This window comes from Eleginops maclovinus, chromosome 12 (genome assembly GCF_036324505.1).
Source record: "Eleginops maclovinus isolate JMC-PN-2008 ecotype Puerto Natales chromosome 12, JC_Emac_rtc_rv5, whole genome shotgun sequence".
Lineage (NCBI taxonomy): Eukaryota > Metazoa > Chordata > Actinopteri > Perciformes > Eleginopidae > Eleginops > Eleginops maclovinus.
The window spans coordinates 11,858,801-11,984,292 of record NC_086360.1 but is presented as its reverse complement, the minus strand read 5'-3'; the positions used below and the strand labels follow the sequence as shown (position 1 = coordinate 11,984,292).

At 40.9% G+C, this 125,492-nt stretch overlaps 10 protein-coding genes across 16 annotated transcripts in view; 9 read left to right on the top strand and 1 right to left on the bottom strand.

Annotated features, from left to right (window-relative positions):
• Positions 1–4,719, top strand: part of gck (glucokinase (hexokinase 4)) — a 6,950-nt gene extending 2,231 nt beyond the window's left edge. The window contains exons 1-10 of one of the 4 annotated variants that reach the window (XM_063896778.1): positions 18–225; positions 736–898; positions 1,019–1,173; positions 1,367–1,486; positions 1,600–1,695; positions 1,795–1,894; positions 1,989–2,172; positions 2,826–2,981; positions 3,249–3,482; positions 3,735–4,719. In XM_063896778.1, the coding sequence (XP_063752848.1) occupies positions 139–225; positions 736–898; positions 1,019–1,173; positions 1,367–1,486; positions 1,600–1,695; positions 1,795–1,894; positions 1,989–2,172; positions 2,826–2,981; positions 3,249–3,482; positions 3,735–3,882 (1,443 nt within the window). In that variant the 5' untranslated portion in view covers positions 18–138 and the 3' untranslated portion in view covers positions 3,883–4,719. Of the gene's footprint in view, positions 1–17; positions 226–735; positions 899–1,003; positions 1,174–1,366; positions 1,487–1,599; positions 1,696–1,794; positions 1,895–1,988; positions 2,173–2,825; positions 2,982–3,248; positions 3,483–3,734 lie in introns of those variants that run through there. The other 3 variants (XM_063896777.1, XM_063896781.1, XM_063896780.1) reach the window with 3 other exon arrangements.
• A 422-nt stretch (positions 4,720–5,141) lies between these two features.
• myl7 (myosin, light chain 7, regulatory) lies at positions 5,142–6,935 on the top strand. Its single transcript, XM_063896783.1, has 7 exons — positions 5,142–5,257; positions 5,381–5,482; positions 5,933–6,008; positions 6,138–6,242; positions 6,324–6,402; positions 6,505–6,553; positions 6,642–6,935. Exons 1-7 carry the CDS (start codon positions 5,255–5,257, stop codon positions 6,744–6,746), a joined length of 519 nt encoding a protein of 172 aa, XP_063752853.1. The 5' UTR covers positions 5,142–5,254; the 3' UTR covers positions 6,747–6,935.
• A 1,506-nt stretch (positions 6,936–8,441) lies between these two features.
• On the bottom strand, positions 8,442–15,025 carry agpat9l (1-acylglycerol-3-phosphate O-acyltransferase 9, like). The gene is made up of 14 exons (XM_063896782.1): positions 14,972–15,025; positions 14,243–14,444; positions 14,093–14,156; positions 12,824–12,972; positions 12,577–12,722; positions 12,099–12,173; positions 11,895–11,984; positions 11,718–11,811; positions 11,504–11,619; positions 11,105–11,160; positions 10,794–10,879; positions 10,556–10,684; positions 10,379–10,458; positions 8,442–10,059 (listed from the first exon to the last, which is right to left on the bottom strand). The coding sequence occupies exons 2-14, from the start codon at positions 14,384–14,386 to the stop codon at positions 9,951–9,953; spliced, it is 1,338 nt and encodes a 445-aa protein (XP_063752852.1). The 5' UTR covers positions 14,387–14,444; positions 14,972–15,025; the 3' UTR covers positions 8,442–9,950.
• A 2,850-nt stretch (positions 15,026–17,875) lies between these two features.
• adamts12 (ADAM metallopeptidase with thrombospondin type 1 motif, 12) lies at positions 17,876–36,339 on the top strand. The gene is made up of 24 exons (XM_063896433.1): positions 17,876–18,115; positions 18,284–18,642; positions 23,510–23,690; positions 23,952–24,160; positions 24,265–24,348; positions 24,635–24,759; positions 24,896–25,045; positions 25,488–25,631; positions 27,001–27,145; positions 27,246–27,338; positions 27,485–27,630; positions 28,282–28,451; positions 28,743–28,876; positions 29,126–29,246; positions 30,175–30,419; positions 30,785–30,926; positions 31,045–31,171; positions 31,520–31,730; positions 31,821–32,981; positions 33,631–33,783; positions 33,938–34,114; positions 34,552–34,698; positions 34,848–35,001; positions 35,181–36,339. The coding sequence occupies exons 1-24, from the start codon at positions 17,998–18,000 to the stop codon at positions 35,294–35,296; spliced, it is 4,812 nt and encodes a 1,603-aa protein (XP_063752503.1). The 5' UTR covers positions 17,876–17,997; the 3' UTR covers positions 35,297–36,339.
• Positions 36,340–42,328: 5,989 nt separating this feature from the next.
• On the top strand, positions 42,329–49,462 carry fgf10b (fibroblast growth factor 10b). Its single transcript, XM_063897531.1, has 3 exons — positions 42,329–43,613; positions 48,176–48,279; positions 48,616–49,462. The coding sequence occupies exons 1-3, from the start codon at positions 43,157–43,159 to the stop codon at positions 48,805–48,807; spliced, it is 753 nt and encodes a 250-aa protein (XP_063753601.1). The 5' UTR covers positions 42,329–43,156; the 3' UTR covers positions 48,808–49,462.
• A 2,612-nt stretch (positions 49,463–52,074) lies between these two features.
• On the top strand, positions 52,075–59,107 carry paip1 (poly(A) binding protein interacting protein 1). 2 transcript variants are annotated; one of them, XM_063897529.1, is made up of 11 exons: positions 52,075–52,199; positions 54,019–54,164; positions 54,352–54,549; positions 54,725–54,837; positions 55,121–55,232; positions 55,575–55,700; positions 55,805–55,911; positions 56,370–56,487; positions 56,573–56,627; positions 57,137–57,221; positions 58,169–59,107. In XM_063897529.1, the coding sequence occupies exons 1-11, from the start codon at positions 52,088–52,090 to the stop codon at positions 58,254–58,256; spliced, it is 1,260 nt and encodes a 419-aa protein (XP_063753599.1). In that variant the 5' UTR covers positions 52,075–52,087; the 3' UTR covers positions 58,257–59,107. The 2 variants fall into 2 exon arrangements, with proteins under 2 accessions (XP_063753599.1, XP_063753598.1); XM_063897528.1 differs by lacking the exon at positions 52,075–52,199 and adding an exon at positions 52,206–52,587.
• A 14,810-nt stretch (positions 59,108–73,917) lies between these two features.
• Positions 73,918–75,015, top strand: LOC134873316 (putative cyclin-dependent serine/threonine-protein kinase DDB_G0272797/DDB_G0274007). Its single transcript, XM_063896819.1, has 3 exons — positions 73,918–73,936; positions 74,054–74,196; positions 74,287–75,015. Exons 1-3 carry the CDS (start codon positions 73,918–73,920, stop codon positions 74,920–74,922), a joined length of 798 nt encoding a protein of 265 aa, XP_063752889.1. The 3' UTR covers positions 74,923–75,015.
• Positions 75,016–83,456: 8,441 nt separating this feature from the next.
• On the top strand, positions 83,457–98,886 carry itga2.2 (integrin, alpha 2 (CD49B, alpha 2 subunit of VLA-2 receptor), tandem duplicate 2). The gene is made up of 30 exons (XM_063897643.1): positions 83,457–83,586; positions 84,774–84,897; positions 87,105–87,211; positions 87,507–87,601; positions 87,998–88,112; positions 88,643–88,770; positions 88,882–89,030; positions 89,229–89,379; positions 89,617–89,782; positions 90,243–90,319; positions 90,967–91,105; positions 91,291–91,436; positions 91,547–91,690; positions 91,821–92,024; positions 92,151–92,281; positions 92,432–92,595; positions 92,946–93,097; positions 93,221–93,331; positions 93,704–93,789; positions 94,864–95,005; positions 95,330–95,413; positions 95,531–95,607; positions 95,699–95,782; positions 95,892–95,994; positions 96,092–96,202; positions 96,417–96,527; positions 96,910–97,023; positions 97,153–97,242; positions 97,403–97,519; positions 97,864–98,886. The coding sequence occupies exons 1-30, from the start codon at positions 83,529–83,531 to the stop codon at positions 97,951–97,953; spliced, it is 3,570 nt and encodes a 1,189-aa protein (XP_063753713.1). The 5' UTR covers positions 83,457–83,528; the 3' UTR covers positions 97,954–98,886.
• Positions 98,887–102,680: 3,794 nt separating this feature from the next.
• On the top strand, positions 102,681–108,739 carry fsta (follistatin a). 3 transcript variants are annotated; one of them, XM_063898048.1, is made up of 6 exons: positions 102,681–102,857; positions 104,033–104,224; positions 104,416–104,634; positions 104,763–104,987; positions 105,497–105,727; positions 107,583–108,739. In XM_063898048.1, exons 1-6 carry the CDS (start codon positions 102,767–102,769, stop codon positions 107,669–107,671), a joined length of 1,047 nt encoding a protein of 348 aa, XP_063754118.1. In that variant the 5' UTR covers positions 102,681–102,766; the 3' UTR covers positions 107,672–108,739. The 3 variants fall into 3 exon arrangements, with proteins under 3 accessions (XP_063754118.1, XP_063754117.1, XP_063754119.1); XM_063898047.1 differs by having other exon boundaries at positions 104,033–104,230; XM_063898049.1 differs by having other exon boundaries at positions 105,497–108,739.
• Positions 108,740–109,381: 642 nt separating this feature from the next.
• Positions 109,382–124,794, top strand: ndufs4 (NADH:ubiquinone oxidoreductase subunit S4). Its single transcript, XM_063898308.1, has 5 exons — positions 109,382–109,613; positions 112,132–112,210; positions 123,221–123,393; positions 123,552–123,625; positions 124,589–124,794. The coding sequence occupies exons 1-5, from the start codon at positions 109,531–109,533 to the stop codon at positions 124,690–124,692; spliced, it is 513 nt and encodes a 170-aa protein (XP_063754378.1). The 5' UTR covers positions 109,382–109,530; the 3' UTR covers positions 124,693–124,794.
• Positions 124,795–125,492: the final 698 nt, after the last annotated feature.

The following is a 125,492-nucleotide window of genomic DNA, read 5'->3' as shown; positions in this document are numbered from 1 at the left end:
CCACTTCACCTGAGCATAAAATCAGCTGAGGTTCTCATTCAGTGCAACTCACACTTCACTGACTCTGCACACACACAGGGTGGACACACACTCACCACCCACCTAGAAACCCTTGCAGAGACTAATTTAGTTAAAGCTATGAAGATGCCGTGTGTCAGCTCTCATCTCAACCAGATGGTGAACATGCCTTGTAGCTACAGCTCAGTGGTTGATAAAATCCTATTGGTAAGATTCACTTTTCTGTTTGATGAGACTTCGTAAAGCTTAAAATGATTTGGAACGTTAGTATTGTTAGAGATTGGTACTTTTATTGCATGTGACTTTTATGTGAATTAACCGTAATCTTTACACACAGACTGCACCATGTTGTTTCAGAAGCAACTCTGGGTGAGAAGCTTGATTGTATTAGTTGTTCAGATGCTACTTTGTCCTGTATATTACTGAAAACATGATTGTATGTGGGAACTCTGAAGCAGAAATTGAAGTCCTCAGCAATTCCTTCCATTGTTTTGTATTGTAAAGTAGCGTTTTTCTCTCTCTTCGTCTCATTGGTTGGTGCTCTGATTCCTTCTCTGCTGTTGCTGCTTATAATTTTTCTCTCTTGTTTTGAAACCTCACACATTTTTGAAATAGGTGTTTCTCAGTATGCAAAGAAGTGTGTTTCCAGTGCATGTGTGTATACTTACCAATACAATTGAATGGTTTCCTTGAAAATGTTATCTGCTCTTGTTGCAGGTAGAGGAGATCTTGTCAGAGTTCAAGTTGAAGAAGGAAGAGCTTAAAGAAGTTATGAAAAGGATGCAGCATGAGATGGACAGAGGATTGCGTTTAGAGACGCATGAAGAGGCCAGTGTCAAAATGCTTCCAACATATGTCTGCTCGACCCCTGAGGGATCAGGTAGAAACTCATTCTGTCACCATTAGACGATAGCTTAGTTGTTTTTTGTAATCTCATGATTATCACCTGTGCAGGTAAAGCCATTACGTGCACGTTCAGATGTAGTGTGTGTTTTAGCAGAGGTGGGAGATTTCCTGGCTCTCGACCTGGGGGGAACCAACTTTCGTGTGATGCTTGTGAAGGTGGGTGCAGATGAAGAGAGGATCTGGAATGTGGAGACCAAGAACCAGATGTACTCCATTCCTGAAGATGCCATGACCGGCACTGCTGAAATGGTTAGCATTGCAATTGTTTAAAGTGTTTTTCATGTTCATATCTCCTCACCAGTTTATTGTGTTTTACTTTATTGTACGTTCAAAATCCACGATTGTCAAATGTTTTAATGTCTGGTTTTCTCTAAATACAGAATGAAATTAGCACCAATTATAGGGAAATTACTCCAACATCTGATATCCTCTCTTTCTGCAGCTATTTGACTACATAGCAGAGTGCATGTCAGACTTTTTGGACAAACATAATTTGAAGCACAAGAAGCTTCCTCTGGGTTTTACCTTCTCCTTTCCAGTACGACATGAGGACATTGACAAGGTATGATGTTATACACTACATACACATGCACATATGTTTAAACAATCCCAAGATCGGTCAACAGTGCCAGACCTAAAAATGTATGTATCTTAAATTTCATTCACTTCCCACAGGGTATCCTGCTTAACTGGACCAAAGGCTTCAAGGCTTCTGGGGCCGAAGGGAACAACATTGTTGGTTTACTCAGAGATGCTATCAAGAGACGAGGGGTGAGTTACTGCATATTGGAAGTATTTTTTTTCTTAATCAACAAAACAAATTGGTGACAACCGGCTGGATGACTCTAAATCCATTGGTATTTGATGTAGGACTTTGAGATGGATGTGGTTGCCATGGTGAACGACACAGTAGCCACCATGATTTCCTGCTACTATGAGGATCGCAGCTGTGAAGTTGGGATGATTGTTGGTAAATAGCAACACATGTGACACTGATATGCACTATGAACATGCATGTAGAGCATATTTCAAGTTTGGTTTTTTTGTGCTTTTTTTGACACCAGGCACTGGTTGTAATGCATGCTACATGGAGGAGATGAGGACTGTGGAGCTGGTGGAAGGGGAGGAGGGCCGGATGTGTGTGAACACAGAGTGGGGGGCGTTCGGAAACAACGGGGAGCTGGAGGAGTTCAGACTGGAGTACGACAGAGTGGTGGACGAGAACTCCATTAACCCAGGACGGCAGCTGTAAGTGCATTCAGTTCAAACATTCAGTCACAGATATGAAACCTTGTCGATTGTTTGACCCAACTCTACATGTCTACCAACTTCATCTACTTTATTAACTCAAGTGTTTGTACTCATAGTAATATGATAGATTAACATTGTATTTTAAAGTTTGGCACACACTTTCACACTCTCATTGTCTTATTGTTTTTCTGAATTAATTATCCTTCTGCGGCAATACTCACCTGACTCTCACTTGAGCCTTCTGTGTGGTTGCTAAGCTACCAGTTGTTTTTCCCTGAGGATGACTGTAAATGGCTAGAGCTCTCATACGTCAGTGGTCAGTCAGCATGCAGGGGTGTCAGATTAATGACCCCTCTCCTCTGCTTGCCATAGTGCCTGTCGGCCTAATGGCTGTTTACCTTTTGCACTGGCAGTCCCTTAACACAGACAACTGCTGAGCCCAGCCTCATTGAGCCTTTTTAGCAGTGATGTTGTCATCTTCATCCGTTCTCCTTTTTTTAATTAAAAATGGTTGTTTGCTCTTGTGTGTTTGGTGAGGTGCATTTGCTTCCTGTTCTTTAACCCAATTTTAACATCCTGTCCTTGAGTTGCCACCCTATCAATATTTATTCAAAGTTACCTGTCTCTTCTGTTGTTTTCGCCTCCGGTAGATATGAGAAGCTTATCAGTGGGAAGTATATGGGAGAGCTGGTCAGGCTTGTTCTGATGAAGCTGGTGAATGAAGACCTGCTGTTCAACGGTGAGGCGTCAGAGCAGCTGAAGACACGTGGAAGCTTTGAGACGTGCTTTGTCTCACAGATGGAGAGGTGAGCATCAACAAATAGTACCATGGCTGCCGTTATCCTCCCATTAATACATCTTAAAAATATTTGGCCTATTAAAAAGAAACAGGACAAAAAAGGACTAGAACTGAAGATGATCAAGACATTATTTATCAATGTAGACAATAATTTGATTATCATAAGCAGACATTAATATACAAAAAATGATGATTAATTTTCATTAAAAAACCAAATAATACTACACATAGTTGTGATATTTATGTATTATGAACGTTTGCCCTTTTTTTCCAGTGACACTGGGGACAGAAAGCAAATTTACAACATCCTGTCCTCGCTGGGTGTTCTGCCATCAGAGCTGGATTGTGACATTGTGCGTTTGGTGTGCGAGAGAGTCTCCACTCGCTCTTCACATATGTGCGGCGCCGGGCTTGCAGCTGTGATCAACCGGATGCGGGAGCGACGCAGCCAAGAAGCCCTGAAGATCACAGTGGGGGTTGATGGATCTGTCTACAAGCTGCACCCATGGTGAGGAATCAATGTTTGAGACTTTTGAAGTATCCACATATTTATTATAAATACTTAACAAACTATAAGTAAATAGCAGAGGTGATTAGATGTACCCAAAATGCAGTGCTTCCAAATTATCTGCTTGTTGGACTTATATTTAGCTCCCTAAATCCACTTCATTGGAGAAAATAAATCTTAATTGTATGACTATACAATAGAGAGAAAGTGGAAAAGAAGTTGGAGGTCTGACATGTTGTTTCTTTATCTCAGGTTCCGTGAAAGATTCCACCAAATTGTCAGGGACCTCACGCCTCACTGTGAGATCACCTTCATCCAGTCGGAGGAGGGGAGTGGTCGTGGAGCCGCCCTTATCTCAGCAGTGGCCTGTAAGATGGCTGCCTGCATGCTGACCCAGTAAACTGAACTGTGATCTGAGAACATTGATGACAAGTCATTCAGAGTCGGCAGCTCCGGCCTTTTTTAGGCTCTGAGTGATGTGTCACTGACCGTCGGGCGGACACCCACAGCTGGATGATGTACAGACAAAAAAACAAGCTGTATTATACTGTATTTGGTAGCATTAGACCAGATTGTTGAAAAATATAATGTTCCTGAATCTGTGTATCACTGCCTATTGATAATGTTTGGGTATGAACTGGCCCATTTCAACAATGGTTAAGTATTATTGGTGATATGGTATAATGCCCATGCAAACCTGTTCCTTATATTACTTGTACATGTAAACCCAGGGAATTCATTTGTAAATGCTGCTACGATCTATGACTAAACCAACTATATTCTTTGTTATGCAGCGATTTCTGTTTGTGAGAAAGGAAATATTCAGTTGTCATGTATATTTCAATTATCCAAATCTATATGCATTTTAGTTATTGCATTGCAGTTTTCTAATGTGCATGATGAAATGTGCTTTGGATGTGAATAAGCCCAACTGTAAATAAAAATGCTTTAATAGACTCAACTATTATATTTAAACTTATGTAAATATCAGTTTAATTACCAAATATTATATTTAATACCAAAGCTGAAATGGAATAGCAAAATATTTTTTATGAGGTTTTGTGAATCAGAAAACAAATCCGATTGTCCCTGTACTGCAATAGGAAACGCTGTCCAAAGTGAATTAAAACACATCTTCAGTAGTATATAACTATGTTGCATTGTTGGAGGACCTCGGGACCTTGCCATTTCTTCACTGTAGTTTGTGTGCATATGACATTAAAGCCTTTGAATTGAATTGAATTATTTCATTTGGTGATACACCCGCTGCTTTAACAATTTTCTAAATCAGAGAGGTATGAAATAATAGTAGAATAGTTCATATACTGCCCCCTGTCTCTGCCTGGGAGACCTCTCAGTATACCATGCATTGGGATAAAAGGAAACCATTATATGTTTAGGAAATCTGTTGTGTATCATCACACAATGTTGTTTCTAAAGTCCTAAAAAAACCAAGAACACATAAAACATACATTAAAGTTAATGCACTGCTTGCTTTGAATTCAGGGGAGTTCATTAAATTCATTTGGTTGAGTGACGTCAGAGGTCACTTACCTCTCCATGCACTTCATATCTCTATTTTCAAGCTCAGAGGAATCCTGCTGCTTCACCTCTTATCAGCTACCTTCAGAAGCACACAGACAGCAGTGATGGCCATGTAAGGGACTGTGCTGCCCACCACAGGCTATTATAGGAGGGTAAAAGATAAGATGGGCTGTACATAAAACCCACCCCAGCGTCACACTCGGCTGGAAGCATACGATCATTCAGACATGGTAAGTCTGTGAGCATTTTCAGTCTTGCAATATTTTCAATCTGTGATCATTTGTTATTCTATATTGCAAATGTTTGTATACTTTTAGTGAGGAACTAAAACTTTTAGTTGTGCAACTTTTCAGGCAAGTAAGAAGGCCTCCAATAAGAGACAGAGGGGAGCACAGAAGTCATGCTCCAATGTCTTCTCCATGTTTGAGCAGTCCCAGATACAGGAGTTCAAAGAGGTAAAGTATTGAAATGTGCCTGCCTTCACTTAGCTCCCTTTAAACAATAATGTAGGAACCTGTGATTTTTTTATTTTCAAACCCGTGCATGAGAAGGGAAATGGAGGAAGGCCAATATCTAGGCTATTGGATTTCAATTAACTTAATCTCTATCAAAATGATTGAAGTGGCCAAATTGCGCAAATTGGCTATTTCTTCTTAAAAAACAGCTTCCTTTACGAGAAAACCCTATAAAACTCCAAAGAAACCTATTTATTTTTTGTTCTATTTTATAAAAACAGTAAAGGGAACTGTTGCATTGGAGCACCATTTTTCAAAAAGTAAACCCTCACATGCAATTCAACATACATTCTACATCTGAGTGAACTGTAAGTTGTATTCAACGGAAGTTCTCAAACATGTACCTATTTTATTTTAATTCTTTTCTATTTCGTGTTCTTTATCCTGTAGGCTTTTGGGTGCATTGACCAAGACAGAGATGGTGTTATCAAAAAACAGGACCTAAAGGAGACCTATGGACAGCTGGGTATTTTTATCTTTAACTCTTTACCTGGTTACAAAAATAAAAAGTATCTACTGATGCAACATGCTGTTCTTAATGCATTTAATATGTTAAAATGTATTTACTCTAATGCTCATATTCTCTGTGTGTTAGGGAAGCTTAATGTCGATGATGAAGAGCTAGATGCAATGTTGAATGAGGGGAAGGGTCCCATCAACTTCACTGTGTTCTTGTCTCTTTTTGGAGAGAAACTCAATGGTGAGAGCTTTTACACACGTCAAACTACATTCTTGAATTTACTTTGATGAATACGCTTGACGATGCTTTGTTGTCCTCCAGGCACCGATCCTGAAGACACCATACTGGGTGCCTTCAAGCTTTTTGACCCGAATGGGACGGGGTTTGTTAATAAGGACGAGTAAGATAAATATGAAATAGATTTCCCATTATTTATATTTCGCATATCATCAGCAACATTACATTATGTCATTTATCCAATACCTATTTTTTTTTCCTGCAGGTTTAAGCGATTACTGATGAACCAGGCTGATAAATTCACAGCAGAGGAGGTTTGTGTTTTTGTCATCTTTATAGTGATAGACACATGAACTATGCTTTGAGATTATATTTATGTCATTGTTATTGATGGACCTCTAGGTTGATCAGGCCTTTGCTCTCGCTCCTATTGACCCAACTGGCAACATCGACTACAAGTCCCTCTGCTACATCATCACACACGGAGATGAGAAGGAAGAATCTTAAGAAGGAGTTCATACAGGTTAACCTAACATGCTGATACCGCGTACAGGTTATCAATCAGTAACGTCAATGACTGGAGGATTAATGTTGGGACATCTGATTCACTTAACCTCAATTGTTAAATGCTGCAGTTCTGTTGGTTGAACCATTTCTTTGTATGCTATAGAGAATAAAATGTTCCCTAAAAGCTTTCCTTGTCGATTACAATTGTTTGTTTTGTAAAGTAAAAGTAAAGTAACAAAAAACAGCTTACCATTACTGTGATCATAAAATAAAAACGGGAACATCACACTCAAATGTCACATTCTTGAATATTTTAAAAATATTAATGGATTGTTTTCTAGACTCATCAGGAAATATGAAACCTCAGTTTAATAATCTTAGGGTTTAATACTTAATTTAAGTGAGTCCAATATTTTTTCTTACAAAATATGCTTTTAGTAGTAATTTGAGATCCTCTGTCTAAAAAATAGTTATGACAAAGAAGATGAAACCTTTTCAAGACCAAGTAGAAATGTATTCAAGCATTCCCACGATGACAAAGGCTGTTTTTCGCAGTAAAGTGAAGTAGGTAGAATAAAGTATAGTTAAGTTAATTCAAGTAAAGTAGGTAGAATAAAGTAAAGTGAGGTTAAGTTAAGTAAAGTAGGGAGACTAAAATATGGTAAAGTGTTTCCATCTCATTCAGAGCCTCACTGCTGTTCCCTTCTTTGAATACACTGTTGCCTTGGATACAACAACAAACACCTCCTAAACTCCACCACCACATTTTTCTGGACAGGGAACAAACAGCCGGTCAACAACAAGAGGAAGAGTGTGTGAAATCCTGCAAGATTTACTTTCAGCACATATTAATCATCAGGGCTGCTTCCAAATGATTGCGGGTTTATTTTTGGATTCCGAAAGTCTGTAGTTTTTACTGGCAGAGATGCCTATTGCCTCTGGAGCTGCAGGCAGGGTGGATGTTGGGGTAGGTGCTAGCACAACATGGACAGAAGATGGAGTGAAGAGGAAAAATAAACCTGCCAACTGGAACTGTAACTCCTATCTGCAACGGTAGGTAGAATACTGCACATGTACTGAGAAGTAACAGGTGTAACTTGTCCTTTCAAATTTAGAAAGGACAAGTGACACTATTGCTGTGATCCTTGAGTGCACAGAACAGAAAACGTTGTTTTTATTTTTACACTGAAATCAAATTATTGGGATATCAATGCAACTAAAACGTATTAAGAATGTTAAAAGAAGTTTGGTTTTAACATGTTTTGTGTTTGATAATAAAAAAAACATTGAATAATAATGTAGCAATGTCAAAAAGGCAAAAATGATAGTTTTTCAATTGACTATAATTATGTTCTTCATTAATTCATTAGTTTTCAATGCCAGAGAAAAATCAGCATTCTGCAAAGAATGATTGTATTTGGGTATTGCCTCTGCAGATGCTATAAAATCAACCAGCTGACACCAAGAGCATGTAGACACATGTTGTCATGTAGACACACTCACTGTCCAGTTATCCGGCAACTGATTACATTTTGATGCATAAGTAACAGAATAATAACATAACCAGCTTACCAGTTATCTATATGTAAAATCATTGCCCACAATAAACACAAGATTGTGAATGTGGGGGTTGTTCTGATTGTAGAAACCATTTTAATCATTGAGATTAAACCATAAAAGATTTGCCACACATCATCTTTTTTGGCTCTTTATTGCCAAGAGATAAAAGCATCTTACTTTAAAAACTGCTGGTTGTCATTTGAACTGCACAGAGGGAGACAGATGCGAGACACTAATCAGACTCATAAATATTTCACAGTACCATTTGTTTCTCTTGGCTTTTCGACTAAAACAAACAGACAGGAAGTCCAATCTTAAAAAGGCACTGTTCTCCAAAACACACTATTGTAAATAAATTAGTTTCAGCTTAGTTTCTTGGCAATGGCATGTCAACTTGTTTTCATCCTTGACAATTCCAGATATCAGGAACTCAAAGAGAGAAAGAAAATCAAAAGAATCGTGATTCAGGTGAGTACTGTTAACAAGTAGAGTTTGTGGGCTGTGAGACACAATATACCGTGACATGTGATTCACTCATATTAGTTTTAACACAGGAACACACCGAGCCCAGTGATAATGAAAATGATGGTGAGAAGAATGATAGTGAAAAAATTGATGGTGAGAACGCTGACAATATAAAACAAAACAAAATATTGGAAAAATGACTGTGAGTAAACTTTTTAATTTTTTTCAGGAGCCAAAGAAGTGAACTCACAGAAAAAAAGCAGCATAGACGAGGAGCACACTTCAGGAAAATTACCCAGTGAAGAGAGATCCAAAAAGTCTCAGCTGTGTGTTCTCCTTTAAGGCCATCCCTTCACATGTGGACATTTAAGGAACTATCCTTCACCCTCAACGCATGTATTATTTATGTGCAAACCCCATGTGTCTCGTGTCCCTGCTTTGCCTTTACTGCACTGTAAAAAAAAAGGTGTCAAAAGATGCTAAAAACCACAGAATAACACGTTTTCTTTTTGCATAACTAAACTATCAGTGTTGAATTCAAAAAAAGAAGTGTGAAAACAAGTTGCTTTAAAGTAAAAACTATGGTAAAGGTACCCATCAGTGTTAATTATGTTGCAGTACAACACTGCAAGACTTAAATACATAAAAGCATTATATCTTGTGTTTAGCTCTCTGCATCTGCCGTATTAAATAATATGACATGTCATGCTATAAAATAGTAAAACTACACAATGCCTACAGGTTATTTGGCATTGTATAAAACACACACTAAAACTAAAACTAAAAGTTGTCTTAAAAATATCATTGAACATCACATTAATGAGTTTACTGATGGAGACATCCATGAATCCAGTTGTTCTGACCATCGCATTGTCTGTAATCACACATTTCATTCGGAGCATTTCCATTCAATCACAACAGAAGCTAAAGTTTCTTCAGCAGAAGAAAAAAAAAAGAGAGAGAGCTTTCTTTTTATCAGAGCCACGGTCTGCGCCTCAATATTGCACTTTGTGAATCCCTGAGACTTGTTTTTCAGCTGTACCCGTGGTACCCATCCTGCTGTAATTGGCAAGATCAGGCCAAGCTCAAGGGAACATGAGAGGAGAGAGAAAGAGATGCCGGTTTCCAGTATATATTTTCCACATGGCAGGGATTTTTAGAGCGTACTAGCTGGTGGGGTCAGTCACTGTGGCTGCTGCTGTCGTCACCCACCACCATGCTACTGTACTGCTTCTGCTGCTCCTCTTTGAACCACACCTTCGGCTGCGACCTCTTCAGACCTCCATCCCTGCAGACAGAGGCAGCCAGGTGGATACAAGATAAGCCAAGAGTTTTACTTTATTGGTCGGCACTTTGAACCCCCTAAACAGAGTGCTATCTAGATTAATTAAATTAGGGAGAATCTCTACTGATTATATCTTTAACACCTGATATAAATAATTTAGATTGATAGAAAGCACTACAGGTCAGAGGATAAATATATATTTTTAGTCAAGATTTTTCCTTCACAAGATGTGTGTTCAAGCATTATTTTGAGTAAGTAAGTAAAATACTCTAGAATGAAGAAAAAACATTCAACTGAAGAAAGTACAATGGTTGAATCTTACCACTGTAGATCTACCAGCCCTCCCCGTCGAGCAATGGCTGACTTGACTCTGTTGGCAAACTGAACAGCATCTTCCCCCTCCTGCCATGTTGCAATGAAAACAAACTCAATATACTGCAATGTGTGTACATGTGGGGTGCCACATATGGGCTGCTCAAGTGCTTTGGGACATACACACCTGTTGGTGCATGGCAGGCAGATACCAGACATTACAGACGAGGGCCCAGCTGGTCATCATCCTCAGCAGGTAACTGACCATGCTGTGTTTGGAACTGTTCCAGAAAGCATCTCCAACATTTGGATCATACTAAGAAAAAATGCAAAAGCGCAGTGTGTAACTTTAAAACAAGTGAGCCAGTAGGCCACAAATAACTGAATGAGTGCTGGGGTGGTATTGACAGACAGGATTAAAGTACCTTAATAGCCACTGGATATATAGTTGCTCCAATTTCAAAACTTCCCTTCTTAAACATCATGACAGATGTGTTGTTGACACAGGTTCCTGTGGAAATCAGACATTGGAAGATAAAAGGGGACAGAGTTGTGTGAGCTTTGTCCAAACCCACATGAAATAGCTCATCATTAGTCACCACTGAGTGGCCAGACTACCATCAGGCCCTTGGCTAAAATATCAACAGCTACTGAGTCTTATCTTTTATGATACAGGGACAAACAACAAAAACGCTGTGGATAGAGTAACTCCATCATTCCACATGGTCGAACTTACCCTCTGGAAATATCAATATGGGGAGCTTTTCCTTGTCATTCACATGATCTTTCAACCTGGAAACAACACAAAGAGGTAATGGAAACCATCTCCTGACTTTTTAAATGTCTACATATTATCTTTGAAGAGTTTTTTCACATTTGGGACAAAAGATCAAACATCTGGAAGAAGTGTCTGATTGATATTATGAGATCCTGGAATCCAATGAGTCACTCTTGACTAGCAACTTTCCAAAACCTGCTGTTGCTTGGAAGAGATACAGAAACTCAAGATAATTTAACTGCCAGGAAAATGCCAACCTCTCTGGGTGCCAAAGCAGCCACGGAGACAAAATACAGACCAGAAAGACATGCACTGACAAGCCAGAGAAAAAACGCTGCAGTGAAGGAGTGAGCTCACCTTTTGGTCACTAGGTGGCGATCTCTCATCTCAGCTCTCTCAAACCAGACATGAGGACAAGACCTCACCATGGCTCTCTGGATGACTCCCATCAAACCTCCATGTACCTGACCCACCTGATGGAGACATTAGGACAGTTATGGCAGCAGGTCTTCATTTAGAATTACACATTTCCTACCAGTATAGAAAGTTCAACATGAAAGATTGTTTTTACCATAGCATAACACCCATCGTTGCAGAGAATCACTATGTCAATAGGAGAGGTGTGATTGGCCACACAGATTCCTCCTTTTTGTGGTTTATTTTCGCTGTTGTTCGGAGGTGAAGAGATGAGGTCAGAGTCAAATTATTTTCCTGATTGTTAAAAAGGTGAAGATGGAGACTTGTTTACCTGTCGTGATAGCGGATGGTGGCAGAAAGTCCTCGAGCACAGATCCTGTAGCACATCACATGCACCCATTCACTGAGCCAGAACTTCAACCTGGAAACACAAACACACAGGGGGGCTTAAAGGAAGAAGGAACCCTATCTATTAGTAAAGGAAATCTAAATATGGAATAGAATTATTCTTTGTGTGTTTGTAGATTTTAGCCACCTCCAATTTGGAAGTAATCCAACTGCAGATGTCCCTATGACCAACCAGGACAGGCCAATGCAAGCCAGAGTTATCCTGGAGAAAGTGGAACACATTCATTCATCAAATGTTCGGCACGTAAAATAAAAACGCAAACATGTAATATGAAAACTAAAATTACATTTTCAGTGTTTTGAGTCCAATAACCATAGTCTGATTGCAGCTTGTTAGAGAGGGCTATTTTGAAAGTACCAAAAATGTCTGGAAGAAATTGGTCAAACTTTGAAAAAGGCAGAAGATACAAATAAGTTATTTTTATGATTTTGCGATTTTGAAATCTGTATTATTTCTAATTATGTGCAATGCCTTGTTTCGTTGTATGCTGCTGCAACAAAAACAATTCAAAGTTTGGGATTAATAAAGTACTTCTTATCTTATCTTATTTGTGTCAGAACAACTTCATTTTGCAGCAAGAGGATTGGATTTAGCATTTGCGTACCTAAGCGGGGCGAGGATGCAGTATCTCACAAAGATGCCGATGCCATAGACCAGCGTCACCCTGGGACTGATGTACTGGAAATCGTTGTTGGTGCGAGTCAGTAAGTTCCACGACACCAGCTCCTCTGAAGTGAACCGCTGTGTCACCTATATTTGGAGTTGATTGAAATAAAAAAAATTAAAACATCACACTACACTAACAAGTCAACTTATTTAGTAAAAAATGGTGTTCTTGCAAATAAAGTTACCTCATCCTCTACAATGCTCTCGATTCCTTTTCGCGTGAAATAGAAACAGTCACTAAGTGCAAAATCACCGCCCACCAGTGGTTTGGGGCGACTGCGTCTGAGTTCCTCAAACTCTTTCTCCATAGAGCCATCGTCTCTCTGGATGAGACCTAACACACACACACACACACACACACACACACACACACACACACACACACACACACACACACACACACACACACACACACACACACACACACACACACACACACACACACACACACACACACACACACACACACACACACTACATTATCTAATAGAAAACTCAGCAGCAGCCCTGCCCTATCTTTAGAGATTGTGTTGATAGAGCCAGGAAAATAAATGGTTTCAGTCAGTGATAAAATTAAAAAAAATCTGATAAACGGGCATATTGAATCAGAGCACGAAACCATTCTGAGACTTTCCCTTCAGAGAGAAAAGATAAAACATAAAAATAAATATCAGCATGCTTCACCTAATATCTACAACTTGTGTCATTTGGCATAACGCAGCAGAGGAATCTGCACATTTCAACATTGAATACACTGAACTTTTACAGTATGAGCTTTTACAGCAAGAACATACATTTCTAACAATCTACCTTAAACCCACACATTTTGAACTGAAACACATAATTACAATAAGAGATATAGCTGTTCAAAGAGCAGGGATCTATCACTATCCACCAACAGCTCACAGAACAGTAGAGAAGTGGCCTCAACTTAATCCATTTGTCTGATAGTACTGCAGGCAAAGTCCAAAACCTTGAGAAACAAACTCTGTTTCCAATATTTCAAAATGATGTCTGCCTTATCGCTATTTATGAAGCAGTTTAAAGTTCTTGTTTTTATATTCCACATTCAAATGCAATGCTGAGATACTTTGGACTTTGCAGAGGCCACATTTTGCTGACATTACTTACGTCTTTATGTGTTACAGCGAGGGATACCCTCCTGTGCAGCTGATAATGAGTAAAGAGATCATGTCTTGTGAGGTGTAAGTTTGAGATGTTTGGGGCTAGATTCAAAATCCTTCTTATCTGCAAAGAGGAATCCTTACTCTTTTAAACCAGGCAATATCATTGCAACATGCATGATCAGACTTGTAATACATATCTTAAGAAATCCAGCAGTGAACACTATACTCACTATAGTCCAAACTTTCACAATAAAAGATATGACAATGACTTTTCTTTAGAACTGTCCTTAAGTCAAGTATTTTGTAATCACGCTGTTTTTTACTCACCATTAGATGCTGATGCTTTGAGTGTTCTTTCAACTGTGACTTTCTGTATGTTCAGCGTGGCCCACTGTAGAGGACACACAGACAGGAGGCATTTATGGCATCTGCATAGCCTAAGAAGTACATCTGTGAGAAATCCCAAAACAACAGTACCTCTAAGGTTTTCACCAGGATGTTCATGTAGGCCTCAGAGATGCCCAGTGAGAAGCCAAACATGGCAGGGATCATGATGAGGCTGATTACGAGGTACAGCCAAGTCTTCAGTGCCCAAAGGGCAAATGTCCAGAAATCCTCCATGTCCACCTGATTCCTTTGAGGTACAAGAGCAGCCCAGTGGCTCAGAAGGCGTGCAGTACTGTATGTGGGGAAAAGGGTGTTTATTTTAGTCATAAACGTTCAACATGGTCACCCAAATAAGATAGGTAGACATGATAGAGCAATCATTTTTACAATCACTTGTCACACTAAGGTCAACAAGTATCACAATGACATGCCCAGAAAACTAATACAACTCATCAAACACTCATAGTTAATTTAATCAGGAGTAAAGCCGCAACAGCACACACACACACACACACACACACACACACACACACACACACACACACACACACACACACACACACACACACACACACACACACACACACACACACACACACACACACACACACACACACACACACACACACACACACACACACACACACACACACACACACACTGGCGAACACTATCACATGTAATCGTGCCAACATAAACAAATCCATTTATAACCAAACTATGACAGGACCCCTCTCTGATTAAACTACAAGACTCTATACGACGGAGCTGTTCATGTTTTCAAAAGCTTTTACAAAAACTCGCAGCGGCTCATTTTACCTGTCAGAGTTAAATCCATGCCCTTCCTTCCCGAGGAGTGACTCAAAAGACTGAGTAGAGCGCGAGTTGTAAACACGCCCATATATCACTGGAACAAAGTTCACAGAGCAGCGCCTCCTGTGGACAACCAAAGAGGTGCAGACACGTGGTTCAGTGTTCATGATAGTGGGAAAATACATGTAGAAATGTTTTTCAAATTTTACTTTATAACTGTTAATATATTTTGTGCATGGCTGCTTTGTTTTAAAAAAAAATCTTAGTTAGTATTCTGCTATAATAAGGCCATTAATACAAAAGAGATTTTGATAAAGATAAAGTGTGTAATAATGAAACATATCATCAAGAACATATCATTATCTTAATAAAATACAACAAAAAAATATATATATTAACAAGTTGGTACATTTCTGACTTTGGATATAGCAGATTCACAAAATGAATACCAAATCTATTATTGAGGTTAACTTTGTTTCGGTGAAAGCAAGTTTATGTTGCATTAACTTCAATGGATTGTGATATAGGGATTCAGTTTATTTTGTCATTTGAGTGCATGTTTTATGAACTCAGCTTGCTGGTATTACTATATGTAGTGCTACAAACTTTTCTGAAAGCATCACACAGAAAAACCTTGATAAGGAATGTAGCCACAATCCATCTTTGTGTAAAATCTTTTCTCTCCCACCTAAGACTAACAAAAGGTCCTGATTATTTTTCCAGGTTCAGACATTTCACAGTCTGTTGCACATTACTGTAACAGGAGACTTCAGGGGGTCAGTTAGAGTAATGTCTGTGAGAATGATAAGAAGGCTTGGATACTTGGCAAAGATGCATTTTTCTAAAGAAAAAGGTCTGAATACCACAGTAACATATGCCAAAAATATATGCAATTCAGTAATGCAATTAATGTCTGAAATTGTTTCCTCTCATCAGAAACATGTTTCACTCTTACTTATTGAGAATTATTATTGGAAATTGTAATAAACAGTAGTCAATTTGTTCTTTTATGTCTTTATAGATGTTGATCATTTGGGATAATTGCCCAGGCTTGCAATTTTACACCAGGTATAGACATTCCAGATATGTGGTAAAACACCAGCCAACAACACACTGTTCGTCCTCTAATGTTAGGGTGTGCTGCTCCAGTGAGGCTGTGCTTGTTAGTTCTAAAAGTGTTTTATGTTAAAACCTCAACATACACAACAGCTTGTACAATACAGCTTCTGTTGCATGGCGGTTTTATTGGGTCCACATAAGAGGTACACCCCAATGTGGCCAATTAGTGTATACTGTTAAAGTAAGGTGGACTGAGATGAATGGTCATTATCTGTGTGAAACATTGGTTTGCTAAGTTATTTTAAGCTGATTCTTCATTCTCATAAATTGTCTTCTCTCTACTCCAAAAAAGATTTCTGGGGGACTGTTGGGAAAATATTTTATTTTATTAACAACTATGGTCTATATATCTTGAATCACTGCATTGTCTGCCTTTGTGTCTCTCATTCATCGCTGAAATGAGGGAATGAATGTGTCATGTCTCAGTAACCTCAGTATTACTCACAGATGAATTTGCTCCAGGGATAAATATTAGACACCTGAAGCATAGCAGTATTTATTGAAAGGGGTCACAACTTTCAGAAGATACGCCCGAGAAAAGCCTTTTACCCTGAGCGACATTATGTTGTGATATACAAGGGCTTTAATGTTCCCTGGAAAAAATAAATAGAGTCACTCAATGGGCTATTCTACAGTGAACAACTAACAGCAGGCATGCTTGTCCACTTTTACAGTGGAGCTCAATTGAAGCTGAAAGTAAATCCATGCATATATTTAAGTGTGAAGGTATTCTTAGCATCTAGTTTCCTTGAATCCATTACAATCCTCCACACTGGAAACCATTCCTTGTTGATACAAACTCTTATCTTGGCCAAAAGTCAGAATGAGAACTTTATTAGAAATAGCTTAATTTCTTTGTTTAAAAGCTGCAGGAATGAACATTGTTGTCCTTATTTATAAATAAAACTAAAGAACATATGTGTTTGCACAAGATTGGTCTATGGTTTGATTTTGAGACTGTTTCTTCTTCATGGATTTAAGAGATCTCTCAAAAATATCACACTAATACTAATCAAACACTTAGTATAGTATGTAAAAATACAGATGCAAATATTTTGTGGGGGGGTTGCTATTTTTTCCCAAAATGTCATGCACCAGATCCTAAAGCCCTAAAAGGTATGGAAGTTTACTTAGTACACAATATAGACTTAACTTAACATTATGCTGAACATTGACATTAAAATGTTAAGCGTTTTAATTTGAAAAGCTTTACCACACCAGTTCGTCCGTTTGTTAGTGTTGATTTCTGAGTCACAAGCATTAAGTTTCTTATCGTGGCTGACATAAGGTATGTCATTTTTGGACATATGAAAGGACTGAGGAATTTTATGTGGGATATTTTGACATTTATGAGGTAGAAAATAAGGCTAATTTGTAAACTTTCGGTAAACTATTTGACTTTTTAACGCTGATATATTTTAAAAGTCAGAATAACACTCATTCAGGCAAATCTATACAGTACTACATCTCTTGGCAACCAAAAGTTCCACGTTATTAGCCCAATCATGTTTTTATAAGAGACAGTAAATTGCCCCGCGTTAATGACGCCGCTGGTGCAGGATTTGGTGCAAGTCTCGACCGTCTCGACACATGACAGAGCGTGCTACTTCATCCAAATCAATTGAGCTCCCTCCTCCTTGATCCCCCTCGCTCCTGCAAAGGAAAGTAGACACTGGCCCAGAGAACACTCCTCCCCTCCTTTCCTCCCGCAGAGCTGGAGCTTTCTCCCTCTTTAAACCACGATCCGGCTCCCAGTCTTCCTCCGTGCTTGTCTGCCTTCGTGAGGGGAGATTTCTGAACGTGTCCATGTCATGACACAGGACAGCGCAGCATCGAAGTGGTCGCCTCTGAAGCCACTGGAACCCCAGTGCAAAGGACTCGTTCGCAGTGGTTTGAGTTGTGTTACATGAAATATGCGATGTTTGCAAGAGTGCCCGGTTCTTTTTCTGCTACACTTTGTTTTCATTCTGGCAGCCTGCCACGAAGAGCTCTCCGACCCTGGCCGACTCTTCTCCCTCTTTGCAGAACAAGGTCAGTGTGGTGCAGTTGTTATTGAAGCTGCACTGCTGTGCATGCATGATGCATTCAGCATGACTTTAAAAGTGTGAATGGTTTAGTGCACATGAAAACCAGTAAGCATTACAGATAAAAATCAAAGCATCACAACTGATTACTTTTGTGTTGCATTTTATTCTGCAGGTCAGTTGTCACAGTCAGATCTGTCCACTGTCCACCCAGTGAAAACCACCGCTGATGGAGAGTTCCTCTCCCACTCTCTGGCTCACCACTTCAGAGGTGGGCGAGTCAGGCGTGACCTGCGACCCCTTGGTTTGGAGGGACAGGTTTACTACAAGGTCAACTACAAGGGTCGCACTTTAATGTTTAATTTGACTGCAAACAATCACCTGGTTTCAAGTGATTACATCCTGGAGAGGAGGAACGGCAGTGCCAACAGGACTGAGCATCGTGGCTCTGACAGGAACTCTTGCCACCTCCTCGGCACAGTGGAAGCCTCTGATGTGTGGGGAACTGCTGCCATTAGCACCTGTAAAGGACTGGTAAGGAATCACACTGTCTGACATGCAAATCAAGGGAAACAAATTATTTTAAACCTTTGTCTCATTCATTACTTTGAGTCCTCTGATCCACTTGAAGCTTTGAGTCCTTCACCCTACATCTCACTAAAAAATCTATTTTTTTGACAGGCAGGTTCTTTAATACACATGAGAAAGGGGGCATCACCCTGGGAAAGCTGGTATGTGGTTTAGGCAGTCATATGGTGTTGAGCAAACCCTTCCATCTGACAGTACCCTGTGTGTTAGTTTGCCTTTCAAAGACTTCCTGACACTATTTGCACACTGCTGCACAGTCGTTCTGACTGTGCAGCAGACCCACTGACGGCTACTGCTTCTCGGCCAACCATAAGACCCTTTCTGTATTTTTTTTTTGTCATTCAGATGTTTCCCAATGTAGTTTTACCCTGACTAATTCCTTTATTAATTCATTAATTATCATTACCGTCTGTTCCTTGCAAAAACACTTTGCAGCCCCCCTTGATTTGCAGTGTTACTTTGTTCTGTGCTGAGATAGGGCTTCAGTAATAGATTTTGGCAATTTTTTTACAGATTGGATCAATAAGGTCTGACAGATGGAGAGACCGGAAATAGGGCCATACGTTTTGTTCTGAGAATTTGTGCTTTTCTTTTTAACTTTGACTGAAATGTTGTTAATCAAATAAGAAGTCCAACTACAAAGAAGAGACAACAGCTGGTTAGCAGAAAGACGGGAGCAGCTGATTATAAGAAATATTTTGATTATTAGAAGACAAGTGCCATATGACATTTCTGGAGAAATTTATGGTGCAGAGACAATCATTTTTTTAGACCTTTAATCTTCAAATGAGAGTTGAAATACACACTTCAATAGCACCCCAAATTGGATGAGATTGGGAAAAGGGAAGAACTTCCTCCCCGGAAAAAATGGGATGTGTCAGTTTTAGTCATGAAGAACGCTTTGGTGTTCGTGTTGGATTTTGTCACAGCAGGAATGCTTCTCCTGCAGGGTCTTGCCTCCTCCTCTGTTATGTTTGTGTGGGTTGCTCTGCTTCTTCCTGCCAAATTTTGTAAATGCATATCATTTGAACAGTGTGTTATGTCACTATAAATTCCAATTATCGACAACCTACCGCATTGAGTGGATTTATATCCACAATCCTAAATGCTCCAGTGTGTCCCTTCTCTCCAACATACATGGGAAACCACCATGATGTATTTCACTGATTTCTGTTCTGTGAAAGAAGGTTTACTGCAGCTAAAACCACACAGAGAGACCACTAAATATGAGGCTCGGCCATGCAGATGTGGGAGGGAAACCCTGCCATCTGCTGCGGAGGTCATTCTCCCTCAGGAGACAGATAGAGATGAACTGCTTCAAAAAATAGATTCATGATAATCTTTTGTTTATGTTGCACAAGCCTAGAGTTACTGATCCATGATTATCGGATGACTACTGTTGTCGGTTATGTTGGGTAATTAACTAGAGCAATCATATAAGGCATTAATATAACGATTATTCTTCATTTATTCAATCTTTATTTTCTCTCAAGAATATCAGCATGTAAAAAAAGCCCACCGCAATTTCCCCATGCCTGTATTGAAATCTTCAAATTCCTGTTCCTGTTTTGTGCTTGTCTTACATGTTCAATCAACTTTCAAAAGGACGAAGAACATCAGCAACTCTACTATTTAAAGAACCAGAGCCCAGAAATGTCTTGACAAATTGCTTGAAAAATAATTGAACGAGAATGATATTTGCATTGATATTAAAATAGACAAATCTTCTTGTTGTTTAATCTCAAAAACATGGAGAATGAGTTAAAGATGGATTCAATAGTGCTAATTACCTCTTGTGTTGATCCAAACGATTGAAGTGTCAGTAGTCTCATAATTAAATTGCCCTTACCTTTGTTGGTGAAGCAAATTACTTAGTGATGTGTTTGCAACTTGTCAGGAAGCAGCTGTGTACATGCCTGGAGCTGTAGTAGCAGGCTGGCTATGTTTGGTGGGCTTAACAAAATAACGGACGCCTGGTACAGAGCAGGTGAAGGATCATGACTTTGAAAGCCTCAATATGGGCTTTCAACTTCAATAACAGCACTTTAACTATGACTACTGGTTAAGAAACATTAGGTCGTATTTGCCTAAACAAACAGAGCTGTGCTGCAGTGTGCCATATGTATTTTACAGGTGATTATGACTCAACAAATTTCACCTTTACTATTCATTGCAAATGTCAAAGTTAAGAGTTTTTTGCTAGGGGCCGCTGTTTGTGTCCTTTTTTGTTCCCAAGGGAAAACCTTCAATTTAGGTGAAGACAAAGATTTCTCAGTTTAGTCTGTGGTAATCCCTGAGGCACAACACAAAGATCATGCAAGTTCAGACCTATTGGAGTGGTATTTTCCTCACTTAAATGCATGTTTCGCACTATGCAGATGAAAAAGGATAATGTCTTTGACCTCTGAGGAGGTAAGAAATTATCTCACAGGCAGAATTATCTTCTGAAGTAAAAAAAATCAACTGTAGGCAGTGAAACCTATTAACAAGATTGAATTGTGAATTGGTATAATAGATGCAAGTTTTAGAAGTAGTTTTGATTAATCATATTGCAGTAATGAGCACCATCTACCCACACCTCTCCCTGTGCCACTAATCCCTGCTGAGGCCACAGGCTGTGTAACAGCAGAGACTTTATTCCAGGCCCAGTTGGCCAGCACTACAAAACCTGCAGAAGCAGGAAAGAGAAGTAAAGCAGTTCCACATGGCCATGTATTTGGGACACAGACCTGTGTTGTGGTAACCTCCCCTGGCTCTGGCACCTCACACCCGAACACGCTTCCTCTAGGTAAGAGGAGGGGGATTCATGGAGTGGAGGGGGAGAAGGGCAGGAGCCGGCAGAGGGACAGGAGGTGGTGAAAGTGAATTGCAGTCCAAAGCAGAATGAGTGGGCTACCATTCAATACAATACAATCCTCTATTTTTGCTCAAATGGAAAACATAATCCTAGTTGGTATCCTTTCAAGTTGTCTTTGTTTTGTTGAACATAGACATCACACGGGATCTGAACATGGTCATTTAAGGATCACAAGATCACAACACCATAACCATACTGCACAAGCAGGGCCTTGTAGGCTGCATTGCACAGCAGGACTGCATTTGGTATGCAGATCATACAGATCATGCAGAGCATTGGTCTGAATGTTTGGATGGGCCTCTCCGTAGCATTCCTTCCTGGTTGCTCTGCACACCACCACCTGCTTCTGGCTGCTGGGACTCGATTGGAAGTTTAACGCTCTGGAAAACATGTAGGAGACGGCAGGGAGGCACAATAACAGAGAACAAAAACCATCAACCCTTATATGGATGACTAGTTATTTTGCTATTCATCTTGGCTCGTAGAAATGATGCAAATGCAAAAATAAACCTTAATCTGGTAGAACGTTTATCCTGGCAAATGGATTGTATGCATGAGATAAAGAGCTACAGAGAAATCAGCTGATTTTCTTCTGCACAAGGCCTTTGGGAAGCTTTCCCAGCTGACCGTATCAGCTTGCATGCTTTGTGGATGAATCCAACACAACTCAGGGACCCCTGGCTGCAGGCCACACTTTGAGTCACTGGAAAACCCTGTCTTAATAATTTGTTTTAAAAACGAAGCAAGCTCAGACATATACTATGAAGGACCTGTGTTTATAGTTTGCACATTATCTTGTGGTTTTTCATGGAACAACTAGTTTGGTTTTATTTTTGGTGTATTTTACAAGGTTCAGTCTAACAGGTGGAGTAATATAGTCTGTCAAAAGGGAATGCCCTTCTAGAATTGTACTTTCTGAACTCTGTGAATAAAGAAATTAGATACTTCAGTCAGGGCTCTGCAGACTTCAGAATGAATGTAGTTTAACACGTGTCCCAAGAAACACACATTAAACTTGTCAGGATGACCCAGAAAGCTGAACAGTGAGTAACTGCAGCCAACAGCAGGGTAGACCCTTGAGACCAGAACTGGCATAACTATGTGCACTGCATGACCATACTTTTCACATCTGCCTTTGGCTTCAATGAAAACACTGAGAAGGGATCCAAGAGTAAGATGCAAAATCATGTTCTAAGAATTATTTGTGTTGGTCTTGTTTGAATCAGTGTCTGCATGTAAAGTCTTTTTTTTGTTTTTTTATATCCTGGAGGAATTTATTTGTCTTCTGTCTTTTGCAAGTTAGTTTAGGGAGAGAAGGAAGGGTTCATCCGGGAAAAGTCTGGGCTTGTTTGGAAACAAGCATGCACACACACGCGCACATACACTCGCACACACACGCATAAAGACACTCACACACACTCGCACACAACTTAAGGATGGGAGCTTGCAAACATTTGGTTGAAGATAAAACATTCATATATGTGTGTTTACAAGAAAAAACCAGCAGACCTCAACGATTAGCAAATGAATAGTCTGCACCAGTAAGAACATGCATGGCATACTTAGGGTAACGTCTTTGTGTTACTGCAGCAGACAGAGAATGTGCCTCGGGGAAGGAAAGAATAACATATTCAGATCTGTTGACTAATGATGGATTTTACCCTGATGGAAACTACGGAGGAATGGCTTTTCCACCAGGCTTTACAAGAGAAGTTCTGTCTCTCACCTTTCGATGTGGGAGTTTTTGAAACACTACAATTATTGATTTGTTGTTGATTTGCATGCTTGGATGTAACATTGACATTAAAAAAGAGACCTAAAGCTACATTATGCAAGATGTTGGGATACAATTAATGATTTGTATTTAGACAAAGTGATTAAAAACTAATCCTGCTCTGCCCATCTTTACTCATTTGTACTCAACGCATCTTCATGTATGTCATTTTTATTTTCCAGAGAGGCTTCTTCTCCCTGCCAGAGGGACACTACTTTATTGAACCAGTCCTGAAATCCGCTGAAGATCCTGCAGGGACTCCAGAGCCTCATATTGTCTATCCAAGAGTTACAACAACAGAAAGCCAGAGAACAAAACGCAGTCTTGAGTCCAAAGAGACACCCAGCCTCTGTGGAGTTCAAGGTGTGTGTGTGTGTGTGTGTGTGTGTGTGTGTGTGTGTGTGTGTGTGTGTGTGTGTGTGTGTGTGTGTGTGTGTGTGTGTGTGTGTGTGTGTGTGTGTGTGTGTGTGTGTGTGTGTGTGTGTGTGTGTGTGTGTGTGTGTGTGTGGAACTGCAGATGTTTGTGTAATTCTACAAAAATACGTTTTTCTGGTCTGTCTGCGCCTGTGTCAAGCAAGGATAATCCTCAAGTGACCTGCATTTTTCCCTTTTTCCACAATTTAGATGCTCCAGGTGACTCTGTCCAGGTGGAGAGGGAGAGGGAGGAGTGGGAGAGGGAGCAGCAGGGAGAGGAGGCTCAGGCTCAGCCCCGCTCACAGCGCTCCGTCAGCAGAGAGCGGTGGGTGGAGACCATGGTGGTGGCTGACGCCAAGCTGATAGAATACCATGGCAGCGATAATGTGGAGTCCTACATCTTCACCATTATGAACATGGTGAGGTGTTAGAATCAGCATGTACTCTTTACATGTGCTACATCCATTCTCAGTTTTTGCCCAAATTAAATACTTTTAGTGTTGAATTATTTCTATGTTGACAGGTGGCAGGGATCTTTCATGATGCCAGTATTGGGAACGCCATCCACGTCATCTTGGTTCGCCTCATTTTACTCCAGGGAGAAGAGGTAATACTTTCGCTTCAAGGGTGAAAAACTGGATCCTGACTGATCACGAAAGCAGTCAAATTCCAGTTTGGCTCAAAAATACGACAAAAAAACCTTAGTGCAGAACTGTGTTGGCTTCCATTGAGAAAATGCAGGAATCAAAATATCTGTTATCACAAGAAGGGAAACAAATATTTTTCTTTATGGTCAAAGTTCCTCTCATCATTTTCTTAAATCACAGGAAAAATATCCAAATGATGCCGGATACGAGTTGAATTTTGACTTTTGATTCTGTGATTTGTTACAGAAAGGGTTGAAGATCGTTCACCATGCAGACACCACTTTGGCCAGTTTCTGTGCCTGGCAGAAAAACCTCAACCCCCAGAGTGACACACACCCTGCTCATCATGACGTGGCTGTATTGGTCACTAGGCAAGTGACACACACATGCATTTTTAGGTCAGCTTTACGAATAGCTAAGAGAAAATGGATAAATGTTATATTTTAATGCTAGGATCGTGCTTTTTACGTTGGCATGTACATCATTTGCCTCTGTCCCCCCCCCCAGGAAAGACATCTGTGCTGGAATGAACCAGCCCTGTGAAACGCTGGGTCTGTCTCATCTGTCCGGGATGTGTCAACCGCACCGCAGCTGCAACATCAATGAGGATTCAGGACTACCTGTCGCCTTCACCGTCGCTCATGAGATGGGCCACAGGTGATTTTTAATTGCTGTTTGATGCAATATAATTATAATGGGTGATGTAACAAAGACAGCATCTTGTTCTTCTGATTGGTCACCATAACGGAAAGCACAGTTGCGTTATTACCTAGCATTAACACATTTGCTCATAAGTAAATGGCCTGGATAGTATCTGGTAACCAGACATTGTTTCCTTAAGAATTTTTCTGCCTTGTACTCCGAGGAAATGATGTACGACATGCACAAACAAAAGTGATCTAAGAATTTGGAAACAAATGTGTTATTTGCATGTATCAGTGGATTGAAGCTGTAGAAATTCTACCAGCAGCAAGATGTTTTTTCAGAGGTTCATTCAGTATTTGCATGTCCAAGAGCTGCAAGCAGTCCATTCTGGTGAAACATTTTCTTGTGTTAAGATGATATCATAATTGTTCTTGTTGGCTTTGTTTGAATGCAGCTTTGGAATCCATCATGACGGTCAGGGGAACGACTGCGAGCTGGAGGGGAGGCACCCGTTCATCATGTCCAGACAGCTGATGTACGACAGCTCGCCTCTCACCTGGTCCTCCTGCTCCAAAGACTACATCACACGCTTCCTCGAGTAAGGCTGCATTCATACTTTATTCTGAAGCCATGGATCAAAACATGATTCACTTATTGTTAATGCTGTTTTTCCAAGTGATCTAGAAATTGTGTGAATTTTCAGGGTTGTGAAATCATTGTGTGAATGAGAGTAATTCCAACAAGCAGTGACTCTTAATAATAAAGGGAAAATCCTGGTGCGGATATGAATGGAGGCAGGTTCAAATTATCGAAAAAACCCTGCAAAGGGTGGGGTGGAACAAAACGCAATTATAAAGACATTCATATGTAAACCATGACAAACTCAATTTATAGCGGGAGCAACACATATCATACATGCCAATACGCTGAAAAAGCACAAATCATTTGCAGCCAGAAAATCTGACGAAAATGAAAGAAAAGTAAGAGGAGCTTCAGGGAACATTTGAGGGCGGTCACACTAACACAAATAACTGAAAGTGTTTGCTTTGACTCTCATTATTTCTGTTGAAAACTGTGTCAACTATGAACTTAAGAATTATTTTCTGACAACAAAAATGGACCTGGAGTATGTTGAACTGCGACCCACTAAACTCGGTGAATCGGCCTGTAAATAATTGCCTTTTGGCAAATCACTTTCTCTGATTATATATTTTCCCATCACCTTATTTGATAGGATTCTGTGCTAGGGCACTGTAAAATGCATTACAAAAGCAAATAAAAAGCATGTTGACACATGTTTTTATGTTGCTGAGTTAAAATGACTGCTAGTACACACAAGTATGGACTTTTTACTCAAGCTCTAACAAACTCTTCCATTATCCTCTTAGTCCCTTATACATGGGCAGAGCTCATGTGTGAATGGGAGCAGGGAAATCTGTACGACTTATTTCCCACTTCCAGACAAAGTAACATTTGAGTGGAAGTGCCAGTACAGCAGTGTTGTGGAAAAATTATTGACATTACAGGGACAAATAGAAAGGGTTAACTCGCCCTGACTAAAGAGGCTTGAAAAAAATCAAAATATTCAGCGATGTAGTAGTTGTTCACAGATTGACATTTACTCCAATGCTGAGGCTATTACAAGCACATCTACATTGGACAAAAAGGAGCTCCTCATAAGCCATGTTCCTTAAATATTAAGTGCGCCCTTGTTACTTGTACATCCAGCCCTGCCCCCCTATCTCTTCTTCTGTTGACTTTTGTGGTTGTCATTGTGTGAATTGTAAAATTGCTAGTGTTTCCTATACGGTTATCCCAGTAACTTACTGAGAACTATTTGTAAAATACTCTTTATTCTGTTGACCTTTCAGGTTTTCTCTGTCGGGTATCTCTCTCAGCACCACAAGTTGTTCCTCTTTCTCTTTTTCAAAGGTCACACATTCTATACCTTTTTTTGTTTGTCTTAGTCGTGGCTGGGGTTTCTGTCTGGATGACCGTCCTTCTAAGAGGGACCTTACCACCCCGCTTGCTCGCCTCGGTGTCCGCTACACCACCCACCACCAGTGCCAGCTCCAGTACGGCCCGAACGCAACCTTCTGCCATGAGGTCGACGTGAGTATCTATGGCGCATCCGAGCTCTGACTTAAAATGTCAGGAATCCTTTAGAATATAATCCTTTTCTCATTGTTTGCGGATTACATCTTTCTTTCAGAACATTTGCCAGATTCTTTGGTGTTCAGTGAACGGATCCTGTCGCTCCAAACTGGACTCGCCTATAGATGGCACCCGCTGTGGACCGGAGAAGGTGGGAGGTGCCAGTTGGCTTTGTCTTGTTAGAGTATGGATTTCATTAGCCTGAGGATGAAGACGGTTGGGACATAAGGCTTGTACTGACGCAAAGTATTAAAAGTGTCATCTTACTAGTGTTATTTGTGTGATTTTCTCCTACAGTGGTGTATCTCAGGAGAGTGTGTGATTGTGGGTAAACTCCCGGAGACGGTGAATGGAGGATGGGGACAGTGGAGTAAATGGTCTCACTGCTCCAGGACCTGTGGGACTGGAGTTCAGTCAGCAGAGAGGGAGTGTAACAACCCAAAGTAAGAGCTGATTTTAAATGTGCCATTAAAGTAATTCAGACACAACATACATACATTATTAGCCTCCTCATATAGCAGAATATAGCTATCATTCTTACCCTATCTTTTTATTAATTCATGTATTATTCTCTCCTTTTCCTTTTAAAACAAATCCCTGATGACTCCTCAAAAAACTCAAACACAACACACTGTCTTGCACCTTAATTAAAAACACACTCCACACCAGGGGTGCAGATAGTAGGGGGGACGGTTGGGATACGTCCCGCCCAAATTCATAGGTACATTAATCTGTCCCCCCATTTATAAAAACAAAACAAAAATATATATATATTTATATACCATTTTTTATTTTTTTCAATAGATATGTTTGTTCACATGATTGTTTTACTTTAACTTTAGCTTACGGTTAATGTTACTTATGATTGTAAAGCACATAGTTAAACAAATAGTAAGTAAATATCTTGAAAATAATTTCTCTCAGTTTCGTCCCCCTTATTTCAAAAATCTCACCTGCCCCCCTGCCCCACACCACAAGATGATCCTGTAATGTCAACTAATGTATTAAGTCATGTCTTCCCTAGTCTCACCTGTAATGTCTTACTTCACTAAATGAAAAAAAGAAAACAAAGTGTGCTCTTGTTTTCTCTCCAGACCAGAGTTTGGTGGCAAGTACTGCACCGGGGAAAGGAAACGTTACCGGACCTGTAACACAAAACCTTGCCAGAACAATGAACCAAGCTTTCGGGAGATGCTGTGCAGCGAGTTTGACACTGTGCCTTACCACAATGAGCTCTACCAGTGGATCCCTGTGGCCAACCCATGTAAGTGATCACAGACTCAAATATTAACATACGTTTAAATACTACAGAAAGACAGACTCACACACTTGTGGCCTTTTCATATCACAGAAAAGCTGATGCTGTGATTATGTATGTCATCCAACAGGTGGCAGCATTTACACTAAAACGCGTAGCTGCATACAATGTGTAGTGCATGTCCTTGCTAAATGCCTTGTTACTGATTTCAGGCTTGACAATAGTAGACTAAACCAAACTAAATGGAATAAAGCTACCTCTATTCTCTCCTTTTCCCCACCCTTCCACCATCTTCAGTAAACCCCTGTGAGCTGCACTGTCGACCAGACGTTGAGTATTTTACAGAGAAGATGCTGGACGCCGTGACAGACGGGACTCCGTGCTTCATGAACAACAAGTCCAGAAACATCTGCGTCAACGGAGTGTGCAAGGTAGTGTGGCTGGGTAAGAGACAGGGGGCTTTATAGTGGAGCAGGACAGGAGCTGCTGTGTAATGATAGTATAATAGAGTGAGACGTTTTTCTGTGCAAAAACCCAACTAACATGACTCCTAATGTGTGTGTGTGTGTGTGTGTGTGTGTGTGTGTGTGTGTGTGTGTGTGTGTGTGTGTGTGTGTGTGTGTGTGTGTGTGTGTGTGTGTGTGTGTGTGTGTGTGTGTGTGTGTGTGTGTTGTGTGAAGGCGGTAGGCTGTGACTATGGCATTGATTCAAACGCTGTGGAGGATCGTTGTGGGGTCTGTTTGGGTGACGGCACAAGCTGTGAGACGGTCTACAAGTTGTTTGATGAAGAAGAAGGCTTTGGTAAGTTTGACACAATGAATTTTTGAGCAAATGAAATTACCCAGACGTAAGATTTGATCCAAATGTAACGCAAAACAGACAACTTACTAATGGAGAAGCTTTGATGTACCCACCAGAAGAGTGTGAAATAGCACAGAATTCTAATTGATGTCTACAGGCAGAAAGTCATTTCAGGACAGTTCATTAACATTCAACAATGTTTTGTGCCTTAGTTGTCATGGCAGCCTTCTTGTTCACAATGTGCAGCTGTTTGTCCTGCTGTAATAGGCTGGTGTTTGTGTGTGTGTGTGTGTGTGTGTGTGTGTGTGTGTGTGTGAGTGTGTGTCTGCAGGCCCATGCTTTTATTTATCTAAATCTTATTTATATCTGACATGTCTTTGGCTCATTTTACTGTGTTCAGTAAAGTATAACTGACATGCAGCGTCAACACACAGCAAAGACAGATTAATAGAGAAAGAGGCTCTAGAACAATAAAAAATAAATCCTTTTTCTTTGCCTCTCTCTTTCTCTCTGCCTGTGTTTGCCCCGCACAGCATCCTTTCCTGATAACCAGCCCAGATGTGTAAGACTTCAAAAGGCTTAGACCAGGGGAAAACCTCCCCCTCCTTTGCACAAACACAGAAACACACACACCTTCCCACAAACATCATTAAACTCCACAGACCTACTCATAGCTGTTTTCGTCCTCCCCCATCCAGCCCCCCATCCACACACAATAAAAAACAGAGACAAGGCAGTGCCCCCCACGCCGAATACGCACACATACACTCACACACATACACATGCCAACCACCCCCACAGACCGAGCCTACCCTCTATTAAAGATCAGAGAGAAACTGTCTGGTAGTCTGGATGTGAGTGTGGCAGCAGCCATGGTGGGCCATCCATTACCTCGCTGTGACTCTGACTTCCCTCTCGGCTCTCCCAGGGTACGTGGATGTGGGTGTGATACCTGAGGGGGCACGGGACATCCTGGTAAAGGAAGTGGAGGAAGCAGGTAACTTCCTGGTTCTGAAGACCGAGACGTCTGAGGATTATTTTCTCAATGGCAACTTTATCATCCAGTGGAACGGGGAGTACCAGGCCGGCGGGACAACGTTCTTCTATGAACGCAGCGGGAACATGGAGAACCTCACCGCGCCTGGACCCACCACACATCCCGTCATGCTGCAGGTAGGTTCAATTTGTTGGAAAGGAATGGAGGGTCTTTGTTTTTTCTAGTTTTTTAAAAGGTTTGTTTTCTTGAAATGTATATCAGAAATCAGAAATTGACATTATTACCCAGAGTGTCTTCGGAGGGATAGAGAAAGGGACTTAAAGGATAGCAACCACTCAAAGAATTCCCATGTTGCATGTTTGCATGAAGCATTAGATCACAATAAATATATACAGTATATAAGCAATTGTTCTCTCAAATATTTTTAAGACACCAGATACTAAAATCTAATTGAATCGGAATTATAAACATTTTTGGGGGGATATGTCCAATGTTTCATGTTAAAATCATACTCTACCTTAAAATTCATATGGCTGTCCAGTTGCTGTTCCAGGAGAAAAACCCTGGTTTAAAGTACGAATACACCATCAAGAAGAGAAAAGTGACAGGAAATGAGGTCATCGAACCCATCTACAGGTGGAGGCACGGGGCATGGACTGACTGCAGCACCACCTGTGGCTTAGGTTGGTGTTGAATAAAACAAGACGGACTGTCATTCTATACATTTGTGAAGGTAAATAATTTCAGTGACATTAAGTTACCATCTGGTCATTCCGCTTTCTGATTTCCTGGCTGTTTTAGGTCAACAGCAACAGCCTGTGCGATGCTTTGAGATGGACATGGGCGTAGTGGATGAGTCTCTGTGTGACCCGGACAGCCGTCCAGAAGACAGATACCGAAAATGCAAGAATATGGATTGTCCAGCAAGGTCCTCACTCTCAAATGCTCTTTAACTGTTTTTCTATCACTGTCAGTTATATTTTTACCTGGAAACATATTAGTTATGGAACCTCAAACCTTTTTTTTTAACAATGAAAAATAAAAATAAAAAGTCTTCATCAACAAGCTGGAAGTCTGTTGAAGTGCGTTGGTTTCTGAACCAAAACTCTGGTTGTGTATTATAAAACATTTAGAAATTATACCGAGCCCTGTTCGTTGTCAGAAGATGACAACATCATCTGCTTGCCATCTGCTCCCCATTCATTTTTAGAAGGTCATCAAATCTCTTCGTTGTGGTTTATTCACCCTCCTTTTCTGTCCGTCCCCTCTTTTTCAGGTGGTGGGTGGGTGGCTGGCAGCAGTGCACATCCACCTGTGGATCTGATGGTGTACGTAAGCGAACGGTGCTCTGTGTTCGGACAGTCTCAGGGGAGGAAAGGGTGCTCCACCCTCTGGAGTGCAAGCACCTCCTTAAACCCAAACCTATGGTGCCGTGCAACAGAGATATACCCTGTGGTCTGGACTGGGTTGTCGGCAACTGGGAAGAGGTAGGGTCATTTTTTTTTACCTATGCTTTATTTCCTATTTTACTCTCTTTTCTGAGTTAATGTATGATTTGTGTTCTTCCTCCTCTGCAGTGCCCAGTCACATGTGGAGGCAGTGTTCGATCACGTACAGTCGTATGTGCTCCAAAGAAGACCTGCGACCTCTCAACCAAACCTCGGTCCAGATCACTGTGCGCCCTACAGAGCTGCCCAAACTCAGGTCTTCGCAGGCGCCCGGGGCCTCCTAAATACCGCCAAATGTACCCTACTAAGAGCAGCCCAAGCAACCATTCCACTTCTACACCTAGCTGGGCTCCCCCGAGCACCATGGCCACATCTGCACCAACAGCTGCTTCCACTGTGAGAAAGAAAACGACCACCAAAGAAACAGCTTTCATCCCGACCACCGCTTCCCCTTTAACCCCTCAAACCACAATCTCTGAAATCATAGACACAGATGATTATGAGCTCAATGCTCACATGAGAAAAGAAGAAGACAAGAAAGGGAAAGTCAATTCTGGTGAAAAGGACATAAAAGCAAAAGGCATTGTAAATGTAAAAGTTCAGGAAGAGGGAGAGGAGGGCAGTACACCAAATGTGGGGATGTATACTCCAGGAAATTATTATGTTGTTGATGATCGGACAACAGAGGAGGAGGGTATTATTGACCTGGACGTTTCCACATCTACATCCCTCAGAAATCCTCTTAAATCAACCACACCAACACTACATATCCTTATTACACCCAGTTTACAAACAAATCCACCTACTGTGCACACAACCAAAGCACCCACCACCTACCCCGCCCCACACACCAGTACTGAATCATGGGCAAAGACCTCTCAACATTATCCCTTCTCAAACCAACACACAACCTCTCGTATTAACCCCCACAGCCCTTGGACACGCAGGGTTCCCCTGAACACTCCCAGGTACCACACAGTCCCATCAAAATCTGGCTTCAACACAACACAAGCATCTTCCACAACTGCAAGAAAACCTTTTACTACTGCAGCAACCCCTCAGTCTACAGTGAAGATCATAAAAGTAAAGAAGCCTGCAGTGACACCAAGGAAAAACAGTTCTTCCACTCGTGCCAAAAATCCTTCTTCCTCGCCCAAAGGAAGTCGCACTAAGAACCAAAACCAGCGACCAGAAAATCCCAGAAGCAGCTCCATCAGTGACAAAAGCAACCAGATGTCTAGAGAGCCAGTCAGCATGGATATATTCTGGGTTATAGGAAACTGGAGCGAGGTGGGTACAGATTTTTGATATCATTCTTTATAAATAATCATACAAAAAAATGTACTTGTTTTCCAAAGACATTGCATAATGAGGGCATATTCCAAGATAAATCTTAATTTTTAGAGATGCTCCTTCTATAAATATCATGACTCCTATGGTGCAGAGAGATGCAAACATTGTCGTATGTGTGACGCGAGTAATTTGTTTTTAAAAGTCAATCATCTGTAGTCATCACTCTTTTCTTTGAATGTTCGGCCTTGGTCAACATTCACTTGCACAGTTAGCAGAGACCGGAACAAACAGTGTCACACACACAACTGCATTAATGTCTGTTCTGTAAGCTCCATCTACCCTCTCTGGAGGTCAACCAATGCTGGGTGATGGAAAGAGTTCACTAATTAACATTGTGTTACTTCACTTAGTGGTTCGAAATCAATTGATGTATGATTTAGACCATCGTTATGGGATGATCTTTTATCAGGAAGAATCAGGCTCCATAAGAGATTTTGAACAATTTCTGGTTGGTTCTTTTCATTAAGATTTGCAAAAATAAATACTTTGCAATATTATTGCCTCACATAATAACTCACATGATAACTTGTTAATCAAGGTATACACATAAACCCAAGGCAAGTTCTAATAAGAAAACTTTCCTCAGTGCTCAACAACATGTGGGATTGGAGCAATATGGCGGACAGTAATATGCAGCTCCCAGAATGATGAGGACTGTGCCAGCAAGAAGAGACCTGAGCCCGCACGCACGTGTCACCTGCAGCCCTGTGCCACCTGGCAAAGTGGCAGCTGGAGCAAGGTGAGTAACGTTAGATTTCCTCCAGTCACCGAATCCGAGAACTTTACTCAATACTTAATCATCCGTTACTTTTCCAAATGATGAAATGGGTTTGTTGAGTTCTCAAGTGCCAGGTATTTCTAAGGCATCCATTTCACCCTGATGTTCTCCGCAGTGTCCTGAAAACTGTGCGTTGGTGGGAAGGAGGTACCGTGAAGTCCAGTGTGTTGATTCTCAGAGTAAACGTCCCCTCAGACCTTTCCACTGTCAAGCTGTGTCCAGCAGACCCCTTAGCACCCTGACTTGCCCCCACAAGCCCTGTATGAGCTGGAGCACATCACCCTGGGGACCGGTAGGACATTTTCACACGTCCAATCTCTTTATTTTACAACTATGCATCATTTTTTAACTAGTTTTATAAAGAAACATATACTTCTCTTTTTTTTTTTCAATAATAATCAAAGAATTTTGCAAGTATCTTCGCAATTTGAAACTGAACATTCATGTTTTGTTAGAAACCATTTTCATCAAAGGCCATAACTAATGTTCACAGGATGTAGCCCCAACTAAAGGAATAATATTATTTACTTAGTTTAAAATGCTTTATAAAAAAAACTCAAATATAATCAAATACAACATTGCAACATTTAGGCTATTCCAGCTGCGTTGTCACACCCAAATGTGTGAATATTGTCGCATTTATTTCCTACGTTATATAGATGCAGATGTAGAGGGAGTGTATTCATTTTACAATTAAACATCTTCCTTAAATCCCTGTGTTTTCCACAGTGCTCTGGCAGCTGTGATATAGGTGTCCAGGAGCGGCTGGTGTACTGCTCCAAGCCTCATCGCTGCAGCACCACACTGAGGCCAAACAGCACACAGCCCTGCAGTCTAAAGCCCTGCACCGACTGGAGGGCCGAGGAATGGGAGGAGGTCAGTCACACATCATCAAGATTTCCCCAGAGCGATGATGGCCTTTCTAAATGTTGTTCCCCATAAAAAAAAAAAAACATGTCTGGCAGTTAAATTGTCCTCGAAGTGGACCTGATGACCATATTATCGGTTTTTGTGTGACTTTGCAGTGCTCTGTGAGCTGTGGTGGGGGTCAGCAGCAGCGTGAAGTCAACTGTCTGAGTGAAAAGGAGATGGCTGTAATGCCCAACAGCCTCTGTGAGAAGATTTCCAAACCAGAAACACTCAGGAAGTGTAATATGCAGGAATGCAAGACCAACACAGGTTTGTACGCAACCATCAGTCTGTCTGGCATGCCTAGCAGGTTCACTATGGGCACACAAATGCAATGTGGCATATTTTGTGACTAACCTCATCCTAAATCCCCCTAAATAAAATAAATATTATCAGCACTGCAGTGTTTCCTGGCATTTGACGTCTGTATCATGTTCCTTCTTATGCAGGTGCAGTTTGCAGGAAAAACACCATGACCTCTCGCTTCTGTGACAAGCTGAAGCTGCTGGGTCGCTGCTCTCTCAGGTCCATCCAAAGACAGTGTTGTGTCACCTGTCGGTCTTAGCCAGGTTTACACACCCACATATCTGTATCACATTCAACACATCCTGACTACGGTAACACTTACTGTACTGTCTTGCTATACTGACATACAACCATGCCCTCAACAGTTTCACACGTCCCAACCAAATTGCCAATTACCCCAACAAGCACACCTTAATCAGCACAAATAAAACCTGGGTCAACTCAAATGTTATATATCGTAACAGTGAGCACAAGAACAAACCAAAAACACTGATGATGAATATACCTGGGGACAAATCTCAGAGATTAATGCTTATAGGTCAATGATGAGATGAGCAGACCTTTTTATTGTGATTAAAATATTTCTATTGTCAATATTTCTTTTGTTAAGAATGTTTATGAATTTACAGCCAAGTTTTCGATGGATGTTTAAGGACAGTGTTTAACATATGCCATAACTTACAAATATGTAATGGTTCATAGTACAATAATTCAGTAGAAACATACTGAACAACAAAACAGAAAGTAAATCAAATAAGTAATTTAGTAAAAAATCACAATTCAGGTTCAAGGGCTACCCCTACACAACTGTGTATGTGTGCTTTTATAATCAAGGTGCTGATGATTTACAAATCTACACTAAAGTTACAAGTTATATTTTATTTTAGTGGAAATTGGTAAAAACTGAATGTAAATAATGTTTTTGGGGACTTCTATTAAATTGTTAATAGCAATAATTAACTGTGTTTTTTACTTATATACAGTATTTAGATTTTTTCTGCTTGAATTTTGGTTTTATCCTCAGAGTTGGCACTGTGTGTTTACATTTTCCTGGGTATGAGTTCCTGTTTTAGTCATTTTATGTTAACGATTGTCAATGATAATTAAAACCTGTGGTGCTCCTCCTGGTGTGAGATTGACCAATGAGAAAGAGGTGTTGCAGGTCATCCCTCTCAGGTCCCTCTAAAGATGGCTTCTTTGTTTGTATGATGTTGTACAGGCATTACAATTGTCATGCATATGGTACACCACCTTGACCAATTTCTACCTTATGTCTTCTTTAATAAATGTGACAATAAAAGATGTTTAGTAAAATAACTGCTTTGTAACTGAGACATTAATTTGTTTTTTAAACCTGAATTTTCTCCATTTAAAGCAACAGATGTAGGCAATTTAACAACAAACATTTCATTTTGGCCTGTCATTTTTGGCCTGCAAATATGGTGTCACCAGGCCAAATAGCTGGCTCCGTAGTAGCATCATATCATCATATAATGGGAGGAATCAGATTGGATAAGTGGTTCTCAACAACTCCGCAGCAATAGCTGTGCAATAGGCCTGTTTTGAATGAGCACTTCACTTGATTATCCATGTTTGGTATGATGCATTCAAGCTAATCTGGGTGATTTCAATCCTACCAAACTTTTTATAAATATATTATCAATAATCCTATTCAAATTTGAAGCAGGAACTTCTTGGAGAAAGATGAAGTTGATGATTTAGTATGCATGAAAGCATAGCTGGAATATCATAGTATAAATAACCCTTCTTTGCATCAGGGTCTTCTGCTCTCTGACCTTTCATGTCAGTAAGGTCATTCTGGGAGTGCCAGATGCTGCTGGATGTGTAACACCAGAATTGGCAGCACCAGGCTCTGTTTCAGGGATCGGATTCAGCTGGCCCAGATTTCCCAGGCTCCTCTGTGCCAGATAACTTGACACGGACGGACACTGCCCCGCTGCATGCGTCCTTCAGCTATCATTTCGAGCCCGAGACCAAGAGTTAGTCAGCTGTAATGGAAGGAGTAACACAACACTAGGTCAATGTAGAGCATGTCCTAAAAACCAGCAAAGTGTGTGTGCTGCCATCTGTGTTTGTATGTGTGAGTAATGCATGTTATCATGACGAAGCAAACACCATCTATTTGTATTACATAACCACATCTCTCATTCAGTTACATCATTGTGTGTTGCTTTATTCGCAGAATTGCACAATCCAGAAAGAAACCATTTAGATTTTAAACTCATAAGGGAATGCATGGGTAATATAAAATATCAGATTCTGATTTAATGGTGTCTTTTCTCTTCATAGAATCAATGCCTATTGATGACTCAACGGTCCCACAAGTGTTTTAGACATCTTAGTAAATATCCTTACTGAATCATTGAGGATTAACAGATGACATAGGTCTGATCAAGCCAACAAAAAGTCAATTAGCAAGTCTTGTGGATGAAAGAATAAAAGTGTTATATGTTTTCAAATGAAAAACAACATGCTTTAAATGCAGTCCACCAAACACTGACTTATCTGGCACAGCTCAATTCCGGCTGTAAAAAACAACAACAATGTAAATGGTTGGTGTCTGGCTGTTCCCTGAAAATGGCAATAATTGTCATACAATTACCTTTAACAGCTTGAGCAACACAATGCATGTGTTGGCCAAACAATTGTGGTTTTGGATTCGATGTTTGAGTGTTTATTTCATTGTTTGTACGTTTTCCAGACTTTCTCTGCACAATGCAGTAGCAAACAGATGTTGGCTCTACAGGTTTACTGCATAATATAATAGTGGTTAGAGCATGCACGATTGGCAGGTTAGTGGTAAATACAAAATGCAAAATGTCACTGTTAAGCTTTCAGGTGGTAGAAAATTAAACCATTGTCATGACAGGAGTCATCAGTCATGTTCATCATTAGGACTGGGCAGTTTGCATACAATGTCACATTATCTTATTTTGTATCATTATATCAATATGTGAAACCAAAAGCACACAATACTTTTTACATACACTTTGCACCTCAGTTGATCCAGTGACTGAGCTGTAAGTAAATTCCACTGCCCTGCTGAAACTGACACTCAGCAGAGGAGGATGATGGTGCCTGTTCAGGAAGGGAAAGATAACATGACGAACATCAAATGATCACAGTAAAGCAGGAAAAGCAATCTCATCTTGTATGTTACCAGACACTCCCCAATACATCGGCCAGGAACACATTAAATATTTACATTTGATGACCAACAGAAAAAAGAAAAGGCCTCGAGCGTGAGCCGAGCATCTGTTTGCATGTTATGTCTTTGCAACATGAGGTAACACATTTTTCTGTGATCTAGGAAAAGCTTTAAAGTGCCATTAAAGGAGAATGTTAGTTTAATCTGCCGGTTTACCCCAAATCCCAGTGTAAACTGGGAGAGGGGCTCGAGGAAGCAGGCAGTGGAATGTAATCCGTGCACCGACTGGCTGTTGGTTTGGAAGAAGAAGTCCGGTCTGGTGGCTCTCATCTGGACCCCATCAGGTTGCATGTCCCCGGGCAGTGAGACTGGCATCCCTGTGCCAGGCCTGTTCCTTTATTAAAGCCTCGGCCTCCTCTGACCCAGCACACACAGAGCGAGCCCCAGGGAATGCAGACAGACACACACATGGTTCCCATAGGTCAGTTTGGTTGTTTGTGAGATGTGCGTTTAACTCCCGCATAGGCCACATATGGATTTGAGTTTAGGTAAATTGGAGTGAGGAGCTCTTCTGTGTAAAACATCTGCTTAATGACAGTGTACCAAAAGGGAGGGGCAATTATACTCACAATAAGGCCAAGTAAAATCAGAGACACATGACATGAATAAGGCAAATTTCTACTGTATGACTCACTAATGCCACATAGTATGCAACAGATTGCATGTTACTCAGTGTTTGATCCACCTGCTGCCACAGGGATCCTCATCCTCAACAAGCATGTTGTTATCATGCAAAATAAAATCATGAGACACAGGAAGTGATGCATTTAATGCCGACGGGCAACCGCATTTCAAACAGAACAAACCGCGTAGTTTGCATGAGCAAGAATGCCATCATGGTTGTCACAGGAAGATAAAGCAACGAAAGCCAAGATTCCACCAACAGAAATCCCTGTGGGTAGGTTCTGTGATAGAAATAATGCATGATTTAATACATTTTTTTTTTTAAAGAGAAGAACAAGCTGATCCACTAGCAACTGTCTGCTTGTTTGTTTTGCCTTGATCCTAACTTGTTCCTGTTTGAACGTGACTCAAATCAAAATGTAAATGTATTTCCATAATTGTTGAGTTAAAGGCAGCACTGAATACAAGTAAACAACACTTGATGCTTTCATTACTTTATCAAAATAAATGTAGAAAAAGAAGAGTTTGCTTTTGACAAGCTCACTTACATGAAATGCTTAAAGGAAAAAAGAGAATCTTTCCATGTGTTTCCCCTCAATTCCTTTTCTTTTTGGCCTTTCGTACTGTGTGAAATCAAATCTCCGCTGACGCGTATAAATTTCCGGTATTTGAGTTTTCATTGCCTTTATTGTAATTATGTTCTGTTTTTGAGAATAGCGTAAGAAACCAGCCAGAGCCACAGCCTGTAGGGTGGGATCAGAAGCACATTTGTCTGTTCTATTGCCTATTGTTTTGAACTTTGAAATGCAATTCAGGGATAGATTTATAAAGATACACTAAATGCTAAAGCTGTAGAGCAGGGAAGAGATGAGACCATCTCCAGACCCCGCAAATCTCACTTATATTGCGTTTAGGAGATAAAACACAGGCACGGTTACGTTTACAAAGAATTTGCTCCTTGGCCTCTAAAGAAATCCTGCAAATCATTGCAGGCCCACATCCCTCTGAGGCACCTACAGAGGACATTACTGTCTTAGTGGAAAGAACACTAAGAGCTGACTCTTCAGTCTCTGATCCCTTATCTGAGAACCTGACACATGCCTTCAATGCGAAATCATTTCAAATGCAATCCTGATGCATTAAACTGAGAGCACACCGGTCTGAGCTGTCACTGAGCTATTTTACAGTATCTTACCTCTCATACTTCTTATAGAAAGCATAGAATGTAGGGACGTGATTATCCAGTGAGCCTTACACAAGGAGAATGCAGAAGGATAAATCACAGACAAGCTATTTATTTTCAATAAACATATTTGTTTCTTAACCCAGGGCTCACAATCTTGATATAATAACATGTTTCTTTCAAGATATTGTCACAATCTCTTACAGTTATACAGTCAAAGTAGTTAGACTTCTATGAGATTTTGAAATAAAAAAAATAAGATTAATAAAATGCAATAATTACAAGATTACCAATCTAAAATTTGTATTTGATTTTGTGTACATTTACTTTCAAAGTTTCAGAATGAGATGGTGGTTAACAGGTGAAACATTTAGATTAACTAGTTATCGGGAGAAAGCAAAGAATAAAAAACTCTTTATGGAGAGATAAAGAGAGTAGACATGTGTTTAGTTTACTGTGATTCTTTTTTTAAATTATTCCACATGCTTTGTATATGCCAGACTAAAATAAATTTATGGAAAATGTAATAACACGTTGGATGAGCTTAATGTTTTGAAAGACACCAAAATAAAAAATAAAATGAATGTATAATGAGGTAGTTTTCAGACAAATGATACAAAATGAGAAATAACACATATTTTACTTTAACTACAACATGAGCAACAAAATAATACAAACCTTCAATAGAGATACATATACATAAATCAACATTTACATTAAATCATTTATTGTAATAACACCATGGTAAAGTAGAACAGCTTACTCTTCAAATAATCAATATGAATGATGGCGGCCCCTCCCAGCTCTGTTTCCTCTGCACTGATTCAGGTTATCACATTGGGAAGGGACCCCACAAAGGAAGCCATGATAAGATAGCTTTGTTTGTATCCCAGATAAAGCCATGCCAAGACCAGACTGCTGTTCTGGCCATAGATCGTTGACAGACATTAAAGCAGACACTAAAAACTGACTCAGGGGAAGGAAAGCAAGGAACAGGACAGACCCGGACACTAAAGACACAAGGATCAGGGAGAACAGATAAGACTGCCAGCACAAGTTTAATTTATCACAACGGATGGTTAGAAATGTCACTTTATGGCCCTTGATCATTGTTCACATCTTAATAAGATTTAAATTGTCTCTCTGGAGTTGCAGCACTCTTTGCATTATCCTAAACTGTGTGAAATGTTTATACTAACCCTGCTTTTTTGTGTTGATTTAAAAAGAAAAATGTAATTGAATCAAAAAGATAAATGTAGCTTTGCCTCGTCAGTGTACTTCATGAGAACAGTGACCATCCCTAATATTTTGCACATTCACTCCACATACTGTACATTGTTGTCTAGTCCACAATGATATTGTCCATCCTGTGCCTGCCTTGCCTTGAGGAGCAAATGATGCATGGTTCGTTTAAGAGTGTCTCATTGGCCGAGGGCCACTCAGACACCTGAGTCCCAGAGGAAGGTGGAGGTCTGCTAAGTGAAACTAGAGAGCTTCATTGCATTACAGCGCTGCAAGACAGATTAAACACTATGATAAAGTGCCTTGAGGTAAAGAGAGAGGAGAGAAGATGGCCGTGATAAGACCAGCTTCCAGACTGGAACCGGCAATAGCAACTTAATATGATTGTTATCTGAAGAGAGAGGAGGATGACCACTTGTTAGGATTATCACATTTTAATGAGTAATAACTGGGTCTATTTACATGTGTTATTCCTTCACACTTACACTAGATAACATGACTCATGGAAAATACAAGAAGAACTATTTTCTTTTGCAACCATACACAAAACAGCTTTTTGATTATTCAATAAAGCCATCAACAGTACAATCTGTAGCCTTAGGGACTGAACCAATACTACCAGACGACTTCTTCCTGCCCTGCTGCATCTACTCAGACAAACCCTGCTATCACCTCTCAGACATTCTAATAAGTAAGATCTGCTTGTATGTATGTATGTATGTATGTATGTATGTATGTATGTACGTACACACACACACACACACACACACACACACACACACACACACACACACACACACACACACACACACACACACACACACACACACACACACACACACACACACACACACACACACACACACACACACACACACACACACACACACACAAGTACTTACTCCCATATGTGCGAGGGGAAGTTGAGTAAAGGAGGGAGGGATCAAATAACTAACAGTCACACAGCTACACAAAACACAACAGTCATTTTCTGTGATCAGCCTCCAGGTGAGGCGATCACACCAGGAATCCTCGTATCAAGAACCCACCGAAGAGGAGGAAAATCACTCTGACTCAACCCTTAGACCGAGAGGAAGACCTCCCCAGACCGTTACCTCGATGCTTCATGAAGGTGGAGTCATTCGGGGGTAAAGAGATGAGGAGAGCGCAAGATGACACACAGATGGATTATCTCACATGCGCCAGGATTGACCACCGTTCCTCTTTAACTCTTGATCCCTGCTTTTTCTCCTCAGTGTGAAATCTGAAAATACTTTCCTGCACATGTGGAGTGAAGCAGCTATTGGACAGGTAGATTGCTTGGTGCATTTTTCTTTCATTGTGCTGGAATTAAGGATTTTTTCCCATGGCAATCTTTCAGACTGGATATCAGTGAACTCTATTTTTTTCTTTTCTGTTTTTTTTTTTTTATTGAGCGCCTGGAAAATAAAAGGGTAACACTGGAGCAGCCAAGAATAGTCAACTTTAGCAAACAATTTAGAGCGATTACAAAACGTAAGGGAAGTGGAAAAACAGGTAATCTTTATTCATTCAGACTATTTTATTGACTATCTGATCTTCAGCCTAACGCTTTAACATTGGAGAAGAGAACTCAGTGGAATATCAGTGTGAAACACATTGACTTGTTGAACACTATCAAAAATAATTGAGAGGGAAAGAATCTTATCCAGGTGCTAAATAATTGGGACTCTGCAGGGGGACCACTTCGCCACGTCTGGACTGTGGAGGGCTCCCCTCCCTGCCCTCCCAGCCTTTTCTCGCCCCCAGCAGCATGTCCCAGGCTCTGAGGCTGCCTGTAGTCCTCCACACAGCACACTACCATGATCAGATGGGCTGCTGGAGGGAGTAAGGCTGCCTCTGCCTCGTCCTGCTCCAGGGTTGGGTTAGGGGCTCATGCTGGGACCAACTCCAGACTGAGGTCACCATCAACACTGCTTTCCTCCCTGTCTTTGCCTCTCCTGGTTGCCCTGGTGTTATTTTCCTTCTCCCTACCAGGGGCGGCTTGCCATCAGCCCCGCAGAGACAGACTTAGGCTCGCCAACCCTCGAACTCTCAGAGTCCCACTGAACATTTCTGAGACTGAGGTTGTATCTAGGTCCAGGGCCACTGGGGGCCCCCTGGGTCGGACTGGGGGGCCACAAGGCAGGCATGTGCGCAGCTACAATCATCTCACAGGGGACATGCGGAGGAGGAAGTTGTTCTCTTTCCAGAAGTTTTTCCTGAGGATCGAAAAGGACGGAAAGGTCAATGGAACCAAGAGCAAGGATGACCCCCTCAGTAAGTAATTCCTGATGATATAATTGTGCAAAAGTACACCGAAAAGAAGGTTCAAACACCAACGATGATGTGAGTATATGTGGTGGTGTCTGCAAAACTTAAATGTGAGAAGAAACAAGGCTCATTTGAGCACACACATCCGTTTTACAGCCAAACTGCCTGTGTTACGTGAAGGCTTTTAATCAATGCAACCAAAACTTTTGAAATTTTAAGGACTTTTTTTTAATCATGAACAAAGAGCACCTGTGGGACATTTCTAGCACTGAGAAACCCTCTTAAATGTTTTATTATTTCTAATTCGAGAAATCAGGTGGTTATTCTTTAAACTGAATATATTATTCTCCGTAAAACATTTAATTTAAATAAAATCATGTTTCTAGGATGAATTCTGAGACTGCTAGCCTGCCCATTGGTTGGTAGTTTGGATAAAGCGTTAGAGTCTAATTTTGTTTTAAACCAGACATCCCACTGGTATCTCTGCTGTCCAAACGTTCAGCACAATGATGGTAGCTCTCAGATGGTTAAAAAAGGAGCAGGGGCAGATAAGGCAGCCATTATCAGGCTGTCTTCACAGCCCTGGTTAAACAGCACTGATAACAACCACAGAAGAACAGGGATAGGAGTGCGAAGGGGAAGGATATGGTTGTCTTATCGATGCTTTCAGAATCTTTCTGCCTGTCTGTCTCTGTGTCTCTCTCACTCTCCCACTCAGTTTGCTCGCCTGCCAGCTAGCGTCCGGCAAATTACATACCCTCCATAACAGATCAGACGTTTGTTTAAAGCAGTTTGACATGCTGCACTCAGAGAAACACGTCTTTAGAGTGATTACACGTTGTATGTTTCGGGATATCAGTCAGTTAAATAGCTTTCTCATTAGTCTTCCCAGCGAGCTAAGTGTGTGTGCCTATCAGCCAGCGGGCACTCACATGCTCCAGTGGGTGTGTGATCCTATAGCAGCCGAGGATGACACATGTGCTCCCTTATTACTGACACACTCACACATATACATCTCTCATATGCTCTTTTTTTTCTCCCGCTCCCACTCCGTCCCCCAACCCAGAGTGTATATGGAAGCTTTTAATGTTCCTCTTGGGAGAGCTAAACCACATATTCAATCAAAGTGACTTATGCAATGGCATGGGGAGGCAGAATGTCAGGGGAGATGTTTGTTTTGACAAGGTCATGAAAGAGGCAACTTTATTTACTGACCGTATTACATCGTGACGCCTTTACTGCAGCTTTGTTAGTGGTAGTAGTAGACGTTTCTTTTAAGTTGTAAAACTGAAAGGAAGTCTGACTCAGTTATCACAGTGGTGTGTGAATTCACCCCAAACTTTATGTATGTGTGGAAGAGGATTTAGCACTCTGTCTTCTTTTTTATTGGGCAGCACCTTCTCATTTTTAAGAGTGTGTTGCCTTTTTCAAAAGTCAGTTTGACATAGTTCAGAGTGAACATTGAAGGGAGGTGAAAGGGAGCACAAGGGAATCTCTAGAGGTACAAGTTCATGAATGACATGGCTGAACATCATTGTGGTCACATCAAAGCCGCGCGTCTTCAGTATCAATGGTGGTGCCATCAAAAAGCTGTGTCCTGAGGGGGTCTGAGGACACTGTGTGTGGATTATGTGCCCTCATATCAGGTTCACACGGTAAAGGATACTACACAACAGCAGCTTCAGTCTTTGCCCTGGTCCCTGGGGCTAGACATGATCCCAGGGCTGACGTCCTTTGTAGAACCTCGATGGTCCCTTGAAGTGACAAAATATCAAGTTTTTTTGCGATGAGTGGAGGATGGCTTACCTTTTCCTGGGCTAGAAGTTGCAATACGAATACGCACTACATCCATCATTTTCACAAATATTCATTCATAGATTTACCATGCTTTTTCTTATAGGTGTATAAGATGGAGGCTTTGGTTTTGGGGGATGTCTGTGACCCGGCTCACTGTCTGTTAAAGAGCCAGTATCCAGCCTCCCACAGATTTATGGGGATGCCAGCGCAAAACTGTCCCACATGGCTTTCAAACCCGCTGAGGTTACAGAGAGGCAGAGAGAAAGAGAAGGAGGTTATGTTAAAGTCAGCTAAGTAGGTATCTGCATGGCCTAAGTATGTGATTAAAATATGAGTGGTTCACAGCTGAGTTCTCCTGAATTTATAGACGACTAACGGCTCTGAGTGAAATATTGCTTAATAAGACTAAAGGCAAAAGTTTGGCGGTAAAACCGTTTGGTAATTATCTGCGGGTGTGAGAGGGTGAGCCTGTCAGGATTTTGTGTGTGTCGGTGCGCGTGTATTTCTGTCAGGCCTTCATTTGTGATTTAGGGGCCACGTGTGCAAGATGCTTCTGGACATGGCTGAAAACGTTTGTGTGTGTTATGTGTGAACGTGTGCTCAAGTGTTTGTGCACATTCATGTCCTTTTAGCAAAGCAGTTGCCTTTTGCGTGGGGAAAAAACAGATGGTGATCGTATTGAGGTTCGAGAAGAGAAATGTATAGCTTTTCTCAGAGGTGGGGAAGAGGATGCATATGCCTTCTGTGCAGATACATTCTGTGTGGTCCGTATCAAGTGTTATTACTATGTTTCCTGATTTACGCCGTGTCGACTTAATCTATTCTCATGGGAATGGCAAAAATCCTTATTTAGAATTTTGAAAATAACAGCAAAGCTGGAGTGAAGACGAATAACAATTGAAGTTGCAAAGCACATGGTTTTTGGCATCCAACTGTGGAAAAACCGCCTTTAGTTCTCACTGGCATTGCCTTCATTCCAAGAACAACGCACCATTTACTGTTGTAATTCCAAACAGAACTATCAAATAAGCCACACAGAAAAGCAACCAGCATGCAAAAGGAAAACTGCTGTCTCCCCAACTAATCAGCTGAACCTGCACGGCTGGCTGATGTGTGGTTTTCTAAAATGTACCACGTAAAAAGCATTGTTGTTACATTTGAGGCTTAATGTAGTAATCTGGAGTAGGCTGTTTTAGTGGTGATGTTTTCCTATACTTGCAGCTATAAACTCATTACTTTCCACTTGTTGGCCAAGCTGAGCACCCAGCAGAGAACAGTGAATAGAGATGGTGTAGTTTCACAGCCAGGTGAAATTTGCAAGTGCACATTCACCTGCTACAATATCGTCTCTATGTGTACGAGTGTCCGTGCGTGCATACGTGTGCACGCCTGTGTGTGTATGCAAGCTGTCTCCCCTCTGCCTCCGGTGGCGGACTTTGATCAGTGATCATTACAGACCTACTAATCCTCACTCCACCCCCAGTCTCACTGTCATGGCTCCTCTGTCCTCCTCTGTTCTCCTTCCTTTCATCCCTCCCATGTTTACAGAGCAGCCAGAGACTGCCATAGATTGTCTTACATCCTCACTCCGTACCCGACACCCGATCCCATACAGAAACCAGCTCCTCTCAGATCTTCAATGGCCGTTGTGATACAGTCCCCACCACCGCCTTGCCGCTTCAGACCTCACTGCCTGAGGTGCCACTGTTTGAACTAGAAACTGATACAGTCAAGATCTCCGACAGGAGGGAAGCTTCTCCATTTAAAAAAAAAAAGAGATTGATCTTTGGGGGCACACCTGCACCCTCCACCCATGTACCAGGCTGGCAGCCTTAGAGGCCCCCAGCCACCGGAGAGTGGGCCTGACAGTGGGGCGGGCTACCACACAAACAGTCATCAGACAGAGGGGTTGCTGATCTGATCAAAGGTTGTCATCGACTCTCTGGAGTTCACACCCCACGCTGAAGCGTGTGTGTGTGTGCGCACACATGTGTGCTTATCTGGATAAAATAACGACAGCTCACAGGAAGTGGGGAAAGGAAGTCAAGGAGGGAGGCATGAAATCAAACATGCCATGGGAACAGCGGAGGTTAAAAGACACACACACAGATAAGACGAGACAAGTAGGTTCTGTGGTCAAAGGACACGCTAGGAAGTTATATCTCTCTGACCTCTGATACTAAGACCACACAAATTACCACAGCTGTCTGGGGCAAAAGCATGCCTTGTTAACTGGAGTATAAATTAGCTCCATCTAATAGCCTATGAGAAGCCTGAATTGCTCGCATAGGGACCTGGAAACCTAAATACCAAACAGAACATAAACAACCTGAGAATCTCTGCGGTATCCACCTATTACTTTTCAAACTAAATAGCTTGCACAGCTGGAATCTGTAACACAGGTGTAGGTTGTAAAGTGCCTATAAAATATTACCAAAACAATAAATCTGGCTTAAGGATTTATGCAGAATTCCCACACTGTGCGTCCTAAATGTCCTGAAATGAGCGTGCAATATTTTGTTATCCATTAGTTACTCTCACCCTCGCTGAGGTCTGTAAAACTTTATGGATTTATTTGTACAATTCTGTAAACCCATCAACCTCAACTACGAGTCAAACATTCATTTGTTTATGTTTCGTCTCCGTGAAAAAAATACAAAAAGTGTTTTGTTCTCAGCAGTTTAGTTACATGCACAAATGACATGAAAGCTCCTATGCTCACTGTGAATGTTAACATACATGGATGTAACCATTTTTTTCCTGAATCCTAGGCATTCTGGAAATCACGTCAGTGGATGTGGGAGTTGTGGCCATCAAAGGGCTGAACAGCAACTACTATCTGGCTATCAGCAGGAAGGGAGAGCTGTACGGAGCGGTTAGTATCCGGGTCAGGGGTCAATCTGAATGTTCTAGAGAAAGAGAGATAGTATTAAATTCTTCTGTCCTTATCTTTACTTCTCTGGGTCAACTCTAAAAACAACCAGGCCAGTGCACAGACGTTAACCTCTAACTGTGCAATTTTAAAAGCGCACACTATCTTCTTCTTGAGCTAACAAAGCAAAACATGCAATATGGATTAAGGAGGAGTAGTAAATAAACATGGTACCATGAGCAACCACAATGGATTTGCACAAGAAAATTATGTGTGTTTTGCCTTAATCTCACATGCCGGGGTTAAAACACTGAAACGTGATACCTACTGTTTTTACAGAGAGAGTTCGGTGTTGACTGCACCCTGAAGGAGCGCATTGAGGAGAACGGCTACAACACGTATGCATCAGCTGAGTGGAGGAACAAGAAGCGGCAGATGTTTGTGGGTCTGAATGTCCACGGGAAGCCGCTGAGAGGGAAGAAAACCCGCAGGAAGAACACGGCCACCCACTTCCTTCCAATTATGGTGTGAACTGGGGGGGATCAGCTGAGGGAAGGAGGATAAGCAGCACTGGACAGAGAGGTTTTCAATAATAAAAAAGCTGTAAAATAAAAACATTCACTGAGAATTCTCTCATTTTCAAAACAAGGCACTAACACTGTTACACAAAAAAATATGATATCTGCTCCTGACTTTGACTGAAATTGCATACTTTATTTAGTGGGAGAGGATGAAATCTGTGTTTTCTGTGGCACTGGATGCAATATTTATCCTTGTTTTCTGTGCCAAACTGTTTGCAACTGGAGTATGTGTGTAATGCGGACAACACAGGGGATACTGTCCCAGCTAATGTACTGCGGTAGATGCAGAAGATGTTATTTATAATCCACATTTAACAGCGAGACACCAGATAATCCGAAACATAAAAGGCGAGATGAGACTAGACAGGATGAGGGGAATGATGGGTCAGTTCATCACTACAGCATGAATAATAGACGATGCAACACATTTAAAGCAAATGTTTGATACTTAACCACTGTGTTTTGACTGTAATGTAATGATTTATTTATTTTTGTGAAATATTTAACTGGAGGGGAACACTTACAAGGCAAGCATTCCTTTGCATTCTTTACTTTTTATAGGAACTCTTTTATGTGAAAATAAAATACAATTTTCTCCTCTGCAATGTGTTGTCTGACTTCCTCAATACACGAAAACATTGATTTCATTGAAGGGGAACAGCAAGAAGTGAGAAACCCTGGTGAACTTTCAGGTCACAGTTAGTCTATTCTTATCTGAGATAGAAAGGGCCAAAAGGCAACTACTAATGCCTCGCCAGATTTTCCATGTGGCAACCATTGCACTAATGATTTTTTCCAAAACAAACAGGAAACGTACAGAGCAACTACAACAACATGGGAGGGGGGTTACTTATGTGGTATTGCCTGTAGATGCTGACATAATTTCCTAATATTACAGATCTGCAACAAAAAACTAAAATATCAAATTAGCCTTTTCATGTTTGACTGCATCACTTCTGCCAATACGTTTCCTGCAGGGCCTTGACAGTGTGTGGAGGCAGAAAGAGATATGACCTGTGTCTGACCAACCACTTCCCTTAGTAATCATCTACAAACACACTAATCAATGACAGCTGCCTTGATGCCAGATCAAAAGACCACGGGGAGAACATTAACACCACAGGCTTCCGGGCCTCATGCTCTCTTATCCCGCCTCTCTGAACATCCATCTCAGCAAAGGCACGAGGAGACGAAGAGAGTAGACTTAGACAGGAAGGTGAGAGACGGGCGGAAAGATACATTTATCCGAAGTTGGCCTGTGAGTGGGACTCCAAATTGGAAGCAACAAAATCAATGTGAATCCTATTAATCCAGAGTACAGGAAATGGTTTCTTTGGGCTTTAGTATATTGTCCTTTCATTGCAGTTTAAGGAATCACCGCGACGAATGATTAATGCCAAGGAATGCTGCATTGCATTCCACCATGACAGTCAGGGCCAATGGCAACATATGGAATAGTATTTCAAGACAATCTCTGCACCATACACAGCGCTGTCTATTGCATTTTCTCTGCACACAAAAGTGATTCTGCAATGTGGTGCTGTTGTTGAACCTCTGAGGCCAGGTACAAAACAATGTCATGAGGATAAGTGTTTTCCAGCAAACTCCACTAAAACCTGTAATGGTTGCTATGCACATGATTCCCGCTCAACACCAATCCTAGTCATATGACACTTTGTGCATTCTAGAGATTTGTGAATGTTTAAACTCCCTCCAAGACATTGCCATTGGGAGAGAAACAACAATAATAGAAAATAGGGGCAGTAATGATTTTATCGAAGTGGGTCTCCTTATTCTGGCACGGGAATTTTCTGTGGCATAATGTGATCCAGCTTTGGGAAACAAGTGGAAAATGGCTGGAGGCACAAACAACTAATGAATACTTACACTGAGAGGTCTGGTGCAACACATGTTTGTAGTGGGCAGCTACTGAGAGAGCTCAGGGAGGGAGGCTCTCCAGAGGGGCAGCACAGGTCCAGAATTGACTAAATGTGGGTCAGATATATCAGATAGTTCAACAAAATTGTACAACCCAAGTGCTTTTGCAGATAGTAAATCAATACTACGTAATTTGACCTATTCATACACACCTATAATTAACAGGTCCATCATTCAGATAACCTAAAACCCCAAAACGGGGGTCAAGGCATGTTCTCCATATTTTTTGAAAAATTTACACAACCTAAAGAGGGATATTATAGTTCAAATAGGGTTTTAGAAGCAAAAAAACAACATCCAAGTAACTGTAACTAAAGTCAATAGAAGTTCATTTTAATAGAGATTTTGCAATTTTTCAAAATTGCTACAGTGCCAGTTTGTATAAAAATACATTTGGTCAAATATTTTAGTGTTTAGTCAAATTTGGACTTCAAAAATCCAGCCCATAGCAGCTTATTTTGAAGGATGGTCAGGAGCCAAGTCAGTACGAAAGAATGTATTTGTCAGGGTTGGGGAAACAGGACCAATTGCAGTAAATGAAGGGGAAGCAGGTGTGGGTAAAAAACCAAAAGTGAGCTTTATTCAAAAGCTGTTGACGAAAGCACCAAGCAAGGGGAACACAGGATATGAAAAACACTTAGCTTCAGACATGAAGGGCGACAGGAACAGGCAGGTAACATGGACAAGATCAGGGAAGAAATCACGACGACCAAACAACAGACAAAAGGGAAACAGGGACTAAATACACATGGTTAATCACAAGACAAGCGACAGCTGGAAGGGGGAGGAGAAACACAGGGGCAACAGGTAACCACAATGACACAATCAGGCACAGGAGGGAAACGCAGACAGGAAGTGAAACTTAACATGACACGAGTGGGGAAAACATTTCAAAATAAAACACACAACACAAAGACATGAGGACATGACAGATACGAAACAAGGATCATAAGTATTCCTATTTAATTACACTTACAGGAGCACTGTGATTTATATATAAATGTGTATGTTTAATTTAGTGCAGCCTCTTGTCTTTGATGTTTAGCTGTATGCATCCAGTATGTATAACTTTGCGTAAGAACAATGACAGCTAAACATTGGAGTGGAATACCTTATTTTTAAGATCAATGCAGTAGATTCTTCATCTTATAATTTAAAGTGGGAACGTTTCCTATAAAGTTACATTTATATGTATATTTAATTTTGGAGTGTTTACAAGCTATGGAGTAAAACATCTGAATGATGTTTCCATTAGTGATGATGCCTTCCTTTATTTCAGTCTGGTCTGCGCCATGCACCACTTATGGCTGAGCGTTCCACTCCACGCCACAAGAGGAAGACACTTTTATTTTGCCATCACGCTGTCACGGGTAACCAGCAACGGCGAGTTTGTTGTTAAAGGAAGTGAGTGGCCAAAGAAGTTGTGTATACACGGCGATACTGGCCGATTGAGTGAATGGCATCGTGAAAGAGAGATAGAGCGTATTTTATAGTTTTACATCTTAAGCAATTGCTGCTACGCACCACAAAAAGTAGAGAACTGCTGATATTCATCTTTCTGATGCCACTTTGAGAGACATACGAACAACCATGAACGACGATTGTTTTAACCGAGCACCCGGAGCAGGGAGATCCCGACATTTTCCCGCGGACCCTGGGCTTGGGGTGTCCACCGGCAATGTAGAGCCCAAAGCCCCGCTTTTTAACCAAAGGGAGCCGTTGAGACAGCCGCGAACATCCCCGCCTTTTCCCGAAAACAACACAAATTCGGCCGACGCCATGGTGGCTGGAGGTATGGAGCTGTCAACGAGCTAACAACTGCAATAACTGAGCTAATTAGGCTAGCTACTTTCAGATTCGATTCCTTGTAAATGACCCACCCCCCCAGACATTACACGTGAAGGCCAAAAACATGTTTTAGATTAAATTAATAGTAGCCACAACATTTCCTCCGGTTAATAGTTCTACTAAGTGTAGGGGGTTAATATACTCGTGTTACCTGATAAAATCTGATGCTGAAATTAATGATAGCCAGCTAGCTGCTAAATACCCCAATGTTAGCTCGTCTTAGCATGTTGCCGTTGCGACATGCACCTGTTGGATTGTGTTTGTAATGCAGCGTCTAAATAAAGATCCCACTCAGATTTCACATGGTTGATTATTTACGTACCACATTTAAAACTTTCTTACCCAGATAGAACTTTTTGGAGCTATCTTTCGTTATAACCACTCTAACGTTTGACTACGCAGAGCAAAGTGGAACAAATATAGTTCCCTTTTCTGCTCCCTTTTTAATTTAAGGGAATTAAAGTAGTAGTTCACGGTTTAGATGTATCATTAAGTCTTTGTTATGTGTCAATTGTGAAACTATCAGAATGATTCTAATGTGTGGACCTTTCACAGCTCTATTGTGTGTCTCTGTATGGTCAACACCACATGATTACAAAGGCAGGTCAGGAAAGCAAAACTGAACTTCATGTAGAAAAAGATCCAAAAATTAAAGTTAGGATCAGCTGGTATTGGTGGAAATTGTAGTGATATTATCTGCCTCTAAAATATGTGTCGCTGCATGATCTGGTACTATTTCCTGGGATAACAGCCAGCCAACCAAAGACGGCTCCACTAGGTTGAGGTGTACTGTACTGTAGCTGCACTGATAGTATGAACCTAAACAATAAGAATGGGAACAGGGGGCTGCGATCAGCACATATGCATGATTGTCAGTTCTGCATGAAACTAAGTACTCACAGCAACCTTTAATACGTGAAACAAAGTAGAAAATATTATTGTTTACGGTAAATTGTCTTTGCACTCAACATAAGATACTCAATCAATGTTTTGTACTTTTTAAGCACTGATTCTTTGGTCTTTACTGAGTGTTTACTGTTTTTACATCCTGTTGATGTCTTTTTTCTATTTATTTTATCATGAACAAAACATGTTGTGCCCCTATGCCCATGTATTGAACCTGATAAAGCTTGTTCCTCTGTGCCTTAGACTTTTATTGCAGTCCAAGAAGTATTAAAACATATTAATGGGTGAGATTTAATTTAATGTCTGAACTGCAGTGCTCAGATCAGCTGGTTTTTAGAAAATAACTAACTATACATAATAGTATATACATTTCAAAGCAACACTGCTTTTTTCTAACAACAGAATCCACTCATGTTGTATGAGTAGTAAGATGTAACTAAGACTGGGAATATCTTTCTTTCATTTTCAGATTTCAAAAGACTCCAACCAAGTGCAAGTTATGCCAACAGTACGTCTACCTCCAGAGGTTTTAATGAAGTGGATTCTTTGGTCCAGTCTTCAAAGCTTTCAGCGAGTGCCGCAGAGTTTGTCCCGTCTGGAATTATGCAGTATGAAGTAAGAGTAACGCTATTATGCCTTTATTCTGATAATAAAATCGGTCAGAGACAGGAACTGTGTCGGTAACACATCTATCGTTGCTTTTGTAAGGAGTTAAAGTTCTTCTCAATTATTGGTGAATTTGCACAACAAAGTGCTCTGTGTCCTATAATAGTTTTTCATTAATATTATGATTTTTGTATAGGACCCCCCTTTGTATGATGAAAACACAAGCTATTATGATGAACAAACCTTGGCTGAGACGGTCGCAGACTTCCTCGCCCACCTGAGCTCCTCACCAGGTTCCTTTGAATCCGATGTTGAACAAATAACGGCAATGCTCAATTCCTGGGTCACTACTGAGGAGTTGCTGAACGAGCTGGTGGAACTGATTTACACACAGGTTAGAGACACACAATCACTTGTCATTTTGCTGTTTGTTTGAATAGTAAACAATATGATTTTAAACCAAACCTGTCTTAACAAAGCATGCACATCAAAGTATAAATACACATGCACGTTTCTGATAAAACACACAATGGTATAAGACAATGTATTAATCCTTCCTTTCACTGCAGTCTACTGCCATTCCAAACTTCTCGTACACGGGGGCCCGGCTCTGTAATTACCTGTCTCATCATCTCACTATCAGCCCACCAAGTGGCAACTTTCGTCAGCTGCTCCTAAAAAGGTGATTTGTTTATATTTTACTGGATTTAATGTGAGTTCATATCAGGGTGAATCAAATCTTATGACCAAAATTCCCTTCCTGTCATGAAATGCAAATATCTTGAAAAAGGGTAGAATAAGTATGACATATTTGTATCACAGCAGCAGCAGCAGCAGTAGAGAGTAGGAATATGTTTTACATTACACTCTAGTTAGTTATTCACTGAGAACAAGGTCAGGAAGTAGTGGACCTGTCATTTTTCATTTTAAAGTGATGTTTAAAAGCAATGATGCGTCTGCCCTAGATGTCAGAATGAGTTTCTACAGAGGGATGCAGCTGTACGAGGAGACCCGGAGACTCAGAAGAAATTCCACTCCTATGTGCTCTTTCTTGGAGAGCTCTACCTCAGCCTAGAGGTAAGACATCCTCTTTGAGACAACATAACAGAAGCATTTCTAAAGTTGTGAGCTTTTATTTAATCATTTTGTTGAAATGTACACAAAGCAATATTCTGTTCCTTTCCAGCTTTTAATTTAGCCTCACTTACTGGCGGTGCTTACTGCTGTTAGTGAGCCTTGTTGCAGTCCTACATGCTGTCCCAGTGGCACTAAAGCAAACACTTTGGGGAATTAACTATGTTGCTCCCGAACTTGACAGATTTTAATGTATAAAAAGACTAGGTTGAAACTAATGCCTGTACTGGTGGTCCCCAGTAGTGTCAGTCAATAATGTGTACATATTTATGCCTTTTCTTTTAGATTAAGAGTGCAAAAGGACCTCCAAATCGAGCAACGATCCTTCTCTGTGCCCTGAAAGACCTGATGATCAGCCTGTTCTCCAAGCCGGTGGACGCAAATCTCATCTGCGCTGTCAAGCTGCTTAAGGTTTCAATTGTCAATTAGATACATCCACAGAATTGTATCAAGATCTTTCCGGACAGTTCCATTTTTTTTTTTTGGGATGTATTGACAATGTTTTAATTTTACAGCTGACGGGCTCGGTCCTGGACGACACGTGGAAAGAGAGTGGACAACAACACATGGAGGAACTGATCCGAAGAATAGAAAATATTCTACTGGATGCCACCTGCAGCAGGTTGGTACATTGATGCGGTGTGTTGTGCCAGATTCTACTCAAGGCTTTTGTTTAAGGTACCTTTAGTAGAAATGCTGTTGAGGAAATATATTCTTTCATCAACAATAACAAAGTGTATCAAGGGACTAGGCAATATATGTATCTGGTCCTTGTGAAATTGTGAAAAATGTCATACAAAAAATAAGTTGTGGTTATTTCTCTGTTTATCGACTACTTGATTTGACTATTATGCTGTTATACGAAGTTTCAGAGTTTTACAAACAACTGAAATCTAACCCATGTGTGCCAAACCGTTTTTGCTTTTTAACACGTACACAAAACCAAGACTTATAACATGTACCTTCAGTCAAAAGCCAGCCATAAACTGGGACAAGGTGCCAGAAAGCATAACATTTGAGGGTTAATCCATAATATACACCCCGGGAAGAATGTAATGATGTGACTGTTTCTGTCCTCAGGGATGTCAGACAGATGCTTCTGAAGCTAGTGGAGTTAAGATCGAGTGACTGGGGTAGAGTCCGAGCGGCCGCAGCAGCCAGCAAAGCCACGCCAGACAACGACCCCAACTACTTCATGGTGAGTGTCACCTTCACCATACTTCCCAAGTCTCTTCTTTCTTCTCTGCATTTCGGTTTTTCATGGATATGTTTTCCCCTCTCAGAATGAACCCACATTCTACACAGAAGACGGGACTCCTTTCACAGCAGCAGACCCAGGTGACACTTTGTAAACACGCTTGTGATAGATCAGTAGCGGCCGATATGAGGTTTGCTGTCTACCAGGTTATCAGCTGTTTGTCTATCACAGTCAGCCATCGTGCAAAATCATTCTCTGGTGTCTGTTATAAATACATAAAAAACACTAGAATGATTTGAATTGATTTCTGTTTCATATATGCACAAAGATGAAAAGGCTAGAAGACTTTAAAAATGTTACTAGGCCTAATATTTCTTACTTATTTTTCTCTATAGCTCATGATATATTATTGTGTTTTAGAAGTAACTATGTAAAATGTAATGTTTTGTGAGTAAAATAATCTGCATCAGATCTATGAATTTAAATATAGGCACCCTAGAGTTACACAGAGTGAATACTTCCATGGGTTTAAGATTTGAAATTGACTTTTGATGTGTTTTATTATGCACTCTGTTGCTTAACGTTAATACATATGGTCTGCAACATAAAGGCAGTATGTGTCTTAATGTCCTTCTCTCTGCTTCCATAGATTATGCTGAGAAATACCAAGAAATCCTGGACAGGCAGGACTATTTCAATGACCCCGACGGAGAAAATGGAAGCGAATTCGATCTGTAAGTACATAGCAGAGGATACATATTGTATAGATGGCTTATGCATGCTTTTCTTTTAGGTCACAGCCACCTTCATTCCTGGGACCTGTTTATCATAGTTGCCCTTAATACCATTCAAAGATATAACAGTCTCATGTCAAGCCATAATAAGGAAACCTATATCAATGGCAATCACATCTTTTAATGTTTCTGGTTTGTCAGCTGGAAAACTGAGCAGTCAACTGTGATGCTACTTGTGCTTCATGAGATTAGTTAGACAATGGCACATGAACCCAATGACCATATACCTAAATATACACCTGTGCTGCATTATATTCTGAGTTGCGTACACAGTGGCTCAGGCAGAACGTCGCAAACATTAAGTGGGAAAGGAAGAAATAAAACAAAATACCTTAAAACAGGGTCAGACAACAAGGGGGAGCTGTAAAAAAAAAAGTGCCTTTTTGGAGATAATGTAAGTTAGTCTTCGTGTTTATTATGAATTAATTTACAGTGTTTTAAAACTGACAAATGTTAACTGTCAGTTAAAGTTTTACAGAGAAAGACCACAGAATAGGCATGTCGGACATCAGGATGGGCTCATAAAGATGAATAAAGGGCATCTCTGAAAGCAGCTTCTCACTGGTCATATGATTACCACTAACCTGTGGGCCCCTGAGCTTGGCAAATGCGTTTGACTAGCCCACAATGCAACAGGGTGAACCATTGCCTGGGTTTCAGTTTAGTCAGCAGATGAGAGTGAAAGAGGGCTTAGCTCGCTGCTATCCTCTCTGAACTTTGACTATGTGTCTGTGAGCTTCTGTTATTGTGCATTGTGTGAATGGCCTTTTTCTTACTCATATTTTAGGTCGCTTCATAATAGATACATGCACCATCCATACATTCAGGAGCACATTTGTCTTTTAAAGATCTAAAAAAGTAAATGACTGGTTTTGTTGTTTTCACAGATACGACACTGAAGACGAGATGGAGCCTGAGATAGAAGAAGCTTACGAGACATTTTGTTTAGAAGCAGAGAAGAAGCGAAAACAATGACGTGAAAGTCTGTGAGTCTCAAAAGGCACATACTTTTAATACTCAACTTGTTTGGAATATTGAAAAGCAAAGGTAACTAGCATCCAATATGTTCAAACCTTTATTTTATGGTGAAAAAGCGTTTATTAAAAAGAGCTGTTCATATGCACTTCTGACACTATTTCGGTCTGTGTTGATTTGGGACAATCAACATGGTTAGTTTTCAAAGTATTAACGGTATTAAGAGTTTTTCTTTGGAAATGGCTGTTCTCTCTTTGTTGCTTTTAAATCGTTTCAGGAATGTCTTTCCTTTATGCCTAATGAAATGGCATGAGGGAAATGGTGTGCTGTGGATTTATCTTCCTTTGAGTTTTTTTCTGAAAGGCCGATTTGCATCAACGGTGTGCATACTAGTTTAAGTTCTTATTCATGCCCCATGCATAATCAGGCCAAAAAGCTCCATTCATTGCCAGAGGCATCATCCTAATGTGAAATGCAGCCTTCATCCTGTGTCTCTTGTCAGGTTGATAATATGTAAGTGACTGCACTCACTCACTGTGCAGTTAGCTCTAATAGAAACAAAAACTTAATTTAGTCATACCATGGGAGTCGAATATAGGCAGAGCTCTTTTTTTTTTAAGGCTTTAAAGTCGACATTTTAAAAAGTCCTGTGCAAAATGTTCAACATTCTTAGAATCCATGGTCAGTGTGACAGTGCTACTGCAGAAAAGGGTTATTCATATCCCGCTTATCCCAGGTCTGAAAGACTGTTTACCAGCAATTCATTGAGCCCAATAAAAGGAATGTTGTTTCATAGTTTGTAAATATTATTTATGGTATTGTTTGCCTGCAATAAATTCTTTATAATGTGACATTTGATGTGCTTGATTTGTCTTTTGGCCTTTTTTAGGTTGAAGGAGATATACAAGGACATTTGCTCTGTATTTGGGACAGGCACATTGTTTTTTCTCCAGTGATTTAAATCCTGAAATCACAGCAGGGCTTCATCTTTATTTTAAAGTGAGATATAAACGTGCACATTGTGAAAGACTGTGATATAAAGCTCAGGGATTTTGTGAGAGGTTATTAGAAAACAATAATTGAAAATGTTCTTCTCTCTTTTGGGAACCTTTTGTGTTCAGTTCAGTGTTAATAAAATAATGTTACAAATATTTTCACTTTTTTTTTAACAAGCACTCTGTTGTGTTGGAGTAGCATACTGAAAGCAACAGGAAGGCAGAACTGAGTTCCCCTTAATGATCTGTTTAGCCCATACAAGTAATATCATTATGGCAATAACATATTAAGCATATAGTCATTAGTCAGTGTTGCGTCAATGAAAATCTTCTTTGTATAGTTGAATCAAAACCCAAATCATTGTTAATTATTTTAATCTAAAAAACTGTTTGCTCCATACCCCCAGTAAAGATGTTTCTAATAAATTGTCCCTCTACTCTAAGCCTCTTTACCAGGGGTGTCCAAACTTATTCACTGAGGGCTACTTACAGAAAAACACAGGAAGGGCTGGGCCACTCACTTAAAGTGAGGTATAGAGCCACATGAATTAGGTTATCAGTTCGAAAAATCTATCAAATGTAGGTAAGTTATGCTTGATACTTGAATATGCTTTAAGAAAACAAACAGCCTAGCTCACAGCTCTCCATCGGGTTAGTATTTTGTTGGCAGCCTTAAAACGGAAGCCTCAGATTGCGTATAAGAGGAAATAGGAAGGGTCTATTTCAAGCTTGTTATGCAAATAAGTTATTGGGCTTTTTCTTTCAAGTGCGATTTGTTGGAAAAAGTTTTCTACTTTATTTGACATAATTTATGTGAAAAGTGGGCTCATTAACACACAAATACTACTATGTAACAAATGTTTACATATATATTGAAGATGTACAATATAAGTATAATATAAGTTTCATGTGTGGGCCATCTCACATTGTACTTTTAGATGTTGCTTTGGGCCAATTCAAAATGGAGCATGGGCTGCATTTGGACCCCGGGCCGTAGTTTGGACATCTGTGCTCTACCCTAAAGGTATAAAAGGACACATACTTAAAAAAAAGAAAAGAAAATAGTTTGACTAAGTGTAAATAAAAGGGTTTATTGACACTTGCAAAAGGGCACATTTACTTTAGAACTAATACAACTAATGGGGAGAATAACATTTGCATACAATACTTTATTTTGAAAGTAGTGTCTCTACTCTCTGCTGTACAGGGATATTTCTGAACGAAACAAGTGTGTGTGAACAAACTCTGCCATCAGCTGGTGACTTTATGTCTGTGCAGACCGATTCTCACATCTTGATTGTAGTAAAATAACAGATCATTGCTTAAGTTATTTATATGAGCTCAGCAAAGCTCAAACATAAAGAAATGTATTCTGTGTCCTTAAAAAATCCAGGAAAAACCTACACTTGCCTTAAATGTCATTTACATAACACCATGTCAAATAATAATAGAATTCTTTATTGTCATTGTACGTGTACAACGAGATGAATAGAGCTACTTCCTTTTAAGGTGCCATCAAAAATACATGTACAGTTATCTGGCAGTTTATGCAGGGATCTTCTGTACTGATCACAGTTTAGGTGAAAATAAAATAATGATTTAACTCACACATTTCAGCCGTTGTGTGCATTTTGCAAACCTAAATGTATCTGGTTCTTCAGAAAAAGGTCATTAGATAGTTATTGATGGTTATTTGACACAAAACAATACAATGTAGTTGCTTTACATTTGAGGAGAGAATATGTCCCAGCTCACAACTTGTTTTAGTAATCCTATACAGTATGAGCCCAGACATTCAGGGCTCTAAAAGACACACAAAAAGTCCTTTATGTATATTCTTGTAATACTATCCAATTCTCTGCAATAAAGTCCTTGTTATGGAGATGACTTGCATGTATGTTAATTTCTGTAACTCAGTAACTTGTTCGTAATTATTATTAATTATGAAGCATTTAAAGTTTAGAAGACAATAATAATGGCTTTAGTAACGGGTAATGCAATACAAAGACCATCTACCTAGGAGATCCGATTGAAGTCTGTAAGTTATATTCAAGCCTTTGCCACTACCTGGTGACTAAAATGAGTTAAAATGTCAGAGTCCCCGTAGAGTCCAAACATTTAGACTTGTGGTCTCAAGCATGTCTTCAGGTTTTAATTATTACAACATTTATGTTGTTCACATTACGCAAGCCTCTTCCTTTTCTATTTAAAGAAATAAAGGAGCTGCTTAGAACAGTTATTGGGCTTTAAGAAATGTGCAATGTATGTTCAGAGTGGCCTTGAAAATGTTTTGTGGTCAGGCTGCTCAGGAAATTGAAGAACAGTCATATCATGATATCTCTATCCACACCGCAGCTAAGAACACCCACAACCAAGCATACATGTGTGTTGACAATTGTTAGACTCTGAACTTTGATTACAGCTAACAATATTGCCCTGTTCTTTGTGAAACATTTTATATTTATTTCAGTTCTGTCAGGGGTCAGTTCACTGAGGGACCTGGGGACCGTGCCATGTAAGCTGCAGGCCATACAGCCCACAATATTCTCATGCTGGGTCAAAAACAATATATTTAAGCTTGGTAAAACACTTTAATGTGTTCACACCATTTTTTAGATATATCATGTTCTTATGTTTCACTGATTATATTTTCTTTACAGTACACACCGTATATAGTTGATGTTAAATGTTATCACCCGCTGGGGGGGGGGCTCTAGTGAGCAGCGCATGGAGTAGACGTACTTTTAGGAGCTCCTCCGTGCCTATACTTAAATTAACTATTTTGACAGTCTCACATTTAATTTCATTAGCCTCGGGAATAATCTCACACACGAGAAGCGTACCCAGTTAAGTTTATGCAACAAAATGCCGAGGAAGAAGTATCAAAACGTCGAGCTATCTTAACTATCCACTGCTAACGCTAACAGTGCTAGCGGTGATCAGCCAGGTCATGACTCCGACGGCAGCGACACGGAGCAGATGCCGTTAACCTGGGAAAAAATTGCAGACAAGATTCTTGAAAAAATGAACGACAGGTTTGACAAGCTAGAGCAGACACTTCAGATAGTGCAGAGTTCTCAAAAGGAACTAATGGAGAAGGTAGAGTCGGTGGAAGAGGGAATCCTGGACCATGAGAGCCGCATCACCTGCTAAGAGAAGACGGTCTCGGGACTGAAAGACGATAACAACGCGCTCAAGTTAAAAGTGGATGACCTCGAGGGCCGGTCGCGTCGCAATAATATCAAAATTATCGGCAGGGCAGCTTTCGGTCACCGGTGGTTATCGACCTGGCAAACCGGGTCCTCCGGCCGCCTCCAACAGCCAGGATCCACTTCTATCGGGAGAAGGAGCTCATTCTTCGCCTCCGGAGGGATCGACAACTGGATTATGAAGGAAACAAGGTGCTGATTTTTCCGGACTACACGCCTGAAGTGATGCAGCATCGGCGGGAATACACCGAGCCAGTGGCGGCTGGTGGAGTTTTCTCCAGGTGGGGCTATAACTCCAAAATCTATAAAAAAAAATTAAAAAGCATGCATACATGTACTAATCTGTATCAAACGAGTGTATTTACATAAATGAAAACAACAAAAACAACATTATAGATAGATAGATAGATAGAAGTGCAAAGAGAAGTGCGATATATAGAGTATGTACAGTATATGCAGTTAAGAGTGATTATGTAAAGATAAGGGCAGTATAAAGAGGTGGGAATAATTGGCATAGTATAAACAGATGTAGTATGAACAAATATACAGATGTGCTATATTACTATACAGATGGCCAATATACATATATAATAAATATCTATCTTTCTCTATATCTTTCTCTCTATCTATCTCTAGATATATCTCTATCTCTATATATTTAAATAATATATATCATATATAACATGGACAATACACATACTTTTTGACAGAAGGCTGTGACGTCAGCCCCGCCGCCAAATCCAGCTGCATTCAGCTCGGGGCGCAGGAGAGGTGCGCCCCAACATCGTCCTATCTCTTGTATTGAAGAGGAGCTACTGCGCATGTACAACTTTTAACGAGAGTCTATTCGCCTTATTCACCTGGCGGCCATTTTGAAACTCGAACGAGGCTGAGGGGTACACAAACCCGGAAGTTTGACTCCGACGCATACGATCTATGGAAGATTCAGCAGCACCAGCAATGGAAACTCCAGTGTGGACCACCAACCTTTCTTGTTTGCCAGAATTAACAATTCAAAATGTGGAGCAGTGGGCCAGTACCGACTGCTCCACACACACACACATACACTGAGTGTGCAGTGAACCTTCCTCAACCCTGGATACACTGCTCCAAGAACTGAGCAACTCTTATCTTATGAATGTTAATACTTAGCTTACCTTATCACTTACCTGATAGTTATACTGTCATTATACTATCATTGTCAACAAGCAATAGCAACATGCACCTAGCGCTGTCTGGCTTTGCTAATTTGAAACAAGATAATACTGTATTTGAGTAGATATCAATGAGGCTTATGTGATATTACATCAACTAGAGATAACATGTTAATGAGATAAAATCAACATGTTATTTTCAGTCAGACAGGGAAAGGTACATCGTTGATAAAACTCATAATGAACATTTAGCAAGCTGGTTTAAACTGTGGCACTGCTCTGCGAACTGAGCAGTTTGCCCACTTAGCACTATGATACCTGTATGTTGTACGGTGACTCATTTTTCCGCACCGAGGGAAAAGACCTAGCCCTCACAAATATGTGTGTTGGGCTCCTATTAACTGTGGATTAAATACATGTTAAGTTTTAAATAAAATCAAACATAGTACAGTCAACAACTCCATATCACAGCTAAGCTTACTACCCCTAGCTGCTACACGCTAGCAGAAACTGAGGTAAATTAGCGTCCATTCTTACCTTCAATGTCGTGGATAAAACCTTCGATCCAGTTACTGTATCCTTTAATTAACACCGCCCGCGGGATGTTGCAGTCGGTACTGGCCCACTGCTCCACATTTTGAATTGTTAATTCTGGCAAACAAGAAAGGTTGGTGGTCCACACTGGAGTTTCCATTGCTGGTGCTGCTGAATCTTCCATAGATCGTATGCGTCGGAGTCAAACTTCCGGGTTTGTGTACCCCTCAGCCTCGTTCGAGTTTCAAAATGGCCGCCAGGTGAATAAGGCAAATGGGCAAAGATTCCTGCGCCCAGGGTTTAAATTGGGGCGGAGCGCTCCGGAGCGCAGCTCCGCCTCCTCACTTCGGACGGACCGGCTAACGGAGCTCCGCTCCGCCTGCTCCAGTGATCATATTTTTAAAAAATTTTTTTTTTTAATGTGATTAAATTAATTTTTCAAGTCTTCTAAAAAATATTAAAATTGTAAGTGTAACCCGCTGCCTCTGGCGCGTCCGCTGCCAGACCCTCTTCACCTCCCCTGGACTCTGCGTTGTGTTTATTAATTGTTGTTTATTTGTCGAGGAGCGAGCGGAGGGAAGGAGACACCAGACACAGGAGTTCGGATTGTGGCTGAGACCTTTTTTTATTCTTCGTTCCACCAGACTTCATGGACACCTTCCAGAACACAGGCAGATACACTCTCAATAAATCTTCTTAAACAATAATCAACTTAAAAAAAAACAACAACAACATATATCACAAAATAAAAAAATAAACATCACTGTTAAACCGCCAACACAAGACACACATTCCCGCCCTGCTCACACAGGCCCCAGTAGCATGCTAGCCACCCACTCACCACACGATTAAGACGTCAAACAGTCAAACACAATGTTAATAACAACAGCGGACTTTAGTCGGACATGTGACTGAACAATAAACGTGAGCAAACCAACAAAAAAAGGAATCGGTTCTAACATAACATTTGATAATGCGGGACGCTATGACCACGCTTACCTTCCAGAACACAGGCAGATACACTAAAAAAAACATGGCGTCCCTCCCGGAGCAAACCTCAGAAACTTGCGTCAACAGCGCCACAGTGCCACCCTGTGGCGCAAACAGGTCACTACCTTACATCCGCCCCTTCTTTAATTGATGGCGTCCCAGCCATCAGATGAAACCAAACATGTAAATATAAACAGAACAAAGACCACCCACTTAACGTGTGGCGCTCAAACAATGAAAAATTCATTAGAGGTAATACATGTGTGGTGAATAAATGATTGGGTTGTGTCATGACTGCGTATGTAACTACCACTCAGATACTCAGTACTACAACTGCTGTGTTACACGTGGCCTGCTGCTCGTCTTGCTTTAACCCTCTGCCACAACTTCCATCCTCTTCTGATCTTCTCCTGGTCACCCTCTGACTTTATGACTTGGGCCTCACAGCTTAGTTTCTGTGGGAGACGTCGATTCCTTGGTGGGTTTCTCCTAGGGAAACTGGGACCCTGAGGGGTGTTGTCACCAACTACAGCTCCACTTGTCTCCCCTCCACTCATTTGTCCTGCATCCATGTCCATGTTCTCTGTGCTTGTGTGCTCATCCTGTCTGTTTGTTCTCCCAGCTCGTGTTCTCCCCACATTTTCCTCTGCATCCTCCGTCATCCAGTCCTCAGCTGTATCCGACTCAGTGCCGGCCTCTCTCACATCCAAAGCCTCCTCTCCCACTGCTCCTCCGCCCTGCTCAACTGGGAGAAACATACATTGTGTCAGGAGGTTCTGGTGAATCACTCTTTCTGTCCCTCCATTCTCTGGTTGCACCACATACACAGGGATGCCAGGTTTGCTTTTTCACCACAATGTATGGACGAGACTCCCACCTGTCTCCCAGTTTCTGCCGCCCCTCCACATGACATACTTTGACCAAAACTCTATCCCCTGGGACTGAAGACTTGACTCTTTGCTTTTCTGTCATAGTACTTCTTCTGCTGCTCCTTAGCCTGCCGCGACATCTGGTTGGCCTGAGCGTAAGCCTGTGACAGACAGTCGTGGAGAGTTTGGACATAATCACTGTACCCACCTGGCTCATTCTTGGTGGGGAGCCCAAAAATCAGGTCAACTGGGAGTCTGGGATGTCTACCGAACATCAGGTAATGTGGTGTAAACCCAGTCGAGTCATGCCGTGTGCAGTTGTATGCATGTGTCATAGCATCCAAATGCTCATGCCAGCGGGGCTTCAAGTGAGGCTCTAACGTCCCCAGCATGTTTAACAGGGTCCTATTGAACCTTTCCGTGGTCCCGTTACCCTGGGGGTGGTATGGTGTGGTGTGTGTCTTAGTGATGCCAGTACACTTGCACAGCTCTTTCACAACAGCACTTTCAAATTGCGCCCTTGGTCTGCATGCAATTTTGCTGGGAAGCCAAACCTGCAGAAATAGTTTCTCCATAGCACCTTAGCAACTGTGCGTGCTTTTTGATCTTTGGTGGGGTAGGCTTGTGCATAGCGGGAGAAGTGGTCTGTCACAATTAGCACATTTTCAATACCACCTTTGGATTTCTCCAGGGTCAAAAAGTCCACACAGACAAGCTCCATCGGTGTGCTACTGTGGATGCTGACCAGGGGAGCTCTGAGATTTGCAGTAGGAGTCTTTCTGAGACAGCATCTCTCACACTGTTCACACCACGCCTTGATTTCCTGGAACATTCTTGGCCAGTAAATCTTTCTCTTATCATCTGCAATGTCCTCTCAAATCCCAAGTGCCCTGAGTCATCATGAAGAGCAGTCTTGACTGCTGTGCGGAGATTCTCTGGGAGCAGAAGCTGCTCCACTGCCCCTCTCTGACAGTCTTGAATGCAGCGGTACATGATTCCATCCTTTACCGTTAGCCTCCCTCACTTTTTTAAAGAGAAGGCCACTTGTTTCCCCCCCTCCGACCCTTTTTGCTGCGGAGGGTTTTTTGGTTCCGGCTTGAATTTGAAAACGGGGCCCAAATAAAAAAAACCCCCCAAGGGTCCCCCTTTTCCGGCTGTGCGGATCCCCTCCCTTGTCAGGGGCCAGGGAGTGACTCTGCCCCCAAGCCCCCATAGGGCTCACTTGCTTTGGGGGGTTTTGGCGGGGTTTCAGGCCTTTGGAGGCAGCAGCCCCCTCCCCTGGAGGGCTTTCGGGTTTTTGGCTTTGGTTTGTGTCCCACTGCTCGCGGGTTTCCACCCGTTTGGGGGGGGCCGTTTGTAGGGACCTGGGTTTTTCTGAGGGGACAAACGAGAGGGGGGCATCGGCTTTGGGGTTACTCTCCCCCCGTCTGTTTTTGGGGATGTGAAAGGGGATGGGGGAAAAGCCGCGCCCCCCACCGCGGGCCCCTTTTGGGCACCCCGTTCGCTGAGGTCATCACATATTTAAAGGGGGTTGTTGTCGTCTGAACAGGGAACTTGCGTCCGTAGGATGGTCATAAAAACTTTTCTGTCACCCCCACTTTAGAGCGAAAAAACTCGATTTTGGGTGTCCCGGGGATACCCCGTTTTCTCCCGGGGTCAAACCTTGCTGCGTAGGCTATGACCCTCTCGCCCCACCCTGCCCCCTTTGAAAAACCCGCGCCAAGCCCACCCCCAGAGGCGTCAGGTCTAAAGGGGAAAAGGGCCCCGGCCTTTTGTCTGGGTTAGCCCATTTTAAGGGGAGAGCGTCATCAGCTTTTTTTTTTGGGGTTTTGAAATGCCCTCCCATCATTAGCCCCAAGGGAAAGGGTGGGTCAAAATTCCAAAACTTCTTTTTCCCACCTCTCTTTTTCTTCCTGGGGTCCCCAGAGGTGGGGACGGTACAAGGGAGAGCAAAGGGCGGGGGTACCCCTCCCACTTTTAGTCTGCTGTATCCAGAAAATAAAAAAAACTGAAACACTTCTCCCCGGTTTTGGTGGCCGGGCCCACCCCTTTTGACCCTGCTGATTTCTCCGGGTCTGTCCTGCCCCCCTTGCAGACACCAAGTGCCCAAAATTTTAACTGCACCTTTCCCTCCCCAGCGATTTGGAGGGTTTTAATTTCCCCGCCATGCCCCCCCCGGCCCGATCAAACACCAGTTTGAAAATCTCTCCAGATGTCATAAAGGTTTTGGAGTTAAATGAGGTCATCGAGTTAAAAATCAGGGATGAGTGAAGTTGAGATCCCAAAAGCAGAGGTCAGGGAGTTTTCTGGAGGTGGACGGAGGGTTCTGTACCCCAAAACCCCGGGCATTCTGGTTCCCCTAAAACCCGCCCCATGGGAGTATAAAGCCCCCTTGTGCCTGCCCTGCTCCGTTTTTTCCCACCTCCCAAATAACAGAGTGAGGTCGAGAGTGGGGGAAAGTACTTTGCGGGCCCCAGAGCCTCCGGGGGCCCCCTTAACCCGTGGCAGGGGGAAAGGGGTTTTTGTGCGCAGGAGTTGAGTTCCCTTTATATCGTTGCACCCCCTTTCAGTGGACCTCTTTTTATTTCGTCATTTCGGGTGATGCATTTGGGCCCCTTATGGCGGAGGGATCCCCCATCCACCATCTCACTCAACAATCGTTTTTGACACCCCTTGCCACTGGAGGGGGGGGATCTTCCCTTTATGGCACCAAAAGGGCTTAGAGTAAAACCCGGGAGGGATTTCATGCTGCCATTTTTTGGGTGTCCCCCTAGTTGGGGGGTTCTGTGAGAAACAACCTGCTTTTTTTCCAACCAGCCCCCTAAGGGGGGGAACGCTGGTTTTCCCGTTCTCCACCCCCCGCTCCACAAAGTTTTTACCCACACCCCGCCCCCACCTGATCGGCTCGACAGGCTCCTTGGCCCCCTTTCCCTTTTTCCCCGTCCCCTGCTTTTTTCGGGAAAACCCCCAAAAATTTGTCCCCCAGGAAAGCATTGGCTGTTGTGTATGGGGGTTTTAAATTTATAATAGCACGCGGGACGGTTCATTACTCTGCCTGGGGAAAAACCCCTTTTTTCCACACCCAGAAACCCTTTTTTCCCCCCCAAAAAGACTTGAGGGGCTCAGGGATGGGGGGGCCTTCAATCGGGGCTTGTAAGTTTCCCTTTCGGGGGCCTGTTTTAATTCCTTCCCACATTAAGCCCATCCCCTTCCCCTTTTCGGGGAATGCAGATTTTTCCGGGCCCGGGTTTGAAACACAACGGGGCCCCAACTGTGTCATCCCCTTTCCCCCTTGTTTGGTGTCCCAACCCCCCCCGAAGAGCTGTTTTTACCATCTGGTGGTTTTTCTTTGACTTGGTGGAGAAATGGGGGCCATAGGTTGCTTGGAGATGGTTTTTGGCAGCACGAGTGACTTTGGGTCCCTAAAAGCAGGGGATGTGGGGGGGAATTTTTCAGAATCGGAACGACAAAAGCTGGTCCCGTCTTGTACTTTTTCCCTTTTCCCTTCAATTGAGCACAGGACACCTCGATGAAGCATTTCGGGCCCTCCAGCCCCTTCTATGGGGTATTTTAGAGGCTGCAGCTTTTGCTCTCGAAGGATGGGGTGGTTTTCGCCAGTATGTGTCAGTAAACCCGTTTTTACTTTGGGCCCCGAGGGCGTGAGGGCCCCGCACTTTATTTTCCCTTGACTTACCCCTCCTCGTTCCTGGGGCCCCCCCAAGGGAGGGCCCCCTTTTCTCCTTTATGGGTTTTTCTTTTTTGCAAAAGGGGACCTTTTGCCCGCCCCCTGGTTTCCCCAGTCCAAGGGGGTTGGCGTTTTTTTTAAGGGGCCCCGAATTTACCCAGGCGTTTTTCACCCCTGCAGGGTCACTTTGGGTTGGGGTTGGGGGACGCCCCCCTGGGTTGGGATTGGGAAAAAATTCCTGCGACCCGGGGATATGTCCCTGCTTCCCACACCGGTAGCATTTTTGGGGGGAACCCCCCTTCCCCCCCCTGGGGGTTTGGGGTTCACTGGAAAGGGGGCTGGGGGGGGGTTTTTTTGGGGGGAGGGGGTGGGGGACTGGGCCTGTTTTTTGCCCTTTAAGGTGGGACAACTTAGCCCTGTGTTCCTGTTGACTCAGGGTTAACTTTCGGACCCTCTCCCTCAGCTCTGATTAAATTTTTGGGGCCTGTTTTGTTTTCTCCCTCTTCACGAAATGCACTACTCTCGAGGGAAAATGCACTTTTTTGGGAATTTGTTTTTTTTTGATTTGTTTTTGTGACTGGAAAATTTTTTGTTTTTCTTGTAGTTTCGCAGTTCAACCCGCAGCTTTTGAAGTTTAAGGGCCGGGGGTTTTATTGGGACAATCCTTGCATTACCTCTTCTCATTAAAAACCCTCTCGAAAACTGCCGGGTGAGGTTTTTCTATCAGTCAGGAAAGGGCCCGCCCCCTCTTTGGTTTCCCCCACCCGCCCCCAAAGTAGATTCCCCGCAAAAATGCATTAAAAAGCAGGCAGCCCCCCTGGCCTGGCTGCCCCTCCTTTGAAGGGCGGCCAGTGGGTCCCCGGAGCCCCGCGTGTCCCCTTCCCCTTTCCCCCTTAATTCCCCGAATGCCCTTTTCTGGGGGGGGGGGGTTTTTCATGGGGGGGGGGGGAGGTTCAGGAACCCGTTTCCTGGGCCCCCACCCCCTCCCGTGTCGCCCCCCCACAAATAGGAAGCGGGATGGGTGGGAAATTTTTGCCCAGAAAATACTGTTTTAGTGTCCATCATCGACAAGTATCTTGCATCCGCGTTTCCTGTGAATTTTTTTTCCGGGCCAAAATTTTTTAAATTTTTATAAATCGGGGGGCAATGAAAACCCCCATAGGTCATCTGGGGGGGAGGCGCCCAGGGGGGGGGTTTTGGGGGAGGGTTAGCCCGGTTTTTTTGGTTTTAAAGGCCAGGAGTTTTTTTTTTCCTTTTTTGGGGGGGTGGGGCCCAGAAAAGGGTTTTTTTTGAGTTTTTTTTTTTTTTTTTTTTCCCCAAAAGAGGGGGGTTCGTTGGGGTTTGGGGTGGGCCCCTTTGGGATGTGAGAAAGCGCCAGGGTTCCCTGAAGGCAGGGGGGTTGACTGTCCCGGGTCTGTGTTTCACTGAGGCGGGGGCCCCCCAGGGAGCGTGTGGGGTGAAGCTGCTTTACCCTTTTTTCCGGGGCTGGGGGTTTTTTGTGTTTGGGGTCCCCTGCAAAGGGGGCAAGGGCCGGGGAGGGGGGGATACAGGATCTGAGGGGGGGGCACAGGGCTGGGGGCTGAAAGCACTGGGGGGGGAGTAGAGTGTGCATAGCAAATGTTAAACCCTTTAGAACCCGGTTTTTAAAAGGGTGGGTTTAGGTGCCCGAACGGCAGCTGGGTGTTTCACGGGGGGGCTGTGGCCCTTTGCCTTTCTGGGTTGGGGGGGGGATTTTGGGGGGGGTGTGAAGAGGGAAAGGGGGGCTTGGGGCCCTTTGGGATAGTAGGGTGGGTTAAACCCGGGCAGTAACCGTCCGCATGCTGGCTGGGGCAAAAGGGCAAACCCCTGAAGACATTTACCTTTTGGGAAATTTTAAACTGGGCCGATTGGTCTGTGTCTTGTTTCCGCGCTGGTTTTGACGTCAAAACCCGGGAAGGGGGGCCCGCATTGTTGGTTCAAAGCCCCCCCGGGGCCGGTGGGGCTTTTGGGAGGGGGTTAAACCAAATGGGGGGCCCCGCCCTGGGGGTTTGGGGGGGTCAGCTGGGGGTTCTTTAGGCCTTGGCGGGGGCCCGTGGGGTGAGGGGTTTTCCCTTTCGTGGTGCTTTTTTGGGCTACCATGAAAGGGGCCGCCCTTTGGGCCCCCTCACTCAAAGGGGGATTTGGGTTCCCTGGTGGGGGCTTGTTTTCCGGGGCCCCCCCCCCCCCGGAGGGTTTTAAAGTCTGAGGCCCCGCAGAGGTTGGGCCCCCGCCTTTTGGGGGAATTGATAGTCACTCCCCATTTTGGGCTCACTAAACTGGGGCTGAAACTGTAAACTGCCCAAAAATACCTCAGAATGTAAATGTTGTACGTGAGATTATTATGTCTTGTATGATAACGTGTCATGAAGTATGTGCAACACTATTATCAAATTTTAACACAACCTTGTACACAAACTTCTAAAATGTCAAGAATAGCAATTAACCACTAGCACTACCACTTCATAATATTGTTACTAAATGAAATTTCTTTCAAAGCATTTTTTTTTTTTTTACACAAAAATCACACACTTTAATGTCCCACTCAATGTTTGGAAGGATACGCTGGTGAAGGTGGACGTTCTTCCACTGCACTCTCCAGAAGCAGGCATGCAACAGTAAGCAACTGTCCCTTATGCCCAGCCGTATTCTTCACACAGTTTATCAGGAAGAGCTGAAACTGGGCACACCGTCCGCTCACTGATGAAGATGCAGCCCGGGCATCCAGCGTTGTTTGGGATGTAGGGCGCTGTCCGTTTCAGTTGCTCTCAGTCTTTGGTCTCGGAGCGTCACAATCCGGGTCACGGCACCAAGATGTAACCCGCTGCCTCTGGCGCGTCGCTGCCAGACCCTCTTCACCTCCCCTGGACTCTGCGTTGTGTTTATTAATTGTTGTTTATTTGTCGAGGAGCGAGCGGAGGGAAGGAGACACCGGACACAGGAGTTCGGATTGTGGCTGAGACCTTTTTTTATTCTTCGTTCCACCAGACTTCATGGACACCTTCCAGAACACAGGCAGATACACTCTCAATAAATCTTCTTAAACAATAATCAACTTAAAAAAAAACAACAACAACATATATCACAAAATAAAAAAATAAACATCACTGTTAAACCGCCAACACAAGACACACATTCCCGCCCTGCTCACACAGGCCCCAGTAGCATGCTAGCCACCCACTCACCACACGATTAAGACGTCAAACAGTCAAACACAATGTTAATAACAACAGCGGACTTTAGTCGGACATGTGACTGAACAATAAACGTGAGCAAACCAACAAAAAAAGGAATCGGTTCTAACATAACATTTGATAATGCGGGACGCTATGACCACGCTTACCTTCCAGAACACAGGCAGATACACTAAAAAAAACATGGCGTCCCTCCCGGAGCAAACCTCAGAAACTTGCGTCAACAGCGCCACAGTGCCACTCTGTGGCGCAAACAGGTCACTACCTTACATAAGGAAGGTTTGTCAATAATAACGCTGAAAATAAAAGCAAGTTTAGGTGAATTACAGCACTGTGCAGAGCCATGACATCACAGCATTATTCAATCCAGCCAGTCAGTGCAACATGCGAGAGTTTTGGCGGTAATGCACCATTCACGTTAGTTTGCCAACCGCCATAAAACCCAAAAATAAGAAGAAGAACATGCGAGATGTCATTCTGAGTGAAACGAGTTTGCAGTTGGTCGCTGTCTGTGCTGTATCTTCGTGCTATGAATTTGCAAATACATTATCAACATAGGAACAATTCTTTAGCAAGACAGGGGTAAATTGTGCTTCTTTCGTGTATTTTAGCTTCTCAGGCAATGAATGTCCTTTTGTATCATTAACAGACGTCTCTCAGTCGAGAAATAAAAATCACCCTCAAGTTCGTATTTCAGGCTGTATTTCTGTCAGATTGTTCATTTACCAAGTTAGTTATTCTGTGGGTTCTAGCCTGCTAGTTAAATATCACATCAGAATGTTTTAAAAAAGAAAGAGTTGGCTAACTGATTGAGCGAATGCCTGCTGCAACGTTGCTTTGCGTATGGAAACTAGCAAACGTCTCTCTTGCTAGTGAGACAACCACCAGCCTGGATAGCGTGCTCGACTCCCAATCCTATGAGTTTGGCCAAAGTTATGAGGTCGCTAAACTTCGTTATTCGTTACAAATCAGTTATTTCTAATGGAAAGGATGAGTGGTAACCTACTTCAGCACACATGGTAAATGGCAGTGTTGGTAGGGTAGGCTTTTGAAAGACTTATTGTTGCTTCGCTTGTTACAGTAATAACATCAGATGGATTCAGTGCCACAATGTCTTTAGGTAGCTCGATTCTTTTTCATTCTGTACTGTAGCTCATGTTGATTTTAACTACATTCAAGTTTGTGAGCCTGTGCATAGTGGACCACCCCCACATACATTGGTATTTAACTTGATTTTTCTGTTCAGACGCTGTAACTCTGACAATGAAGCGGACACTGAGGGACTTTTTCAGTGGGTATGTTGAGGTCATTTTTCAACAAAAAACCCAGCCATATTTAATACAGTGTTTAGAATTGGTAACCATCATATTTTATGCATTTAACAGTACCACTGTCAGGAGCAGCAAAGGAGTAAGTGCAGGCCCAGCTACAGACCCCTCCAGAACCAGAGCAGGTCCAGCTACAGACCCCTCCAGAACCAGAGCAGGTCCAGCTACAGACCCTTCCAGCAGCAGCAGCACCAGTGCAGGCCCAGTTACAGACCTCTCCAGAACCAGAGCAGGTCCAGCTACAGACCCCTCCAGCAGCAGCTCCAGAGCAGGCCCAGTTACAGACCTCTCCAGAACCAGAGCAGGTCCAGCTACAGCTCGCCCCTCCAGCAGCAGCACCAGAGCAGACCCAGCTACAGCTGGCCCCTCCAGCAGCAGCACCAGTCCAGGCCCAGCTATAGACCTCTCCAGCACCAGAGCAGGCCAAGCTACAGACCCCTCCAGCAGCAGCAGCACCAGTCCAGGCCCAGTTGCAGACCCCTCCAGCAAAAGAGCAGGCCCAGCTACAGACCCCTCCAGCAGCACCAGTCCAGGCCCAGTTACAGACCTCTCCAGAACCAGAGCAGGCCCAGCTACAGACCCCTCCAGCAGCAGAGCAGGCCCAGCTACAGACCCCTCCAGCAGCAGAGCAGGCCCAGCTACAGACCCCTCCAGCAGCAATTTGCCAATATGCTGGAATTTAAAACAATATGAACACTTCAAGACCAAATTCCCTTTCATATATGTTTCAAATAAAGCCCTAGGATGTGAGGTTTGTAGGGATGCAGCTTCAGCAGGAGTTTTTAAGTCAGGACCCATAAGGCATTCCTTTTCTTCTGAATGTCAAAATGCCAGAGTAACTCCTTATGGAAACACAAAAGATAAGCAAATGAAATCATTGAGAAAAAAACTACATGACCACAAAACCTCCCACAGTCACAAGCTAGCTCAGTCAGTTTATCAGAAAACACCTGAGGCTTCATTAGAAGACAGTTTTCTCAGAGCACAGCAAGAAAAGTTGAGCACAACTGAAAAGGTCTTCAGAACGGCATATTATATTGCCAAAAATAACCGACCGTTTACAGATCACCCGGGCCTCATAGACTTACAAACACTCAATGGGCTCAACATGGGCAGAGTCCTCCACAGTAATGTGGTATGCACTGACATTGTTCATTTTATTGCTGAAGAGATGAAGAAATCCCTAATGTCCAGTATCAGGCGTACAAAGCCCAAGGGGTCTATCCTGATGGATGAAAGCACTACAGTGAGTAAGAAATCCTGTCTTGTTATATACTTACGAGCATCTGTGGCAAATGCAGACCCACTTACATTTTTCTTAAATGTCATTGAGCTGGAAAAAACTACAGCAGATGGCATTACTGATGCATTGATCCAGTGCCTCGTGGACAATGGACTAGATGATGACTTTCTGAAGGACTGTTTTGTTGGATTTTGCTCAGATGGGGCATCAGTGATGCTGGGTAAAAAGGCAGGCGTATATGCAAAACTTAAAGCAAAATACCCTGACATTGTGGGATGGCACTGTCTCAATCATAGGTTGGAACTCTCAGTTGGTGATGCAGTAAAGTGCTGTGTTGAGACTAACCACTTTACAAGCTTCCTCGACAAATTGTTCAGTCTTTACAGCCAATCACCCAAAAACATCAGAGAACTTAACAGTGCTGCAGCATCAGTGGGAACACAATTGCGGAGGATAGGTCGGGTTTTAGGTGTGAGGTGGGTAGCTTCCTCCTACAGAACTGTTGAGGCTGTGTGGAACATGTATAGTGCCCTGCACAAGCACTTCACAAGTGCTAGTCAAGATTCGGCTAGAACCTCTTTAGAGAGGTGTATGTATGAAGGCCTGGGAGATAAACTGTCATCTGCAGACTTCATTAAAAATCTTGGACTTATGTATGATGCTTTGGAGGAACTTAAAGATTTATCAGAAGCATTACAATGCAGAGACATCCGTCTCTCTGAAGCGATGAAAAAAATAAAAAGACAGGCTGAGATTTTTTCAGCAATGGGGGAGGAAAAAGGGGCATACTATAAACTTGCTTGTCAGGGTGTTGAAGAAGGTGTTTTCAAAGGGGTGCCAGTGAGAACAGGTGGGAGGCAAACATTGATTCCACCTCAGAAATTCTTTCACACTTTGAGTAATAGCATGCTGTCCAGGATGGTCACAGAGGGTGAACTAGAACTTTATGAGCTGCTGAATATTCTTAATCCCGAAACCTGGCCAACTGTGCCAGTCTTATTTGGAGAGGCCGAATTAAGGCTGCTTTGTACCCGTCTTAAAATCCACTTCTCAAATGTCAAGCAAGATTTCAGAGACCTTAAGGACAGTGGCTTGCCACTGAAAGGAGGACTGATACAGTTGAAACATGCAGGAGACACACTGGCCGTCAGTACTGCAGAGTGTGAAAGAGGGTTCTCCCTAATGAACAACATAATTTCACCCATTCGCAATCAACTAAAAGTTGAGAATTTGTCATATTTAATGTTCATTAACTTAGTGGGCCCACCACTGGAGTTATGACCCGGCGGTCTGCAGACCATATGTCTTGTAAAGTGAGGCATGAAAGCCACCACAAGCTTGACATGAGTGCCATTTGGAATGTCATGAATTGAAGGTTCACTGTGTAGGATGGTGGCCACAGTATGTATTGCAACTAAACTGCTCATTAAAACTGCTGCCTATTGCCAAACAAAATGACTTGTCAAAGGACAAATGGGTTATGTTATTGTTGTGATATGTGCATATGAGATAAATAACTAATAAAGAACACAATGTGAATTAACGGTGTGTTAGTAGCAGTGTATTCATATAGTAGAAATGTTTCGCGACATTGACCACTGCGAGTGAAGGGCTCCCCCACTTTACAAAAGCCAATTTAAACACTGCCTGCGCCCCAGGGCGGAAATACGTCACCAATCAGACAATGTCAACGAACGAAACAACTTTACTCATCATTAACTATGAAATATTTATCTTGCACATCTAAAAAAATATAAACATATATTTTGAAATATTTTTATTTTATTATTTCATTTTTATTTCATTTTTTTGATGTCTTATTCAAGGAAATGTGGTGAGAGGTGAGTGGTGGGGCGTCTGTCCTATTTTTTTGAAATCTTTGCCATTTAAACTTGTTATTACCTATATTAATTATCTCGGCCTCAAGATCTCCAAAAATCCCAAACTTTCACTGAAATTGAACTATTTAGATATGATGGATAAACTAAAAGCTAATATTAGGAAATGGAAGTTGCTCCCTCTCTCTATGATTGGCCGCATTAATGCCATTAAAATGGTGGCACTTCCAAAGATCTTATACCTTTTTCAAAACCTCCCTATCTTTTTACCATTATTTTTTTTAAGCAATTGGATTCAGCTATCTTGTCATTTGTCTGGGCAGATAAACCCCTCCGCACTTCTAAGGCACATCTGCAGAGGAAGGCAAAAAGGGGTGGCCTCGGCCTTCCTGTTTTTAGGCATTATTACTGGGCTGCGAATGCGAGGGCTCTTATGTTCTGGCAGCGGGGCCCTCCTTATGATGACTGTTCCTCTCCACTTTGGCTTAAGGTTGAATCCATGTCTTGGTCACAAACCTCGCTTCCGGCACTGCTTTTTTCAAATGTACAACTGTCCCACAATTTATCTGGCCACAATTTTGTTGTTAGTGATTCTTTAAAGATACTGAATCAAATAACAAAAATTCTTGGATTATCAAAGATTTCGGTGAATGCCCCAATAACTGGTAATCATTTGTTTAAACCAGGTTTGACGGATGGGGTGTTTTTGGACTGGAGAGAGAGGGGCCTACGCTGTATTTCAGATTTGTACATAGATAACACCTTTGTGTCCTTCCCCCTGCTCCAGGCTAGATATCACCTCCCTCAGTCACATTTTTATCGATACTTACAGGTCAGACATTTTGTAAGGCAGCAAGTCTCTGATTTCCCAACAAGACCACATAATTGTAAATTTTATGATACACTCCTATTACAACCACACTCCAAACATTTGATCTCCCGCTTCATTACTGCTTTTGAGGCACCAGCAAGTACTAGTCATCTCAGGGATACATGGGCAAAAGAACTAGGAGTCCCACTGTCGGAGGAATCATGGGAGGAGGGCCTGTCAAATATACATAAATGCTCTATAAACTCAAGATATCGGTTAATTCAATTTAAAGTCACGCATAGACTGCATTATTCCAACACTAAACGTAATAGAATATTTGAATCAGTGTCTCCCATGTGTGATAGATGTGGCAGGGCCGAAGGCACACTCTCACATTTATTCTGGCACTGCTCAGTACTGGACAACTTTTGGCGTGATATATTTAATTGGTTCTCTAAGCAATACAAAATAAACATTCAACCAGACTGTACCCTGGCAATTTGCGGCTCTTCTGAGAAGACTTCGACCCTTCCTTCCCACTGTAGGCAGATCCTTAAAACAGGCATGGTAGCAGCTAAAAAAAATATTTTACTTGACTGGAAGTCTTCATCACCCCCTTGCTTTAAGAGATGGCTTAACGAAATGGTCTTTGTTTCCAGATTGGAACAAATGCGTCTTAGCAGAGGGAATGCACCAAACTACTATGAACAAATGTGGAAACCGTTCTTGACCTTGCTTGATGAGACCTAAATAGTTAATGTATGAAGCTGGCTGCTATGTAATATCTGTATTTTATTTTAGTATTTTTTCTGTACTGATCAAAGGTTTGGATTCTCCTCTCAGGGCTTTTTTATTTTTATTTTTATTATTTTTGTTTCTTTTTAATTATTATTTTCTTTTATTTCATGTGTGTTTGTTTGTTTTTGTTGCGGTTTGTGTTGTCTTATTGTTTGTTTGTTTTTTTAATTCACTCCTGACGGTATCGTGAGACAGAGAACACTGGACTATTTCGGTTATTGTATAGCCTACATTTCTGTCATGTGTAGTCTCTGTCTTTTCTTTTATTACTTAAATTATGTTATGTAATACTGTCAGATATTGTATACTTTGTAACAAAAAGCTTAAAAAAGTTAAAATAAAATATTTTAAAAATAAATTCAAAAATGTTAGCATCTGCAAATTGTGGCTATTATGGACCACTTTTTGTTCAAAAGATGTGAACACTCTCCCACAAGTCTGTTTATGACCAATAAGCACGTGTGGTACTTGTCAAGGACTGATCATTGCTTGTCATAATGTTTTATTTTTATTACCATGGAAAATGGAAGTCTGCATGAGTGCATTTTATTTGACTTCTGTGTTTTTGAGGAAGCGTGATGTACTCAAATGAAATGTTAATTTTCTTAAACTTCTGGTAGCAAACTCGCGACTTGCATAACATCGTGCATAGTCTTTCTCAGGTCTACTGCAGTCATCTCTTTTCGTGCTCTTCATGAGGTTTGTTGAAAAAGCAACTTTTGGTCATATGACTGGACGGAGGTTTCACCCACCAGTCACATGACCAACCTGTCTGTGTGCTGTCATTGACTCGTGAGCCCCTCTGATCCGCTGGATGTGAGAGTCTGGCTCACAATGCAGCAGGGAAAACCAGGGCCTTAGATTGCCATTGGTCAGCAGATGGGAGTGAAAGAGGGATTAGCTCTCTGCTACTCCTGTCTGTCTGTGTGTGTGTGTGTGTGTGTGTGTGTGTGTGTGTGTGTGTGTGTGTGTGTGTGTGTGTGTGTGTGTGTGTGTGTGTGTGTGTGTGTGTGTGTGTGTGTGTGTGTGTGTGTGTGTGTGTGTGTGTGTGTGTGTGTGTGTGTGTGTGTGTGTGTGTGTGTGTGTGTGTGTGTGTGTGTGTGTGTGTGTGTGTGTGTCTGCATAGTGTGGTTTTACATCATTGAAATAAGAGGAAGGGTTTAACACATTGATGTATTTTCCTCCTCAAAATGTGTGACTGAGTAACTATTTCTTCCATGTTTGCAAATTGTGATGAGATAGAGGTTAACACAGAAGTTTGACAGTATTTCCATTACATCAGAAACAGTATGCATTGAAGATCTACATGTTGATTTACAAGAAAACCCACAAAAAACATTCTACTTAACACCACAAACTTCTGTATTTAAGACCTGACTACAAACAGTTTTCAAAGGAATTATTCATTTGTACCAATGAAAATGGTTAACAGAATTGTATTTCTTTACCATCCAAGGCAACAGGTAGAAAGATTATTATTAAAAAGCTGCTGTTTATAAATGGTTTTTCAAATACATGCGAGTCAAAACCTGCTGAAATACAATTAAACCAAGAAAAAGCGAACAGAAGCAAGTGTGAAAACCCTTTTTATAATGTGGTACAGTAAAAGAAAACAAAGGCTTTTCCTGTGAATATAAATAGTCTCCCAATTCTAACTTAGTGACTCATCGTCCTCCTCAGTGGGGATTTTTAAAGAAGTTCCCATACTGACCTGAAGTCAGGGCCTGATCACAAGCTTTGCTGTTACAAGAGCCTTCCTTAGATTTTTCAACATGATTAACGAAAAAGAAGGTGCGTAAAACTCTCAACACTTTGAAAGTACTATCAAATGATGTATCCCAATAAAGGAACGCATGGAGTGGGATTTTACACATTTACATTGGTTTGTCTAAATCACAACCTTTTCCCCTTTTCAGTTTCTCAAGGCAAGTCTTGTCACCAAAAATACAACAAAAGAAGTTCAGCCTTTTCCAGGAACCACACTGCATCACCAGAGTTTGAACTGGCTCATTATTGTAAAGGTGCTCTAGCTTACCAGATGACTTGCATACGAATCATGGCTGCACAAACAGAGGAGAGGGCGTATGGGTTAGCTGCTGAGTAAGGATGTACATAGTTTTATCCAGGACAACCAAAATCATTGAATCAACTTAACTGAACACATAGCCATGGGTCTCTAGCAAACTGCCTACAATGTAACTGAAGACTGTAGTTGGATACTGATTACAATCACATCACCAGTCCTTGAAATGCTTATGTGAAAAATCTTCATGCTGAACTTTAAGACAGAGAGCCTTTAATAAATGTTTGTGGTTAATGTTATGAATGCCTAACGTTTGACAATTTAGGGGGTACGCCTAAGTTCATTAGAGTGATTTAAGATTTGACATGATCCATTTGAAAGAATGGAGATAGCTGATGTTCAACTCTTCTTTATAAGTCACAAAGGTCATTGGGCAAAGCTTCGAAAGCCACAGTGAAGCACCATGACAGTATTACATTGTAACAGTCTAAAGGCAAAGGAGATTGTAAAGTGTACTGTATGGTATAATTTAACCAAAAATAATAAATAAAGTTGGGGTATGCAAGTTTAGAGAAACCAGCAACTAGACTAGAAGAGTAAACTAGACTTTGAAAGTGTGAAAAAAAAAACTCCAACCAATACAACAGTCTATTAGGACAACAGCAGGCTTTCAACACAATACCACAGTGTGTTCAATAAGTGAATGGCTTAATTATACCCATCGGTGTTGTTTGGTAAAATGATTGCATGATGGTGAAAGTGGTTAAATAGGTGCTCTAAGAGGCTTAATCTTAGCTGCTCCAGTATGGCTGTGTGAGTGTGTTCGTGGCATTCCCAACAAATACAGCAATACTTTAAAAAAAAAGATAATCTGAATCGTAGCAACTGAGGCACAAATATCCAAACGTTTACTCTCTCTCAAAATGCTGCACCCTGTATTTCTCACAATGCAACCGAAAGCCAGTCAAATGCCCACATCCTTTAAATTCCACAACCCTGTTCACAATGCAGGCTTTCTGTTTAAAATCATCTGTAGCCAAGATGATGTCACAGAGGTCATTTTCTCAGACTTCCTCCAGAGCCACAGAACACATCCAACAACAGGCTGAGTCATACCTTCAATGAATACTCAACCTTGAGTGGAATCAGTGGTGTTTCCCTTTACAGTATGTTGAGTAACTTACTCACTAAGCAGCTTGACATAAGAGCATGTTATACTCTGTCTGAGTATTAAGAAACAACCACCAGCTAAGATTCTGTCAGGGTTTGGGGAAATAGGACCCAAGTGCAGCAACAAAGGGAGGCAGGTATGGGTACAAACAAAAGGCGAGCTTTATTCCAAAAGCTGTTTTACAAAAACACGAAGTTAGGAAAAATCCAGGACATGAAAAACACTTGACTTGAACACATGAAGACGATAAATCCAGGGCATGAAATACACTTGACTTGAACACATGAAGACGATAAATCCAGGGCATGAAATACACTTGACTTGAACACATGAAGACGATAGGGAAATCCAAGACATGAAAAACGCTTGACTTGATACATGAAAGACGACAACGAACTGACAGAGAACACAAGGGAAAGCAGGACTAAATACAAAGACACTAATCACAACACAAGCCACAGCTGGGGAGGGGAGGCAGAAACACCAGGGCAACAGGTGACAACAATGAAACAATCAAGGAAGGAAGGAAAACCAAAAGACAGGAAGTAAAACTACACATGACACAACAGAGGGAAAACATTTCAAAATAAAACAGGAAACAGACAGAAAACAAGGATCATGACAGATTCTTTCCAAAATTACATTTTGGAATGCAACCACTCATTGAAAATTAAATGTCTTTCAACTCTTTCCCCATCCTGCCTATTTCATTTAAAGGCTTCAACACATATGTTCAAATTAAAAAGCTTACATCATTGTTTTCCAGTGGAGGAAAATGGTTTTGGTCATTCTTCTAGCATATCTCATAAATACTTGTTATTGTCGGTATAGAACTTCTTCATATTCTATTAATCCTTACTCAACACTGAATGGGCAATAACTCTGCTCTGTGTTGGGTTGTAAATACAGAAATCATAGTGTATAAAAGGATCAGAGATGAGACACAAATGATGAACTGTAAATTGATTATGTTCATTTTTATTTGACATGTTAATTTCAATGTTGTTTGTCCTCTCCTGATGTGGCTTTGGACTAATGATTAAACGAGATTTAAATTAAAACTGTTGGGCGTGGACTTGTTTTGAATACTTTTCTTTTTTTAACTTAGATGTGTTTTTTTGGTTCATCTTGAGCAGTGAGAGACTTAACTTTAAACCCGAGATGACTTTCATTCGGTCGTCTGCCTGAACGCAGCTGGATTTCTTGCCACAGTACGTGTCCAAACTGCTCTCCCCAGACAGACTGTATTGCAAAGTTCACTTCACACCCTTTGACAATACTTGGGTCAAAGTTTGAAACGGCAGGTAAGAGGCAGTCCTTATTTAGGTGGCGTGTCCGGCGCGTCACGGCTGGTCCTGCGCAGCCACAACTTTGACAAGTGCAGCGGCTTCATTTAATCCCCTCATACACATGGAATGAAGTCGACGATGGAGTTCATCTGCGGGAATTTCTTCTTCGCTATAGTAGTCATTAGTAAGTATTGAACTTATTTTTGGACGTCTAAAAAAGTAAATGAGCAACAATTATTTCCACGAATAGCGAGCGTTTTAAATCGTTTTCATAAATAGAAGTTGTCAATGAGTCGTCCGTTGTAAATTTTTGTGTGATTTTGAATTCTTTGTTACTACATTTAAAACACATCTGAAGATCAGCAGGGAGTAGTTTCAGTGTGCGGTCCATTTACTAGTGTAAATCTAGTGAATTAATTTGCCTGGAGGCGCTTTTGTTTTGGAATCACACCACCCTGCTGCGATTCTTCCTCTGCTATCAAATAAACTACTATGACTATGATCCACAGTTTACCCACATCGATTAAATAAAACCAGATTGCTGGTTATACTGTGCATCACGTGGCTTTGTGTGTAGAAATCTGGTCACATAATATGTGTTGTTATATCTGCTCTGTAGCCTGTCGAAGCTTCAGACAGCAGTGACACATCCTTTTTTCATTCTCCTATAGCCAAATTTCCCCTACTTCTGAAATGAATTTAAATGTAAGAGTGTTTTGGGGTTTGCGGGACCCTGAGAGGAAGCAAAGTGGCACATTGTGCTGCAGGTAAACAGGCGTGGTTGTGTGAGTGAAGGTCTCTTGAGTCCAGAACCCATGCACATTCCTCTGCCTGCTGACAAAGGGGAAGGCAGGCAGATAGCTGAGCTCTGCCTGTATGGGCTTGTGGGTCTTATTCGGCAGGAAGCCTCACTCGTACACATGCAAATTCCATGTTCTGGGTGGATTAGAGGGCTGTGGTTAAAGGTGGATTGTGTCTATGACGCAACACAGTTTTCCGGGACTGGCAATATCCATTAATGCAATTTCCAACACTTCATGAATAGTATGACCTTCATGTCATTAAGTGTGTTTTAGTCAGTTGCCTTGCCTTCCTGAGTCAAGCTGATGTGTTATTTAAAATGTACATGATTCATGACTACAAAAAACACCCACTTGACTCAAAGGAGGAAGTCACAAGGCCCTCCCTCCCACAAACAACCTGATAACAATTTAGTTTAAAACTTTATGCATGCATACAAAAACACAATAATAATGATATAATTGGTACGTATACAAACTACAACTGCTTTGAAAAGGTCATCCTTATCAGTAAAGACAACTTGCATGATGTTGATTTTGATCACTGTCATGCATCTTTCTCCCCCACCAGCTGACAGAATATGGCACTCACAGTCCTTCAACGTTGGCACGGCAGGTGCCAAGATTTTCAGTGGGCCAGCTGCGGAGGAGTTTGGCTACACGGTTCAACAAGCAACAAACCATGAAGGCAAATGGTATGGATCTTCGTTTTTTATCCTAAGGTCCTACACTGCATCGCTTTTGTCCATTCTTAAATCACACACTGTGACCTGTGTAAGTGCTCTAGCTTTGGTGTGTGGCTCCAGTTAAGCATTCATTTTAGGTAATTTCTTTGTAACGTCTTTGAAAGAGCAATGAAGGGAAGGAAGATAATGATATCCTGCAGAGACAAGTTTTATTCTAGAGCAACAAGGTGCTGATACACACTCAGTCGGCCACTTTTGGAGATACACCTTGTCAGAACAAGCCTTTACACCAGAATTGACTGAATTTCCAGGTTCAACATGCTCCACGGATATCAGGAGATGGGGAGAATTATATCAGGAGAGGTATCCATTTGGCAAATGAAGTCCTCTTGCTGTAAAGTGGTGCATCTGATTATCAGCAGTGCCTTGGTGTTCTGCATCTCAACAACTGTCCACTTCCACTGCAAAACTGCAACCTAATCGTGGTTTGTTAGAACAGACACTATGATTTGAATAAAATCTCAGTTTGTTAGTTGTCAGCTCAACTGCATCATTACGTTTTTAACTGACGTGAATGGTAACTGCATTGCTCTCTTCTCTGCAAGGCTTAAGAGGTTGTGTTTTACTAACAGCTCTTCTGCTTAACACTGTTTAACTTCCATCTTTTTTAGACATGCTAGTGGAAATTCCCTTCTGTTGGTTGGTCGCTCATCCTGCTACACTAGTCCAGACTGAATCATCTGAGCAGCTACTCTATGGGGCGGCAGTGGCTCAGTCAGTAGGGACTTGGTCTTGGGACCGAAAGGTCGCCGGTCGGACCAAAAAAATATGGAGTGAGCTGGTAGCTGGAGAGGTGCCAGTTCTCCTCCTAGGCCACTGCCGAGGTGTCCTTAAGCAAGGCACCTAATCTCTATCTGCTCCCTTGGCGCCGGGTACCTGGCTGCCTCTCTCTGCTCTGCCACCTCTCCTCTGCATGTGGTTGTGTGTGCATGTATTTCCTCTGTGTTTGTGCATGTATATCCTCTGTGTGTTTAATGTGTGTCAACACAACAAAGTAGAGAAGCAATTTCCCTGTAAGGGATTAATAAAAGTATGTCTTCTTCTTCTATGGATAGCAATTGTACAGTTGTGTTTTCCTGGATGAATGGGTTAATTAATGTGTTAATCTGCAGCCATGCTAGTTATGTGGCACTAGCATGGCTAAAGAATCTTATTCATGTTCTTGAACACGTTCTTTTTTAATAATAGCATTTGATAAGTATAACGTAAATGATTTTGTGGGGCAGATTCCCATATATGAGAATTTAATCTGCAACAATCTGCATGTGTCACACAAACAATTGTGCAATGTCTAAAGCGTCTTACATGTTGCGCAACTCAAATTGTAACATTTAGTAAAACAGTAACTGAGGACCTCAGTGATGTCTGGATGTTGTTCACTCTGAGTCACAGTCAGAGTAACTCCATGTCTGGAGGGGTGTCCTGGTTGCATAATCAGGGGGTGTCCAGTATCTGATAGTGATCTCGGCTCTCTCAAGATAAGTAACCATTAAAGGCAATAGTGTCATATCCTGTGTGCTGTGGTTTCACTTGTGAATTAGGATGATGCGTCAAACTTCCTGTGCTTTTTTGACGCTTTGGAGAGTTTACTTGGAGTTGGTTATAAATTAGGGATCAGCCTTATAGCAGTATTGGGACATACTTACTTCCAAAATGATTGGTTCTTGATTTTGAGAAATATCTTGATTTTAAATCTGAGCTGCTTGCATTGGATTTAGCATCTGGATGTTGTGATGTGGGAATAATGTTTTTGTAGTCTTGTAAACTCTTGTTTGCTGTTTCTTAAGAATTAGAAGATCGACATCACTGACTGGCACTTGCCGTGATTATAAACACACAAAGTTACTCTCTTAGTGTACGGACTGATGTTTTTGGTTGTTTTGTACTGCTTCTCTCTTTTTGGCCGGCCGATACTGTTAAAGTGGATGACCCCTCTTTTGATTTGTAACTAATGTAGTAATAACCTTTTTCTGCCTTAGCAATTTATCTTTTAAGCCTAAAGATAGAAATTCTGTAACCATTTCCAGAATGAAATGATTTTGAGTCCCGTTCACCTCCTGTATATGCAGCTGGCCATGCAGTGTACACAAAAACATTCGAAGTGTAATGCATGTTTATGACAGTAAGGAAGAGATGGATATTGTGGTTTTCTGCAGGCTCCTGGTTGGTGCCCCATGGAGTGGTTTCAGTAACAGGAAGGGGGATGTTTACAAGTGTCCAGTCTCAGGGTCCAGAAACAGCTGTGACAAGCTCAATCTTCAAGGTAAGTTTTGTGTTTTATTGTTCAACCTAGGACTTCTACACAAAACATTGGCCATGTACTTAAAATGCCTGAATAGAACTGAAAAAATGTGCTGTCTCAGAAAACATCCAGAAGGTATCAATACATTGCACTTTTGATGTTCTGAAAAATTCATAAAACATATACAATTAATAGCCGTTTAGAGCAAAGCAAGTATTCCACTCATACTTTGAGCTGATGAAAATGTTAAGAATTTGAAGTTTACAAACATGATTTATTATTTACTGATTATTTGTCACTGCCTCTCTGTCCACAGATTCTGTTAATATTCCAGATGTCAATGTCAAAGATGTCAATGAAAACATGAGCCTGGGTTTGACTCTTACCCGAATGCCTGTCAATAATTTTATGGTATGTGAGTGTGTGTGTGTGTGTGTGTGTGTGTGTGTGTGTGTGTGTGTGTGTGTGTGTGTGTGTGTTTCATACTAAGGATACAAAGGGAAGTTGTGCTATTTAGAGATTGGCAGGTTTTAAGTTGTCAAATGTCCTAAACATCAATTTTTTTTGTGTTTAGTAATATAATATATTTTTAGTTGGAAGCGAGTGTTTCAGTAATTCATGTGAATAAATGATGGCAGCAGGAAGTAGTCTACTAAATAAAGACAACAGCCACTGCACACAAATGTCTCTTTATTTAACAACCAATTAAATACAACTTAATTCTATATTAAACTCAAACTCAAGAGCTTATTTAGCTTTTAAAGGGAAATATTGACTTGCCATTTATTCTCCTCTCATCTGATGCAGATGTGCGGCCCTCTCTGGGGACAGCAGTGTGGCAATCAGGTCTTCTACCCAGGAATATGTGCAAGAATGAACCCCCTGTTTCAACCTCAACCTGCCTTCTCTCCTGCTATCCAGAGTAAGATTTGTCTTTTTTTAAATGTGATTACAGATATGTAGCTACTGTATGTACTGTATCTTTGTGTTGTGATGTAATAATGTCATGCTGTTTATAGGAAACTGTAACGTCATAGATTTTTAGAGTTGGCTCAAAAGACATGGCCTGTTTCAAATTAATATTTTAAATGTTTCAATACTATTTGTCTGCTAGGTTAACATTTTGTACAACATAGCTTGTCAACACTTTGCCTTTTATCATCTTCTCTCAAATCCTAAATGGATCCTTTTGAACAACACTTCAAGAGTGTTTTTATTGCAGCTTTTAAACGACATAATAATGTGATTTTTACAAATGTAAAAAAGGCAACTAACAGGTAACTGCGATATAACCGATCTCAGGCAAGTTTCAAGTCTGTAAATTAAATTGTTTTGTATTTTTACTAATGGAAGGTCAAAATACACTGATCAGCAATAAAGTGAAGGGCATGAACTTACAATTATTGACTTCTGCTCAAATGTATCATCATATGTCTCCTTGCACATTACTAGCATGTGGAGGGCCTATGGACATCGTGATTGTGTTGGATGGTTCCAACAGTATTTATCCTTGGGCTCCAATGAACGTGTTCCTCCAGAAATTAATACCAGCACTTGACATCGGGCCCGCAAACACACAGGTCCAGTCACGTTTTTACCAGCCACAATAGGAAATCTATGCAGAGATTAAGGCGGGGTTCACGCTGTGACAGCTTTCTGTGAATTATCACACTATTGTTTCATTATGCCAGGTCAGCGTCATTCAGTATGCTGTCGATCCGAAGTTTGAACTCAAACTGAACCAGTATAAAACCAAAGAGGAGGTGCTAGCTGCAACGGCCGAAATCACACAAATGTATGGCCATTCCACCAACACCTTTCATGCGATCCAATATGCCAGGTTAGTGTTGCAGTGAAGCCACCTTTTAAGCATTTGTGTTTCTTTATTTACTTCATTTATTTGGTTGGTAAATTTGCTTCTTTTTTTCCCTAATATCTGTCTGTTGTTCATTTTGTTTATTTTGTTATATTATTACCTAATTTGGACATATTGATTATTTTGTTGACTAAAAGTGTCCACTGTATCTGCTCTCTTTAGTCAGTGGGGTTTCCATAGTAGTAACGGCGGGCGACCTGGTGCTGCCAAGGTGATGGTAGTGGTCACTGATGGGGAGTCTCACGACTCGGCCTTCAAAGATACAGTCATTTCCGACTGTGAGGCACAAGGTATCACCCGCTTCGGTATCGCTGTAAGTAATGATCTGCAACTTAATATGAATGACATCCAACTACTTCCAATTCCATAGTTTAGATTTACATTTTAGTTTAAACTCTATAATATTGTAGATGTGAACAATGCCTGCTGACTGCACATTGCAAAAATTCCTGTAGCAAAAGCTTCTATCTGCATACATGTCTGATTAATTGGTTGTTATGATGTGCCAGTGTTAGTACCTGAATTTGTTCTGTTCCCTTTTTTTCCATAGGTCCTGGGTTATTACATCCGAAACAACATCAACACAGACAACCTTATCACAGAAATCAAATCCATTGCCAGTGTACCCACAGAGAAGTACTTCTTCAATGTGTCGGAAGAGGCAGCCCTCTCCACCATCGCTGGAGCATTGGGGAGCCGCATCTTCAACATAGAAGGTGCATAAAGTACATTACCCATGGTTGTTATTTCTCAGGCTGTATGTCTACTTCATAACTCCTGCATCATCCAGGCATGTCACAAGATACTTGTCACAGCTGAAGATCCAAATTGAGATCAAAGGAAAAGTCTTTTTTACATGTCTTGGCCTTTTCTTATTTTTGACATGTTTCCTGTTTTAATTGTGTTGTTGTTTGTCCGTACTTCTCATTCTCTCATTTTGGGAATTTCTGTTAAATCTGGCACAATTATCCACTTGAGTCAAAGGATGACCTGATTACAATTTGGTCAAAGTCATAAAACGTTTTTGGCCTCAGTCTAATTGGATAAAAAATTAGGCTAGGATATTTGGGAAAAACTTGGGTTTTAAACGGCAATTTGAATTTATAGTTGGGCATTAACTGTGAGGCGGTCATTGTTGTCAATGCTGGTGTTTAAACAATGCTCTGTTCCCACAAGGTACTGGAAAAGGGGGCGACAACTTTAAGATGGAGATGTCCCAGGTCGGATTCAGCGCTCACTATTCAAGAAGACAGGTAAAGAGCACTGTATTGTACACCTCTAAAACTTTCTAATAAATTGTGACTTGAAAAGTTCTCATATGAACTGATAAAGGAAGTCTAGTTTAAAATTCAATAGGATACACAGGTGTTTGTATCCATGCATTATTTTGTGTCTCTTGCTCTTTATTTTGTCAAACATCACATTCAGACACCATAGACCACAGGTTTTTGCTAACAAAGCAATGAAAATAAGTAACCCCTTTTTAAAACACCTATCAAAATAACATTGAGAATGTCACCATGATTTAAAGTGACAATAATACTGGGCACAGAATCTGTCTGATCACAAAATACGTTGTGAAAAAAACACTGCTTTGCCTCACAGCCACCCTCCTACTGCGGTATTGTTGCTAACAGGAAAGAGGAAGCTGTTTTTTTTCCTGTACCGCAGTCTGTCAAGAATAATCACATATTATAAAATGTCCTGATCTCACACTGTTCTGAATGCTATTGGTGATTTTCACTGGGGTAACGCAGTAGAATGACTCCTTTTGATACATTTTAAAAGCTTCTTTTTTTTTTCATGCTGCTCAGTCTGTTATCCAAACAAAACATGGAAATGCTGTGAACTTTAGTAGTATTTTTTTGGTAGCTGCTTAGTGGTCTCTGTGCTGTTTAAGGATGTGATGATGCTGGGAGCAGTGGGAGCCTACGCTTGGAGCGGCACTGTTGTCCATCAAAAAGGGTCAAAAGTTGACATTCTCCCTTTCTCAGCCTTTGAGGGAATACTTCAAGACAGAAACCATAGCTCACTACTGGGTAGGCATTAACCTCTGCATTCATCTGACCAATTTTTGATTCAGTAACTTTAAAACGTAGCATGAAGCCACACAGGAACAAGACTGGAGGATGGCTGTTTTCAAATGTGTTTGTTACATTCCAGCACGGTGTAAAGTAAAAAGTAAAAATATCAACTAGTAAAATGTGCTTTTTTGGGTTTCCAGGTTATTCTGTCACCACACTCAACGATGTGTCTACAGAATACTTTGTGGCTGGTGCACCTCGCTCCAACCACTCTGGACAAGTTATCGTCTACATCGTCAATGCCCAGACACAATCTGCTATAATAGATTCTGAAAGAGGGAAACAGGTACTTACAAATGAGGATGTGGTATTCATGATTTCCTCTGAAACCAACATTTATACATTTTGAAACTAATTAAACTCCTCATTAGTAAACAGCTGGAATATTTGTTCTAGATTGGGTCATACTTTGGAAGTGTCCTTTGCCCCCTTGACGTGGACAGAGACGGGGTGACGGACCTCCTGCTGGTTGGTGCACCCATGTTCATGAGTGATCTGAAGAGAGAGGAAGGCAGGGTCTACATCTTCTATGTCACCAAGGTAAAAATACGCCACACGTCACTTGGTGGTTGTAAAAAGTCAAAGAGCTTCATTGATAGAATTGAAAAGACCTGCAGCATGAGGTTTATCCCCACAGGCCTCATATGTTCTCTGTGTTTCTGATTCGAAGGGTATACTGAACGAGCAGGGATTCCTCAGTGGTCCGCCCCCGACTGAGAATGCACGTTTTGGGATGGCCATATCTGCCGTTCCTGATCTGGATCTCGACGGATACAATGATGTTGTAGTCGGAGCCCCACTGGAAGACAAAGGAAAAGGTGTCATCTATATCTACAACGGGGATAAGAAGGCTTTAAACAAACAATACTCACAGGTACGGAGAGCAATGATCTCTGACTGACAGAGAAAGTTGTTTTGTAAGCTTTTTGTTTATGTTGGAGGTAAAAGGAACCTTCTCACGTGATTAATACATTGTTGTATTGTTGATAATCTGTTTCAGAGAATCTTTGGCTCAAAACTGGATCCTCAGCTGCAGTATTTCGGACGGTCCCTCGATAGCTACAAAGATCTGAATGATGACACAATCCCTGACATCTCCATTGGAGCATATGGCAAAGTGGTGCAGCTCTGGTATGTCTGGCAACCTGTAATAACCCATTTCTGTATGAAATAAGTTACTCCATTTGATTGCAGTCATCAAACTCAGTAAATTAATCCATTCTTTATTCTTTATAAAAATTACTAGGCTATTAATAATTTAAATTTACACTTGGTTTTCAGGTCTAGAGGTGTGGCATCTGTGACTTCCGAAGCTTCTTTCAAACCCACTAAAATCAACATTTTCAGCAAATCCTGTAACATTAATGGACGCAAGCTGACATGTTTCAACACCAACCTCTGTTTCAGTGCTGCATTCAGGCCTAAGAATCCTGTTGGACCCATTGGTAAATCTGATTACCTCTCATGCTTCAGCAAGTAGATTCCTGTAATTTAGAGTTATAATTTTGTAGAATACATTTAGCTTTGTTTGCTTTCTTACAAAGAGTTGATGAGAAGATCAATTCCACACTCATGTTCTGTAGTAAATATGGTCTACAGGTGCAAGCCACTGAGCTTAGTGTAATAAAAATAAAAACAGGGAAATGACCCAGTCTGGCACTTTGAAGGTAACAAAAACCACAATGAGATGTGGAAGCAGTAATGATCAAAAAGCATTTTGCCATAATAACAACATTTCCTGAAAGATTTTCAAATAATTAGGTTTGGGACAAAACACTTTCTCTTCTTTTTACAGATATATCCTATACTTTGACTCTGGATGCTGATTTGCAGGCTTCCCGGGTGACGTCAAGAGGACTGTTCAGTAAAAACAATGAGCGTTACCTCACAGAGAAGGCTAAAATATCATCTGTGCCCCTCTGTCTGGATTACCAGGTCTATGTTCAGGTATTGCAAAAAAAAAAATCAGTTTGCAGTCATCGAATGGCATCAATGAAAGTGTTATGTAAGCACATTGTACAGATATTACTTCACATCTCCTGATCTGTCCACATGTTGTTTCTCGAACAGGAAGCACCAGACTTTGTCAATTCCCTCAGTCTGAAAGTAGAAATCGAGCAGCAGAATGCAGATGTGAACCCCGTCCTGGATAGGTTTTCTCCAAGTGCATGGGAGTTCTTTGTAAGTGATACAGTGCATGAAATGTCTGGATGTGTGTTTGTTTTTAGCCTTTGATCTTAAGGGATTAACAGGAAACAATCAGGTGACAAGGTATTTAAATAGTGTTATTTTGTACAGTCATTTAAAATGACATGGTGTGAGATGATTGCATACTTTTTAAACTCAAGTGATTCACTAAGTCACGCAAGCTCTAAGATTTACACAACTGGTGTTTTCCCAACCAAAAGATTAAAGTTCATTCAATGGAATACAAATATAATACAGTTTCATTTGTTTTAAAAATGTCTTAGGAGAATAGGCATCTGTTGAACACAGCTTTTAAAGAATGAAGCAGCTTCCTGGGCTGAATTTGCCGCTCTATTATGGTTTCAGATTCCCTTCACGAAAGACTGCGGCTCTGATGAAGTGTGTGTCAGTGATCTGGTGCTCAGCGTCAAAACAGACACAAAAGCGTCCAGGTAAAAATCATCAACATTTTTGTGTAAAGTGTAATAGGTAACATGTCTAACTTGCTCAATGTGGCATTGTATCTTCAGGTTTAAGAAGTTTTTCATTTTAAAGTTTTCAGAGTTGTAATCATGACGTGTGTGAAAAAACAAGCTCAGGCACGGAGGGGACTTTTGTCTCTATGAATCATTTGTAAGGGTGGGGCGATCACCTAAAAGACCTAAAGAACAGTTATTTCAGCTTCTTACTATAATGCGACTGGCCTCTTCGTACATAATGATAACATTTGAAATCCTTTTTTTCTGGGCCTTCTATCTTTTCTTTGAAGATTTGAAATGTTTTTTAGTCAAAGTCAGTGATTATTATAAAAGATTCTTAGGGTTTACATTTGTACAAAGTACTATGTAAAATCCCCTTTAGCTGCACTCTCATGCTGTACTGAGGTGACCATCTGGTATTATTGTACCAACCCTAGAGCCCTGTTTTTTAATCTCTCTGGTATATAACATTTATATAACAAAGAAGAAAGACTTGCGTGTATGCCAAATTTAGCTAAATCTATATTAAATGTTATGCCTTGGTAACGTCTTACAAACATTACACCATTTCCAATTACCCTTTTTATGAGTCTGTCTTATTTTTTAAATAGCTGCCTTATTTCCAGTTTTCTAGTTTACAGAGCAACTGCATAGCCCATTGAATAACTGAGTCAGAGTTGAGAGTTTGGGAAAAACTTACAATGTTTTGGTGATATGTGCTAAGTAATATGCACAAGAACTAAAGTGAACAATTAAACTCTTTCACAAACATTTGATAAGTGATTTTGAAGCTGCCATTTATTTCCGTGTTTGTAAATTTGGCTATGTGGTGTATGTCTCCACTGTATTTATAGATATTAATGAAAAAAGACCAACACTCTTTGACACAATATGAATAAATCACATATTTACACAACTCCCAAATAAAGAAAAGAACGCTTTAACCATTGTTACCATTCCTATGGTCAATTACAATTATCCTTCTATGAGCATGGTCCTTTTATCATGTAAATGCAGAGTACATAAATCTGAGCACTTGTGTTGCAGCTCAGCTCCCGTTCTGGTCAGCGCTAATAATCGAGAACTGTCGTTTGAAGTCGTTGTGAAGAACAAAAAGGAGAACGCGTACAACACTCAAGTCTTGGCCACTTTCTCTGGGAACCTCTACTACTCCTCCGTCTTTCCTCCTGTAAGTAAAGAATGTCTTATTCAAGTGCTTCAATAGAATTTTTGGCAGATTTTTCAACATGATAATCATCAAATTACACACGTACTAAATAAAAGCATCGTCATCTAACTGTTTTTCCACTTAATCTAGCCTTTCATTTTTTGGTATTTGAGCATTTACTACATAGTTTATTAAGAAAAGAAATGTATGAATTGTTTCTCTCCTTTTTTGTGTATGTGCTATTAAAGTTTTCTGAACAAAGTAAAGGGATTTTCAGCCTTATGGTTGTGTATTGTTAGTTAGCCTTATTGAAGTTATGTGCTATTCTGAACTGCACATTTACAGACGGATGGAGTCAAATGCACCTCAACTCAAACACAAACTGTCACCTGCCAAGTGGGATACCCAGTGTTAAAAAAAGACCAAGAAGTAAGTTACAAGCAAAAAAGATTTAGGCTTTTGAAATATTTGTTTTCACTTTGTACACATTTCTTTGTTTGACACATTTTTGTAAATAATGCAAAACATCACAATATTTCATTACAGATGAGATTTCAGATGAACTTTGAATACAATCTTGACCTGTTGCAAAACCAAGCCGAGGTGAAATTTGAGGCCAAGAGGTACACTAGGATATTTTGTAATCTAATGAAAAACTCCGACTCATTACCTGATTTAAAGGTAATTATTTTATATATCTATTTACCTTTACAGTGATGGTAAAGAGGAAAAACCTGCAGACAACAACGTCGACATTTCACTTCCAGTTCGATATGATGCAGGGATTGTTTTATCAAGGTGATGTTTTGTAAATATTTTGGGTTGTAATTAAAATGGCAATTATTAATATATATTAACAGTTCATAATGGCAGATCTTTTAAGTGAATGTTTTTATTTTTGTCTCAGGCAGTCAAATATCAATTTCTACGTGGCAGACACTGATGTTCCCGTGGTAACAACAGTCAATAGTCTAGATGACATCGGCCCAGTGTTTAACTTCACAGTGAAGGTGCAATAAGCTCATATGCTTCTTAATATATCCTTATCTCATTTTCTCATTAAATATCTTTTTCAACTATATTAATTAAAACTAATTATATTTGAAGGTTTCAACAAGTAGCTTCCCTGTCAGCCTCCTGTATATGACCATTGCTCTGCCAGTGTCCACTAAAGGTGGAAACCAGCTGCTCTATGTGACCAGTGTGGACACAGAAACAGTGAGTACTCATACACCAAACACCAGCAACTTTTTCAATAGTTTTTTTTTACTTAACAAATAATGTAGTTGTCCCTGATAGTATTTCCATAGTGCATTCTATCTGTAATCAAAACATGACTTGTGTGGTTATACATTTTCTTGACTTGTACTCTATGATTTGGAGTGTGTCATGCCTTTGGAGAATAAATGACCTAAAGCCTCTCCTTCTTCAGGGAGGGGCTGTCATCTGCGACTCCAGCGGCCTGGTTAATCCTCTGAAGATCGGATCGAAGAGCCACAAAGCTTCTTTCTCAGAGGAGAGCCTCAGAGGCATGGAGAAACTGGTCAGTCTCTTATTTCTTTGAGCATTTGTTTCTTTATATATGTCTCATCTTTCTTAGACATGCCATATGAGACATCCTCTACTGCAGTGTTTTCATTTGTATCGTAGGGGAAATCGTGATTCCAAATGTAATTCAAACACTGGGCATGTGACGTACCTTGTGTGAAAATGTTTCAGTATGTGATACATGATAAAATATTTTGCACATTTATGTGATTTTATCATATTCTTGTTAGTTGTTATTGAATGCATGCTTTTAATTGTTTTCAAACAAGGCCTGGATGCAGAAGAAACTTTAAGTAATTTGAAACTTTGTGGTTACACCACAATTTAGTGTTATGTACTGATTTATTTTTGTTGACATTGTTTCTTTTAATCAAAAGGACTGCAAGACTGCAAAATGCGAGTATATAAAATGCATCCTCAAGGACACCACAATAAATAGCGACTACTTTGTGAACGTTAAAACAAGAATCTGGAGTGGCACATTTGTTTCGGTAAATACGTTCAAAAATGAATTATATTCTACTGTTGGTTTTGCTGCTTTTTTCACCATTCATTCTCAAATGTTACTATTAAATTAATATATTTTCAGTGCTCTTACTTGTATACATTTGTCCTGATAGGCCACCTATCAGACTATTGAGTTGACCTCCAGTTTTGATGTTGAGACCTCCAACCCTGAACTGCTCATCATCGGCCTCAAACAGCTACCAGTAAGATTTTGTTTGTGTGCCTCACAAAAAGGAAAATAAGTATATTGTTTAGTTTTTTCATTTGGTATGGTTTGTCGTGGGTTGTGCTTGCTGTTTTTTGCTAATTATGCCTTATATGAGTGAGACGGACAATGACCTCTCCTCTCCTGCTGCTGTGCAGGTGGTGCTGACGGTCAGTAAACCTGGAGAGAAAGGGGACGTTCCAGTGGGAGTGATAGCTGGCAGCATCATTGGCGGACTGCTGCTGTTGGCTCTTGCCGTCGGACTGCTGTGGAAAGTAAGTGTCTGTCTACCATTTGGAAAAAACAATTACAATATAGGGAGGAACATCAGTAGAAATATTTCATATAGTTTAGGCTTTTCTTGATGAGGATCTGTATACATGAGCACTTTACCGCTGTCAAGAAAAGAACTGATCTGTGTTCCATGTGAATGAGCAGCTTTATTTATAGATTGAAAATAAATGAGTGTTCATCACTCATCTACTATGTGACAGAAATCAGAAGAATTATGGATATATTCTTACCGAAAAATGATATGCTAGAATCTCTTTTTTATTGATTCCTTTATCTCTTTCGTATAAAATACACTGTACCTGAACTCAATCTGTTTACTTTCCAGTTTGGGTTTTTCAAAAGAAAGTACAAGCAGCTTCAGATGGAGGCTGATGATGACAAGCAGAGCCGCGCATATGTGGATGAAGTCCTGTGACAGAAGAGGAGACCTACATCGTCTCTCTTCTCACTGGAACATTGCTTTCAGTGCGCATACTGGTACTCGTCACTGGTTCTCGTAAAGTGCTAATGGACTGAAGAGCAATCACTGTAAATTCGACATTTGAATTAAGTTGATAAAAGTTGATGGATATGTGGGATTTGGACCATTTTATAGAGGATTATTTTTTGGAGCTACTTGAGCTTTGTGGGCAATAAATTGGTCAGTTGCTGTTATGCACCGACTTTTATTAATGTGAAAACGGTATTTTTCCCCCAGTATGACCAAATGCAATACTTTTTTTGTCTGAGATGACATTATGGATTTAGAGTTTATCACTGTTAAGGCGTTCAAGATATGCTTTGGATTTATATAACAACATGGAACGTGATAGACAAATAGTATTCTCAATTAGAAAAACCATATCTTTAATAATGCTCATTTGCATTAACCTTTTTCATAAACATGCAGTCTGTAGCATATACTGCTTTGCGATCCAGCGTCACCTCAGCCACTCAGGGCTTTTGTTGCATTTATTGGCATTAGTACCTTTTATGTAAACATGAAATGATACCTTTCCTGGACAGAGTAAAAGCTATTACTTTTATTTTTCATTGTGTGTATGTCACTGTATATACTGTAACATAAGATGATGATCTTTCATATTGGGTTGTATTTTTATTGATGATATTTTGTTTTTTTTTACCATTTGTTGCAGAATTTTTCAGGTCTTTGTATTTTAATAGCATTTTGTGTTATTGTAATCTGTTAAATGTTTCTTGATTATTTAATGTTTTATTCTACCACAGTTCATTTTTATAAATCAGTTTGACTGGTTCCGAGATAATGTTTTTTAATGGTTGTTGAAAACAACAGTCCAGATGCACGATCAGTGTCATTATGAACAATAAAGTAGTTTTACCCAGCAAATCATTTGTATTAAACCATTAAATCAATTATCAAAATAATTGCAATTACATTTTTTCTGTTAACCAAATGATTGATCACTTTGTAGCGTAAAGAAAACAATGGCGTACATCAATATATTCAGTGTATATATATATATATATATTCAGTAGTATATTCATTTTAAAGCCCACATTTGAGCTTAGTTTCTCACTTACAGTGGGGTGTTTATGACAGCGTGTGGCACAGTTAGAGGTGTATTAGCTAAATGTTGCCACTAGATGGCAGCATGATATAGATGAGATGTTGGCACTGTTCAGTATTTTCTCTCTGTTCTGTTGATGACCACAGTTCAATTAATACGTGAACATTTATGACCTATTTGGTATTGTGTTTCTCTTTTATGGCATCTCTTATTCTCTCCCCTCTCACTGGACCACCTTTGGAGAACTTGGCCCTGCAAGGACCTCTACTTGGAGCACTTCCCTTTAAGTTTTCGGTCAATTTCAATTAGTTTAATCTCAGATTTTTTACGGTCGTGTTCTCCCACAGTCAGGTTTCTGTCTCTTGACTGCGTTGGAATGTGTATATAAATGTTTTCCCTTCGAGCAAGCCAACTCCGGCACCCAGCAGAGTCTTAAGCATTCATTTTTCTGGCTATGTTGAATATGCTATTTGTCTCTAATAACTAGCATATTTTTTATGAAGACTGGACTTGAGCTTTCCTTGTTGGAGGGGATACATAGAATTTAGATGATTGAATTACTCTGTTTCACAATTACTGTTGCACTACGTTGTTGTGCAATAGCATTGGGAGTCTATGTGTACAGGGAGCTATGTTGAAATAATACTTTGTACATCTCCTGAGGGTTTCCTGCAAGGTGATTGACAGTTGCAGCCAAACAACAGACCAATGCCATGCACAATGGGATGATCACAAATTACTGCAATGTTGTAAACCTAAAGGTTTCAAGGTTTCAAGGTTTTATTTGTCATATGCACAGCAGATACAGCGTATATGTTGGCAATGAAAATCTTATGTCGCGTGCTCCTCCAACAACTCAACATACATGGTGCAAAAGATAAATAAAATAGTGAAAAAGAGAGAAGAATATTTACAATATCAACAATACAGATTTTAGGATGTGAAATATATACATATGTGGAATACATTGAGAGTATTTAAATACTTTACACTGTTGAAAGTCATGTCAAAGCAAATTATTGAATACTCGTTGGCTATTGTTTGGACTTTCTGAGACATTTTTCAATATATTTCATTAGATTCTTAAAAGTTGAAAGATTTTGTCACATCTGTCCCAAAAATATTGGAGTAGCTACAGCCAACAGTATTAGAGCCTTAAGTTAAGCTTGATTTAGTTTTTATTCTGGGTTAGAGTACAAAAACAAATGTGATTCCCCATGGCTTCAACGTTATACACTGCTGTACTGATTTTAGTTTCAATCAGCACTAACAGTTTGCTGCGTTGGACAGTTTGAACCAAACTTAGCAAAGAGCCTGGGACAGGGAGCACTGTGTCCCTCTGCTGATGCCATTAATGGCTTCAGGAGGACAGCCAGCACTTTAAAGTTGATACAGCAGTGCAGAAATGTACTTGCATGTCAGGAAGTGTTTTGGAAGCTTCCACTCTTCAAAGGCTCTGATCTGAAGAATCTCACACACCAGACGCTGAGTGATGTGCCAAACATAATTCAACGTCTAGTAAACATTTTAAGACTTGTTAAAGGAAGCAATTGTCACAGATACTGACTTTTGGCATTCACATCAATTTTGATATGTTCACCATTTCTTAATAACAAGTAGCTTGAGAGCTACTACCTCATTAATGATTCATTGATTTGAAAGACATAACATTACACTAGTCAGATGAATTTCCATTAAGAATGGCTTATTCTGTGTGATAAGATCAAAAAATAGCTCAATTTGACTAACAATAGAGTTGATGTGCCCCTCATTCCTAAAAACAGATCATTCTGAAATTTCTGAAGGTCTAAAATTACATGATGTCTTATTCTCTCATATGATTATCATCAAAAGCTGGAAATAAAATTGATAAAACATTTCTGAAGAAGAGAGATCACATAACTCCAGATACTTTGGAAGTAGCTTATTGTGACTGCATGTTATCACATAATGCCATCCTTGTTTTTGAGTTTTGAGACTGACTGATGTTTCTGATTATGATTTAAAGCAGGTTATGTAATCATTTGACTGTCCCTTAAACTGAGGATGAACACATTTTCTTTGAAAATGTATGTACCAATAAAACTAAATAAAACTGCAATAACTTTTTTACACAACAGAGAACTACTCCTTCACTGCAAATCAAACAGTTTCTCTTTGCTGTTGGATTAGAGACGTTTGGGGGTCTTCATAAATAATGTGAACCAGGGGAAAAGAATTGCAACATGTTTTAGACTCTATTTTTCTTTGGTGTTCTGTTGTAGAACCACGAGTTCTGTTGTGAAAACAACATATTGTTTCCTTGTCTGATATGGCTTCTAATCCTGTTTGTGTTAATGAAAGTTCATAATATATTCAATGACATGACATTGCACTTTAAACAACTTCACTGTTTGTTTTTATTTTATTCATGTTTCACTAGCCACACTTACGGTTCTATATGTATTGGGTTATTGTTGAGTTTTGATATTTTGAAGATTGAATAGTATTCATTTTAATGAAAGGAAAGGCATTACAGTGTATTTTACCCCGCCGACAGATAATGAACTCCCTGGTGTCTGATTCACACAGCAGACACTTTGCTCTATGCTGAGAGCTGTAACCAGAGTTCCGCTGAAGAGGTCGCGCAAGGACTTCTGACGGAGATCAGCCTGTGCGTCAGTGTGTGTGTGTGTGTGTGTGTGTGTGTGTGTGTGTGTGTGTGTGTGTGTGTGTGTGTGTGTGTGTGTGTGTGTGTGTGTGTGTGTGTGTGTGTGTGTGTGTGTGTGTGTTTCATTCAATGAAATGCAATACCCCGCTCCTCTGTCTGAAGCCTCTTCGGAAACAGGTTTGATTATATTTAAAAGCATGACCCGGGAGAGAAACCCAAACAACTGTCTGTTCTAATATTAGCAGTGCGGCTGCGGACTACTATGAATGCTATTATTGTCTGGTCTCGGATATATTCCAAAAGGCAACTCTCATCAAAAGATTTACACTTTTGTCTGCAGTTGGTGGAAAAAATATCAGTTACCAACAAGTAGTAACCTTCATTTGAAGCACTGATGGTATGCCCGGATAGGCATGTTAGGCTGTGGGCCTGTTTGATCATACAGCTATAAAGGCCTTTGATATATGAGTAACATTGACCTTCATCATTATGATAAATATTCTTATTATTAATAATGTTGTTGTAATTATTATTGTTATAAAATGCACATAACTAAGAACACAAGCAATGCGTAAAAACGAGCTGTCAATCTGAGTGTGATATAATGTTAAAAAAAATAAGAAAAAAAGAATACAATGAAACATTAATTAAAGTATTCTGCATCAAAACACGATTAATATAAACTTACACACACAAATCTGATCTGCTGATTGTGCTGTTTGTCTGCAAAGCAGCATACTTCAGAAGGGCGGTGTTTTATCACGCATTCAGACATATCTTCATATTATGTGATTATTGTGGCAAGAGAAAGTTGCTTGTAACGATGTCACCTGACTGGGATTGAAGGAACTTTGGTAAGAAGAAAAAAAAAATCTCCCCACCCCCACAGAAGAGGAGACCGCCCACCAGAGACAGTCAACCCGAGACCCCTTATAGATTTAAAAAGAGAGGCTGCATTCTCAGACTGACACTTATTCAACACTGCCACCTTAAGCAGATTACTTTTGCGCTGCCTGTGTCAAATACGTAGTTCACTTTGCCTCTCCATCATGTTTAGGATGCTGAAACATCACCTTCACCCGGGCTTTTTTCTCTTGTTCATATGGCTTTGTCATCTCATGGAACATCAAAAAGTTCAAGGTAAGATCTCTTCATCAATTTTCCTTAATCATTTCCGTTTTTTAAAAACTTCGACATGCTGTCAGCCACACAATTCGCCCGAGTGTCGGATACTTGCTGCAACCGAGAAACTTTTTAAAGTGAGTTTCCTTTTTCCCTGCTGATAAAACTCTCTCTGCATCAGACAGTGCGTAAAGCGTCCATAAAACAGGTGCCATATGGGGCACTTCAAAGTGACAATATGGCAAGTTTTGCAGCCCAGGCGCACACACTTAGTGCCGCCACGCCGAGCTGGTGCAGCACCAGCTTTCTACAATACCTGAGCATATTTGAATACTTTTGTATGTGCGTTTAGTGTCTAACGATGGTGCAACAAACTTCACACGATCCGCTGTTAGTTATGGGCGTGTTATTTCTATGTTTCCTGCCAACATCCCAGAATTGTGTGCAAAAAATTGCTTTTTGCTGCATTTTCTATTATTTAGTTAAACAAAATAATAAAACTTCAGAATTTGAATGTATCATTTCGTTTTATATCGTATAGTTAGAATTGATATAATAGAATATGTCTTAAATTTAAAGAAACACACCAGCCCACAAGCACTTCATGTCATGTGTGTCTGTTTCGGTTTAGACATCCTGCTGTTGTCTGGATCAAATTATATTTTTGTACCAAGGAAATAGGGAAACAGTTCTGCTATTTTGTTTGTACATGTTTCAAATAAACTTTACAAACGTTTGATGAAAAGCATTGTATTTATGTAATCATTTATCATTGTGTGGTGTGTGCATGTCTGGGATATTGTTCTAAAGCGTTGTGGACGGTAGTGTGTTAAGCTAAAGACCGTGTTTCTGAAGGAGATTGGTTGCTATTTAACGCCGTCTAGACGCTCCACTTTCTGTGCAGTGATAACAAGGAGGCTGTAGGAATAAAGGACAACCCCCCTCCAAAAATGTCTTACTTTTTTGGTTTGTGGCTGCATTGTAAGGGCTGTCAATCACAGATGGGATAGGCAAGTGTTAACAGTCTCGCAAAAAAAAAAAAAAATCAGACAAAATACTGCCGGGAGGGCGAAAGGGAGGGAGGGCGCGTCTCGGATAATATGGCTGCGTGTGTGTCTGGTGCGTCTGGGTCAGCGGTTTCAGACGTTCAACATGCGACATTTCGAGCTTTTTTTGTCTGTGTCTGTTTGCAGCTGGGAACTGCTGGTTGCAGCAGGGGAAGAACGGGAGGTGCCAGGTGCTGTACATGCCCGGGATGAGCAGGGAGGAGTGCTGTCGGAGTGGAAGACTGGGGACGTCCTGGACCGAGGAGGACGTCCCTAACAGCACGCTCTTTAAGTGGATGATCTTCAATGGCGGAGCTCCCAATTGCATACCTTGCAAAGGTGGAGGTGCACCCATTTCGCTTCGTTTCCCATAATACACATCCCCAGTCATTTTGTTTAATAAATCCTTTACTGATTTAAGAATATCAAAGTGCGTAAACAATACATTTCATCTTTACTCTATGTGAGTACGTTTACGCACAAGGCCAACATCTCCACAAGCATCACCTAACTCAGACTTTTTATTTTAGAAACCTGCGATAATGTTGACTGTGGGGCAGGAAAGAGGTGCAAGATGAACAGAAGAAGCAAGCCGCGCTGCGTGTGTGCGCCAGACTGCTCCAACATCACATGGAAAGGACCGGTTTGCGGCTCCGACGGAAAAACCTACAAAGACGAATGCGCACTGCTCAAGGCAAAATGCAAAGGCCACCCCGATCTGGACGTGCAGTACCAGGGAAAGTGCAAGAGTAAGTACATATTAAAATGAATAAATCATGTCTACTTAGATTCCACATTTGTTCAAGCTGCACGTTCTTATTTTTCTTGTATGTCGTTTCATGTTTCACGAAATCTTCCAATTTCTTTGTCTCAACAGAAACGTGCCGTGACGTCATGTGCCCCGGCAGTTCCACATGCGTCGTGGACCAGACAAACAACGCGTATTGTGTGACGTGTAATCGGATTTGCCCCGAGGTGACGTCGCCCGAGCAGTACCTGTGTGGAAACGACGGGATCGTCTATGCCAGCGCGTGTCACCTGAGACGAGCTACCTGTCTGCTGGGCAGGTCCATTGGAGTGGCATATGAGGGAAAATGCATCAGTAAGTCTGCAACTAGAGCCGTGAGAGTGTAAAACTCTCTGAGCGCCTCCAGCACTGACTTTGAATATTGTTTGAGAGCATTTCTTCCTAGCCTGCTCTGCAGTTATTCACTGTTAAATGTTGCCAACATTCCACTGTTGAGGGGGTCTCACAGAGAGAAACTGTGTTTGGTAGTTGCTTGTGTTTGCTCAAGAAATGATAGACATGTTATTATTTCCTGATGTTGGCAGCATTATCCCACATGGGAGAGGGAGAGGGAGAAGGAGAGCAAAGCAGGGGAGTGTTGGGGGCCATTGAGTCAGATGGATTCTCATCCAGAGAGCAGCATATCATTTTGAATGCAATCTAAAACGTGACCCTCCCTAAGAAACCCACCCTATAAAACTGAATTACGTTTTTATACCTAGCATAGTTATCCAAAATGCAATCTGATCCTACTTGAAAGCATCTATGATAATCCATGTAATCAAAAACTTACCATGCGCTCACTTCTTCCTTTCTCCTTCTAGAGGCCAAGTCTTGTGAGGACATCCAGTGCAGCGCAGGGAAAAAGTGTCTTTGGGATGCTCGGATGAGCCGGGGGCGCTGCTCGCTGTGTGATGAGACCTGTCCGGAGAGCAGGACAGATGAGGCGGTGTGTGCCAGCGACAACACCACCTATCCCAGTGAATGTGCCATGAAGCAAGCTGCTTGTTCAATGGGGGTGCTGCTGGAAGTCAAGCACTCAGGATCTTGCAACTGTAAGTAAATAACAAGCAAAGTTTGAAAAAAAGAAAAGAAACAAAACACCCTCCTCCCTCTCCAGCAAAAGACAATATTCCATGTTGCTTCCCCAACAAAAACCTCCCCTGAAAGTGCCCCCCATTCCAACTTTTCCCAAACTCTTACCCCAGCCACATCACCAAGTACAGCTTAAGCAAGCAGAAAGGACTTGGGAATAGAAGAACTTGCATGACGTTGTCTTTGTCGCTGGCTTTTGTTCTTGTGTTCTTGTTTTTACTTTCAATTTTACGTTTTCTCAATTATTCTACAAAACTAAAAAACAGAGAGCTGAATGAAAAAGCATAACTATATATCAGCACTCTTTGTATGGGTCTTGAAAAAGCTAACTCCTTTAAACTAACAAGCAAATTATAAGACTCATTTTGTTTGCAGTGGAACAATCCTGATACTTAACGTCTAGTTATCTTTATGGTTATGCTAGTGACCTGCAGGAGCAGGTTGAGAGAAACCTGATGCAGTTTTTTTTTAAATCAGTAATATTTTTTTAATGCAAGTGGTCATTTCTTTACAGCTTGTAAATTCCATGGTCACTTTGCTAATTTCAAGGTATTTGTGTTTTGTATTATTTTTTCTTTTTGTTGCTTTTGGCTGTAATCAATCAATTCAAAATGCACTGCCTCCTGTGACATACACCACACTGCCAACATCTCAATAGGAACAGAATACTATTAAATCATATGATGTGCATAAGGTGATTGTAACATTGGTGCCATGTTAGTAATAATGACAAGGGATTTTTAACATTGATATTAATTTATCTGTAGACAAGAGTGAGCTCTTCATGCGCTCACAAATCTGGAGTTAAACAGTCAAATTGAACTATGGCATCAAGGGAGTATCACATTTACATTCCAAATTGCTCCTTGTTAGTTTCTTTCTCCTGACTGAGTACCTTACTGTGATATGCCTAAGGTATGCAATGGAATCCAAGGGACCAACTTTATGATCACCTCATGAGCTAAATATAAATGTGATACTTTACAGTGGGCAAAATAAGCATCGGTAGCTTATAGAACCACGCTCTCTTATTTCTCTTCTCATCATAAGAAAAAAGTTAACATTTACCAGCTAACTTTTATTGTCTATGCTGTTTCCAGTGAATGTATTGTCTACCAGAATATGTATCAGAAATGACAAATCTATTTGGATTGATGAGGGACTGCTTGTTTGTTTGTTTTGTGTCACTCTTTCGCTCGCTTTTCTTTTTTTAATCTACGTGTCAGATGTAAATCTCTTCTGTAAAAAGAAAAGAAAATACCTCAGAACTGTGTTGATGATCTCTGACCTGCTTTCTAAGGCCAGGCTGTGACACAGATTCCTCCATCCCTGTATGTTTGAGCCACAAAGTAATAGTCTGAGCAAAGAAAACTAGCAAATCCGAGAACACAAGAGTACTTTTCTGTGTTGTGTGTCTGCTTTCAGGAATCTGCCCAAAAGAGACCTGAGCCACAGGAACAAAAAGCCCTAGTGCCCCCATCCCTGAAACCAGCCCCCTTGTAACCCCCATCACCCATCTCACATGCACCCTTCTCTCCATCATCCCATTTTATTCTCTTGTTGCAGTCCTGACTTGCTAGATTATGCAATTGAAGATTGCATATTTGAGTATGCCCGACTAATTGTTTAAGTCATTCAGACCCGTCCACAGAGATGCAAACACACAAACATTAACACTTACACACACAATAATCAACAAAAGGGAGGCTGTGTGCGAGGGGCTTTGCTGTGAGTTTTTTTTAAGAACATACAGTGATATTCTGCGCTGTTTTGGTCCCTATTCATACAAAAGCTACCATATATTCTCCCATATAGCCATTACAGAAGACCAGGAGGAGGATGAGGAAGATGAGGACTCAGACTACATGGCCTATGTCCATATATCTTCTATACTGGATGGATAGGCCCCCATCACTAGGGGAACAGTCCTAGGGCAAGGAATCATGTCCATACTGTACATTATGTGTATGCTTATTTATTTTTTAAAGAAAAAGGAAGTATACATATAGTTCAGTCTGCTAGATGTTTATTTATACTTTTATGTGTTTTATAATTTATACATTTACAATGTCAGGCTTACTATCTACCATGATATATTGTGTTACCACTCATTTCCCCCTTTTTGTTGTTGTCCCTTTTACTTTTTTTATCATGAAGAAATATATTTGTCCAAAGAGAAGCAGTGTTATTTATTTGTCATGTTACCGTGTAAGTATAAGTCCTCTACAAGCTGTAAATTGCATTCCCTGAGCTGTAAAAATCTGCTTGTTTCTGTCAAATCTCTATCACAGATGTTTATGTCACACATACGTAAATGCATGTTTAGGCTGTGTGTTTATTTATTGGGAATATATCGATCATTTTATGTACAGAAGTGTTTCTGGTTTGTTTACAACTCATAATAACTGACCAAAGGGATTATCTCAATGGTGTTGCAAAAGAGCATTGTAAAGATTGCAACACAGTTGTGGTGAAATGGAAAGAAAAAAAAAGAGCCATTTGTTTTTGTTTTTCCTATTTTTCTGGTTAATCTTAAATGTTTGCCCTTTAGATTCATTTCCACATGGAGATGACAACTTTAGAAATTATAGCATTTATTTTGTCTCACTACATTAGAGCAGAGGTAAGTTTTGGAAGATACTTGATCATTTTGGAAACAATGTGCCATTAACATAACATGTGCTGTCTTCTTGCCAATGTGCTCCATATTGCTCTTGCAGAGCTAAAATAGGACTAACATACTGCAGTACTCAAGACTATATCAGACTCAATCACTTGGTTTATTTTTGTTTGTTTTTTCTCTGTTTTTCTCATAGTGCATTGTAATTTTCAAACATCACAAGAGAAATACAAAATTCTGTTATGAATATATAGTTTTGTATTTTTTATGTAAATGTCATATGTACATAAAAAGTTTGATGGTATTTGTACAGATATGAAGAGTGAAACAATTAAAGTTTTTTTTCCTTATACTTCTCCTGACTCTGCTGTATTATTGATGTGTGTATTGCATGTAGTTTAACATGACAACGTTTCAATGCTTGTGTTCCTATAAGAAGTTGGACCTAAATTACATTTTGGGATCTAAATACAGTAAAGGCTTTGGCAAAGTGATCACATACTGTAAAAATGTATCTACCATCATGAATTTTACAAATCTTTTTGTGATAAAGTGGGCTACTTTGTGATTTTATTCATAAACAGTGCCTAAAATGATTTGCCAGAAACGTCACTATATAATGATATACATTAATACATTCATAAATAAAAGAAAATACCCAAGCCCTAATAAATGATTTAATCCATAATGCTTAATGCTTAATAAAAGCCATACAATTACTTGAATTGAAAATGCCTTAAAAAACTCATAACCTAGTTACAACAGCAAATGGACGAGCTCTTTCAATTACATTTCAAAACAACGGTTGACCCAATGTCCATCCTGTCAAGCAATAAACGCAAGAAAATTCCTTAAAGAAGGAAGTTATACGTTTCTAAGAGTATGAAACAAGGGTTAATTCTCCTGGATGTGACGAGTTTCTTTCCTACACCATCCTAATCGTTTTTTTGTGGTATCAAACATCTGCGGCGTAAATAGACGCTGGATATGTCTGGACATGTCTCGCTGTATGTAACGCATCCATGAAAAGCAATTTTAGCCGCTGGCATCAGCTCTCCATCTCCTTGCCAGCAGCTGTCTCCGCCACGCGCTCTTCGCAGTTTGTTCCTCCGCGATTTCCGTAAGTCATTGTTGACAACAATCATGGCGTCCTCAATGTCACGTCTCTGCTTGGGACGCGTATCTATGCTCAATGCAGCTTATAAACTGGCCCTGAATCCTATCAGGTAATTAAACATTGTTTTTTTTAATAATCATTACATTTGTGCGTTTTACTATGAGACATTTCATCTGAAAAATGTAACTCCAAATCGTGTAAAGCCAGGGAAAGGAAGTCGTGTGTCTCTCAGGTCACAGTGATTCTAAGCTAGCCAACGTTAAAGCATAACGCCTTTCCATACAGTATGTAACAAGTTATTGCCCTGCATTGGACACCATATAGTAGTTTTTAATTACGTGCTTGCTTGTAGTCTTTAAAGTGACAACTCTGTTAGCAATAGTCAATAATACCCTGTGTCCTTACAACACTCTGCTAGCCAGCTAATTAGCTAATGCTAATTCTAGCTAGAGTTCAGTTTAGGAGCTAACGTAATTAAAAGTCGCCCGCGGCTCCACACAACATGTGCTGCATTCCATGACTAATAATCGACTAGACGGAAACTTTATTAAATAACAAACCTCACCTCAGAGCTCAGTATCACTGTCTGAATCAGGACAGCTAACTACAGCTGAGCAGCTAAGCTCTCCGTGTAGGGAGCATACTGGAGGCTACAAGAAAGCTAACACAACTCCCAATAAATATCACCACACTGTCAACACTTTTATAGACAGATAGTAACAAATAGTCCAATGAGATTTGAATAAGGTATAACATAACTGCACATTTTCAGTTTTTCTGTTTATAGTATTGCTTGCTTTCGGTGTAGGCCTAACCTTTTAATATTCAGCAAGATGCGTTTAACGGTTGCATATTTCACAGTTTAATTTGTAATTTTACTCTATGGATTTTATCCTGGAGGTATTTCTCCATTCTACTATTAAACATATTCTCAAAGCAAATAAAAAGTCAGATTTATTATTTTCTAATCCCACATCGCATGATAAGTCAATATATGTAATCCAAAGCCAGAAACCAGATGCAGTAATTGAGTTGGTGACTAAACCTATACTCACTTAAGTAACTGCAGTAGTAGTAACTTGTTTTCAGTATAATTTGACTCAGTTTAGAAGCTGGATCAGTTAATCAGTTAATCAATGTTGGCGGGGCGATCATATCAACATTGAGTGTATTGCAGTCCACACATCAGTCAGAAAGAAGTATCCCAGCTCTAAGCATGTGGCCTGGCAGACATCAGGTGGTATCATCTAAAATCTACATCCATGAATTATGAGAATCACTCAAGTTCTTTTAAAATCCTTTTTTTTTCAATATTTCAAGCTCTAAATGGCTCTTATTTTAGGGTCAGGGGTTTCACAAATAATAAACCTAATGCGGAGACGTTTCCATTCTCTGTTTACTAAAGTGTGTTGCAGTGCAGGAACACAAGTATTACTTTTAGGTTTTGTTTTGCCTCACAGAGAAATTAAATAATGTGAGACTTTCTTTTCACACAATACCCGTTATGGCCTCATCAGTTGTTTTATTGGACATTGACTTCATGTTGTGCAAGATGATTATTCTTCAGTCATGTTCATTGAATAGTAAACAGCACGTTTAATCAACCTTCTTAACAATAAATACGTAGTGTTGTCCAGGTGAAAATTCTACCGTCACATTGTAAATTCATTTTGTTGCCTCAATATGAGTTAACAGATAATGGTGACTAGAAACTAATGCCTTTATTAAGTAAGGCAGTTTGTTGGCTATGAAAGATAGCTTTCGAAACTAAACAACTTAAGCAAATTAAGACTAAAGGCATATGAATAGTTGAACAAATACTTTAACAAACTGTTGCACATGGTCACCATTTTTAGTTGATTTGAGGTATTTTCATAATTACTTGATCAGTCAATTCTTCTTTGACCCATACATAAAAGTAGATTTGTAAAACACTAGTAGTGATCAGCATTTCATTTATCATACCATGAGTCTCAAACCAACTGTTTGGCATTTTTTTGCACTAATACACACTAAACAAAGACAAAGTACAGTCCTTTTTTTATTAATTTAATGACCTGTTCATAAACCAAAAGTATCAGCACAGAAATGTAGTGTATAACATTTAGATTTTATATATTAACATTTATACATTTGGGTATGAGACACATAGCAGTCCATGGTTTTGGTTTTGGTTTTTATATTTGAATTTAAACATGAGATAAATTAGGGGCAAGTTGAGGTGTAAATTATTTACATTTGAATTTGTTTTTGATTATCAGAGCCTTATCTAGAATGTGCCTTCCCTGGCTGAGCTTGATGGCACATTGCTGTTTTGCGACGGTACGCAGCCGCACATTGACAAAGAGCTACACAGTCCTCTCCTGACACTCGACCACAGCCAGCATTAAGCACGTCCTGTCATTAGGACGAGAGCAAGAGTCTGCCAGAGATTCACCAGACAGAACTAATATGTGGCGGGGGGATTCCCTCCTTGTCGCTTCCTTTTCACTGTCTTCTCCCCACCGCTTCCTCCAAGATAGTCAGTGATAGCCCAGTGCAACTTGTTTGTGAAATGTAATTCTTTGTTACTTGTCTGCCTTTGGCGGTTGCTGCTTTGCGTGTAATGTTCATCTAATGGTTTTCAGGTCTACAAGCACATCAACATTGAGGCTGGCAGGGAAACCAGGACAAGACACGCAGCTTATTACTGTTGATGAGAAATTGGTAAGGATCCCTCCGTGGTCAGCGTGACACACAAATTGATGTTTGTCTGGTCTACTGTCTTCCAATTACCTTCCTGGAAATATTGTTTAAAAAACTCTCCTTATCTGCTGCCAACATGAGTTTGTATTAGACAGTAGGGCTTTGTAACGCTGTTATGTTATTGGCAAAATGATATCATCATTGGTAGTCCTCTTTGCGCTCACAGCATTTTATCTCTCTTCACTGTTTATTGAAGAATAGACTCCAACCACTGAATAGTTTACTTAATCTGGAATAGTTTTAAAAAAAAAACGTGTTTAATGTCACAATCTTTGATGCCAATGAAATTCAGACTAGCTTTCTAAAAAAACAACGTAATTTAGGGTTTGGGATTTGTTTGTGGTTGTCAAGACCACCAGTTAATACACAATACATTAATTTACAGTCAGGTCACAATGTGCAGGACTTATGGTGAGTATTGTTTTCTAATAATATGAACACCCCATCTATATTATTAGGAATACACTAGAAATGTGAAACACATCTCAGTATATTGCATTTCCCTTTAAACTATGTACTCAAGATACAGTGATCAATAAAGTACAGAGGGTAATGAGGCTGTGAATCTATGGTACCTTCAAAAACAGTTCAAAGAATTGAAAATACTAAACAGAAAATAACACAAAATGAGATATATGGAAGCTTTATCATATATTGAAAATAAGTTTCCCTCCCAATTATTACTACAATTAATTAGGCTGTCTGAGAAGAAAGGGTACCAAACACATTAAACAAACGGTAGCCAAAGAGAAGCTTTCTGTATCCTTTGATTGGATGGAAGTTTACTAGGTTTAGGCTTAGTCTAATTCATCGTTTTAGTTCCTTTTTTACCGGGCAAAAATTCCAAGTCTCACTGGTTTCCTTATATTCTACATATCCATGATTGTAAACTAATCATCTTTTAGATTTTGGACGTTAGTTCAGACAAAACAGGCAATTTGAAGACATAATGTTGGGTTCTTTTAATGGCCATTTTTAAAATGTATTATTGAAACACATAAATGAATGTCAGTTGCTGCAGTGGATAAATGGCCAAGAAATAATCTTTTTCCAAAATACTTGGGGGAGAAAATCTCCTCAATGAACTTGGTGTTTATAAAAGTAACTGGAGAAGCTGCATGCAAAAGCTTTATCAATCATGGAATTAATTAAAGGGTACCAAACACATTAAACTGACAGGATACAGAAAGCCAAAGAGAGGCTTTCTGTATCCTTTGATTGGATGGAAGTTTAATAGGGTTAGGGTTAGTCTAATTAATAGTTTCATTCCTTTTATCGGGCAAAAGTCCAAGACCCACTACTTACTTTCATTCTACATTATCCATGATTGTGATCTGTAAATCGTTTTGGTTTTGGACTAGTGTTCTGACAAAACAAGCCATTTGAACACATAATGTTGGGCTCTAAATTTTAATCACTTTTTTTTTTTTTTTTGATAAATGAATTCCAAAAATGAAAGTCAGTTGCTGCAGGAAATACATGGCCAAAAATAATCTTTTTCCCAAATACTTTGGGGAGAAAATCAGGCAATCACCCCAATGAACATGATGTTTATAAAAGTAACTGGAGAAGCAGACTGCTGCATGCTCTGTCCCCCAGCAGTTGGAGAAAACATCAGTGACTTTATTTCATGGTTTTCTGCGTGCAGTTGTTTTGTCAACTGGAATGACTTGGGCTCACCGGGGTGCTCCAAAAGCACCCTGAGATTAGGTTTGAATTACAAATGTGTAATTAAAGCTACATCACTGGTCACCGGGTGACTTAGTCAGTATTACGTTTTATACAAATGATGTGGGACGGCTGTTTAAAGCTTGATCTTTAATCAGACGTGTCCTTGGTGCTTAAAGCCCAGCCTAAACAGCATGAAGCATGCATCTGAACTGGCCAAGGTTAGCAATGTTCCAACAAAACCAAGAATCTTTTGAAGTGAATGCGTTGTCAATTAAAGACGAAGGAGATGGGAGATAACGGCGAGAGACGGAGTTTGGGGAGAATGTGGCAGTCTGTTGTGGACCTGTTTGGGGGGGTTTTTTGTGTGTGGGCAGCGTCAGTGTGCTTTTGTTCCAGACCAAAGCTGACCATACTGGCAGACAAACCTTTGGCTGGGCGGAGTGTCTGTCTCTGTCCTCTCAGTAGGGGCCACTGAGAGGAACAGCAGAGGAGAGGAAAAAAAGGGCCTCTGAAAATGGGGAGGGGGTGAAAGAAAAGAAGCTTGCATGGAAAAAAGTTTGTGAGACACCCTGAGACTCAGGAAAAAGACAGTGGCCACTTCAGTGTTGTCGGCCACAGAGGTTCCTTTGTGGCGTGCTGTTGCTGGCGACGGCGGGAAGTTCTCTAATGCTCGCCCAGACAGGGCGAAAAGAGAGGCCCTCAGCTGTTTACAGTACAGTGGTCTCCATCTCTCATGGAAGAGGGCAATGAGAGCACTCTCCCTTTTGGGCATTCAGCACATGTCAGCACGCTAGTCATTCATCATGCGGTCAATAAGTGTGAATTGCGTTCTGGTTAGACCAATCAAACAAAGGTCTCGATCCACTGTGAGGTTATACTAGGTTCGCTCATCTCATCCGAGGAGAATGTGGTGTCCCGCTTGTTATAGTGAACATTTCTGAATAACCTCATTTAGATGAGATTGCATTTTGGCCAGGGTAAACGATATTTTGAATTCACTCCAAAAACTCTGTCTGATGTTTATGTGACACTCATTATCGTGTCCTTAGTTCTCGTCTGTCCCCAAAAATGCAAACCTTGCAGGAACTTGCTTCCCTACAGTTTTTTGGCCCTCTCTATTACAGGTAAATTTAGGCTTTGAAGGGCAAGAACCTCCTGTGGGTCAAACATGTGAACTAATCCAGCAAACATAATTTGTACTGCTTTTGTGAACTGTGTTGATGGAAGCTGCAGGAAAATACTATGGACAACGGTTAACATAACCTATTAAAGTATCTGTGTGTTTTTATAATACCTATGGATAAAATGACCATGTTGGTTGTATTGATGATATACTCAGAGTCTTCTTTTAGCACATTGTTTTGGTATTCCTGCTCACTACTGTACTGTTTTAGTTCACTTGTTCAGCTCTAATCAGTATTGTTTCAGTAGTGGCATGCAGCTCTTTAGCAATAACGCTGTAAAACCCCCTCTGTATTCTACCTGACTGAGACACAGACAAGAGGGAGAACATCGCTAGTGAACATCGTGGAGCATTAAGCGGCATTCAAACCACATATTTAGGGAAAACAAAACCCTGAGCTCAAAGAAAAGTGAATATTATTATTTCAGGAATACAACTATGAGATATTGGCAGGAAGACAAACAAGTTGACTTAAACCCTGGATTAAATGAATTGTTCAAACAAAAGCTTGTTCTTTAGACTGTGGGGATTTATATAATAATAAATCAAGTGTCTTTTAGTCTTGTTTCTCATGACTTCTCCATAGACTTTAGTGCATTTCCATGGCTCTTTCGTATCATTTCATTAACGAAACAAACCATTAATTATTAGGACTGTAAACAGCAAATTACATAATGAAACTATGATTTCTTGCAGCCGTAATGCGGATCTCGACTCTATTTCAAATCTGACTAAAGTTTGTGATTTTTAAGAGCAAAACTTTTAATTAATTGTCCGCACTTCAGAAATGATGCCAAATAAAAAGACCTGCGTGATGGCGCTCCAGTGCCCAAAGCTGTCCCCTACAGCGCCCATACCGACCTGCTTTTGTGTGTAATCGCTGTTTGATTAAGCATGCTGGGCAGCTCCCAGGGTCCGGCTGGCTGGCCACCGATACACGGCTTAACACGGAATGTCTGCGACCTCCTTCAATTAGAGACAGGCCTCGCTCGACTCGACTTGCAGAAACAACTGCGGTTGTAACCTCAGCAGCTGCTTCGATACGTGATAATACAATATCTCCCACTCATGCCGGAGAGTCTGAGCGTCTACTCCTGCTTCAGCTGCAGCCAAGAGCACTCCCTAACTCCACATAAAGACAACACCATAATCTTAAAGCGCTTGTGAAGCCTTGTTATAGAGTTCTCTAAAGGCACTAGGGTTTTACGAGACGGACGAGGACAGTTATTAGAGTGCGGGGAATCGATGGGGAAGGAGGGAGGTAGTGGGGGAGAGGAAGAGAGTATTAAACTGGTAGGACCATTTGATGCTCGGCATGTTGACTCTGTTAATCTGAAATCTTTGCTTTCTTGCGTATTTAGAGCACAGTCCTTGCTTGGCAAGTACCATCACATCTGGACAAAAGATGTTTGGTTGCGTTAGTGTTGTTAGTTGTTTTGAAAGACCTAAATTGAAGCCTGATTGAAGGAGCCTTAGTCTGTCAGTCAAGATTTATCATTCAAAGATATTAAAAAATTCCCTGAAACAGAAGTCAGTTAGTCTGGTTAACACATACTCTTCTCTTAGAGCTTTTTGATCGGATACACCAGTTTGCTATGGGACACTTGAGAACCCAATTTCCTGCAGAATTGAGTGTCTTTTCAGAGTGTGAGCCTCAACCAACACAACCTCAGACAGGTATTTGCTTTCAAATTTGGCGATGGCAGGAAAATAAGTTGATCGGACAAGTGCGACAGATCCACAACAAAAATCCAGCCATCCCAACTGTGAGGATATATTTAGCACGGGCAGTTTAAGTCTGCAGTACAGGGGTGCATATTCTCTAAGCCTGTCTAGCCTCAGACACAGAGTGACCTACAGTGGAGCAGACCATATTCACCACCCCCACCCCCCTTCCTCTCATCCTCCTCTCCCACCCTTCCTCCCTCCTTCGCACATAGACAACTTAAGTGTCTGTTTTGTCTGGTTGCCCTCTCATACGGCGCGCTTCGGCGTAAAAAATCTCTCGGCTCAAGTTTGGAGAGGTGGGTCAGAGGATGTTGGTCCTTGAAGAGTGCCAGATGAGAGGCTTTATTATGTATCATCCACTAAATAGTATTTCATTCATTAACACTCTCTTCCATAGAGACTAAGCCTCTTAAGAGGACTCCTCAGTCCTGTCAGCGCTGGGTAGTTTTAGGAAGTGCCGAGCTGCTAAGTGTTGTGTTTGCAGAGCGGATAAAACAGCTCTGCTACTTCTGTTCGTCTACACTTCCACTTGTTCACGCTCTCTGTAGGCTAGCAGCTCTTTTTCTAAATTGACCAACTAGGTTTAGGGTCTTACAGTATTATAGGTTTCTCTTTACATTTTTATGGTAATCTGACATTCATTTCTAATTTCACAGCATGTGTGCTAGAGCTCGAACAATAAGTCTATTAAGTCATTTGTGATCATTTTATTGTCATCTTTTTGCCATATGCTGACATTCTCCAGACCGTACGATTAATCACCTAATTTAAAAATAAATAAACGGTGTCGGATTCCTGCAAGTTCCCAATGCCTAAGGGAAGTCTCAATATTGCTTCCTTTGTCTGATCAACAGTCCAAAACTCAAATATTAGGTTCACAATGCTATACAGTTTAATAAGCTGAACCCTGAGAATGTTTGGCATTGTTGTTTGATAAGTTATAATAGTCAGGTTTTTTTTTATAAGGCATTTCCCTTTATAAAAAGACATTTGAACTGATGTAATTTAGGATGCCGTACAACACACAAACCTTTGTGTCTGCATCCTTTATATTCCTAAGTGCCCGTCCCTCTCTCCGCTCTCACCGGTATGTGTAATGTGAGATTCGAGATGACCCTCATGCCAGCTGCTTCTCGTTCTCCGGTGATGAACCACTCACGAGGAAGCAACATAATATTTGTTTCTAATAGAGACGCCCCCGATGTCCAATCCGTAATTGGCACGCTTTCTCCACTTCAAAGACGTCTGAAGGTGGGAACCGGCGGAGGCTGATGAGTGAGGCTCTTGGTATGGGTGTGGGCTGGACAGTGGGGGGTTAAGGGTTATGTGTTTGGGCTTTCACCACATGCTGACTCAACATGATTCAGCTCGGCTGACCTTGTGACCCCTACTGGCTAGAGAGCGGCAGTTTTGGCACATGGTTGTGTGTGCTAAGATAGGCGGCACTGTACTTGTGTCAATAAGTCTGCCATGACCCAAAACAAAGTGGCAGTGACGCTACAAATGTTTTGGCCATGCCTAGACTTCCTCTATTTGTTTATGTGTTTGTGTGTTTGGTTACTGTACTAACAGGAAAACACTAACCGTACCTCCGTTTAGATTTGTAAACCCTCTCAAAAGTAGGACCGATGTGTTTAGAAAATGTTGTCCTGTACCTGGGCTGATTCTATAATTAGACCAGATGTCTGCAAACTCATTTTTTACATGGATCAATCTGTTGATTATGTTTGAACTAATTGATTATTTGGTTTGTCAATGAAAGCTCAGAAAACAGTGAAAAACATTGAATTATCTAGGCGACAGCGTTTAATGTGTTGTTCTGTCCTGAGAAGCCCAGAGATATTCAGTTTCCTGCAATTTTAAAGAAACAAAACCTCACTTTTGAGAAGCTGGACCCAGATGTCCGCCTCACACAATCTGACTTCTCCATTTTATTGGAGAATTAATCATAATTGAGCTAGGATCATTGCAAGAACAGATGTGAATCAATTTTAGATTTGAAATGATCCATTTTCTGAGTAGTAACCAAGGAAGTATCCGGTGATTGAGTGAAAAAGAGGCCGGACTGTCCACCTCTCTAAGTGAATGTACAGCGTGTTCAGAAGACAAGGCCCTTACACTCACCTCATCTACATTTCGTCAAACCCCAAGACGCCCCCCCAGTATCCCAGTATGAACCCCTTTTCAAACCTCCGCATGCAATTGATATTTTCATTAAAATTGACTGGTTAAAAAACAATGATGTGAGTTCTTTAACCCTTTCCTCAAAGATGAATCCAAAAGGGATGTTTGTTTTTCATTATTGAGGGGTATCTTCTTACTGGCAAACCACCTTTCAACTGCGGGAAATATGGACACTCACCTGCAAATCAAGATGTAAATGGTTTGATTTGGGGACAGTGGAGGCTGGAAGACAGTTTAGTGAAGTATGAAACGTAAACAGTTTTACCGGAAGATTGCGGTGGGTGTGTTTTTTTGGTCTGAAGAACAAGATTCAATCAGAGATGAAAGGAGGGTTTCGAATTGAGACAGTTTTATGCATATGTCATGAGGCCATATGTATTTTGGTCTGAATCATTTCTGCTCACCTTTATATTGCCCGTTGTGCCTAAATGCGTGTTTTCATTGTATAACAACGTCACCTACATTTCAGCCATCACGATGACAGAACAAATGGCGGCGTTTTCCCAGACGTTTTTAGACTAGTGCAGTGCCAAAGCGTTTTTTTAAAGCCCTAATGCTGAATAAACAGACCGGGAACAGACGTGCTGAGACACAATACTCTGTATTAAAAGTAAAACACTCTGGGACAGAACGCAGTAATGTAATTGCTAGCTCTGAATACCCACAAAGTTACTTCACAGTATAGATGTGCTCCTGAAGCTCTTTGGAAGGGAATGGCCCGGCAATCTAATTTATAGGTGATATTGTGTCATTTGCAAAATGTTCCTCAACATTGCAAACTAGATCAGCATTATATCCACTGTTACAGACAGGATCCAATACGCTGAGCCAATTGTTGTTTTTCTTTTACTAAAGTGCAAATCTTATTTATTGTTTCCGTAAAACGGCAGATAAAATGGACTGTTGTAATAGGAAGCTGGTGATGATATGTTTTATTCAAATGTATCAAAATAAACTTTGTAAAATAGTTTTTACTTTGAGGCAACTCCCCGCAAAGCTTTCTTCAAACTATGTTTATACTTTTGGATATCTCGTTATTTCTTTCAGTTTTCTCCACTCATCGAGATCTTTGAATGTTGTTTACACAGAAATCTGCCGTCCCAGGTCTCTGTTGGAGCATTTGGAGTACCAGCTTTCAGCATTCTGTTGGGCCCAGCGGCCCCACAGCGACAAGCCCCTATGCTCTTTATTTGGCACGTAGCCTGGAGGTGTCAGAAATATCGACACGCTTTCACGTGACGGAGACTTTGCCAGCCTTTTTCCCCCCTTTCTTAAGCCCAGCATTCTGCCTGCCCAGCCAGGTATTGTAGGGCCCCGTGAAGGCCCTGTGAATAGTGTCAAACTTGATAGTTCTCATTTTGCTTCCTGTACATGGCAGAAGAAAAAGTGCCCACCGTGTGGGTTTTCCTTTTGTGATGGCCCTCTCTAGTCTTCCTGGGAACACACCACATTCCAGCCACAATCATTCCTTTTGTGAATCCGGGTATTGTGGGTGAGTCTGTTATGCCGATAACCCTCCTAGCTTTCAGTGTAATGCATGCAAATATCACAGAAGTCTAGACTTGTATTTTTGCAAACAATGCCAGATAATGAGCAGAGTGTTTTCAGTGATATGGCAGGGCTTTTGTTTTGACACATCCTCACTCATTCATGAAAGACCTTTTGTGCTCATCCACGCCTAAGATGTGATTTAAGGTCTGCTACATCTGGACAAATTATTGCGCCAGTTTACCATACATGGGCCTCATGTGTCAGTTATGGTTTATGTAACGTATATACGCGTAACCATAGTCTGGCCTGCTAATCCCAAGGGTATCATTTCTAATGCGTCTCGGAGAGGGGATTTCATGCATCTATCCCCCAGAACACACCAGACCAGAGAACTGCTAAATGTTTCTGCAAATTTGATTCACCTCCACTCAAAAGGTACTTTTTGTACCTGAATTCTTTCCCCATTAATTCACAACTCGAAGTGGGTTATGGTTCACCGTGTACGAAGTATTTTAATGGTTCTTGTCTTCACTCCAAAACTCTCAGGAAGTTCTTCTTACCTCACGAGTACAGATCTTTCGAATATTGTCAATTAAAAGTAACGACTTATATCCTGCAGAATAAATGTGTTGAACATTTTTGATCACCTGCTGCAGCCTCCAGAAAACCCTCTCACACTGTCCTGTGTGTTATTGTGTCATGAACCCTCCACCATTACCCCTTTGGGTGAAGGGAACATGTTTTCCTCCTCTCTGTGACAAGAAGGAATTGTTAAGGTTAAGTAGATAGGGCAGCCGGAAATAATTACCAACCACTTGTGAAGTTTTTTTCTCTCCTCTTTGTTCATCTTTCCCTTTCATTTTTAACAATCTTTTCAATGTGCAGATCTTGTTTATGATTAGGTTCAGCCTGGTCTTGCCTCTGAGCATGGCAAAAGATGTTTGGCTGAAACGAGCAGTAGTTTAGCCGTCCGATCTGTAATTTACTAGGCTTAAATACCTTTGGAAGCTCCTTTGCCAAAGGAAAGGCGAGCTTTTGTGTGAAGTTCATGCAAAACGACCTCCTTTCTACAAATCAACTGGCAGATGACAGACAATGATGAAAATTTGATTCTTTGAAGTTGTAATGGCCATTGAAATGTGCAAAATTCTTGTATTGAAAAGAGAGCGCCCTGGAAAGCCCTCAGTCTTGGGTGGCTGGCGCTGCGTGCTGGGAGGTTCGTCTGTGTTTTGTCGCCGATTTCCCATTGCTTGTTTGCTAATTCCCTGAAGAATTGGACCAGATCCTTGATAGGAGCTTGAAGGGGCTCCAGTTGCTCAAGAATATGCATTTAGTATGCCCGAAGGCCCCTCCTCCTGCTCTTGTTGCGCTGCCCTACTTTCTGATGGTCTGGAATAAATCACCTCAAGTATTAGACATTAATGTCCGCCACCTTTCTGCAAAACAGCGCAAAGATGGCTATTATTATATTTTTCTTCTGAATCCGGTATTTACCTTTTCACATACGTAAGCTATTATACTGAAATTATACAGACAATTAAAGTCTCACAAACACAATCGTGAATGAACGGTTCCCCTAGCCCATTAAACACTCTTGGACATCTACAAGAAACATAAAACAACTTAAAATCAGAGCAACAGGTTAAAGCACCGGACAGATTTATACAGCAGCAGTTGTACGAATCCTATAAATAGCGTTCACTCCTTTGAGTTTCCCAGTTTTATGGTTTTTCTGACACGGAAGATGTATTCAAGCTACTTTTTGACCCGGATATTCAAGAAGTGGGAATTAATCCCGGCAGATTGATGAGATGTACAAAAATAGGAAACATAAGAGTACTTTTATATAACAACTGAACGTTTTCCTAGCCCCACAACTCACGACGGTAAGCACACATTATCAGAACTTAGTTTTAGAATCGGAGAATGAAACCCTCTTTATTGTCACATACATGCACACAGCAGAGCACACACAGTGAAATTGGTCCTCTGCATTTAACCCATCATAGTACTCGGAGCAGTGGGCAGCTATCGTGCAGCGCCCGGGGAGCAATGGGGAGGGGGGATTGGAGGATTGGAGGAGATTGGAAAGTGGACTGCTACCTCTCCAAGTAGCAGTCCACTTTCCATATTTTTTCAAGTCTGTTCGGGGACTTGAACCGGTGACCCTACGATTCCCAGTCCAAGCCCCTACTTACTGAGCCACTGCTGGACAGATTTATTCTTATTTTATAACACCTGCACGCTTGTCATCCGATGACCTTTATCAACCATCTCACTCGCACATATATACTCGCATGACCACTTGTTCTCAAAATAAATATACATCAGTCACAAAGTTCGTTATTTTTATATAAATTCCATTTTGTTTTGAATGCTTGTTTTGCAACTTAAAAAGGCTTGTACAGATTAATAATTAATCATGTTCTTAAACTAGTTTTTAATAGAAAGAACTAGTCATTTTTTATTCTTAACTGGCTAATGAATCACATAGTTTTCAGTTGTTTGCCTGCATGTTTGACATTGCTGGAGGAGGGCTCCCTTTACCTCAGCTGGTCGGTAGCACGGTTCTGGTGCGATCAAATGAGGTCACACTTATTTCCTATCTATGTATCTACAGTGTTTATATAAGTCCATCATTTTAATTCCTTGTATTCTCCAGTGTGACATCTGCTCACACTCACAGCTGGATGTGCTTTGTTTCTGTCCCTCAGGACATCACCAGCGTGACAGGAGTCCCAGAGGAGCACATCAAAACACGGAAGGTTCACATCTTTGTTCCCGCCAAAACAGCCATGCAGTCGGGAAGCAACAGCACCAAAAAGTGGAAGATGGACTTTGATACCAGGGAGCGCTGGGAGAACCCGCTGATGGGCTGGGCCTCAACGTAAGAATCTCTGCATTTACCTCAACGGTTTTAAAATCTGCATCACGTACAAAACCCCCTCACAATTTTTTGCAATTCAGAGCATAAATCGTTTCTGATGATATGTGCCTCTGATTAGTTGACCTGTTGTGTGTCTAACATCTCTTTATGCCTTTCAGTGCTGATCCCTTATCCAACATGATGCTCAGCTTCACCTCCAAGGAAGATGCCATTGCTTTTGCGGAGAAAAATGGTAAAACATTCAAGATATGTTAAGATTAAATGTAACGTTTGAACCTTAACATTTAAAATATCCCTTTTGTGTAACACAACAGTGAATACAATGTCCCGGCTAATCATGGAAAACCAGTTCAGTTTATATATTGCACAACAGAGTTATGATACACCCAAATATAAATAGATATCCCTTGGAGTTTTGCCAAAACCTAATCAGTGAAATTCAAATAAACATGAGATGATATATCTTATTAGTCATATTAGTAGTACTATTAGGAGTGGTATTAAGTTACTGTTGTGAGGAAAAGGATTGTAAAGCTGATAAAAGTGAAGTGTTTACGGCGTTGACTGCATCAGAGAGAGTGCATGAGTAACCCGATTTAATTTGGATCAATGTACACTTGGATTGAATCTAAAACTGCGTCCGTTACGGCATGTTACATAACGCATAGCATCGCTGCAGTTATCAGGGGAGGCATGCCTTAAGGATATTGGCAATATCATTTAAACATTTTTTTCTGTAAAAAGTTCACAGCTTATTAAACCTTACAAACCCGGACTGTAATCAGGTGATAATTATAGCAGTAAAACAGCACCTTAAAATACCTTCAGACGTCTGATGTCAACCTCTGGGCCTCAAAAGAAAGAAGTAATCAAACGTAAAAACACATTTTAGACGGACTAACAAGATGATCCTGAGTTAGTTTCAGGTTAATGCACAGGATGGAGTTTCCTGTCCGGTAACACAGGAAAGAAAGTTCACTTTGACTCAGAACTGAACCATCTGGGAGAGTTTGTTGAAACGAAGCAAAGGGAACTGGCGTCCTCTGTTTATTGCACCATGAAAGTGATTAGTGCACTTCTGACTACACACAGCCTGTTGATGTCTACAAAACACCTCATTGTATTTGGAAGTAATCCAAAGTGAACATACGTGACGCTCTCGCCCCCATCACTTACTCCGGTGTTGTTGCTTCAGGTTGGAGCTACGACGTTACAGAGAAGAGGAGCGCAAAGCCCCGAGTGAAGTCCTACGGAGCCAACTTCTCCTGGGACAAGAGGACCCGGAGGTCCGCTAAGTAAACTGAAGACGCCCATCTGCTTTTTGGCGTGACCCTAAGTGTCCCGCAGCAGACCTGTATCATTCTTGTCAATAAAAGCATAATTATATGTGTGTGAACCAAACACGGTGGTCATTATCGCCTTATTCTTCAAACATTCACCTCATTACCGACTACCTAACGCAATCTACTCGATTAATGAAGTGTTTGTTCTCTGAGTCAAGTTGTGCAACTGCAGACCAAAGGGGAACATATTATTACAATTATAACCTGTTTAAACACAGGGATAAATATAACTGGGGGCCAAAAGGAGTGACATTTTTCCTGCGTGAGTGATTGTTTCCATCCTGTTACCTGAATTGTTTCAGTGTTCAGAGAGATGCATAACTGGAATTTAAAGAGGGATTTGGAACAGTTTACTCTGGAAAAGAAAGCAAAAATGTTTCTCTTCTCACATTAACATCTGGGCTTTGAGGTTAGCATCTTATATAACCGTTACTACTTTTTTGGTGAGACTTGAGACATCATGTGATTAAGATTTATCTGGTTTCATTTGGTTGGAACAACAAATACTACATCAATTATATTGCTGGTTATTTTTTTTCAAATATCTATTCATGGTTGTCAGGAAAATGTCCTACAATAGTCAAATAAATAAAAGAGCTCAAAACGTGTTGTCGACCTACAGAGCAAGCCATCAAAATATTCAGATTACCGTCTTGTAAAACAGTCAAAATAACAAAGCCTCTCAAATTAGGACTTTAAACCAAGATATGTGTGGTATTCAGCTTGGAAAATAATGTTTTGAAAATATTTTGGACA

Excerpts from the sequence above, each read along its gene's own strand:
- myl7 (XM_063896783.1), top strand. Across the intron at positions 6,243-6,323 it reads TTTTGGAGAGAAACTCAATG|GCACCGATCCTGAAGACACC; the intron begins GTGAGAGCTTTT and ends GTTGTCCTCCAG. Across the intron at positions 6,554-6,641 it reads ATAAATTCACAGCAGAGGAG|GTTGATCAGGCCTTTGCTCT; the intron begins GTTTGTGTTTTT and ends ATGGACCTCTAG.
- agpat9l (XM_063896782.1), bottom strand. The coding sequence starts at position 14,386 with ATGGAGGATTTCTGGACATTTGCCCTTTGGGCACTGAAGACTTGGCTG. Across the intron at positions 11,620-11,717 it reads ACGATGGGTGTTATGCTATG|GTGGGTCAGGTACATGGAGG; the intron begins GTAAAAACAATC and ends TGTCTCCATCAG. Across the intron at positions 10,685-10,793 it reads TATATCCAGTGGCTATTAAG|TATGATCCAAATGTTGGAGA; the intron begins GTACTTTAATCC and ends ATTTTTTCTTAG.
- adamts12 (XM_063896433.1), top strand. The coding sequence starts at position 17,998 with ATGCGATGTTTGCAAGAGTGCCCGGTTCTTTTTCTGCTACACTTTGTT. Across the intron at positions 24,760-24,895 it reads GTGGCTGTATTGGTCACTAG|GAAAGACATCTGTGCTGGAA; the intron begins GCAAGTGACACA and ends CCCCCCCCCCAG. Across the intron at positions 33,784-33,937 it reads AAAGTGGCAGCTGGAGCAAG|TGTCCTGAAAACTGTGCGTT; the intron begins GTGAGTAACGTT and ends TGTTCTCCGCAG.
- fgf10b (XM_063897531.1), top strand. The coding sequence starts at position 43,157 with ATGATCAGATGGGCTGCTGGAGGGAGTAAGGCTGCCTCTGCCTCGTCC. Across the intron at positions 43,614-48,175 it reads GAGCAAGGATGACCCCCTCA|GCATTCTGGAAATCACGTCA; the intron begins GTAAGTAATTCC and ends CCTGAATCCTAG. Across the intron at positions 48,280-48,615 it reads AGGGAGAGCTGTACGGAGCG|AGAGAGTTCGGTGTTGACTG; the intron begins GTTAGTATCCGG and ends CTGTTTTTACAG.
- paip1 (XM_063897528.1), top strand. The coding sequence starts at position 52,386 with ATGAACGACGATTGTTTTAACCGAGCACCCGGAGCAGGGAGATCCCGA. Across the intron at positions 54,550-54,724 it reads TGGAACTGATTTACACACAG|TCTACTGCCATTCCAAACTT; the intron begins GTTAGAGACACA and ends CTTTCACTGCAG. Across the intron at positions 56,488-56,572 it reads ACGACCCCAACTACTTCATG|AATGAACCCACATTCTACAC; the intron begins GTGAGTGTCACC and ends TTCCCCTCTCAG.
- LOC134873316 (XM_063896819.1), top strand. Across the intron at positions 74,197-74,286 it reads CTGAGGGACTTTTTCAGTGG|TACCACTGTCAGGAGCAGCA; the intron begins GTATGTTGAGGT and ends TGCATTTAACAG.
- itga2.2 (XM_063897643.1), top strand. The coding sequence starts at position 83,529 with ATGAAGTCGACGATGGAGTTCATCTGCGGGAATTTCTTCTTCGCTATA. Across the intron at positions 87,602-87,997 it reads TGCCTGTCAATAATTTTATG|ATGTGCGGCCCTCTCTGGGG; the intron begins GTATGTGAGTGT and ends CATCTGATGCAG. Across the intron at positions 92,596-92,945 it reads GAATCCTGTTGGACCCATTG|ATATATCCTATACTTTGACT; the intron begins GTAAATCTGATT and ends TTCTTTTTACAG.
- fsta (XM_063898047.1), top strand. The coding sequence starts at position 102,767 with ATGTTTAGGATGCTGAAACATCACCTTCACCCGGGCTTTTTTCTCTTG. Across the intron at positions 104,231-104,415 it reads CATACCTTGCAAAGGTGGAG|AAACCTGCGATAATGTTGAC; the intron begins GTGCACCCATTT and ends TTTTTATTTTAG. Across the intron at positions 104,988-105,496 it reads ATATGAGGGAAAATGCATCA|AGGCCAAGTCTTGTGAGGAC; the intron begins GTAAGTCTGCAA and ends TTCTCCTTCTAG.
- ndufs4 (XM_063898308.1), top strand. The coding sequence starts at position 109,531 with ATGGCGTCCTCAATGTCACGTCTCTGCTTGGGACGCGTATCTATGCTC. Across the intron at positions 112,211-123,220 it reads TTACTGTTGATGAGAAATTG|GACATCACCAGCGTGACAGG; the intron begins GTAAGGATCCCT and ends TCTGTCCCTCAG. Across the intron at positions 123,394-123,551 it reads CTGATGGGCTGGGCCTCAAC|TGCTGATCCCTTATCCAACA; the intron begins GTAAGAATCTCT and ends TATGCCTTTCAG.